This window comes from Silurus meridionalis, chromosome 1, assembly GCF_014805685.1.
Source record: "Silurus meridionalis isolate SWU-2019-XX chromosome 1, ASM1480568v1, whole genome shotgun sequence".
NCBI classification, from domain to species: Eukaryota; Metazoa; Chordata; class Actinopteri; order Siluriformes; family Siluridae; genus Silurus; species Silurus meridionalis.
In genome coordinates, this window is record NC_060884.1 from 33,294,973 (window position 1) to 33,419,972 (window position 125,000).

The 125,000-nt window shown below is 40.8% G+C and overlaps 8 protein-coding genes across 13 annotated transcripts in view; 2 read left to right on the forward strand and 6 right to left on the reverse strand.

Moving 5' to 3' along the window:
* Positions 1-21,116: 21,116 nt before the first annotated feature.
* On the reverse strand, positions 21,117-39,774 carry cth (cystathionase (cystathionine gamma-lyase)). The gene is made up of 12 exons (XM_046858016.1): positions 39,484-39,774; positions 33,242-33,323; positions 32,473-32,568; positions 32,278-32,387; positions 32,055-32,189; positions 30,492-30,549; positions 30,307-30,384; positions 29,049-29,201; positions 28,682-28,803; positions 28,409-28,461; positions 26,853-26,991; positions 21,117-21,789 (listed from the first exon to the last, which is right to left on the reverse strand). Exons 1-12 carry the CDS (start codon positions 39,649-39,651, stop codon positions 21,775-21,777), a joined length of 1,209 nt encoding a protein of 402 aa, XP_046713972.1. The 5' UTR covers positions 39,652-39,774; the 3' UTR covers positions 21,117-21,774.
* Positions 39,775-49,843: 10,069 nt separating this feature from the next.
* Positions 49,844-56,066, reverse strand: nit2 (nitrilase family, member 2). The gene is made up of 10 exons (XM_046849480.1): positions 55,858-56,066; positions 54,931-55,049; positions 53,771-53,891; positions 53,586-53,674; positions 53,286-53,379; positions 53,127-53,201; positions 52,091-52,169; positions 51,899-51,997; positions 50,169-50,224; positions 49,844-50,066 (listed from the first exon to the last, which is right to left on the reverse strand). Exons 1-10 carry the CDS (start codon positions 55,883-55,885, stop codon positions 49,972-49,974), a joined length of 855 nt encoding a protein of 284 aa, XP_046705436.1. The 5' UTR covers positions 55,886-56,066; the 3' UTR covers positions 49,844-49,971.
* Positions 56,047-64,777, forward strand: gtpbp6 (GTP binding protein 6 (putative)). Its single transcript, XM_046845083.1, has 11 exons — positions 56,047-56,098; positions 57,501-57,659; positions 58,965-59,102; positions 59,178-59,248; positions 59,360-59,490; positions 60,298-60,368; positions 60,459-60,617; positions 60,723-60,931; positions 61,009-61,157; positions 61,654-61,806; positions 64,505-64,777. The coding sequence occupies exons 1-11, from the start codon at positions 56,047-56,049 to the stop codon at positions 64,629-64,631; spliced, it is 1,419 nt and encodes a 472-aa protein (XP_046701039.1). The 3' UTR covers positions 64,632-64,777.
* A 1-nt stretch (position 64,778) lies between these two features.
* On the reverse strand, positions 64,779-70,484 carry si:dkey-66a8.7 (PI-PLC X domain-containing protein 1). The gene is made up of 6 exons (XM_046849466.1): positions 70,190-70,484; positions 68,127-68,263; positions 66,048-66,176; positions 65,759-65,914; positions 65,472-65,652; positions 64,779-65,156 (listed from the first exon to the last, which is right to left on the reverse strand). Exons 1-6 carry the CDS (start codon positions 70,287-70,289, stop codon positions 64,882-64,884), a joined length of 978 nt encoding a protein of 325 aa, XP_046705422.1. The 5' UTR covers positions 70,290-70,484; the 3' UTR covers positions 64,779-64,881.
* Positions 70,485-70,722: 238 nt separating this feature from the next.
* Positions 70,723-81,868, reverse strand: plcxd1 (phosphatidylinositol-specific phospholipase C, X domain containing 1). Of its 4 annotated transcripts, XM_046860652.1 has the most exons (8): positions 81,029-81,629; positions 80,874-80,937; positions 80,673-80,791; positions 78,521-78,663; positions 75,122-75,250; positions 74,416-74,571; positions 72,916-73,096; positions 70,723-72,842 (listed from the first exon to the last, which is right to left on the reverse strand). In XM_046860652.1, the coding sequence occupies exons 3-8, from the start codon at positions 80,782-80,784 to the stop codon at positions 72,598-72,600; spliced, it is 966 nt and encodes a 321-aa protein (XP_046716608.1). In that variant the 5' UTR covers positions 80,785-80,791; positions 80,874-80,937; positions 81,029-81,629; the 3' UTR covers positions 70,723-72,597. The 4 variants fall into 4 exon arrangements, with proteins under 4 accessions (XP_046716608.1, XP_046716629.1, XP_046716619.1 ...); XM_046860673.1 differs by lacking the exons at positions 80,874-80,937; positions 81,029-81,629 and adding an exon at positions 81,725-81,868; XM_046860663.1 differs by lacking the exon at positions 80,874-80,937.
* A 6,964-nt stretch (positions 81,869-88,832) lies between these two features.
* jade3 (jade family PHD finger 3) lies at positions 88,833-100,960 on the reverse strand. 3 transcript variants are annotated; one of them, XM_046851400.1, is made up of 13 exons: positions 100,687-100,960; positions 99,429-99,534; positions 96,577-96,645; positions 96,032-96,091; positions 95,869-95,948; positions 95,601-95,758; positions 95,108-95,298; positions 94,812-95,023; positions 91,282-91,449; positions 91,071-91,187; positions 90,531-90,989; positions 90,330-90,447; positions 88,833-89,945 (listed from the first exon to the last, which is right to left on the reverse strand). In XM_046851400.1, exons 4-13 carry the CDS (start codon positions 96,078-96,080, stop codon positions 89,161-89,163), a joined length of 2,337 nt encoding a protein of 778 aa, XP_046707356.1. In that variant the 5' UTR covers positions 96,081-96,091; positions 96,577-96,645; positions 99,429-99,534; positions 100,687-100,960; the 3' UTR covers positions 88,833-89,160. The 3 variants fall into 3 exon arrangements, with proteins under 3 accessions (XP_046707356.1, XP_046707347.1, XP_046707337.1); XM_046851391.1 differs by having other exon boundaries at positions 99,415-99,534; XM_046851381.1 differs by lacking the exon at positions 99,429-99,534 and having other exon boundaries at positions 100,687-100,959.
* A 1,812-nt stretch (positions 100,961-102,772) lies between these two features.
* rp2 (RP2 activator of ARL3 GTPase) lies at positions 102,773-111,566 on the reverse strand. Its single transcript, XM_046859908.1, has 5 exons — positions 111,261-111,566; positions 108,901-109,569; positions 105,425-105,539; positions 104,727-104,812; positions 102,773-103,970 (listed from the first exon to the last, which is right to left on the reverse strand). The coding sequence occupies exons 1-5, from the start codon at positions 111,405-111,407 to the stop codon at positions 103,887-103,889; spliced, it is 1,101 nt and encodes a 366-aa protein (XP_046715864.1). The 5' UTR covers positions 111,408-111,566; the 3' UTR covers positions 102,773-103,886.
* Positions 111,567-116,905: 5,339 nt separating this feature from the next.
* The window catches only part of slc9a7 (solute carrier family 9 member 7), a 52,242-nt gene continuing 44,147 nt past the window's right edge, over positions 116,906-125,000 (forward strand). Inside the window, exons 1-3 of the mRNA XM_046853651.1 lie at positions 116,906-117,514; positions 120,404-120,606; positions 124,108-124,185. Of these exons, the coding sequence (XP_046709607.1) occupies positions 117,208-117,514; positions 120,404-120,606; positions 124,108-124,185 (588 nt within the window). The 5' untranslated portion in view covers positions 116,906-117,207. The remainder of the gene's footprint in view (positions 117,515-120,403; positions 120,607-124,107; positions 124,186-125,000) is intronic.

A 125,000-nucleotide genomic window follows, 5' to 3' on the forward strand; every position in this document is an offset into this window, starting at 1 on the left:
ACGTTATCCAGAGTGGGGTTTGTCGTTCGAGCTTCAGGTCTGACTGATGAAAGTAATCCCCTGTGAGATGTTTCGGATGAATCCTGCAGGATGTTTCTCAATGTGCTGTTGTCTAGAATATTTTGAACCTTTCTGTCACATGACCATGTACCTCCTGTTCCTCTGTGTATTTAAACACCATGATTGATCTGAATAATGTGTTCCTTCCAGAGAGATTGTGTGACAGTGAAAGAGAGAGAAAGAGAGAGTGAGAGTAAAAACATCAGTAAGAGAGAGAGAGAGAGAGAGAGAGAGAGAGAGAGAGAGAGAGAGAGAGAGAGAGAGAGAGAAAGAGAGAGAGAAAGAGAGAGAGAGAAAGAGAGAGTGAGAGTAAAACATCAGTAAGACAGAGAGCGAGAGAGAGAGAGAGAGACAGGACAGAAAGAGAGAGAGAGAGAGAGAGAGAAAGAGAGAGAGAGAGAGAGAAAGAGAGAGAGAGACAGGACAGAAAGAGAGTGTCTCTACTCTCACTAGAGTCTCACACTAATACACAAACACACAACCAACACACACTAACACACACAAACACACAACCAACACACCCCAACACACACAAACACATAACCAACACACACCAACACACACTAACACACACAAACACACAACCAACACACTAACACACACTAACACACACAAACACATAACCAACACACACTAACACACAAACACACAACCAACACACACTAACACACACAAACACACAACCAACACACTAACACACACAACACACACTAACACACACTAACACACACTAACACACACTAACACACACTAACACACAACCAACACACACTAACACACACAAACACACAACCAACACACTAACACACACTAACACACACAAACACATAACCAACACACACTAACACACACTAACACACAACCAACACACACTAACACACACTAACACACACTAACACACACTAACACACACAAACACACAACCAACACACAACACACACTAACACACACAACACACACTAACACACACTAACACACACAACACACACTAACACACACAAACACATAACCAACACACACCAACACACACTAACACACACAAACACACAACCAACACACACAAACACACAACCAACACACACTAACACACATGGCCAGAGAGAGCGAGAGAGAGAGAGAGAGAGAGAGAAAGCAAGAGAGAGAGAGAGAGAGAGAGAGAGAGAGAGAGAGAGAGAGAGAGAGAGAGAGAGAGAGAGAGAGAGAGAGAGAGAGAGAGAGAGAGAGAGAGAGAGAGAGAGAGAGAGAGAGAGAGAGAGAGAGAGAGAGAGAGAGAGAGAGAGAGAGAGAGAGAGAGAGAGAGAGAGAGAGAGAGAGAAAGAGAGAGAGAGAGAGAGAGAGAGAGAGAGAGAGAGAGAGAGAGAGAGAGAGAGAGAGAGAGAGAGAGAGAGAAAGGTTTGAATCCTGGCTTCAGTGGCCAATTTTTTTTTCTAGAGCTTCTAACTGGGAAGATAAATGAGGTGCATTCTGGTATCCAGTCACCACCTGCCCCCAACCCCCACCCTCATTCTGCCTCTCTGTGATTTTCCTTTCCTTCAGGAGAGCAGGAAGGATAAATCTCTGTGTTTTGCTGAAGAGAGTAATGAGTTCTGGCAATAACAAAGCTCCATCATTCCTGAAGAAGAACCACAATGTGTCCATTGTAATCTGTAAATTATATTCTACATTAAAGATTGGTGTTTTTGGTCTAATTCTGGGTTTAAATGCTGTATTTATAACATCTTCTATAACTTTCCACTTGAACAGCACCATTTAGTTACAAGTGAGCAGAAGCAGGATCTACAGAACCATACTGTGTTCTTCAGAAGGTATTCAAAATGTTCCTTAGTAACAAATAAGGAAATAACCCCTTGCTGAGTGTGAATGCTGGATCATGTTTGGCTGGAAGAAGTTCAGGTGTGACTTCAGATCTTTGAACATACAGGTAGTTTGTGGTCAGAGGTGGAAATGAAGTGGAACTTCTATGGAGAATACAATGATTTTGATGGCTCGAGGCACAACTTGGATTTAAGGAACTGGAGAAGAAAACATTTCAATGAGAAATATGATAAAAAACATCACCAGCAGTTCACTCCAACAGCTTTATTATTAGAGGAGATGCGGCAGAGGCACACTTCATTCTCATAAACCTAATCTTATTTTATCTCTGTGTGTAATTTGAAGCAGCAGGATTCAAGCTCTTTTTAGACAGATATAAAATGCGTAAGGAAAATGAAGCATTATTTTGATTCATTCAGTCAGTTTTGATCTGCAAACATCAATGACAGCTTTAACTTGTCAGTGCTGAGAAGTGGCCATGCTATAGAAGTGTGAGGCCCTACACCATTCTAGGCCATTCTTCACCTCCAGATAGAGTATTTACAACCTGTACCGACTCACACCTAACCCTGGATTATCACTTTATGTAATTAATTACAGGGTGTTACACTAATATGTCTTATAAGTGGGTTTCCAGGCATTATAATGCACTATGTGTAGGGATACAGACATCAAAATGCATTATGATCAATTTAAAATTAGTTATGACGCATTATGAGTTATCATAAAGCTGGTATAATGCATCATGACAGTAATAAAGGCATTAATATGCATTATGAGCAGTTTTAAAAGCATTATAATGCATTGTGAGCTATTCTAAAGGTGTTATAATTAATTGTGAGCTGTTATAAAGGTGTTATAATGCATTATGGGGAGTTATAAAGGTGTCATAGCAAATTGTGAGAAGTTATAAGGGCGTTATGATGCATTATGAGTTGTTATAAATGTGCTAAAAAAGCATTATAAGCAGTTAAACAAGCATTTTAATGTAATGTAATGTAACAAGCAGTTTCACCAGTGTTATAGTGTATAATTAGCAGTTACAACTCACACCTAGCCCTGGATTATCACCTTATGTAATCAATTACAGGGTTGAGGAGCATTATAATGCATTATGAGCATGTAAACTGGTATTATAATGTATTTTAAACAAGTATACATGCATTATAATGTATTATTAGTAGGAATACAAACACAATGTATTATGAGCAGTTTTACAGGTGTTACAGTTTATTATAAGCAGTTCGAAGGGCATTGTAATGCATTATGAGCAGTTATAAAGGCATTATAATATATTATGAGCATGTACACAGACTTTATAATGTAATTTGAGCAGTTATAAAGGCATTATCCTGCATTATGATCAGGTATACAAACATTATAATGTTATATTGGTTTTATAGTGAATTATAAGCAGTTTGAAGGGTGTTATAATGCATTATAAGAATTATTCACTTCCATATTGTGCACTGAGATCCTGTAATGACTCACACTTAGCTCTGGATTATCACCTTACTATTATCCTGCAGTGGTTTTAACTTTTACACAACAATGATCTCATTTTATATAATAATATCAACTCTGACATGCTGTGCTTTTTATCCAATTTATATAATTAATTAATGCATTACACTCATCCTGACTCATCCTTTTTTTCCTCACAGTGCATCTTATTAATAAGCTCCAGTCACGTTCCACCTCATGAAGATTGTGGACCTTTAAAGAAGTAGATGCCGACCCCGCAATCATCCCGAACCATCTAGAGAAACGTACCAGCGCCATTGGGATCCCATGGATGTTTAAAGGCTCTAGCATGGAAAAGCTGGTGTTGGAGCTGTGATGATCGCAGATGTTGAGCTATTTTATGAGTTGCTCGGTAGCTCCCAGGTCCATAACGTCAAATGACTGTAAAAGACTGTAGCAAGATCATCACTCATAATCACACACTCCAGTGCTCATGTTAGTTCTCACTCTCCAGTGTTCTGTATTGTTGAAAGATTTATGATCAAATCTTGATGTCACCCAAATGAGGATGGGTTTCCTTTTTGAGTCTGGTTCCTCTCAAGGTTTCTTCCTCATAACATCTAAGGGAGTTTTTCCTTCACCACAGTTGCCACGGCTGCTCATCAGGGATAAACACACATCATTCACCTTCACTGTTATATTCTGTAAAGTTGATTTGAGACAATGTCTATTGTGAAAAGCGCAATAGAAATAAACTTGACTGACATAAATGAAAGTGCGTTATTTATTGTATTGAATCATATCTGATGACTTCAGCTCTGAGGTCTGACTAAGGCTCTTACCATAGACGAAGGAATGAAATAATCCTTTTTTAAATCGTGAAGCCTTGCCAAAATTATTATCATTCCTCATCTGCTTCCTGCCGTCCTTCGAGACAGCAAAGTGAAAATCTGGACCGACGCCACGGCCATTTAAACTTCGCTTCCATTCCTTTTGTGTATTTTCTTCTCCTTCAGCGCAACCTTGTTCTGAATTACAGTGAATTAGACATTCTGCTCTCTGATACACCATTAAGTAATATTACTGATGGATCACCACAGGCATTGCAGTTGATAAGGTATGATTTGTAACAAAACTACTGCATTTATAATGATCATGAGCAGTAATAAATGCTTTGGAATGAATTAGAATTAGATTCATAAAGGGTTTCATTGCCAAGTGAATTAATTTTGTTGGCAGAAGCTTCTGGATACAGCAATATCTAAATATAAAAAGAAGAACATATGATTTATACACAGTGTAGAATAAAGATGATGCGAAATTTATAGATTTACGTTTACATCCATTATTACTGTCACGCACGGTTCAAAAGTCGGAACCCAGTGGTAAAGTAGATACACTTTATTTACCTTAGTACACGAAGCAGATACTTCCAGAGAGCGAAAACCAGAGAATGGGTGAAATGCAGAGCATAGGGTAGTCCAGAGATGTAATATGTAAGATCTAACGTGTTACATGTAGATCAGACGGTAAGTGAGTGGAAACGGGGTGGGTGGGTGGGGATGTCTTGTAAAGTGAAGTGTAGATTAGAAATTGGAAACAGGTGTGGGTGATTAGTAGGTGGAAGAGGCTGAGCGAGTGTGCTGAGTGCAGGAGGGAGGCGTGGCTGATGGTTCTCTGACAATTAAACTATTTCACAGATGCTTTTATCCAGAAGGTCCAGGAAACCTCTAAGACCCAGCAGTGGCAGTTTGGTGGTCAGTTGTCTGATTTGAAGTCCAACTTGACTACCTTTTCTGTATCTGTATATCTAATATACAGTGATGTAAAAAAGTATTTTTTATTATAACATTACATAAGATAACCAAAGTAAAAACAAAATGCAATTTTTTTTTAAATGGTGATTTGTATTATAAAGGGGTAAAAATCTGGCCCTGTGTAAAAAATTAATTGTGCCCGAAACCTAGTAACTATTTGTGCAACCCTTGGCAGCAACAACTGCAATCAAGCATTTGCAATAACTGGCAACGAGTTCTTAACATCGCTGTGGAGGAATTTTGGCCAAAGCTACTTTGCAGAATTGTTTTAATTCAGCCACATTTAAAGGGCCACAGCATCAGTCAAATTTAATCTGTGCTTTGACCTTAATTTAAAATGTCTTAATTTTTAACTTTTTTAGCTATGCAAATTGTTCTGCTGCATCACTCAAGTGCAGAACCAATGTAATTTATAACAATTACAATTTTTAATTGCATTCTGAGTATTTATCCAGGCTTTTCAAGTATTAGGTATAATTTGAAATAATACAAATGCATGTAAAACAATTTATAAACGTTCAGATGATAGTTTTCTATATTATGACCGAGTAATTATAGATATTATAATGTATTAGATAGGATTTATACCAGCAAAATAACTTTTTTTTGCATGAATTATGCCAGTTATGCAGGTGTTAGGTATGCAAGGTATTAAATAAGGTATTATGTATGAATTGAATAATGCAAATGCAGTGATAATGTATTATGAGCTTTATAATATATTATTAGCATTTATTATATATTGTGAGCAATTATACAGAAGCTAATAATGTATTAAGGGCTTTATAATGTTTCATAAGTGGTTTTGCAGGAAATATAATTTATTATGATTATGCAGTTATACAGGCATATGAATGTATTATGAACATATATATAATAACATGTATTATTAGCAGTTAAAGGACATTCTTATGCATTATGAGCAGTTATACAGGTGTCATAATGTATTATTAGCAGGTATACAAGCATTATAATGCATTATGAGCAGATAAACAGGTCTTATCATGTATTATGAGCTGGTATATAGGTGTTATAATGTATCATTAGCAGTTTTAAGGTGTTATACAGCTGTTTCAATGCATTATGAGCAGTTACTGAGGAGTTATAATGAATTACTAGCAATTATACAGGTGTTTTAATGCTTTATGAACCAATTAACAGATGTTATTATGTTTAATGAGCCAGTATTCACGCACTATAATGTATCATGATCAGTTTTACAGGTGTTATAAAGTGTCATAAGCTGTTATAAAGTGTTATACATGCATAACGCATTATGAGCATTATGAGCAGTATAATATGAGCATTATAACGCATTATGAGCAGTTATGCGAAATGATATGGTTTTAAGTATGATTTGTTACAATGCATGTATAATGAACACAAAGTTTTATAATGTATTATGAACAGCTATATGTGCATTATAAGGTAAGAGGTTTGATCGCTAAGGATAAAACATTTTTATTTTGTAATAATGGATTAGGTATGATTTCTAGCAACACAATGCCTAGGTGATGTATTTTGAGCTTTCATACAAGCTTTATAAAGCATTATGTATAATTTGTAACTTTGGAATGTATTATGAGCAGTTATACAGGCTTTATTAAGTATTAGGTATAATTTGGGACATTATAAATGCAAGTATGAATATAAACTTTCTAGAAAATTCTGGAACTGTACATACAATGGGCAACCTAAACCCTCTTACACAGTGTGAGCAGTGTCTCCTCCACCTGAATATCATATCAAAACTAAATATTTATGCGACCTGCCACAGCCAACATGCTCGACAATAACACATGAATGTTCAGTCTCATTATAAAAACAGCTCATAAAACATAAAGCCGCTCAGCCGAGGTGGTTTACGGCTGACAGCAGCTGTAGCTACGGAAATAAATGATCTCCTTGTAGGTCACTGCGTTCTTCGTTCTGTTGTGTTCTCTGAATGAGGACCTCCTCTGTGTGAAGTGCATTAGAGCCAGTTCATGTCTATTAAATTGTGTAAGAAAGCGTTCGGACATTATTACAGGCACGTGACTGAACAGATTTTACGGCGGAGGTGCGTTTGTCCTGTTGAAGTTTATAAATATGTACATAACGTAAAGCTGTGAGGCATTATAAACATTGGGGGGTGTCCTTAATATTAACCTTCACTATAACCACATTTACTCAATAAAAAAACTTTAAGAAAACATTTTACACTGTAACCACTTAATACTCGTCTCTGATCCACACAGCTAAATAAAATTTAATTAATTTAAACAATTGTAGCCATAAGATAGATATTAGGAAGAGAGAGAGAGAGCGAGAGACAGAGAGAAAGAAATAGATGTACAAATTACATACATTTGTGCCATGACTCCTGGTGCTGTTTCTCCTTATATTTCTCCTTTTGAACATTTTGGAGGAGGAGTTTCCATGGACGAGTTTGATGTGAATCAATAACGATCTCAGACGTCAAGCTAATTTATGAGTTGCTCAGGAGCTCCTGGTTCCACAAATCCAACTGAATGTAGAAGACTGTAGAAAAGACATACCTCATAATCACACACTCTGGTACTCGTGATATTTCTCACTCTCAGGTGTTTGTAATGTTTTAATGATTAAGAATCACACTCTTGGTGTTACCCAGATTAGGACAGGTTCCCTTTTGAGTCTGGTTCTTCTCAAGGTTTCTTCCTCATACCATCTTTTTTTATTTTGACAGTCACCACGGGCTGCTCATCAGGAATACATACACAATTTAAATATGAAATTTCTTCCATAATTCTTACTTGGGTGTTTGATTTAATTATTAGGCAGCAAGTGAACATTTTGTTCTCAAAGTTGACGTGTTAGAAGCAGGATAAATGGGCGAGCGTAAGGATTTGAGCGAATTGTGATGTCTAGATGACTGGGTCTCCAAACCTGTAGCTCTTGAGGGATCTATCAAAAGTGCTGCATGTGGGGAGCGAAAGCTGGTCCGTGTGGTCGGATCCAACAGACGAGATCCTGTAGCTCAAACTGCTGAAGAAGTTCATGCTATTGATGATCGATGGGTCACGACTGTTTTAGCAGCAAAAGGGGACTAACACAATATTAGGCAGGTGGTTATAAGGTTATGCCTGATGAACTAACAAAGCAACTTGTCTTCAGGAACGTTGTGCTACATGGAATAATGAAGTACAAGATTTTTTGGGAAGTACAAGGGTTCGTTGGAGGTGGTAGTTTAGGTGGACGTCCTATACAATTGTGTGTCTCCAACTTTGTGGAAACAGTTTGGGGAAGAACATATGCACATATGGCCAGGAAAGTCTATAGGAACAACTATTTTTGGTCTTGATGAAGGATGTTATACAGTAATTACAGTGAATGAAATAGAAAATATCATTCTGCTACCAGTCTCATTAAAAGCATTTCCCTTGGCTTGTTTATTTTTCTACACCTCTGCACCTCAGTACACTGCTAATAGAAATAGCTGGGTCAGCTACATATATTATTGATAGAAATACAGTACCACCCTGAATATGGCTCTGCAGGAATGTCTGTTTCCTTCCATTCTGCACCTGTGACAAATTAAGAATCCATTCCGAATCAATTTTCTGCTTCGCAGGATTCGGCGGTTTTGCGTAATTCAGTTGTGCTCGGGCTGAAACGGCGTAATTATTTGTTTGCTGTGTAATCTGTCACAGGTGTGGAGATTTCACAAAAAAAATAATAAACATGAGCCAGAATTATGGCTTGAGGTCAGAGAGCAAAGAATGGACCTAATGTTAGAAAGAAAAGAAAGTGGAATGCGGTTTTATTGGAAATTTTTGGGCTCTTCAACATCTTAACCACTGAGCTAGCCCCTTTCCTGATTGTTAGGTTCTTGTACTTTTGTAGGTTTATTTACATTTATTTAGCAGATGCCCATATCCAGAGTGACTTACATTCATCCTTCATTCCTTCATACAGCTGAGCAGCTATGCATTTAAGGGTCTTATTTAGGGGCCCACAAGTGGCAGCTTGGTGTAGATGAAAAGTTGCTTTGTTAGTTTATCAGACACAACATTATGACCACTGGCCTAATATTGTGTTTGTTCTCTTTTGCTGCTAAAACAGTCGATCGTTAACAGCATGAACTTCTTCAGCAGTTTGAGCTACAGGAGCTCGTCTGTTGGATCGGACCACACGGAGCAGCCTTCGCTCCTCACCACTGTTCCTTCCTTGGAGCACTTTTAATAGATTCTGACCACTGAAGGCCAGGAACAGCCCACAAGAGCTGCAGTTTTAGAGATGCTCTGGCCCAGTCGTCTAGACATCACAATTTGTCAAACTCGCTCAAATCCTTACGCTCGCCCATTTTTCCTGCTTCTAACATCAACTTTGAGGACAAAATGTGCAATTGCTGCTTAATAAATATATTCACCCACTAACTGGTACCACGATGAAGGGATCATCAGTGTTCTTCACTTCACCACTCATAATGTTATAGCATTAAACAGCCCTTTGTTGATCATAATTTTTCAATGTATAAGTTGTAACCAAGACGTCCAACCCTACACATGGAAAGCAGATCTTTATGTAGCTGGATTTGTGTTATCAGGTGTCCTGATACTTTTATTCATATAGAGTATGTGAAAGAGTGCAAAAATATGAACCTGTACTACTGCCACGGCTTTTCTAGAAAACTATTCAACACCTTCTGCTTGGACCAATCAGAGCCCAGAATTTAATAAAAAAAAATTTTAATAGAGATTGTTAAATATTATTAGTTCAGACCAACATAAATGACACAGAAAAGCAATTAAATGTAAAAAGCGAAATCACTGGAAATCGTATTAACGGCTCAGTAACAGACTGAAAACAAGTGCTGGTTTAAAAAAATGCACTTTTAGAGGATAACGACGTTAATCCTGCTGATTAAACCCGCTTAGAGAATGCAGGGGTTAACCGTAGATAAATACATGTGGTGCCTAATTAGAGTGAGAAAAATCAGAAGGCATTTATAATCCACAGGTTGATCATATAAAAGGCATCAGAAAAATTAAGCATGCATATAAAAACAATCCATAAAAAACAAACCAGTAATACGTAATGGCTAACTAAAAGAAAACATGGAATTTTTTCATTAAATTTACTTGCTTCCAAATACATTATACAGAACAAAAGCTTTGGGACACCTGACCTTTCCAGCCATATGCGGTTCTTGTATTTTGGTGCATTCGTGCATTTGAACTAGGAGATCCAAGTGCAAAGAGCCAGCTCCATGAAGATCTGTTTTCCATACATTGAAAGTGTGTGGGAGATCTCCTGCTGTAGAGCTCCAACCCTGATGAATGTGAACAGTGATTGCACCCCAGGCCTCCTCACCTTCTCACCTTCTCACCTTCTCTTGTACATCAGATTCTGACTTTACTAACAAGCTTGTGGTTAAAATAATCTTCACAAATCTGCACAAAATCCAGTAGAACATCTTCCCAGAAAAGATCATTATAAAAGCAGATGGGGACTAAATGTGGAACGAGATGTTCAAAAAGAAGCAGATACCAATCTACTGTTCAGGTGTCCAACTTTTAGTGCATTGTTATACGGACAATTTTGTTTGGACAGTCACATGTGTAGCTTTGTGTATTGTTTGGTGGTGCACTGTCACTGTGTTATTACAGTTACACTTTCTTCTGGTTATTTTGTTTCATCTTGTGTTAATTTATTCCTGGAGGAACGTTGTTTCATTTCAGTGTGTACTGCAGACACTGGATATGGTTGAACTGACAATAAAAGCTTATATGACTTTCTGTATATGACAAAAAAAAGCTTGTTTTGGACAATTATTAATTCCTGTTTAGTACTTACAATAAAATCAAAGAAAAAAATGTAAACAAATGAGACGTTTAGTAACAGTTATCTTTTAGTGTGTAGTTTATGGAATGAAAATACAGGTAGATATATATGTGTGTGTGTGTGTGTGTGTGTGTGTGTGTGTGTGTGTGTGTGTGTGTGTGTGTGTGTTTAAAAGACAGAAACGAATGTGGGATAAGTCATGAGGTTAGCGGTTGATGGGAAGCCGTGAAGCAGCTGCTCTCCCACTGTTTCGCGAGCTAATCACTGATTCATGGCTACCACGATGACACCGAGAAAATGTTAATGATCCCATAAACGGAAATGATCTCTCACGTATCAGTCTAACGACTAAGAATGATATGAGCGTCTTGTGTGTGAATACTACATGTATTAAGAAAGAATAGCAAATAATTATGTACTGTTATTATTTAATGTTATTACTATTATTGATAATAATAATAATAATGATAATAATAATGATAATAATAATGATAATGATAATGATAATGATAATGATAATGATAATGATAATACTATACAAAATGGAAATTAGATGAACAGAAGAAAAATCCGAATCGAATGAATGTTTTGTGCCATTGCTGTTTGGCTTTTCATATCTTACTTTCGCACTCTTTGTACACTTGCGCAAAGTCAGGGATTTTGTAGGATCGGATTCAGGTGTCTGATTAACCAATTTCACCAAGCAGGTGCTAATCATCAATTTCCAATGTAGATTGAAGCCATAAGTGAAACTGAAACAGCTGTGTAAGAGCTTCAAACTGGGTGAGGAACAGCCAAACTCTGCTCTGAAGACAGGTTTATTTCACAGGTCCTACACCATGGCAAGACTAAGCAGAGCAACAAGACACAAGGTAGTTCTACAGCATCGTCAAGGTCTCTTAACCCATGTCTACCATTGATGGAGCTCTCTTGTCATGCTGGAACAAGTTTGAAAGTAAAGAAAAAATTTCATCCACATTCAAAGACATTCTATACAGTTGTGTACCTCGAACTTTGTGTTTACAGTTTAGGGAGGAACAACATGTGGATGGAAAAGTCAGATGTTCCAATATTTTTGTATGTATACTTTTGTGGGTGTATTCAAATGAAAGCAGGAGAGATTCAAAATCAGATTTTATCTGTTCCAGTGATCGGACTGTTTTCTATCTTCTTCTTCTTCTTCTTTCGGCTGCTCCCATTAGGGGGCGCCACAGAGGATCATCCGTCTCCATACCCCCTGTCCTCTACATCTGCCTCTTTCACACCAACTACCTGCATGTCTTCTCTCACCACATCCATGAACCTCCTCCTTGGTCTTCCTCTTTTCCTCCTTCCTGGTGTCTCCATCCTCAGCATTCTCCTATTGATATACCCCATGTTCCTCCTCTGCACATGTCCGAACCATCTCAATCTCACCTCCCTCACCTTGTCTCCAGAAACGTCCTACATGCGCTGTCCCTCTAATAAACTCATTTCTAATTCCATCGTCGTCACTCCCAATGAACATCTCAACATCTTCAGCTCTGTTACCTCCAGCTCCACCTCCTGTCTTTTACTCAATGCCACAGTCTCTAATCCATACAACATCTCAGGTCTCACCACAGTCCTATAAACTTTCCCTTTCACTCTCACAGATACTCTTCTATCAAAATCACTCCTGCTATCACTCTTCTTCAACCACTCCACCCTGCCTGCACTCTTTTCTTCACTTCTCTAACACACTCTCCATTACTCTGCACTGTTGACCCCAGGTACCTGAACTCCACCTTCTCCACCTCTTCTCCCTGCAACCGCACCCCTCCACTGCCCTCTCTCTCATTCACACACATGTACTCTGTCCCCTGTAGTTACTGCAGGTCTGCACATCTCCCTTATGCTTAAAGATCAGTACCAGCACACTCCTTCTCCATTCCTCAGGCATCTTCTGACCTTTCAAAACCTTGTTGAACAATCTGGTTAAAAACTTCACTGCATCTCTCCTAAACATCTCCATGCTTCTACCGGTATGTCATCTGGTCCAACCGACTTTCCACTCTTCATCCTCTTAATCGCTGCTCTCACTTCCTCCTTACTAATCCTATCTACATCCTCCTTCACCATCTCCACACCACCCAACCTTCTCTCTCTCTCATTTTCTTCATCCTTCAGCTGCTTAAAATACTATCCACTTCCTGCTTTACCGTCTCCACATCATCCAACCTTTTCTCTCTCTCTCTCTCTCATTTTCCAGGCTCCATTCTCAGCATTATTCTACCAATATAACTCATGTCCCTCCTCTGCACATGTCCAAACCATTTCAATCTCGCCTCCCTCACCTTGTCTCCAAAACGTCCTACATGCGCTGTCCCTCTAATAAACTCATTTCTAATGAACCCTTAAGCCAAGTCAATAAAGAAAATGTCTTCAGACCATACTGATGTCTTCCAGCCCTAATAGCTCGGGTTAAAACACAGACACATGGGCAATTAGGGATTAACAAGAAAATCCATAGTCATATTCTATGAAAATCATTTTTAAGTATTAAATTTACACTCGGTACACTTTTAGTCTTACTGCAATAAAATTTTATGGCAATTGTTTTTAAGGAGAACGCTATTTGATATTACTGATGTTTTTTATATACAGTATCTGGTATTTGAACAGTGTCACAGTTTTATCATTATACAATGGATTGTAATGAAGCAATCAAAATGGGACCAGAGTGAAGACTTTTAGCTTCCATTTAAGAGGAGAGTATAGAAAAGGAAAGGAAGGGCTTATGATCAGTTTTTAGCAAAAATATTGAATGAATGGTTTAAGAATTTGTTGAGTGGAGGTTGTTATAAGATCAAAATGTGGAATAGAATGTTCAGGAAGCACATACCGATCTTATGCTCAGGTGTCTACAGCCTTTATACAATGTATTTGTCCTTACATCATGACCCACTGCATTGAGGGTCCTTTGTGTATTGTGATTTGAACTGGAAATAGATGTGGTCTAGCCTGGACATTTTTTTTTTTTTTTTTTTTTATCAGGGCTACAAGAAATTTCAATATGGCAGCGTATGCAGAAATAAGAGAGAAAAAAAATCTGATTTTAATTCAGAACTCAGTCAGGCAGTGTTTAGATCTGACTATTGGAGTAAACTGCTTTTGAGAAAAGAACATCGATGCTGCTCTTATTTGTATATTTATTTTCAACCTGTTAAAAACGCATTATCTATTCAGTCAATGATGTATTTGTATTCGATTCTGCACCGTGCACTAACTGCATCGACACCATCTAATTCACTAAATGTCTCCTATCCAAAGAGGAAACAATTCCCTATAGATTGCTGACCTGTCACCTTCTGTACACCTTACAGCTGGATGATTTATGTTCTAGAGCCACTGTTTAGTGTTTACATGAGCACAAATCTATTCAGCAGCAAGGAAACTTCTGTAGGACCAAACAATTGCTACTGATTATTGTACAGGTAGTATGTATTTATGTATGTATGTATGTATTTACACTGGCAATCAAAATTACAAAACAGTTTATAAACAATTGAACAATTCTGAAATAATGTGATCTTCACTGCTCAACAGTTGAAGGAGTTTTTGTCCTGTCTATACCATGCTACCAGAACACCTTTTCCACAAAATAACTAAGGCATTTAAAAAAAAACAATTATTTAATTATTTTGCAGAAAACACACTGATCAAAATTAGAGAACACTTTCAGATACCTCCCAGTTATTGGTGTTAATCTGAATCGATTCAATCTTGAATATCTAGCACTAGCATTAGCCGCTAACAGATGTAACAAATGTTATTTCCGATACGGAGTGACACTGTACTCAAGTTTATTTTTAATACCCCCCGCATTGTTGTGTATTTTTTTGAAGTTTAAAAAAAAAATGTTATGCATGGCGGAGACTAAACAAACCGGCAGTCCGGCACTTTATACGTCCGTGAGGAAACTCGGATTTTAATTATGTTCCAAACATAAAAAGGATTGCCTTTAACTGAAAACCCTGAACCGAAAAACTTACAAATCCGTGTACTGTTACAAGCCTACTGCATAGTTTATAGACAACAGTAGTGCAAATTGTTCTGTTTTGCTAAATTACGTACTGTAGTTTGTTTAATTATTAACAAATTACACTATACTACCCCATCCTGATCACCATTCTTCAAGACTCCTGGGTAGACATCCAATATTTTTAAGTTATAATGGGGTAATTGGAACACATCTCTATCATATGTCAGGGCCTGTTATATATAATATATATATATGAGTGAAGAAAATCCAGCACTATCTGTATACATTCAGTCAGTTTTGCACTGCAAACATCATTTACAGCTTAAACTTGTCAATGCAGTTACGTGACCAGGGTTAAGCAGGGTAAAAGGTGATAATCCACATCTAGGTTTGAAGCCTTACGCACACGATTGATCGATATATATTACATTTTATTAAAAGTTAAATGCTGTTCCTTGTTCGTTCTCAAGGTCCTTCAATCACAAGAACACATTTAGACAGATTTCCCAGAATCCACCAAGTGATCCATTGATCTTTATGTCAGTCACTAATAGAGATAAGGCACTGGGCCAGAACATGGAGATGCTGCATAAAGACTGTGGCTCCATAAATCTTTGGTAAACAGCCTGTCGAGGCAAAACACAAGAGATCAATATATACAGCTAAAAGAAATCAATTTTCCATGAGAATCCTGTCTAATCAGTCAATAACAGCAGTGCATATGATCATAATACAATATTTAATTGCAGTATTCTGAAAATGTTTCTCTCAGATGTTTCCATTCTTATCCTTATTCAGTGAATTCATGCCACTGTTTCATTGCCCCTGCACAGGATTTCACTGCCACTGCATTTATATTCATTTGTTGTACATATATTTACATATTTAGCTGCACTTTCCAATAGTTAGCTATTATTTTGGTAGATGCTAAATTGCATTTCGTTGCTGTGCACCTGTATTATGAAATGACAAAGATCTATCTATCTATCTATCTATCTATCTATCTATCTATCTATCTATCTATCTATCTATCTATTTATCTATCTATCTATCTGTCTATCATTGTGCCCATATGAATATATTAATATATCTAAATAAACTGTGATGTATCTGTAATTAAAGGAGATTGGAGACTGTAAGGTGTTGGCAGGGGACAGTGTAGCTAGACAGCATTGGATGGTGGTCTGTAGGACGGTTTTGGAGGTGAAGAAGAAGAGGAGAAGACTGAGGACTGATGGTGGAAACTGAAAGAGTAAAACTGTAGAGTGAGATTTAGGAACAGGTGCTGGATGACTGGGCAACTACTGCAGGAGTGATAAGGGAGACAGAGAGAAAGATTCTTGGTGTGACATCTGGAAATAGAAAGAAAGACAATGAGATGTGGTGGTGGAATGAAGAAGTGCAGGAGAGCATAAGGAGAAAGAGGTTGGAAAAACAGAATTGAGATCAACAGAGTGATGAGAAAAGTAGGCAGGAGTACAAGGAGATGCGGCAGCAGGTAAAGAGGGATGTGGCGAAAACAAAGGAAAAGTCATATGAGGAACTGTAGGAGAAGTTGGAACTTTAAGGAAGGAGAAAAGGATTTATACTGATTGGCAGAGGAACCGAGCTGGGAAGGATGTACTGCAAGTTAGAACAGTAAAGGATGGAGAGGGAAATGTGTTGACTAGTGAGGAGAGTGTGTTGAGAAGGTGGAGGAGTATTTTGAGCAGCTGATGAATGAGGAAAATCAGAGAGAGAAGGTTGGATGATGTGGAGTTGGTGAAGCAGGATGTAGATAGGATTAGTAAGGAGGAAGTGAGAGCAGCGATTAAGAGGATGAAGAATGGAAAGTCGGTTGGACCAGATGACATACCGGTAGAAGCGTGGAGATGTTTAGGAGAGATGCAGTGGAGTTTTTAACCAGATTGATTGACAAGATTCTGGAAAGTGAAAAGATGCCTAAGGAATGGAGAAGGAGTGTGCTGGTACTGATCTTTAAGCATAAGGGAGATGTGCAGACCTGCAGTAACTACAGGGGAATTAAGTTGATCAGTCACACCATGAAGTTATGGGAAAGAGTAGTGAAGCCAGGCTGAGAGAAGAGGTGACCATCTGTAAACAGCAGTATGGTTTCATGCCGAGGAAGAGCACCACAGATGCATTATTTGCTTTGAGAATGTTGATGGAGAAGTATAGAGAAGGTCAGAAGGAGTTGCATTGTGTGTTTGTGGATTTAGAGAAAGCGTACGACAGGGTGGAGAGAGGAGTTGTGGTATTGTATGAGGAAGTCTGGTGTGTCAGAGAAGTATGTGAGGGTGGTGCAGGACATGTATGAGGACAGTGTGACAGCAGTGAAGTGTGCAGTAGGAACGACAGACTGGTTCAAGAAAGAAGAAGAATAATTATTATTACTATTATTATTAAAACTTTTTATTAAATAATGGTCCATTGGATTATGCTCTTGATTTTATTTATTTATTTTGTTTATTTTACTTCACAGAGCACAAAGAATTGGACTCTTCAGCATGGGCCAGATCATATTCGAAATAAAAAATCATATTTTTTATATTTTAAATTCTCTGTACGTTATAAAATCTTGTTATGATCATTTTGCACTGAGTGGGGAAGCGATGAAAATTTGTCATATTGCATAAAATCAACTTGTTTTATGTCTTCTTTGTAAAGCATCTCTTTGGGGAAATAAAGCTTCTGTTTCAGTGCTGCTACACATTGTACAGAATATAATAAGAAGATTGGAAATTGATTGATCATTACATTTTATTTTACTTTAATTGTATAAGGCTCTTCTCTGTTTTGGCACCGAGGTGGTGGAATGAACTTCCCCTAGATGTCCGTACAGCAGAGTCCCTGATTATCTTCAAACGACGACTGAAGACCTACCTCTTCCTGAAATACCTAAATTAGTACTTTCCAAGTTTGTAGAATTCGAGTTATATTTATATTAAGTTTGTAATCTTGCATACCAGTGTAGATTTATTCATTAGAGACTCAAAGCACTTTTGTACGTCGCTCTGGATAAGGGCGTCTGATAAATGCCGATAAATGTAAATGTAAATGTAAATGTATTGTGAGCAACTGCAACTGAACAATTTCCCTGTGGGTTCAATAGGGTTTTAATTCTGATTCTGAATAAAATTTTGCCAGAACCTCAATCTTTTAGTCTTTTTATTAAACAGTACAAATGAGACTCTCGTTTAGTTTTGAATCATTGATGATCAATTTGAAACTTATTTTTAATTTATTTCAACATAAAAGTGAACAATGCTTTCATATCGTTCCTTCATCCTTAGTAATTGCCTGGTCAGGATCTAATAGATATGTTTAATTAAAAAGGCACTTTTAATTAAAAATAACACAAAAAAAAAAAAAAAAATGTGTTCATCTTGTGGTTCATCTCGTGTTGTGGTTGTCAGGTCGTAATCATAAACTTTTAAAGAGTCTTGTACTGGAAATAAAAGCAGGTTTTCATTTCCTCACCACTCAGAACTATGCAGGGATGAAAGCTGAATTCATTCTGTGACTCGTTCCATTAGAGGACTAATCTGGGCTCCTGGAGCTGCAGGCTTTCTGCACAGAGCAGTTACGACTTAATAAAATATCTGAGTGAAAAGCTTTTATGGCGCCAAAAAGAACAAAAAAGGAAAAAGGCGATAATAAAAGAGAGCGACTGATTAAAAGCAAAATGGTGTCACGTTTATGACGAGGTACAGTCCTGGAGTGCGCTACGATTCTGACGTAAAAAAAAATAATAAACATTGGAATTTCATTAAACTGAAAGTCATAGTTTAAGTTAAATCGATGGATATGAAGTAAATTAAACTAGATAGAAATAAAGATAAATCACACACTGAGAGTGTTTTAAATTCCTCTGTTTTACACCAATGATTTTATTTACTTTCATGATAAACTATTGATAAATATGTTGGTATTTAGAGTACAGTTTAGTGATGCACTAAAGTCTATTCTCAAGAAGATTTTAGAAGAGTTTTTTTTAGCATTTTCATATATTTTTACATCATTATAACAGCATATGACTGGTATTTTGATGAGTTCATTAATGATCTTCTTTATCTTCATCTGAAAAACTAAATCCAATCCATATTTGGTTAAATTTTTACCAGAGGAGGGAAGTAATGAAGCACAAATACTTTTACTGTAACTTTTTACTTTCACGAATTACAGTACAGACCAAAAGTTTGGACACACCTTCTCATTCAAAGAGTTTTCTTTATTTTCATGACTATGAAAATTGTAGAGTCACACTGAAGGCATCAAGGGCTATTTGACCAAGAAGGAGAGTGATGGGGTGCTGCGCCAGATGACCTGGCCTCCACAGTCACCGGACCTGAACCCAATCGAGATGGTTTAGGGGTGAGCTGGACCGCAGAGTGAAGGCAAAAGGGCCAACAAGTGCCAAGCATCTTTCAGGGAACTCCTTCAAGACTGTTGGAAGACCATTTCAGGTGACTACCTCTTGAAGCTCATCAAGAGAATGCCAAGAGTGTGCAAAGCAGTAATCAAAGCAAAAGGTGGCTACTTTGAAGAACCTACAATATGACATTTTTCAGTTGTTTCACACTTTTTTGTTATGTATATAATTCCATATATAATTCCACATGTGTTAATTCAAAGTTTTGATGCCTTCAGTGTGAATCTACAATTTTCATAGTCATGAAAATAAAGAAAACTCTTTGAATGAGAAGGTGTGTCCAAACTTTTGGTCTGTACTGTACATTTAAACTTTAAAATTGTAAATTTCAAACAGATTAGTTACTTCAGTTGTAATTTATTTGGTGAACTTATCAACACTTTTTCATCTCCTCTTTCATTCGCTGTTTTCTGACCATCAACCTGTTTCTTGTTTGCGACTTTTTAATCTACCACTGGTGTATCATTGGCTCTCACACACCACAGACGTAGACTAGATTATAAAGCTCACAGTGAACAGGCAGGAGGCAGTAAGAAGTCTGGGGTTAACGTGGATGAGACAGAGGGAGTCAGTGATGGAAACATGAGAACGGAGACATTGTGTTCTATATGGTGGATCTTCAGCCTGGATACATTCATTAGAGAACAACATTTTAAATGATTTTGTATTAATATATTAATTTGACCCGAGGTTCAGTTCCCAGCGTGACACTAAAACAGGTAGTAATAATCAGTATAATAATCACTTTTTACTGAAGTACATGTCAGAGCACTTACTTACTTTCTTTACTCTAACTTGAGTGAAAAAGTTCAGTCAGAACGTCAACTTTTACCAGAGTGTTTTAAAACATCAGTATCTGCACTTCTACTGATTTTACCTCTGATTTTCACACTTGTGATTTTCATCACAAAAGTGTTCAATAGGGTTGAAGCTCTATAGCAGGAGATCTTCCAATCCCATGGGAGATCAAGCATATTCAATTCAATTCCATTTTAACTTTTAACAATGGACAAATTTCCTGTTAGTTTGTTAAACTAAATTAATAACTAAAACTAAAATAACTAAAATAATTGTTGGTTTGACCCCTAATGAGTGACCCAGTGGCGAATGTGACAAGAACAAACTCGCTAAGATGGAATGAGGAAGAAACCACAAAATGAAACGCATCCTCATCTTGGTGCCACCGAATGTCCATACTAGTTCAGATTCATATCTCTACATCTTCATGGAGCTGGAGATATGGAGTTATATATATGGAGTTGTGTACTTCGTGTCATGCTGGAACAGGTTTGGGTCTCCTAGTTCAAGTAAAAAAGAACATCCAAAGACGTCCAATACATTTGTGTGCCTCCAGGTTTGTGGTAACGATTTGAGGAAGAAGCACATGTGGGTGGAAAAGTCCACCAAAATACTATACGTGTTCATTAAATTGTAAATGTTGGGAAATCATCAAAAAGACCTGAAAGATCAAAATCGTTTGCTTGTTGGAAGCTTGAGAACATCGGGTTTGCCTTCAGCTGTGACGTTGATGCTACCGAGTTTAATTAAATTAATTATATATGATGGCTGCATGTCTGTTTGGTTTAGGCCACGCCCACTCAGATACACGTAGACACCAGACATAGTAAGGTTTGTACATTTTCAGACCTCCTTTAAAATTAATAGCTTTCAGCGTAGCAACATTAAAAACAAGTTCAGCAATTAGAAACGAGACGAGTCATCAGTCACACGTGGCTTTTAATGGCTCGAGCAGCACAGATGACAAATCAAAGCAAACTTTTCTTTAAAAAATAAAAATAAAGACATATGGCTTGGCCCTGATGTTCATGTAAACTGAGATACAGAAGATTCACACAGTAGAGAAAAGTCTGTGTGTGTGTGTGTGTGTGTGTGTGTGTGTGTGTGTGTGTGTGTGTGTGTGTGTTTGTGTGTGTCCATGCTGGTTTACACACAGGCTAATGGGGGTGAATGGAGCTGAAATCATTTTACTCTCTCACAAACACAAACACACACACACACACACACACACACACACACACAAACACACTTCATCCCATAGAAATACCGCAGTAGCGTTTGTTCCCTCTCTAATCCTCACCGCGTTCACCTCCCTCTAAAGCGAGTCATATCGAGTCTATCCACACCCCAGTAATAAAAAACACAAACAGTATCAGAACTCCATGGCGTTCAAACCCAAATACAGCCAAAATAATAAACTCTGATTTACGGAAGCACTGATTTTTTTTTTTTCGGTTACTGTTTGTTCCCTGACATAAAAATTCATTTCAAGCATGTTTGATTTACACACTGTGCTTAATAAAGAAGAGGAGAAATGTGCTGAAGAAAAGCGTCACATCTCCCAGCCCGTGCTGAAGAGTTCAATTCTTTGCATGCTGTGAAGTGAAAAAAGAAAAGAAAAGAAAATCAAGAGCATGTTCAAAACTGGGATTTATTACAATTATTACTATTAATGTTTACTTAAAGATATAATGTACAGATACATCACAGTTTATTTAGATGTATTATGATCATGTGCAATGATTGGATAGACAGACTGACAGACACATATAGATAGATCGATCCTGTCTAGACAGACAGACAGACAGACAGACATATAGATAGAACAATCCTGTCTAGACAGACAGACAGACATATAGATAGATAGATCGATCCTGTCTAGACAGACAGACAGACATATAGATAGATCGATCCTGTCTAGACAGACAGACAGACAAACAGACATATAGACAGATCGATCCTGTCTAGACAGACAGACAGACAGACAGATCAATCGATCCTGTCTAGACAGACAGGCAGGCAGACAGACAGACATATAGATAGATCAATCCTGTCTAGACAGACAGACAGACAGACATATAGATAGATCGATCCTGTCTAGACATAAAGACAGACCAACAGACAGACAGACACTCTCCTTAATAGTTGGTCCTTAAACACAAGTTAAAAAAAACACCATATAACTCAATACACCATCGTTTCTTTATTGAGACAGACGTGTCCTGGATGACTCTCAGTCTCTCACATCATTGTGGAGGAAATTTCTCGCTCTTCTTTACAGCACTGCTGCAGTTCATTGGGGTCTGCAGGCAATTTGTTTATGCAGAGCTCTCTTAAGGTCCTTCTGCAGCATTTCATTTGACTTGATTTGACTTTTTAATATGCAAATATACACACATATATACTATATACTCTGCTAACACATGGCCGCTAACACACGGCTGCTAACACACGGCCGCTAACACACGGCTGTCAGCAGGTGTCATCGGCACAATGTTTCTCTGTTCAATCCATTGCCCTGATGACGAGTTTGCAATTCAGCCTCTTTTATTTCCTCTTGCCTCACTAATGGCTTCCCTCCAGAGAGAACGCAATCTGCCACTCGCAGCCGTTAAACATTAGCATTTTAAGCCGTAATAAAGAAAAACCCCTGACAGCACTTAACCTCCGGAGAAGGATTAACCTCGTGTAATCTGGATGATGGAAACGAAATGGGATCGATGTTCCTCTATAAGGAGATGCATGCTAAAGCCTTCAGAAGCGCCGACAAACGAGCGTGAGGCATTATAAGGCATTATAAACGTCAGAAACATTAACTTCTGACCTGGTTTTTGTTTTCTAAAAGAACAATCAGACAGAAAGCAGGAGAATCTAATCTCCTAAGAGGAGTCGATACTTTAAGGAGCACTGAGGAGAAACAATCCCCAGACTGTAAACCTGTGATGGATGGTCAGAGTTGGGGTTCATGGGTAGGCGTGGCACGGTCATGTCCCATAACGTAATTATCAGGACAGGGTTAGTTCCTGAGAACCCTCCTGGGACACTCCTTGACCTTTGGCGTGATCGCTAATCGTTGCATTAAATCTTCCCAAACGGATATCAACGTCTATTATACAAGGTAATATCAAAAATTACAAGGGTAGTTTTGTAACAGATGGCAGCACAAGGCTGCACCCACAGTCACAGGGAGCACCTTCATAAATCAGTGTGCCAAAAGACATCGGGAGCTAATTGAGCTGGGCAAATCTTCCACAGAGACCTTCGACACGATTCGGCAAGTTCACGACGACAACGCAAAGAGGCGTTCGGGGTGTTTTGAGTGGCTTCAGGAGCGAAAGAACATCGCCGGAAGACTACGAGATCTTCTGGATGTAAAAAAAAAAAAAACGCTGCATATGTTCAGGTCTCCACAAACCTTTGTCCATATAGTTTATCTTTACTCCTGAAATGTGTTTACTCGATCACACAATTGCTTTAATCTCGTTCATCAAATTCGGAAAATTACGACTTCCAGGCGCAGGATAACGTGATGGATCGGACCATCGATCGGGTCGCTGAGGATCTTGCGGACGGTGCATGTGGACAGCGTGATCGAGTTATCGGGTTCTGCTTCGAATTATTGACTTAGAGCGCAGACTCAGACCTGAGACGCCTGGAAAACGAGGTGAAGCGAGATGGCAGAGCACAGAGCAGTGTTTGTGATCTCTAATGAGCAACAGAACATGAGGTGGACGTGGTCTCTCACACACACACACACACACACACACACACACACACACACACACACACAGAGCTCTGCTTACTTGCTACATCCTTCTGCCTTATTTCACACAAAAGCGCCTCTCGGATAATAGGCAGCCTGAGGCGAGACGAGACGAGGCGAGGCGAGGGGAGATTGTGTGTTATTTTGCGCTGGCAGAAGCGACGGTTCCTCAGCAACACACTATGGCTGTGTTTCATACACACTATTTGTAATATTCGAATTTAACTCCCTTTTTAACACCCTACGTTGCCTCCAGGGTTCAAATGTTATGCGAATCACCTGATTTTAAAAAAGTAGACCCGTTTGTTCTGCACATTGTCTTCTCCACATTTGAGTCCCAAATCAGCAGCTCATGAAGCATGAAGGTCCTCAAAGACACGGGACGTCTTCCAAGATGTTTTCTTTTTCAAACTAACACTCGCACTTAAATAAGCGTTCCACAGACTACAGTGTGTTCATGATGCTGTAGCTGACAGACAGGACGGAGGATTCACTAATACGTGAACAAGATCCTGAACACGTGACTAACGAGCGCACAATGACTTGTACATGCACCTAATCCTCCCTTCTCTTTCTTTTCATTCATTCTTCTGCTTTTTTTTTTTCTTTTTTCTTTTCTGTCTTTCTTTCATGTCTTCTTTTCCTTTCAGTCTTTTTCTTTCTTTCTTGTTTGCCTTACTGCCTTCTTTTCTTTTCCTTCGTTCCTTCTTTCGTTCTTGATTTCTTGCCTTTTCCTTTTTTGTCTTTCTTTCTTGCGTTCTTGTTTGCCTTCCTGCCTTCTTTTCTTTTTCTTTTCTGTCTTTCTTGTGTTCTTTCCCTTTCAATCGCTCTTTCTTTTCTGCCTTCTTTTCATTTCTTTCTTTCCTTCCTGCCTTTTTTTCTTTTCCCTTTTTCTTTCTTAAATTTCTTGCCTTCCACCTTTTTTTTCTTTTCTGTATTCTTTCCTACATTCTTTTCTTTCCAGACTCTCAGGACACGTCTCCGTCAGCGGTGCTGAGAGAACGCGCTCGAGACACGAGGAGAAATCCACCTACGTGTAAAATATCGCTCACAAATTACTTTCCAAATGATAAAAGTATCTACTAATAATTTAATATAAATAAAAACTTTTTTCACAGAAGAAAATACGTGGAACACTTGTATCTGATGAACACTTTGTTAAATCGATGCTTCACAGTAACTTCATGTCGATGCACTGATGCGAATCTGTAACTCGTCCCATCACTACACTGTAGTTTTGACTGTTTGACTTCAGGGTTTAAATGTACGTGATGAACTCAGATGAGCAGAGTGATACCCACAGTGAAACATCACAATGTGCTTGTAGGAACTATAATCGCTCATGAAACACACCTCCACCAATCAGACTACTGGACCTACTGTTCCAGGTCCACCACTGACCCCCACTGTCTCCTCATAGATGGATTAAATCCATGATCATTGATGAATTCTGTCAGAAGGTTCGGTGCTGCAGCTGAGCTTCTCTTTATGATGGAGTGACAGATTTAAGTGCTGTTTGTCGACTCAGCATTTAACATCATTCCTGTGTGTACATTCCACTGCTGTTCACACTGCTGACTCACGACTATCACATCATCATGTTCACCAATGACGTATCTGATGAGTCAGCGTTCTGAACTGCTGATTTCAGAAGAACAAGCACCGGACTGTCCATGGAGATCATCTAAAGCACCTAATACTCGCTTTCCTTCCTTTCATTCTTTCTTTCTTTCTTGTCTTCCTTCTTTATTTATTTTTTTTTATTTCTCTCTTCTTTTCATTCTTTCTTTCTTGTATCCCTTCCTTCTTGTATTCCTTCGTTCATTCTTTCTTTCTTTCTTTTCTTACTTTTCTTTCTCTCTTCTTTTCATTCTTTCTTTCTTTCTTGTCTTCCTTCTTTATTTATTTATTTATTTTTTTATTTCTCTCTTCTTTTCATTCTTTCTTTCTTTCTTTCTTGTAATCCTTCCTTCCCTCTTTTTTTACTTCCTTTCTACCTACATTCTTTTGTTCTTTCTTTATTTCCTTACTTCATCCCTTTCTTTCTTTTCATTCTTTCTTGCCTTGCTGCCTTTTCTTTCTATCTTTCTTGCTTTCTTTCTATCTACCTATTTTCTTTTGTTTTTCTTTCCTTACTTCATTTCTTTTCATTCTTTCCTTTCTGTCTTTCTTGTCTTCCTTCTTTATTTTATTATTTATTTATTTATCTTGTTCCTTATTTTCTTTCTTTCATGCATTTCTTTCTTTCTCTCCTTGATTTTCCTTTCTTTCTTTCTTTTTTCGCTTTTCTTTCTTACTTTTCTTTTCTTGTGTTCTTTGTTCCTTTCTTTCTTTGTTTCTTTCTTTCTTTCTTGTCTTCCTTCTTTATTTTATTAATTTTTTTTTATTTCTCTCTTTTTTTCATTCTTTCTTTCTTGTATCTCTTCCTTCTTGTATTCCTTCTTCATTCTTTCTTTCTTTCTCACTTTCTATTCTTTTCATTCATTCTTTCTTCTTTTCTCTCTTCCTCACTCTTTTTCTCAGAAGAGTGGTTATTAAATGGTCACTACATGTGGAACGGGAAGAGCGAATCTCCCGAATGCTGTAAATGTAAGTGGACAGGAAGAAAAGGTGAACGGTCCGTTACCATAGAAACCATAGTTTTTAGGACAAGTGCGTGAAGGTAAAACTGTGGTTGATGTCCACGTGTTGATGTGAAGGTTCCTGCAATTAGATCCCTCAAAGAAGTGGCATGAATATGAGCACAGGCCTGAGAAAGTCACATGACCTCCGGTAACGTTGGGGCCAGACACAGATTACGGCCCGTGTTTAATCATTACCTCGAGAGCAGGCTTCGATATGTGTGTGTGTGTGTGTGTGTGTGTGTGTGTGTGTGTGTGTGTGTGTGCGCGCTACAGCTGCACCAAGAGCTTGATCCAGGTCTGCGATAATGTCCTCCTCGTCCTCCAGTCCCACAGAGAGACGGATCAGTGTGTCTGTGATTCCCAGCTCCATCCTCTGCTCTTCTGACACCGAGGCGTGGGTCATGATCGCCCTGAGAACAAAATCACGTGATTAACGTGACATACTGCCCACGTGAGATTATTTATCTCCGGATAAACCCGTTAACCAGAGCCTCCGGGCTCGGATGAATTTGATTGGACGAGCAAAGTCGTTTCGTTATTAGAGCTCTTGATAAGGCGAGCAGGCGCATGTGATAAGCAGCAACCAAAATTAAATATACGACACACAGTTCAAACACACACACACACACACACACACACACACACACACACACACTACTGACCGTAAGCACTCAGAAATCAGTGTTAATGTTTAATATTTTAAGACTTTCGTCCCCTGAGTACAATATCCAACACACTAAACACATAATGACTGCTGCTTTGCTTTGATGATTTATGATGCTTACAATGATGGATTGTGCAATAGTTAGTGCCCCCTTGTGACACCTTAAGCTTTATACTGCTTTAGTATTAAAGATACACTCAGTCACTTCACTCTCATCTCTCTTCTCATCTCTCTTCTCATCTCTCTTCTCATCTCTCTTCTCATCCCTCTTCTCATGCCTCTTCTCATGCCTCTTCTCATCTCATCTCCCTTCTCTCATCTCTCACCTCTCTTCTCATCTCTCACCCCCTTCTCATCTCTCTCTTCTCTTCTCATCTCTCATCTCTCTTCTCATCTCTCATCTCTCTTCTCATCTCTCATCTCTCTTCTCATCTCTCATCTCATCTCTCTTCTCTCCTCTCTTCTCAGTACTGCTCACAATATACAAACATGTAGTTAAAGAAGTCACGAAGAACAGTGGAAGCAGAAAGCAGGGAAGGAAGAGAGAGAAAGAAAGTATATTAAAAAAGAAAAGACAGAGGGGATGAAAGAAAAAGAAAGAAAGAAAGAAAGAAAGAAAGAAAGAAAGAAAGAAAGAAAGAAAGAAAGAAAGAAAGAAAGAAAGAAAGAAAGAAAGAAAGCAGGAAGGAAAGTGCGAAAGAAGGATGGAAGGAAGGAAGACCAGAAGGAAGGAAAGAAGAATCTTGACTGATTTGGAGATAAAAGTGAGATATATTACTTTGAAATGAAGTTGAAGTAAAAGACGAGTAAATTACAGATACGCAGTAAAAAAGCTTCAGAACAGTAAAGCATAAGATTTACTTCATTACTGCTCACTGCTGCAGGGAGACGAGTGCAGAGACACAACAACCACGGGATGTGAGACAAGGAGAAGAAGAAGACAAGAAGAAGACAAGGAGAAAAGAAGGAGAAGACAAGGAGAAGACAAGGAGAAGGAGACGGAAAAGGAAAGGGGTGAGGCTTCATACAAGGACCAATCATTCGGTGTTGAGTAAAATCGAGATCAATCTTGGTTCTTGCTACTGTTACGGAAACTTGAGATTAAAAGATACTAGAAGAAAAAGTTTGAATTGTTCTTGCAGGAAGAGCTTGAAGGTACTTACGGGTGCTCAGCCAGACTCTCATAGCCTCCGAGACTTTCAGCGAGAGCAAACAACTGGAGAAATAAGAGAATATACAGAGATGGTTCAAAGACAGAAGAATGGCAATTATGTAGGAGGTTTATTTACAACCTGTATAAAGAGACCTTTATGGGAAATTCCTACTTAAAACAATGCTACACACTCAGGAATGAGATCCTGAGAGCTGCCGAAAATAATCCCCCCCCCCTCCCCCTCAGCGATGGTACATTCTCAAACTGCCTTGTCTCTAATTACCTTGAGGTTGTTGAGGAACGTAGTGGCGTGTTCCAGTTTGCCTTTAATGTAGAAGGTGATCATCCCAGGACATCCTGTGCACTGCTTCTTCGTCAGCTCGTACTGGGGGTGAGACGGTAGACCTGTCAGAAAAAGAAAATAAGAGAATCCAATATTCATTTAAAATGTACTATAATTAGTCATTCTTCATTATAATATTTTTTTTGTACAGGACTGTGTTCTTGGATACATTAGTGCCCCCTAGTGGGTATAAACCTATAACACACCATGACTAGGAGTCTTCAGGCCAGGTTTAAGTCCTAAAAGGCCCTGCATTGATTTTTCCTTGTTTTTTTTTTGTATTTTAAACAACAACAGTTTTAGATACCTGGGAAAAGCACTTTCTCCACCCTGCAATCAGCCTCGAGAAACTTCGCCACAGCCAGCGCGTTCCTGAAGTGCTGCTTCATTCTCAGGGACAACGTCTTCAGTCCACGATTACACAAGTAGCAGTCGAACGGGGACGGGACGGCACCTAGAGCTGTGATGAGAGTGTATGTAAGTGCTTCTGTCCTAAAGACACACTGGAGACTCCTGACACTGAAGACTCATATGGTATCGGAACGTGTTTGTGGACATCTGACCATAAGATCTGCATCCCATTCCATCTTTAGTCCCCATTTGCTGTTATCATACGCTCCAATTTTCTGGGAGGGAAATGGGGGGAGGATGGAAGGATGGAAAGGGGGGAAAAAAACCAGACAGACAAACAGACAGACAGATAGAAAGAAAAAGAAACAAAAGAAAGAAAGAAAGAGAAAGAAAGAAAGACAAAAATAGAAAGAAAGAAAGACAAAAGAGAGAGAAAGAAAGAAAGAAAGAAAGAAAGAAAGAAAGAAAGAAAGAAAGAAAGAAAGAAAGAAAGAAAGAAAGACAAAAAAAGAAAGAAAGACAAGAAAGAAAGAAAGAAAGAAAGAAAGAAAGAAAGAAAGAAAGAAAGACAAAAAAAGAAAGAAAGAAAGAAAGAAAGAAAGAAAGAAAGAAAGAAAGAAAGAAAGAAAGAAAGAAAGAAAGAAAGAAAGAAAGAAAGAAAGAAAGACAAAAAGTGAAAGAAAGAAAGACAAAAGACAGAAAGAAAGACAGAAAGAAAGAAAGAAAGAAAGAAAGAAAGAAAGAGACAGACAAAAAAAAGAGAAAGAAAGAAAGAAAGAAAGAAAGAAAGAAAGAAAGAAAGAAAGAAAGAAAGAAAGAACACATAATACAGCACCCTTGGAGCACAGAGGGTTAAGGGCCTTGCTCAGGGGCCCTAGGAATGCCAGCTTGACAATTCCGAGGCTTGAACCCCCAAACTTCCAATCAGTAACTCAGAACCTGAACCACAGAGTCAGTGTTCACATTTATTCAGTTTAACAGGGTTGGAGCTCTATAGCAGCTCTAGCAGATTTGTGCACTTGGTGTGGTGCTGGAGCAGGTTTGGGGTCTCCTAGTTCAAGTAAAGATAAAACTTCATGCATCCAATACAATTGTGTTCAGGAAAAAAAAAAAAACAGATACGTCTGGAAAGGGCGGGTGTCCCAATACTTTTGGCCATATAATGTATATGTTTACAGCTCAACTGGATGAAGCAGGATCTCATTAATCCTCACCATTCTGCAAATATTTCAGTTTTTCATACAGGGTTTCACTGTTCACAGAAATCAGCCCCATGACGACGTCACTGTGCCCTAAAATAAAACACAACACGGGTTAGATCATTAATATCCTGAGCTAAAATAATCCTCCAAAACTGTTTCACTGGTAGCTTTAAGATGATTTTTGAGAAGATACTCACCGTTCATGTACTTTGTGGCCGAGTACATGCACAAGTCTGCTCCCAGGGCCAGGGGGCGCTGTAGGCACAGCAAAGATCACCAAAATAGTTCAGGGCAAAGAATGAGACGTTTTATTTTTTAGAGTTAAAATAAAGTGATGGGATTAATAATAAAAGTGAAATGAAGGAAGGCATATGAGATAAGAGGCTCATTTCATCAGATAGAAGAAGAATTCTAAAAAAACCTTGAGAAGATTTATCAAAATGATGAGACGTAATACTGCAGTAACCAAATAGGAATATTTAAGAACTTCATACTTGAATGTGTTTTTTTTCTCTCCCTGACCCTGAATCTCTTAAGCTCTCCCTGAACCTGGATCTCTCTCTGACCCTGGATTTCTTGATCTCTCTCTGACCCTGGATCTCTCCCCGACCCTGGATCTCTCCCCGACCCTCGATCTCTCCCCAACCCTGGATCTCTCGATCTCTCCCCAACCCTGGATCTCTCCCTGACCCTGGATCTCTCAATCTCTCCCTGACCCTGGATCTCTCCCTGACCCTGGATCTCTCAATCTCTCCCTGACCCTGGATCTCTCCCTGACCCTGGATCTCTCAATCTCTCCCCAACCCTGGATCTCTCCCTGACCCTGGATCTCTCAATCTCTCCCTGACCCTGGATCTCTCCCTGACCCTGGATCTCTCAATCTCTCCCTGACCCTGGATCTCTCCCTGACCCTGGATCTCTCAATCTCTCCCTGACCCTGGATCTCTCCCTGACCCTGGATCTCTCCCTGACCCTGGATCTCTCAATCTCTCCCTGACCCTGGATCTCTCCCTGACCCTGGATCTCTCAATCTCTCCCTGACCCTGGATCTCTCCCTGACCCTGGATCTCTCAATCTCTCCCTGACCCTGGATCTCTCCCTGACCCTGGATCTCTCAATCTCTCCCTGACCCTGGATCTCTCCCTGACCCTGGATCTCTCAATCTCTCCCTGACCCTGGATCTCTCAATTTCTCCCTGACCCTGGATCTCTCGATCTCTCCCTGACCCTGGATCTCTCCCCGACCCTGGGTCCCTCCCCGATCCCGGGTCTCTCCCTGATCCTGGATTTGAAGATGTCTACCAAATTTTGTGTCAGTGTGCAAAATTGTTGCCGAGATACAACCTCATGTCCTGTTTGGCAGCTGTGTTTAGTTTCTTGGTTGTGTACAGGCAAACATTTTATAGTAATCTAAATTCTTTTGATAGCTTTGGTCCAAGTTGGTCTGAAGACAATTTGTACCAGATTTGTTTTTAACTTTGCAAGAAAAGACAAAAAACAAAAAAGAACAGTTTTATAATGTACTCATATATATTTAGATTATAAATACAAATGTCAACCAACGGTGGCGCTAAAGTGTTGGTAGAACACAAATTTGTTCAAAATGTTCCTTAGACTCTGGGCAATGCTCTGCTCGTGTGCGTCCAGTAGAAAACGAACGACTCTTTGAGACGCACATTAAAGACTTGTTCAAAATGAACAAAACATTTGTGAAAGACTAAACACTACCCCCTAGTGTTAATACCTGGTCATTACCCATACCTGGAAGTACGCGGACATGAAGGTGTTGTCCACGACCACAATAATGTCCTTGTTGTGCGCATGTGCGATTTCTGAGCAGGCTTTAATGTCCACAACCTTCATCATCGGATTGGTTGGAGTTTCAATCCACAACAGCTACATGGACCAGAAAAGCGACAGGTTTATTTTCTTCACTGGGATTTTTAATTGCAAAAATAAAAAAAGAAGATAAAACTCAGCAAACCTTCGTGTTGGGTTTGAGGGCTGCTTTTAACACCTCCAGCTTGGTGCAGTCAGCGAAGGAGACGTCATAGCCGATCTCCGCAGCGATCCTTTTAAAATACCGATTGGTTCCTGAAAGATATGAGATCTCATTTTCAGTCACGTCCTCCTCCTGGACCTGCAGTGTTCGACTGTGTGAAGCAGTGCACAGATTTACCTCCGTAGACGTCGTTCATGCACACGATCCCATCGCCGGTCTTCAGCATGTGCACGATGGTCGTCGTAGCGGCTAATCCAGACGCCAGAGCAACACCTGGTCCGGAATAAAGCGGTTTGTTTAATAGATTTATTATTAAAATGTGATTATGTGATAACTCATCGAATTTCTTGACCTTTAAAAGTCACCCTAAGATGGCTGATGACCAATCAGGAAAAAGCTTTCAGCATAAGAGATATTAGGGATGTAACGGATGTATGGGCAAGGTGTTCAACAGGGTTAGAGACAGCAGGAGATCTTCCACTCCAACCCATGGAAAGCAGATCTTTATAGAGCTGGGCTTGAGCTTTGTGCACTCAGTAGTAGAGTGGAAGATCTCCTGCTATAGAACTCCAACCATATTGAACACCTTTGGGATGAACAAGAATGCTGACTGCATGGAAAGCAGATCTTCATGTAGCACAGGGGCAGTGTCATGCTGGAGCAGGTCTGGGTCTCGTAGTTCAAGCGAAAGGTAAATTTCATGCTACAAAAATAGTCTGCCTTCAACTCTGTGGCAACAGTTTTGGGAAGAACCACATACGGCTGGAAAAGTCGGGCGTCCCAATACTTTTGGCACACAGTGTAGATTTTAAGACAGTGCTGCTAAACAAAATAAAAACATTTTTAAACAATATATATTCATAAATAACAATTTGGAGAATTTAACGTTATTCCTCTCCTGACCCTAAAACCCTGGGGAACATTCTGGAAAATAAAAGTACATTACAGTGTCGAGCTCCATCCAGTGCGGCCACGGCTTTTTCCAGACAGTTCCGTGTGGGATTCCCACTGCGACTGTACTCAAAACCCTGCAATTACACACACACACACACACACACACACACACACACACACACACACACACAATTTTGAGTAAAATACAGGAAATATTTTTTGAATTTATTAGACATTATACTATTATTTTTAATTATTTTATATTTTAATTTTAATTTATTTTAATATTGCTTTTAATATTTCTGATAAATTCATTTTGTTTATTTTTTAAGTGATTTTTATTTATTTATTTATTTATTTTTACATTTTTATTTTGTTTAATTTAATTTACATTTTTACATTTACAATTTTAATTTAATTTAATTTACATTTGTTTAATTCAGTTTGTTTTTATATTTTTAGAAGTTTCCTCTTTTCCATGTGATTACGTTTCACTCAAAAACAACTTTAAAGACAGTTGGATTTCTACACTGGCATACTGGCTTACACTGTGTGTGTGTGTGTGTGTGTGTGTGTGTGTGTGTGTGTGTGTGTGTGTGTGTGTGTGTGTGTGTGTGTGTGTGTGCGCACGTCTGTACCAAAAATCTATATTTTATAAAGTAATAAAGTTATTAAGGTGAAGGTTCGGGGGAAATATAGTGGGTTAAAGTATGAAAAAGGTTTTGTTAATATTTTACAACAACAGGTCAAAGACTTATTTCACAATTGTGACTTTAGATCTTGTAACTACAACTTATTTCACATCTGTTACTTTACATCTCGTCACATTTGTGACATTACATCTCGTAATTGCGAGTTATTTCACAATTGCAACTTTACATCTCATAGCAACAACTGTGACTTTACATCTTGTAACTATCACTTAATATAACATCTGGGACTTTGCATCTCGTGTCTGGAACCTACTGTTTTTACAACTGTGACTTTACATCTCGTAGCTACAACTGTGACATTACATCTCATAACTTTGACTAAAAATTGCATAGCTATTACTTTACATTTCATAATTATTACTTATTTCACAATTGTGACTTTATATCTCAACTATGTATTAATATATTTACCTTCGTGACATTACATCTCATGAGTGTGATTTATTTCACAACTGTGACTTTATATCTTGTAGTTATAACTTTAGATATCAAAAATGTGATTTTACATCTCGAACTTGGACTAAGCATTTCAAATCTGTTACTTTACAAACTACGACTTCATTTCACAACCGTGACTTTACATCTCGTAGCTACAACTGTGACTTTACAACTGTGACTTTACATCTCGTAGCTACAACTGTGACTTTACAACTGTGACTTTACATCTCGTAGCTACAACTGTAACTTTACATCTCGTAGCTATAACTGTGACTTTACATCTCGTAGCTACAACTGTGACTTTACAACTGTGACTTTACATCTCGTAGCTACAACTGTGACTTTACATCTCGTAGCTATAACTGTGACTTTACATCTCGTAGCTACAACTGTGACTTTACAACTGTGACTTTACATCTTGGAGCTACAACTGTGACTTTACATCTGTAGTTACAACTGTGACTTAACATCTCGTAGCTACAACTGTGACGTTACATCTTGTAGCTACAACTGTGACTTTACATCTCATAGCTACAACTGTGACTTTACAACTGTGACTTTACAACTGTGACGTTACATCTCGTAGCTACAACTGTGACTTTACATCTCGTAGCTACAACTGTGACTTTACATCTCGTACCTACAACTGTGACTTTACATCTCGTAGCTACAACTGTGACTTTACATCTCGTACCTACAACTGTGACTTTACAACTGTGACTTTACATCTCGTAGCTACAACTGTGACTTTACATCTCGTAGCTACAACTGTGACTTTACAACTGTGACTTTACATCTCGTAGCTACAACTGTGACTTTACAACTGTGACTTTACATCTCGTAGCTACAACTGTGACTTTACATCTCGTAGCTACAACTGTGACTTTACATCTCGTAGCTACAACTGTGACTTTACAACTGTGACTTTACATCTTGTAGCTACAACTGTGACTTTACAACTGTGACTTTACATCTCGTAGCTACAACTGTGACTTTACATCTCGTAGCTACAACTGTGACTTTACATCTCGTAGCTACAACTGTGACTTTACATCTCGTAGCTACAACTGTGACTTTACATCTAGCTACAACTGTGACGTTACATCTCGTAGCTACAACTGTGACGTTACATCTCGTAGCTACAACTGTGACGTTACATCTCGTAGCTACAACTGTGACGTTACATCTCGTAGCTAAAACTGTGACTTTACATCTCGTAGCTACAACTGTGACTTTACATCTCGTAGCTACAACTGTGACGTTACATCTCGTAGCTACAACTGTGACTTTACATCTCGTAGCTACAACTGTGACTTTACATCTCGTAGCTACAACTGTGACGTTACATCTCGTAGCTACAACTGTGACTTTACATCTCGTAGCTACAACTGTGACGTTACATCTCGTAGCTACAACTGTGACGTTACATCTCGTAGCTACAACTGTGACGTTACATCTCGTAGCTACAACTGTGACGTTACATCTCGTAGCTAAAACTGTGACTTTACATCTCGTAGCTACAACTGTGACTTTACATCTCGTAGCTACAACTGTGACTTTACAACTGTGACTTTACATCTCGTAGCTACAACTGTGACTTTACATCGTAGCTACAACTGTGACTTTACATCTCGTAGCTACAACTGTGACTTTACAACTGTGACTTTACATCTTGGAGCTACAACTGTGACTTTACATCTGTAGTTACAACTGTGACTTAACATCTCGTAGCTACAACTGTGACGTTACATCTTGTAGCTACAACTGTGACTTTACATCTCGTAGCTACAACTGTGACTTTACAACTGTGACTTTACATCTTGTAGCTACAACTGTGACTTTACAACTGTGACTTTACATCTCGTAGCTACAACTGTGACTTTACATCTCGTAGCTACAACTGTGACTTTACAACTGTGACTTTACATCTTGTAGCTACAACTGTGACTTTACAACTGTGACTTTACATCTCGTAGCTACAACTGTGACTTTACAACTGTGACTTTACATCTCGTAGCTGTGACGTTACATCTCGTAGCTGCAACTGTGACTTTACAACTGTGACTTTACATCTCGTAGCTACAACTGTGACTTTACAACTGTGACGTTACATCTCGTAGCTACAACTGTGACTTTACATCTCGTAGCTACAACTGTGACTTTACATCTCGTAGCTACAACTGTGACTTTACAACTGTGACTTTACATCTTGGAGCTACAACTGTGACTTTACATCTCGTAGCTACAACTGTGACGTTACATCTCGTAGCTGTGACGTTACATCTCGTAGCTGCAACTGTGACTTTACAACTGTGACTTTACATCGTAGCTACAACTGTGACTTTACAACTGTGACTTTACATCTCGTAGCTACAACTGTGACTTTACATCTCGTAGCTACAACTGTGACTTTACATCTCGTAGCTACAACTGTGACTTTACAACTGTGACTTTACATCTCGTAGCTACAACTGTGACTTTACATCTCGTAGCTACAACTGTGACGTTACATCTCGTAGCTGTGACGTTACATCTCGTAGCTGCAACTGTGACTTTACAACTGTGACTTTACATCTCGTAGCTACAACTGTGACTTTACAACTGTGACTTTACATCTCGTAGCTACAACTGTGACTTTACATCTCGTAGCTACAACTGTGACTTTACATCTCGTAGCTACAACTGTGACTTTACAACTGTGACTTTACATCTCGTAGCTACAACTGTGACTTTACATCTCGTAGCTACAACTGTGACTTTACAACTGTGACTTTACATCTCGTAGCTACAACTGTGACTTTACATCTCGTAGCTACAACTGTGACTTTACAACTGTGACTTTACATCTCGTAGCTACAACTGTGACTTTACAACTGTGACTTTACATCGTAGCTACAACTGTGACTTTACATCTCGTAGCTACAACTGTGACGTTACATCTCGTAGCTACAACTGTGACTTTACATCTCGTAGCTACAACTGTGACTTTACAACTGTGACTTTACATCTCGTAGCTACAACTGTGACTTTACATCTCGTAGCTATAACTGTGACGTTACATCTTGTAGCTACAACTGTGACTTTACATCTCATAGCTACAACTGTGACTTTACATCTCGTAGCTACAACTGTGACTTTACATCTCGTAGCTACAACTGTGACTTTACAACTGTGACTTTACATCTCGTAGCTACAACTGTGACTTTACAACTGTGACTTTACATCTCGTAGCTACAACTGTGACTTTACAACTGTGACTTTACATCTCGTAGCTACAACTGTGACTTTACATCTCGTAGCTACAACTGTGACTTTACAACTGTGACTTTACATCTCGTAGCTACAACTGTGACTTTACATCTCGTAGCTACAACTGTGACTTACATCTCGTAGCTACAACTGTGACTTTACAACTGTGACTTTACATCTCGTAGCTACAACTGTGACTTTACATCTCGTAGCTACAACTGTGACTTTACATCTCGTAGCTACAACTGTGACTTTACAACTGTGACTTTACATCTAGCTACAACTGTGACTTTACAACTGTGACTTTACATCTCGCAGCTACAACTGTGACTTTACATCTCGTAGCTACAACTGTGACGTTACATCTCGTAGCTACAACTGTGACGTTACATCTCGTAGCTACAACTGTGACTTTACATCTCGTAGCTACAACTGTGACGTTACATCTCGTAGCTACAACTGTGACGTTACATCTCGTAGCTACAACTGTGACATTACATCTCGTAGCTACAACTGTGACTTTACATCTCGTAGCTACAACTGTGACTTTACATCTCGTAGCTACAACTGTGACGTTACAACTGTGACTTTACATCTCGTAACTATCACTTAATATAACACCTGTGATCTTGTAGTTATAACTTTAAATATCACAAATGTGATTTTACATCTCGAACTTGGACTAAACATTTAAAATCTGTTACTTAACATTTCAAACTACGACTTCATTTCACAATTGTGACTTTACATCATGTAACTATGACTATATTTCACAACTGTCACTTGCAACGTAATTTCACATCTGTGACTTTACATCTCATAACTATGACTTATTTCAGATCTGTGACTTTATGTTTTGTAACTGGCATTTACTTTAATGTGCTTTAGTCTCTGTTATATTTTGATGTGTTATGCAACGTTTCCTTATTCGCATCCGCATATCATTGGTGACTGATTTCTTGGCACAGACAAACTTTCCAGTTAGATCCGGTTTTGAAGTTCACCTGCTGTAACCCTGAGTTTAATTGAAGTAATCATTGCAGTTGTATGTTTCCCTGAATGACATTTCTGTCTCATCATGTGCAGCAGTGAAAGACCTTGGTGTGACTATTGAATCCCATCAATCATTAAAAGCTCACGTAGATAATTTTACTCGGCTTGCTTTCTTTTATCTTGGAATTATTGCTACGTAGGAAATATAATGTTAATAAATGATGCAAAAAAACTAGTTCATTCATAAAATACTACTTCTGATATATGAAGAACTGAATTGAATCATGTGACATTGTGATCCACCACTTTGCCTACATTGTTCAAATGGTGCAGGCTCTTTGTTGGTACCTAGAACTGGGGTCTTTGAATATCGTTCCTTCCTTTACACGTTCAGGTTTGTTTAAGGCCTCGGGATTGGTAGAGTGGTTGAGATGTTGGACTTTGGATTGGAAGGTTGTTAGTTTAAATCCCAGCATTACTAAGCGATCATTGCTGGACCTGTGTGCGATACAAATGCTCAGATGTATGCTGTACGTATTAAAACGATAATGAATCTCCGAAAATAAACATTTTTACCATATAGTACACATCGTTGAATTTATAGACTGATTTTAGACAACCTATTTTATTCTAAATTCAACTTAATATTTAAAGTGTTCATTATCCACCGAACTATCTATCTATCTATCTATCTATCTATCTATCTATCTATTAATCATTATGAGTTACGCTCATTACTTTGAAGTGGCTATTAAACATTATTTAACACCTTTTGTAACACGTCAGCACGTCATTGTGGACACGTTATTAACACAAGACGTGTGTGTGTGTGTGTGTGTGTGTGTGTGTGTGTGTGTGTGTGAGTGAGTGAATGAGTGAGACGGCGGGGTTGGGGGCTCACCGCGTGTTTTCCAGGACCGAACTGTTTGAAGGTGGTGGACAGTGAAATCGGAGGCACCACCGCCATGGAGCTCCACTGCTCGGGTTCCTGGCCGGCGTGAATCGCGTCCGTGGCGAAAGACCGGAACTCAGGGCAGAATCCAGACATCTCACTGCTCTGTGAAGCCATGTGGAGATAAACGTGTAGCTCAGTCCGAGTCGGAGATGTACGGGTTCCTGAGGGTTCCTGAGATCCGCTGCTGATGAAACCCTATGTGCCGGTTACCCCTTTAACACGGACGTGTGTAAATTCAGCAACCAACCAATCACAGTGTCCGGGTACCGAACGCCTGATGATGATTGGTCAAGCCGCAGAGGCGGAGGCGTAATCACGTGATCTTAGTTTCGTCAAATCATTTTGTCCCAGTGAACTGCTGAATTTTAATAAAAATATATATATTAAAATCATATTTTCTCACAATTTGGCAACTTTAAACTCTTTAAAGCATTCGGTTGAAATTATTTATAAGACAATAATATTATTCTTTTTTATATTATCTACAATAAAATATTGAAAAATAAATCTGTTTAGTCCAAAATTTGAAACCTTAAAAAATATAAAAGTAATTAAATTTTAATAAATAAGTAAACATGCATTTAAATCATTTATTTATTTTATTGACTATTATTATATATAATATTATAAATATATAATTTATTAATTTTTATTGTTGCTGTCATTTTTGTTGTTTTTATTGTTTATATTTTTATTATTAATTACTAATTATTTATTGTAATCGCAGGATCAAATGGATGCATTAATGCGATACCTGTTGTACATCTTCTTCTTCTTTAGGCCTTCTCCCATTAGGGGTCTCCACAGCAGATCATCCGTCTCCATACCCCCCTGTCCTCTACATCTGTCTCTTTCACACCAACTACCTGCATGTCTTCCCTCACCACATCCATAAACCTCCTCCTTGATCTTCCTCTTTTCCTCCTTCCTGGTGTCTCCATTCTCAGCATTCTTCTAAAAATATATATCATGTCCCTCCTCTGCACATGTCCAAACCATCTCAATCTTACCTCCCTCACCTTGTCTCCAAAACGTCCTACATGCGCTGTCCCTCTAATAAACTCGTTTCTAATCCTGTCCATCGTCGTCACTCCCAACGAAAACCTCAACATCTTCAGCTCTGCTACCTCCAGCTCCACTTCCTGTCTTTTACTCAATGCCACTGTCTCTAAACTATACAACATCTCAGGTCTCACCACAGTCCTATAAACTTTTCCTTTCACGCTCACAGATACTCTTCTATCAAAAATCACTCCTGCTATCACTCTTCTCCACCCACTCCACCCTGCCTGCACTCTTTTCTTCACTTCTCTAACACACTCTCCATTACTTTACACTGTTGACCCCAGGTACCTGAACTCCTCAACCTTCTCCACCTCTTCTCCCTGGAACCGCACCCCTCCACTGCCCTCGCTCTCATTCACACACATGTACTTTGTCTTACTCCTACTGACTTTTATTCCCCTTCTCTCCAGCGTGTATCTCCACCTCTTCAGGCTCTTCTCAACCTGCTCCCTACTCTCACCACAAATCACAATATCATCCACAAACATTATAGTCCACGGAGACTCCTGTCTGACCTCGTCCTTCAACCTGTCATCACCACTGCAAACAGGAAAGGGCTCAGAGCCGATCCTTGATGCAGTCCAACCTCCACCTTAAACCAGTCTGTAGTCCTACTGCACACTTCACTGCTGTCACACTGTCGTCATACATGTCCTGCACCACCCTCACATACTTCTCTGACACACCAGACTTCCTCATACAATACCTTCTCAGAGCCTTCTCTAAATCCACAAATACACAATGCAACTCGTTCTGTCCTTCTCTATACTTCTCGATCAACATTCTCAAAGCAAATAATGCATCTGTGGTGCTCTTCCTCGGCATGAAACCATACTGCTGCTCACAGATGGTCACCTCTTCTCTCAGCCTGGCTTCCACTACTCTTTCCCATAACTTCATGGTGTGACTGATCAACTTTATTCCCCTGTAGTTACTGCAGGTCTGCACATCTCCCTTATACTTAAAGATCAGTACCAGCACACTCCTTCTCCATTCCTCAGGCATCTTCTCACCTTCCAAAACCTTGTTACACAATCTGATTAAAAACTCCACTGCATCTATCCTAAACATCCCCACGCTTGTATGTATGTCATCTGGTCCAACCGACTTTCCACTCTTCATCCTCTTAATCGCTGCTCTCACTTTCTCCTTACTAATACTATCCACTTCCTGCTTTACTAACTCCACACCACCCAACCTTCTCTCTCTCATTTTCCTTTTCCTCATCTATCTCATATGCCTTTTCCTTGGCTTTCGCCACATCCTTATTTACCTGCTGCTCTTTGTACTCCTGCCTACTTTTCTCTCCACTCTGTTGATCCCATTTCTGTTCCTCCAACCTCTTTCTTCCTTTAGAATCACCCCTACACCATTTCTCTTTCCATCCACACCATGATAGAACAGTTTGAACACCTCCAATGTTCCTGGTCTTACTCTTTTTCCACTTGGTTTCCTGAACACACAACATCTCTACCTTTCTCCTCTCCATCATATCAGCTCCCTCTCTCCCTTTACCAGTCATAGTACCAACATTTAAAGTACCAACCCGAACCTCCTCTCTCCTCCACTTCTCCTTTCCCTGCTGTCTCTGTAGACGTCTTCCTCCTCTTCTTCTCCTCCTTCAGCCAACAGTAGCCCAATTTCCACCAGTACTCTGTTGTTAACGATACCTGTGGTGGTTGTTGGTAACCCGGGCCTCGACCGATCTGGTATGAAATTCTCTTTCGTGACCCGCATATTTGATTTGGCGCATGTTTTACGCTGGATGTCCTTCATAACACAAACCTCCACATTTATCCTGGCTTGAGACCTGCACTAAGAGTGCACTGACTTGTGCAACACTAATGACTGGATTCTATACCTGTTGAACAGCTATTATAAAAAAAAATTATATTAGATAAAAAAAAATTCTTGCATGACATAGTGTTCATATTCATGATTATTTTTTATTAAAACAATCTAAAATATAAATGACTAGAGGGTGTTACTGAAGTTTAACTCGAAAATGAGTCTGAATTGTCAATGCTTTTGTTCTTCTCCTCCTCAATGGTCTTAAAGTTCTTGTTCTTATTCTTGCTGTTCTTTTTATCTTACTGTTTTTATTTATACAGCTGGTGGTGCTGGGATTTGATCTCCAATCAGAAGTCCATCATCTTAAGCACTGACTATTTTCCCTCAACCCTGCAACCATGCTCGAATTCCTCAAATATACAGAACAGTACAGACTCAGTTCTAAAAGTGAAATAAACAGGATATAAAGGTTTATTTGACACACCAGACAAAAGAGTAGATATGAATGTATCCATGAATATGTTGTAAGATGCTGTATGTTGTAAGCGTTCCTCATCTTGCGTTCCTCATCTTGACAGCAGTCATGTGGTCATCGCTTGAGTAAGATTTACCCCATTACATTCCTGGAAAATCTGTAATTAATCATCTTCAAGGAGGAAGACCATTAGTATGAGATGGACTTAAAAAACTGTCAATTTTCTAGATTCTGATTGATCAGGACGTGTCAATTTATTTTCTATATCAGAGGAAAAGGAATATCTCCTGGAAAGAGCTGTGGGAAATGGAGACATTCAGGGCGAGCTTTACCATCAGGGCTGCCTACGATGTCCTGCCTTCTCCCGCAAACCTAAGCCAATGGTATGCCGAGAACCCCACGTGCCCTCTATGCCCAAGTCTAGCAACACTGAAGCACATCTTAGTGGGATGCAAGACCAGCCTTACCCAAGGCCGTTACACCTGGCGGCACAACCAGGTGCTGAAGTGTCTTGCTGCAGTTTTGGAAAATCGACGGACAAGTGTGAATGCCCTTCCTCCCCAATCATCCCAGTGGCAGCCAACACCATTTTTTCAGGAGGGTGAGGGTCAAACCAACCTCACCACCATAAGATCAGACTCTGGTCATCTGGGTAGAGCACGGGACTGGAAGCTGCTGGCAGACTTGAATAAGAAACTATGCTTCCCAGCTGAAATTGCAGCCACCAACCTGCGACCAGACCTTGTTCTGTGGTCAGCCTCGCTCAAGCTTGTCTACATCATCGAGCTCACCGTTCCCTGGGAGGGTGCAGTGGAGGAGGCCTATGAACGGAAAAGGCTGAGGTACGCTGAACTTGCAGCCGATGCACAACAACAAGGCTGGAATGTAAAGTTACGCCCAGCGAAAGTAGGTTGCAGAGGGTTCGTAGCCACCACAACATCCAGGCTACTCAGGGAGATGGGAGTACGAGGAAAGGCCCACCAGCAGGCGGTCAAAGACCTCTCTGCAGCTGTGGAAAGGGAAGCCAGTGGCTGTGGGTGAAGAGAAAAGACTCCGCCTGGGTCTTTAAGTGAGTTGATGGCATCTAGGGAGTGAACCTGGGACGCTGGGATTCACTGCTGAACCCTCTGGAGGTGTCGTGGGCCTATCAGCGAAACACCCATGAAGGAGTGCGCCCACTTGACAACCCAAAGGGTGCCATCACTCAGTGGACCATCCCACAGAGTCTTAGCGGTGCCTTAGTATACTGATTTTGAGAAGGAGCAACCTCAGGAGAAGGAAGGACTCAGGAGTAGTGTGGCAGAGGGTGCCACCACTGAATAGACCATCCCACAGAGTCTCATCGGTGCCTCAAGTATGCATCAAGGGATATCAACATCAAGTCCTACACAACAGATCTATATCAGAAATCCAATGTTCTGTTACATTGTCGTTGCTATAGTAACAGTTCCTTTATACTTGTATGGCAGATGTTGTATATAAACCTAAAAAAATGTGTGTAATCATTGATATGGTAAAGTTATTCTCAGTGATTGACATGAAATTGGGCCATACATTTCACCCCTAAGCCTTCAGTGGTGTCCAACCAGAAACAATCCATTTCTTAATCTCATCGTTATGATGTCACTCTTTTAGAACCCATCAATATAATAGAGAAGCTCAGTAGAACAGAGCGCTGCATCACACACAGGAATCTCAAGTCAAATCAAGTTTATTTCTATAGCACTTTTCACAACAGACATTGTCTCGAAGCAGCTTTACAGAACTTAAGAGTGAAGATGAACGATGTGTATTTATCCCTGATGAGCAGCCATGGAGACTGTGGTGAAGGAAAAACTCCCTTAGATGTTATGAGAAAGAAACCTTGAGAGGAACCAGACTCAAAATGGGAACCTCATCCTCATTTGGATGACATCAAGAGTGTGATTATAGTCTTTAAACAATACAGAACACTGGAGAGTGAGAACTAACATGAGCACTGGAGTGTGAGATTGAGATGTTCTGGAGCACAAGGTTCTGATGTGATGTGTGTTATGTGTAGAACTCACTAAAAAGATACGTCTTTAAGCTGCACTTAAACTGGGAGAGTGCGTCTGAGCCCCGAACACTGTCAGGAAGACTATTCCAAAGCTAAATGTGAGAATGTTTTACCACCTTTAGTGGACTTTGCTATTCTAGGAACTACTAGAACTCCAGAGTTTTGAGATCTCAGGGAGCGTGACGGATTGTAGCATGTTAGAAGACTAGAGAGATACATGGAGATAAACCATTTACTGTTTTATAAGTAAGACGCAGTAGTTTGTATTCGATTCGAAACTTAACAGGAAGCCAGTGTAGGGAGGAAAAGATTGGGGTTATATGGTAATATTTTCTTGACCTTGTGAGAACTCTGTCTGCTGCAATCTGGACAAACTGTAGCTTGTTTATTAATGATGCAGGACATCCACCTAGTAATGCATTACAATAGTCCAGTCTGAAGGTCATGAATGCATGGGCGAGCTTCTCTGCATCAGATATAGACATGTTTCTTAGCGTAGCAATATTTCTAAGTTGGAAGAAGCTGTTTTTGTAATATTAGTGATATGATTTTCAGAAGACAATTTAATGTCTAAAATAACTCCCAGGTCTTTTACTGTTGAACTAGTAGTTACAAAACATCCGTCTAAATGCAGGTTGAAATGCTGGAGCTTCTGTGTGCTGGATGACATTAATAATGGCATAACCACGAATAAAACAAAAGTCAGGATACTACCAGTGTTAGTTTTTGTTCAGATGTGTTCCATACTACAGGTGTGTTTCAGCAAAACATCTCATTTCCAGAGCCACACAAGAAAATGAAACTAGCCCAAAACCTACGGGCTTCGGTAACAGGAGACTTACCAGATTTCATACTCAACATTTGGTATTAAACGTATAGTAAATGTTAACAAAACAAACCTATTATTCATCTTGTCAGCAGCTAAGAACAGGAATCGGAGACTATCATGAGCACAAACTCAACATGTGCCTATGACAGCTTCAGATTTCTGGTGTTTCATCTTGCAGACTCTTTATTTGGAGGTTTTTTGATTTTTATTCTGAAATACTCAAAACAGAACATCTGGCACCAAGTGAAAATTTCATCTCATTAAATTCCAAAAACCAAAAATAAGATTGTTGAACCTAATTCAAGACATTTAAAAGGTGCTTTATACTTGTCACATGTACTTTTTCAGTGCAATGAAATTCTTTTTTCGAATATTCCAACGCTGTTAGGAACCTGGGGTCAGAATGCAGGGTCAGCAATAATTCAGCACCCTTGGAGCACTAAAAGTTAGGAGCCTTGCTCAGGGGCCCTGCTCAGGGGCCCAAGAGTGGCAGCTTGGCCATCCTTGGCCACCTCCCATCAGTAACCAAGAGCCTTCACCACTGATAAATATTGTCCAGACATAGACTTGATTAACATTTGGTTCATTGTGATCCTATAATAATAAATGTTTCCACTTGCTAAGTTGACTTTATTTTTGCAGTGTGATTGAATAACTACACGATTTAGCAGGTGTGCAGATGTTCAGACTGGCGACTGAACAAACATTAGCCAGCTATTTTGTATTCGAGTTGAAAAAGTTTAATGAATATGTGAAGGGCTGTGAGAGTAAATGTCTAAAATGGAATCAGATTGAACTCTCTCACTTCGAACCTTCCAAATTGATGCTACGCCATTCTTACTCTTTTACAGCTCATGCTGATCTCCTGTATTATATCTATTCTGTATTTTATATAATATTTATATAATATTTTTATATATATGAACACTGTGAATAACAAACTGATTTATGGACTAGACCTGTATGCTGCCCTTAAACACTTCTTTAATGTTGAAAACTGTCCACTGTTCCTGTTACTGTGTTACTGTTTAGCTGCATCTTACTCGATGTCTTCGGTTTTGTATTATGAAATTCGTATACATTTAAACTTGAGGTTAACTAAACTGCATTTCATTGTACCTTACACCCTTGTGCACAGTTTGTATCATAGCTAACATAGGCTAATAAATACCATCATTTGCCATTAGCATTACTATTTTCATTTTCATGGTCAGGATCACTCCATATTCATAGTCTGGATCCCAGGAGTGCTGAGTGTGAGGCAGGATTTCACATTTCACCTACTTACTCATATCTAGAGGGAATTTCAGATTGACAGGCATGTTTACGGAAAGGGCCCCTCTAGGTATGAGTATATAAATATCAAGGCAAAGAACCCAAGGGGAACCTGCATGGACATGAAGAAAACATTCTGAAACCTACACAGATGGCAACCAGAGCAGCTCATGAACATATTGGGGTTGTAATATAGCGATCATTTCAAAAATCAAATTAAATCATTTAATGAATTGTGATCATTTGAGATGCAGGAGAGCTTGTAGATGTGTGTGTAAATGTGACAAAGGTTACAGAATACAAGAAGTACATGTGTATGTTTTCTTCTTCCTTGTCCTGAATTATATCTGGATAGGAAAAATTTACCTGTAGCTGAATTTGTACATGTTGTTTAATTGTACCTGTTACTGTACTTGACCCATAATGATGATGGCTGTACCTGTAATTGTACCTGTTAATGCACATGTAATTGTAGTTGTCCATGTAACTGTACCTATAACTGTACTGATACTGTACATGTAGTTGTACCTTTAACTGTTCCTATACATGAAGCTGTACCTGTAACTGTACCTATAGTTTTACGTGTACATGTAGTTGTACCTGGAGCTGTACCTATAATTCTACCTGTTCCTATAAATGTACCTGTGAATACGGTGAATGATGTGCATTTATCCCTGATGATCACCATGGAGACTGTGGTGAAGGAAAAACTCCCTTAGATGTTCTGAGGAAGAAACCTTGAGAGGAACCAGACTCAAAAGCAGAACCTTATCCTCATTTGGGTGACATCAAGAGTGTGATTATAGTCTTTAAACACTACAGAACACTGGGGAGTGAGAACTAACATGAGCACTGGAGTGTGTGATTATGAGTGGTGATCTTTCCAGTCTTTTACAGTCAGGTGAGATTATGGAACCAGGAGCTACTAAACAACTCCTAAAATTGCTCTACATTTGAGATCATCACAGATCCAACACCAGCTTCTCCATGCCATAGCCTTTAAACACTCAAAGAGATCCAGTGTCCAAACTCTACATGAAGTGGAATCCAATTGGCGCTGATACGTTCAGAATGTTTGCGGGCACAGACTGCTTTAAAGGTTCATAATCTTCATGAGGTGGGACGTGACTGGTGCTGGAGCAACCTCAGGATGCCTCGGGATGGGGAGAGAACGAAAAGCAGTACAACTAACATCTTCTTCCTTCTCCTGCCTGTCATTTGCTTGTTGTTCTATTGTGGTCACCTATTCTGTGTTTTACTTTTGAATGGATTGTTTGTTTACACCTTGTTGTGTCAAGGTATCTCTTGAGAAACTTACATTATTAAGCCTTGTTTTTTCGAGTCCTGGCTTCTACATCTTGGTTTTCCTCTTTTAGATGCATGTAATATCTCAAAACCTTCTGCTAATAACTGGAAATTTCAACTCAGAGTGGCATACACATTTTTCTATTTTATTCTCATCATTGTCACAGTTCATTACATCGTTTATTCTTGGCCACGAAACATGAATTTAATCTGTTAAACAGGATTCACTCGATCTGCAACCTGTCAATTTAGAGACTCCGCCCACAGGAGGATATAAACAGTATTCACAGTAATCAGGATTCGTTCTGTATATTAAGCAAAACATTAAACAGAAACAGTGCCATACACCAGATGTGCAGCTGGAATTTCCTCAGCATTATTAAGAACGATGTGTTTTTCCCAGTCCTAAAACAAATACTGATCTATGAATGAGAAGGTTGATCTTTCAGGCACTTTGTGAAGTTACTGAACAAACAATGCAACAAAGATTTATACCTACAGGTTTCATGATCCTATCCATACAGGCATTACAGGGATTATACCCAAAAAGGAAATATAGGGATTGCATTTGGAGAGTGGGATATAAGGATTATATCTGGGTAGGAAATAAATTACCTCATCTGGATATACAGCAGACTTTAAGGATTGTATATTAATAAGGATTATCAGGATTATAGGGATTATATTCAGATAAAGATTATCAGCAATTTGCCTAAAAGGGATTATTTCTTGTTGATCAAGAAAAGTCTATATCTAGACAAAAAAGGGATTATACCTGGATTACCTGGTACTTGGATTATTGGAATTATCAGGATGGAGACATTATATTCCAACAAAAATGATAAGGATTATATTTAGGTAGGGATCATCAGCATTATCAAATACAGATTATTGGAAATATATCCTTATAGGGATTTGTGGGATTATATTAAATATATAGCAGGATTATATCTGGACAGGGATTATTATTAAAGATCCAGATTGAAATCTGTAGGATTATATTGAAATGTGGAATATCGGGATTATATCTGGACAGATTGAGATTTTAATGATTATATACATAAATACTTGAAATTAATTTTTTTAATGAATCGGATTCTAATAGGATTTATTGGTATAATATTAGATTTATCCAGATAGAGGATAACGGGATTATTCAGAAACTGATGGTTTTGTTTGGATAGGGATTATTATAATTATTTACAAATAGTGATTATTGGAATTATATACATACAAAAAGAGATTTTAAATATATGGAATAGCAGGGTTATCTCTGGACAGGGATTATTTGAGGATCTCGACAGAGATTATGTGAATTATATCCAGAAAGGATGCACTCAGATTTACCACATCTGGATAGGGAATAACGGGATAATATCAGGATTATGTCACAATTACATTCAGATGAAAGTGGGATTATATCAGGATGGGGATCATTTATACTACATCTGAATAGAAGAAATTATTATATGGATTATACAGGATGCCAGAATTGGGATTATCCACACACAAATGCACCAAGCAGATATTATTGAAAATAGACTTAAATTTATTATAAAACCTCTGTGGGAATTGGAGATTTTTTGATCTCGATAATTCAGATCTGAGATGTAGCAGGTATACACAGGGTCTCAGTCAGGCAAAGCGATCATCTGCTCAGCCCTCGTTTACTACTTTAACCTCGTATATATCGTTACGCTTCTGCTTAGTGATCGGGATCTGTTCCCGCACGTCAGACAGGTACTGCAGACCTACGAGAGAAGCACAATAACGAATCAAGTATACGAGAGCAATTATCTGATCACTGAATATCCGAATAAATTTCTTAGTTTGGAAAAAACAGTAAATCTCACCGATATCTGCGTACACTACGCTCTCCTCCGACTGTGCTTTTGTGATCACTTCACCCCTGAAAGAGCAAAGAATGGATCAAGCATTTTCTGTATAATACAATAAATACAACACAGCACACCTGGAACTGCACCCGTAGCTTAACTGTAGCTATAGCTGGAACTGGAACTCGACCAGTACCTGTAATACTACCTTTACCGCTAGCATTAACTGTAGCTGTACATGATGCTGTACCTGTAACTTTACCTGTCCTGTACCTGCAGCTGTACCTGTATCTATAATTTTACCTGCAGCTGTATCCGACCTGTACCTATAACTGTACCTGCAGCTGTACCTGTACCTGACCTGTATCTATAGCTGTACCTGCAGCTGTACCTGTACCTGACCTGTATCTATAGCTGTACCTGCAGCTGTACCTGTACCTGACCTGTATCTATAGCTGTACCTGCAGCTGTACCTGTACCTGACCTGTATCTATAACTGTACCTGCAGCTGTACCTGTACCTGACCTGTATCTATAGCTGTACCTGCAGCTGTACCTGTACCTGACCTGTATCTATAGCTGTACCTGCAGCTGTACCTGTACCTGACCTGTATCTATAGCTGTACCTGCAGCTGTACCTGTACCTGACCTGTATCTATAACTGTACCTGCAGCTGTACCTGTACCTGACCTGTATCTATAACTGTACCTGCAGCTGTACCTGTACCTGACCTGTATCTATAGCTGTACCTGCAGCTGTACCTGTAGCTGTAACCGACCTGTAACTAGAACTGTACCTGTAGCTGTACCCAAACTCTATCTATAACTGTACCTGCAGCTGCACCTGTAGCTGGACCCGACCAGTAACTATAACTGTACCTGCAGCTGTACCCAACCTGTACTTATAACTGTATCTGTACCTGCAGCTGTACCTGTACCTATAACTACACCTGTAGCTGTACATGACCTGTACCTATAACTGTACCTGTAACTTTACCTGTTGCTGTACCTATAACTGTACCTGTAGCTGTACCTGACCTGTAACTGTACCTGTACCTATAACTGTACCTGTAGCTGTACCTGACCTGTAACTGTACCTGTACCTATAACTGTACCTGTAGCTGTACCTGACCTGTAACTGTACCTGTACCTATAACTGTACCTGTAGCTGTACCTGACCTGTAACTGTACCTGTAGCTGTACCTGGCCTGTAGCTATAACTGTACTGGTAACCATAACTGAACTGTACCTCACTGGTACCTATAACTGTACTTGACCTGTAATTATAACTGTACCTGCAGCTCTACCTGTAGTTGTAACAGTCCTTGACCTGTAGCTGTACATGTAACAGTATATTTAGTGGTACTTGTAGGTGCAAATGTAACTGTGTCTGTGGTTGTACCTGTACATTTAGCTTTAACTGAACCAGAAACTGCACCTTTATTACTAAAGATAAAAAATGTTTAAAAATTATTTGGTCTCTAACACGGATCTGTTTGCATCTGCATTTGTCACTAAGCTCCACCCCCTGGATTCAAGCTTGAAGAATTCTCAGCACAGTAATACACTTGTGCTACAGTATATTCATTGTTGTTTTAATCACAGAGGATACGCTATGGTATGTCCCAGTTACAGTTCGTAGCAACGTAAGCTGGTGATAAAATGTGGAGCTCTGACGCAAAAAGGCAACTATAAACGATCCTAAACCAAACAAGTTTAACCTGCACACACTGAAGAACACTGTACTGACCAGGGGTTGACGACCGAGCTGTGACCCCAGGCCACGTAGTTGGCACTTTCGTCTCTCGCCGGTGAAGCCGTGGCCACGTAAACCTGATTATCGACCGCCCTGTCGCAGAGAAACACAAGAGCAAACACTGACACACAAGAAGGAGACAGACGAGTGTAGGAGACGTGAGACGGAGACGGTAAAGGTACAGACCGAGCTCTCTGAAGCAGCTCCCAGTGAGCAGGTCCTGTGGTCATGTTAAAGGCTCCAGGGTAAACCAACAACTGACAACCTACACACACACATATAAAGAAAGAAATCACACACCTTTTTTCTTACACATTTTATATACATATACACACACATATATATATATATATATATATATATATATATATATATATATATATATATATATATATATATATATATATATATATATATTGATATATATATATATATATATATATATATATATATATATATATATATATATATATATATACACACACACACATTTATGTAGTATACTTAGTATATTAAAGCCAAAAGTATTGGGACACCCAATGCCATATTTGTTTCGTCTCCAAACCGTTTGAAATCACACGAATGTAAAGGACGTCTTCGGATACATTTGGTTCACTTAAACTAGGAGACCCAAACCGGTTCCAGAATGACAGTGCTCCTCCATGAAGATCTGATTTACATGAGCTGGAGTGGAAGATCTCCTGCTACAGAGCTCCAAACCTTATTGAACACATTTGGGATGAATGTGAATGTTAAATGCACTCCAAATGCACTCCACTTGAATCTCCAAAAAAAATCTAGTGAAACATCTTCCCAGGAAAATGGAGCCAAAACGTGGAACGGGATGTTCAAAAAGAGGTCCAGGTGTCCACAAACTCCAATTTCCTTTATACTATACTGAACATTATTGGAAGGAGTCTCCAGTGTCAGCGCTTTCAGAGTTAAACTCAGGACAGGAGTATTCACGTTGTTTTGCATCTCAGCTAACATCACAATCCTACATCTCAGCTAACATCACAATCTGCCCTTTTCTTCTCCTTTTTAACATAAAGATCATAAAAACACATCTGTTGAGGGAATGACGGTTTATAGCTGCTATAACCCAACGTGAACGCAGTGTTGTGATGTGAGAGTAATAAAGTGCTTCAGGACGTCTATTAAAGCATTTGCTCTCAGTCTCAGTCTCTGAGCTCCTAAAAGCACTACAGAGATCCAACGTCACCTTTCTTTGCGTAGATCTGGGCCAGTTCTGCGAAGCGAATGTCATAGCAGATCCCAACTCCCACTTTACAGTACGCTGTGTGAGGAAACAGAGTAAATAATAAAGATGATGGTGAAAAGAGAAACATTAAATCCACCAAATCAGCAGCAGATCACTTACGTGTCTCAAACACCGATAAACTGCTCCCGGGACTCAGCGTCTCCGACTCCTGGAAACGGATTTTCCCGGGAACGTCGATGTCAAACAGGTGAATCTGTGAGGAGAAAGCAGTTCAACTTAGAGGAATATTTTTTAATATTAGATATGAGATGAGTGTGGTGTACTCACACACACACTTACACACACTCTTGCACACACTCTTGCACACACTCACACACACACACTCTTACACAGTCTTACAGTCACACACACACACACACACACACACACACACACACACACACACACACACTCACACACCTTTCTGTGTTTCAGCAGTAATTTGCCATCAGGTCCAAACACTGGGCAGGTGTTAAAGAGTTTCCCTCCATCCTCCTCTGGGATAGAGCCTGAAAAGTCACACACACACACACACACACACACACACACACACACACAGTGATTAGAGTGATCCAGATTGTATATAAAGGACAGAAAGTTCTCACCTCCTACTAGATAAATCCCACACTCAGCAGCGACCTCGGACAAGACCTGCGTCGATTCTCCCGGAATTTTCTCAGCGTATTTGGCGAAGTATCCCGTCCTGTACGGAGAGTTAAAGCATTCCTACACACACACACACACACACACACACACACACACACACACACACACATCCCCATCACCCCACTGCAGGTTATCCACTGCTGTGTATCACAACACTGCACTGTTTTACAGATCAAGTGTTTCTCACTAAACTCCTGAAGCAGTAATCACCCTAGATAGATAGATAGATAGATAGATAGATAGATAGATAGATAGATAGATAGATAGATAGATAGATAGATAGATAGATGTAAACAGATGGACAGACAGACGGGCAGACGGGCAGACAGACAGACGGACAGACAGACAGACAGACAGACAGACAGACAGACAGACAGATAGATAGATATAAACAGATGGACAGACAGACAGACGGGCAGACAGACAGACGGGCAGACACACAGACGGACGGACAGACAGACAGACAGACAGACAGACAGACAGACAGACAGATAGATAGATATAAACAGATGGACAGACAGGCAGACGGGCAGACACACAGACGGACGGACGGACGGACAGACAGACAGACAGACAGACAGACAGACAGACAGACAGACAGACAGACAGACAGACAGACAGACAGACAGATAGATAGATAGATAGATAGATAGATAGATAGATAGATAGATAGATAGATAGATAGATAGATAGATAGATAGATGGACGGACGGACAGACAGACAGACAGATACACTACATGAGCAAAAGTTTGTGGACACATGAGCATGAAAAGAGAGATCTTTGAGCCCCAGATTTACATAAGTCTCTATGTTTAAGGTTTGAAAAACCTCCACTCTTCTGGATGTTCCACTCGATTTTGGAGAGAGCTTGTGGAGATCTGAAATAAACAGGTTAATGAAACATGTGGTCCTAAACCATTGTAGCAGACTGATGATATCAATTCCAGCCCAAATCCATCCTCAAAGTTCTTGTGTTGGTCTTCATGAAGCCGGCTTTGTAAACAAACCAGGAACATGTTTGGGTCTGATTTCTGATATAACATGAAATAATGATGGTGAATAAAGTCCTGATTTTCCTCTCATGGTGTTTATACTCACTGGTAAGACCACGATCTTTGCCCCCTGACCTGCCGCCTCCTTCACCAGCTTCTGAGCTCGAGACAAGTTCTGCGATTTCAGCTGTGTGACGTGCAGCTGCACCACGGCCAGGCGGAAGTCTGGAACATATTTATTCAATCATTATACAGTGATAACTGTAGACACACACACACACACACACACACACACACACTCAAACACTCACACATTTTGTTTATTTATTCTCAGTATTTTTTGACAGCATTTTGTATATTTCATTTTTTTATTTAATTTCTTTTTTTTTTTAAACTTATTTTTAGTTTTTTTAAATAGATTTTTTACTAGATTTTGATTTTTTATACACCATTTTATATATATTTATTTTTTTACATTATATTGTATAGATTGCTGATGATTTCTATAGATTTTGTTACAGCATTTTTATATATTTTAAATGTATTTTTATATATTTATGACTGTATTTATTTATAGATATTGTTATATTATTTTTTATAGATTTTTTATTATAGAAACACACACACACACACACACACACACTGCACTATGTGCCCAAAAGTATAGGGACTCTTTTCCAGATGTGGTTCTTCCTCAAACTGTCATTTTTAATTGTAAGGTATGTTTATGAAGCTGGATTTGTGCACACGTGATTTGTCATGTTGGAACAGCGGAACACACTGCATGTGATTTATTCAATATCAATTATTTTCTAATATACATAATCATGGGGGGTCACGTGACTAATTTAACTAACGTAAAGCGTTATTATTATTATTATTGTTATTAATATTATTAAATATAATAATTATAATTATAATTATTATTATTGCTGCTTTATATTTTAGTTTGAACTCGGGTTCAGTAAACGAGTGAGCTGCTCGTTCGTGTTCATAAGGCTTCATAAAGAGTTCATAGCGTTATGACACTCACTCGTCATGACTTTCCGGATCCCAGACATGGAGCTCCAGACTCCACCGCTGTACAAATCCGATCTCTCCGGTCCAATCTAATATAAAACGCTTCTCCCTCCTCTCGTGCACTCTGTAGTGATTATTGACGCCTCTCGTGATTTGTTTGCGGAAGTCATCAAAGGCTTCAATAGACGCTGAATGACGCAGAATGACGCTCCAATTTACCTGTGAAACAAAACCCGGAAACACAGCGAAGCAGAGTGACGACCTTTCAAACTAAGAGTCTTGTTTAAAAACCCGTCAGTTTATTGCTATTTTTGTTATAAGGATTTATTTTATTCAGTTAGCAAAAGTTTCTTTGCCTATTGTTCATACGCGTTACTTGTCTAACTTTTACTTATAATAATTAACATTGTACTCTAAACGTGCATCCGATTACAACCCAGAAGCGCACGGAGCAGCGAAGCAGCTTGTTTCAAAACCTGTTTATAAGTTGCTTGTTTATTATAAAGTAATTATTTTTTTATTTTGTAAGCAGAATGTTTTCATAGCAAATTCTTCGTATCGTAATATTTTTAATCATATTAAATATGACAATATACTTTAAATGTGTTTTTATAACCCGGAAGCAGAACGAGAGCGAGCAGAACGCAGACCTTTCAAAATAAGAGTCATGTTTTAAAACCTGTTTGTTAGGTTTCTAAAAAGTGAGTAAAAAGAAAGAGAGGAAGAAATAAATGAAAAGCATATAAAATGAACAATTAGTAACTGTGGGAATTTACCATTTTAGGGTTAATTATAAGGTCATTTTGAAATTGGCTGCAAATTTCATAAAACCATATTTTATTCACAATAGAACACATATATGTATAAACTGTTAAAAAAAAAAAACATTTCAAGAGAAAAAAAGTTAGGAAAGTCCACGTGTAGCATTTCCTCTTCTTTTAACAACAGTCCATATACATCTGTGAACTGTAAAAGAAAGAAAGAAAGAAAGATAGAATGAATGAATGAATGTTTAGTGTTTAAACAGTAACTAAACTATATTTTAAAAAAAAATTGATAAACAAGTAAATTTAATTAACAAAAAAAAGCTTTAAAAACAAGGCGGAAGTGGGATGCAGTAAGAGTACAGGCTCGGCAGGGGGCAGCACTTGCTCCTACACCTGCAGTAAAGGCGACGAAGAAGAAAGTAGGAAGTAGAACACGTGTGTACTAGCGCACTAATCTACTCAATAGTATTCTACAAAAACCCGCTTTATTGTATTGGTACATACTCTTTAGTACTCTAGTACTTTCTGGACTATTTATTCCACCAGACTTTTGGGCCTAAACGTTTTGCTGTGAATTTATTGACTTTGTGGTTATTAGTATGAACTTTTACATTATTTCTGAGTCTTGTTATAAGTTTAATGTGTTATAAAGAGCAATTTTATAATGCTTAAGCATGTCTTCAGTGTGATGAGGTTTTCCTGGAGAAGATGTTCATCCTGGACAAAGCCACTCATTAGGTTGAAATCAAATCAGATGAATGATGTCACACGGTGTCCGAAGACATCCATCCCAAAGTCTCTGCAGTGGTGTTTCTCCAGCAGGACCTTCTCAGGAACTGTGTGTAAAAGAAAGAGCAAGACCCACAACCCTGGTGATGATCATGAGAAGAGCATAGTGATGAAGATGAGAAGGATTTCATCGAGGATGAAGAAGTCGAGGAGCTTTTCCAGCAGCACAGGCCTGTAGGAATCGGAGAAGAGGACCACCGGGTGTTTATCGTTCATCCTGATGTGAAATGGGGACAGAAAAAGCAATACCTGACCACAGGTGAGTCTCCGTCAGGACAGACGGGTTCCTGTGGGCCGTCATGAGGACCAGCGAGACTGTCCTGAAGTTCTGAAGCAGAATCAGCAGTTTCGTGACGAGGAGAAGGTCACGGGGGTGATGAAACAATGTGATAGAAATGTCCAAAAAGCAGAAAACCTGCTGGACACGATCTACCAAGGTTCTCAGTAGTGGATTTAAATATTATATGTAAATATTTAACATATAAGGAAACTATTCAGGATCTCAAAAAGATACAGACAAGCAAAAAGAAAGTCAGAATACTAAAAAAATAAATAAACAAAAAATAGTCAATATACTTCAACCCCAATTCCAAAAAATTGGGTGAAATGTTAATAAAATCCAGAAAATCTCATAAACTCATTTTATTCACAGTAGAACACATTCAATGTTTAAACTGAGCAAATTTACTGTTTTTAAGAGAAAAAAAGGTCATTTTAAATTTGATCTTAAAACATCTAAAAAAAAAAAAAGCTGTGCTTTTAACAACAGTCTATATGTCTGGGAACTGAGAAGAAGAACTGCTGGAGTTTTCAGTGAGAAAAAAGTTCTCTCAGTTGTGTGTGATGCAGGATTCACGCTGCTTAACAGTCCTGGGTCTTCTTTCTCTTATTATCCATTTCATGATGCTCCAAATGGTTTTAATTAGTGAAAGGCAGGCAAGTTCAGCACCCAGACTCTTCTACTGCACAAGGGAAAAGGCAAAGTCTGGGCATGACTTTTTCTTTTAGCAGGATTGCTTTCTTTCTTTTACAAATGAATAGAAAAAAAAGGGAGCACATTCCATTTTTAATCACCGGGTTGAAACCGTACCACACTGAAACGCAATCACTGACGAATCACGTCCAAGTGTTGCACTCTGGGACGTGGCTGCACCTGCAGACTGTAGAAAGGTGGTGTTTTTTTTTAAGGTTCCATCTTTACTAGTGATTATTTCCTCATTATCAATTATTAATATCTTCATATGCACTATATATGGCTGAAGGTTTGTGGACACCTGACTATAAAATATATCATAATAACTTCCAATCTTCTGGGAAGATGTACTTGTGGACATTTTATGTCCAACCACATAGAGAGAAGCTCTATAGCAGGAGATCTTCCAGTCCAACCCATGTAAAGCAGATCTTTATGGAGATGGCTTTGTTTCATGCTGGATGGAGTAGTCGGGTGTCCCAATACTTTTGGCAATACAATGATTTTCTCCCAGAGTGCCCAAACTCTATATAAATACCTATAAATAATGTTGCTGATGTTGGTTGGGGTTTAATTGTGTGGGATTTGAAGCTGATCTGCAGATGGCTGAGGCTGTAGGTCTTGTCAGCACCTTGCAGAACTGGAGCGTCATGGATAAGATCATCCTCTCCACCAAAACACCAGAAAAGAAAACAATCTTCGGGAAGGGAAATTTTCAGATGCTCACAGGTGTGTGATTTCTCTCTCTGAGGTAATATGATGTGATTTATGGAGACGTATCTCATTTATTGTGGATTTGTGCAGAGAGAATCAGAGAAACCCCCGGCGTCTCTGCGGTGTTCATGAACGTCGAGCGCCTCTCCGCCGTGTCAGAGGTGAGACTCTGAGACCTATCAGGAAAAATAAACGAAAAATGAGTGATGAGACTCTTGATGAGACTCTTGATGAGACTCTTGGTTTACTTGCTTCTTGGTTTGTCGTTCCAGAAAGAGCTTCAGGACGCCTGGGGGCTGAAGGTGTTCGACAGATACTCGCTGGTTCTGCATATTTTTCGCCGGAATGCAAGAACTAAGGAGGCAAAACTCCAGATCTCGCTGGCGGAGATTCCACTGCTCAGGTAGATGATTTCCATAGGGAAAGCTGGATTGTGATTAGCTGAAGCTAAAAGTTCAGGAGTGAATGCTGGATTGTGATTGGCTGAAAGTTCAGGAGTGAATGCTGGATTGTGATTGGCTGAAAGTTCAGGAGTGAATGCTGGATTGTAATTGGCTGGAATTTCAGGCGTGAGTTCAGAGTGTTGAACACACAGGTTTTTTCAGGTAAGTCATGGTTCTAAATGAGTGTCCACACGATGCACTTTATGTGGTGAAGGACACTTACTTTAGTCCTTAGCTCTGTGTTCTGTTATGTAGCTCTACATTGTGTTATGTAGCTCTGTTTTCTGTTATGTAACTCTACATTGTATTATGTTGCTCTACATTGTGTTATGTAGCTCTGTGTTCTGTTATGTAGCTCTACATTCTGTTATGTAGCTCTACATTGTGTTATGTAGCTCTGTGTTCTGTTATGTAGCTCTACATTGTTATGTAGCTCTGTTTTCTGTTATGTAGCTCTACATTGTGTTATGTAGCTCTGTTTTCTGTTATGTAACTCTACATTGTGTTATGTAGCTCTACATTGTGTTATGTAGCTCTACATTGTGTTATGTAGCTCTACATTGTGTTATGTAGCTCTGTGTTCTGTTATGTAGCTCTACATTGTGTTATGTAGCTTTGTGTTGTGTTATGTAGCTCTGTGTTCTGTTATGTAGCTCTACATTTAAGGTTTCTTAGACTTTACAGAGCTTCAGAGATGAAGATTGCACATGATATTCCACATTACATCACAGAATATGAGCTTTAAACTGGGAAATGTCACTTACCAGGTCTCGACTGAAGAACGAAGTAGGGAACTTGGATCAGCAGGGTGGAGGTTCGAGGTACATCATGGGCTCGGGTAAGAGAGCAGTAAAGGTTTTGACTCTGTTGGAGGTTCTTGCTTGATTGATTGATGGCTGTGTGTGTGTGTGTGTGTGTGTGTGTGCAGGTGAAACTCTGTATGAAGTGCAGCAGAGGCTGCTGAAAGAGCAAGAGCTGAAGATCCGCTCAGTTCTCGAGAGACTGAGGAAGAAGAGACACATGCTCCGAACACAGCGCAAACACAAAGACTTCCCCATCGTCTCGGTCATGGGCTACACCAACTGTGGTGAGACCAGTTCCCACTGTTCCAGAGTTACATCTGAGGTGGCATCAAGCCACAAACCTCAAAGTTCTGCATGGTCTTGATTAGGACACGGGTTTGTCTCCTCAGGTAAGACGACGCTAATCAAAGCTCTGACAGGTGACGTCGCTCTCCAGCCGAAAGATCAGCTCTTTGCCACCCTGGACGTAACGATCCACGGCGGTCGTCTCCCCAGTCACATGACCGTGCTGTACGTGGACACCATCGGCTTCCTGTCTCAGCTGCCGCACCAACTCATCGACTCGTTTTCAGCCACGCTGGAGGACGTCGCACATTCCGTACGCACCTCCCGAATCCGAACTCGCGCACACGTTTGCGAGCCCGACCTCATGACGTCTTCTCTCTGTGTTCTCAGGATCTCATTGTTCACGTGAGGGACATCAGCCATCCAGAGACGGTGAATCAAAAAGTCAACGTTCTTAATGTGTTAAAGAATCTCCAGATCCCAGAAAGGCTCATGAACTCCATCATAGAGGTGCACAACAAGATCGACCTTGTCCAAGGGTACGTTTGAAGTTTTTTTTTTTTTTTATAGGGATGACGTGGTCTTCTGAGATATCTCATTCCACGCTTGAACATCTCATTTCACATTTAGTCTCCATTTGCTGTTATAATAAGCTCCACTCTTCTGGGAGGACGATCCACTAGATCTTGTGGAGATTTGGTGGAAATTCATTCAGCAAGGGTGTTAATAAAGTCAGGTAGTGATGTAGGTGAGAAGGTGAGGAGGCCTGGGGTGCAGACAGCATTCACATTCAATCAGTTCAATAGGGTTGGAGCTCTATAGCAGATGCACTCCAACCCATGTATCTTCATACGTGTGACTTTGTAGGAACATCTCTTGCTACCAAAAGCATTCAAAGAACACAATTGTGTGCCTCCAAATTTGTGGGGAAAAGTTTGAGTAGGAACATGTATGATTGAAAAAGTCTGGTGTTCCAATACTTTTGGACATAACTGTCATCTCTGCTGTCTAAACTTTATATCACTGACTTTTCAGGTACGAGTCACCTGACCCCGAGGCCGTCCCGATATCAGCGCTGAACGAGCTGGGCCTGGACGAGTTGAAGCAGAGAGTTGAAGAATCCGTCATGAAGTCCACCGGGAAACAAACCATGATTCTGAAAGTGGATCTCAACAGCCCTCAGTTAGGGTGAGTGAAGAGACAGAAGAGTAGGGAAAATGAAAGGAACACTGTTCTTCATCCTGATATATCAGGCAACATTATGACATTATAACGTGAAGAACACTGATGATCTTCATCATGGCACCTGTTAGTGGGTGGATTTATTTATCAGGCAGTAGGTGAACATTTCGTCCTCAAAGTTGATGTTAGAAGCAGGAAAAATGGGCGTTAGGATTTGAACAAGTTTGACAAATTGTGACGTCTAGACGACTGGACGTCTGGGCTCTGACCCAAAACTGAGGTCAAAATCTGTCAAAAGTGCTCCATAGATTGTGTGATAGATTGAGCAGTTCCCTGCAGTGTGTACAAAAAAACCCTCCAAACTCACGTATAATGAGGTTTATACACGTTTAATCGCACACGTACACACGGCGGAGAAAATCGATAGGAAATAAAATGATTGCCGTGGTTTGCACTATTCCGGCTCTATTTCACCTCCACTCAGGTCAGAGGGAAAGACGATCCATCACTCTCTCTCTCTCTCTCTCTCTCTCTCTCTCTCTCTCTCTCTCAGCATTGAACAGCTTACTAAAGAGGAAAAAAAAGCATTTCCCAAAATAAAAAAAAGCGCATTTTATCATCCACTACTCACTCGTTCTCTACAACAGCCCCTCCCCCATTTACATACACCGCCTGACCACACCCTCTTCTTCAAACCATCAGGTCTTCCTTTAACTAACTTAATATACAGTATAAACACCATCATTTTTTACTCTTCTACTCACACCAGAGAGACAGTGATGGTGTAGATACAATAAGACCTTCAGGAGACTGTAAAGTAACTGGAGCTCCTTGTTACTGTTGTGGTATTGCTCCAGTGTTGAACGTTTGGGTCAGAATTCACAAGATCTGTTTCTGTAGGTCTCTAAACCTCTGATGTATTTATTTTTTTTTACACTTTAAATGTTCTGGTGAAACAGCATATGTTCACAGCATTCACACTAGCAAGAGACGAATCACTTGTGGTCGTGGGTGTTTTCCTGTTGTTTACATTTACATTTGCAGCATTTAGCAGACGCCCTCATCCAGAGCGACGTACGGAAAGTGCTTTGAGTGTCTAGTAATGAATAAATCTACACTGGTACGCAAGATTACAAACTTAATATAAATATAACTCTTGAATTTTTACAAAGCAAACTTAAAGCGCAGGCGAGAACGCTTTAAAAATGTGTGTTATTCCTTTTTATCGGATAAAAAAAAAAGGAAAGAAGAGAAATCTAATCCATTTTCGGCGTGTTTGTAGGATCAGATTCAGGATTAATCAATTCTGCCAAACGGGTGTGAATCATCATCATCATCATCATCATCATCAAATTGATATGAAGGTTGAAACAGGGGCATTAAGTGAAACAGAAACTGCCATGTAGGAGCTTCAAACTGGGTGAGGGAACCAGCAAAACTCTGCTCTGAGGTTGTGGAAGATTGTTTCATGTCACAGGTCCTACATCATAACCAGACTGAGCACAAGGTAGTTCTACTGCATAAGAAAAGGCTCTCCACAAAGAAACGGGCGATGTTGAGAAATGTAGATGCAGTTGTCGGCCAAGGAAACTTAAAGCAGAGCATGAAAGACACATCATGCATATTTCCCTTCAAGCCTGGTAGATGAACATCAGCAAAGAACTGGCAGAAACCAGTAGGACACCCATTTACTGTATGAAAAGTCTGGTTTCTTTTGGCAGAATTGCGGCCAAAAAGCCGTACATCTGATATGGAAACAAGGCTAAGAGACTCAATTATGCACAAAACAAACAGGAACTGAGGAGCAAAAATATTTGGCTGTAGCAGGAGTCAAGTTGGGTTTTTGCTCTTGTTCTGATGTGCTGGACACTTCATGGAGATGGTTTTGTGAACAAACCTGGAAGTTTGTGTCTCCTAGTTCAAGTAGGAAATACAAGTGTGTGTGCCTGGATTTTAAGTCACAGTTCAGTACAGTTGGGGGCAAAAACTAAAATGTGCTTGTTTTTTTATTAACACAGTTTCTTATTACTGATTTTTGTTATTTGCCAAAAGTATTGGGACACCTGACCTTTCCTTTTCTTTTCCAAACTGTTACCACAAACCTGGAAGAACTCAATTATACGAGACGTCTTTAGATGCGCTTCAATAAAATTCACTTGAAGTTGAAAACCCAAACCTGCTCCAGCATGGCGATGCCCCTGTGCACAAAGTGAGCTCCTTGAAGATCTGGTTTACATGCTTTGGAGAGGAAGATCTCCTGCTATAGAGCTCTGATCTCATCCCTACTGAACACCTTTGGGATGAATGTGAACTCTGACTGCACCCCAGGTCTCCTCACCTACATCAATACCTGCCTTTCATAACACCCTTGTGTCTGATGAACACAAATATCCATAAGCACACTCCAAAACAGTGGAGGGCATTAGAAGAGCAAATTGGGATGCAATGCTCAAAACGTATGACCAGGTGACCCAATACTTTTGCCAATACAGTGTTTTATATTATATGAGACCAGGTGAAATCAAGATTATAGTATTTTATTTCTTAATTTTTATCATATAGTAAATACAAACTAAATACGCGTCAACTGAACACAGATATGTTCTCCTTACAGAACACTGAAGACTTCATAAACACTCTCTTGCATTATTACTGCTCCTAACGTGTGTGTGTGTGTGTGTGTGTGTGTGTGTGTGATGTGCAGGTGGCTGTATAAGGAAGCCACCGTTCAGGAAGTGCACGACGGAGATGACGACTGTTCTGCCGAAGTCAAGGTCGTGATTGGAGCTGCAGCATACGGACGCTATAGGAAGCTGTTCCAGGTCACGTAGCGTAGCGTCACGTCACACACCTGAGGCGTGTCTCTGTCCTCTTAACTCTGTAAACATTGACTGATAAAAGCATTTCGGAAACCACATGTAACCACAATTTCACATGTATTGTATAAAACAAAGCAAATAAAAGTGTATAAAAGTAACCAAAGTCTCTGACCGAAGTCAGTTTAATAAAAATGTCTGACAGATGTGCATCCAGTTGCCATGGTTCCAGGTGTGCAAAAACAATGGAGTGATATTCCGTCACCTAGGCAGCTGTTCTTACCTCCACCTTTTTAGGGCTTCTGCGTTTCAGTAACTTTTTATTCAGATCGATGATAATGGAGCACAGTGGAATCAGGCCGATAAAATCTCCTGCTATGATGTTGAGGCTCGTCATGTCAGATCCAGGTTTCTGATCCTCCAGCCATCGCCTCACGCACTCCCACTGCTCCATGGTAACGGTCCGGAGGGAGATGTGCGGGTTGGAGGCCATGAAGCATCGGTCCGCCGTTAAATTCAGACCCGCAACAAAGAAGCCGTCTGTGCAGACAACGAGCAGAGAAAATAAAAATCCATCCGGAATATTCTGAAGTCTGCAAATCAATAATTCTGCAATGAATATATTTTACTATTGTGGTCAATTTACAGCGTGTTAATTGTGTTTGGAGATGTACAGATGAATTCATTTCTGGGAAAAAGAGAAGGATATTTATAGCTGCTATAATGCAAGTGAAAAGTGGAGCGAACTCGTCTAACGGACGTTTCTACGGCATGAAATGTAACTGTAAATGGATCAAAAGTACAAAGTATAGTTTTATATAGAAAAAACGAAACGGATTTTGAAATGGAAATCACCTGGACGACCGAAACGTTTCTGCGAGTCGAGGTACTGGATGAGTTCTTCTGCGTCGGCTTTGTTCGCCCACCAGTATGGGATTTCGGGCCACAGCTCTTTATGGCGTTCTGCTGCGTGATCCTCGTACGACAGCACCACCTGGTATCCCGAAGACCACAAGCTTCGTAAAGTCGTATCAGCCTGGAAAGCGAACGAAATGACTACGTGAGAAAACCGACGACTCGACAACAACTCCGCAGGGAGCAGCAATGCTGGAAATGTCTTTTAGGTCGAATTTTCAACGTACTTTAGGGGGGCACAATTTAGAGCCGAAGATGATCTTCAGGGAATAAATAAATTCCTCATGCAGTTTTTCACTCAAACCTTCGAAATGGCTGCAGGCGAGGATGACGATTTCTTTGGGGTGTTCCGAGAGCCACGTGGCAACGGTGTTCAGAGTGTCCTGTGAAGCATTATAACATCATTACTTTATTATTGATTATTATTTATTTATTTAATCTTTTGTATTACTTAATTGTTTTATTTGAATCATTGTTCTTGAAAATAACGTCTGACTAACAGGCCTGTAGACGTACCACTACTGTGACTTGGGTGTAGATGACGTGAGTGAAGTAGAGGTCACGTGACACGTCGTTCTGTTTGTGAGCAATTCGAAGGTCGAAGTATCGGACGCCCGCTTGCAGCTGCTGTACAATGTTTTTTAGCTGTTTTGAGAAATAAATGATGAAAATGTTTAAAAAGAGGTTAAAATGTATTTAGCAGCACAGGAGGAATGAGTGAAGAAATTTAAAGCAGCCATATGTAATGTTAAAAGATTAAAAATTTACCCTTTTAATAATATCTAGGTTTTTTATTTTTTTTTTATTTCAGGCTTTTGTTAACCCTGAAATTACTATTATATGGATGCTCAGCTCCACCCGCCTTCACAAGGCAACTCACAGGTCAGATTCAGTTTATGTACCGTGGTTTGTGGGAAGTACCAGTGAATATGACATTTTAAACCATTAAAAATCTGAATCTGGCAAAAACATCCTGAATTAAGTGTCCATCCTGAATGGCATGAATCAAAGCTTAAAGTATGTCATGTGAACATGTTCAATGAAATGTAATCATACTGAATCAGGTGTAAATATACAGAATCAGAACCTGCTGAATTGGATGTAAACATGCAGAATCAATTAATAAACCTGCCGAATCAGGAATCAGGTATAAACCTGCTGAATCAGAAATAAACCTACTGATTTAGGATCAGGTATAAACCTGCCGAATCAGGAATCAGGTGTAAACCTGCTGAATCAGAAATAAACCTACTGATTTAGGATCAGGTATAAACCTGCTGAATCAGGTAACAGGTATAAACCTGCTGAATCAGGATTTAGGAATAAACCTGCTGAATCAGGTATAAACCTGCTGAATCAGGTAACAGGTGTAAACCTGCTGAATCAGGAATCAGGTATAATCCTGCTGAATCAGATAACAGGTGTAAACCTGCTGAATCAGGTAACAGGTGTAAACCTGCTGAATCAGGAATCAGGTGTAAACCTGCTGAATCAGGAATCAGGTGTAAACCTGCTGAATCAGGAATCAGGTATAATCCCGCGAATCAGGTAACAGGTGTAAACCTGCTGAATCAGGTAACAGGTGTAAACCTGCTGAATCAGGTAACAGGTGTAAACCTGCTGAATCAGGTAACAGGTGTAAACCTGCTGAATCAGGAATCAGGTGTAAACCTGCTGAATCAGGAATCAGGTATAATCCTGCGGAATCAGGTAACAGGTGTAAACCTGCTGAATCAGGTAACAGGTGTAAACCTGCTGAATCAGGAATCAGGTGTAAACCTGCTGAATCAGGTAACAGGTGTAAACCTGCTGAATCAGGAATCATGTGTAAACCTGCTGAATCAGGAATCAGGTATAAACCTGCTGAATCAGGTAACAGGTGTAAACCTGCTGAATCAGGTAACAGGTGTAAACCTGCTGAATCAGGAATCAGGTATAATCCTGCGGAATCAGGTAACAGGTGTAAACCTGCTGAATCAGGTAACAGGTGTAAACCTGCTGAATCAGGAATCAGGTGTAAACCTGCTGAATCAGGAATCAGGTGTAAACCTGCTGAATCAGGAATCAGGTATAAACCTGATGAATCAGGTAACAGGTGTAAACCTGCTGAATCAGGAATAAACCTGCTGAACTGTGGGTAAACCTGCTGAATTGGATGTAAAGATGCTGAATCAGGTAGAAACTTGCTGAATCAGATATAAACATACCAAATTGGCTATAAACATGCTGAATCAGGTGTAAGCATGCAGAACCAATGAATAAACCTGCTGAATTTGGTGTAAAAATACTGAATCAGGTATAAAAAAAAAAAAAACATTGAATTGCGTATAAACCTGCCGAGTCAGGATTAATCATGATGAACTGGATTTAAAGCTGCTAAATTGTGTATAATCATGCTTAATCATTGATAAACCTGCTGAAATGGGTGTAAAAAATACTGAATCTGGTATAGACCTGCTGAACCAGGTGTTAACCTTTTAAAATACATGTGAACATGTTGAAACAGGTGTAAACATACGTTTATATTCGTGTAGGTGAGGCGTAGGCGTGTTGAGTCAGTTATGGATATGGATGTGGAATGTGGTGTATACATGCCTGGGTAGTAGCCCATTTGTAAATGATTGGGCGAGTAAAGCAGTAGAAGACTCGGTCGAGGAGTCTGAAGGAATCGGATTCAGATCGTAGTAGAGGAGAGGTGATATCCAGGCAGTAGCTCATGGCATCATGGCTTCCTGTACGGATGAAGGTCAAATTCTTGTTACGATGCTAACCGTATAAAAATATCATTAATATCAAGCAACTGTGCTCAGGATTTTTAGGAGCATTTCTAGATTTCTAGTCTACTAATTAGTAGTGTGCGTCTACCTGCCTAAAGGTTGGTCAGAAAATACAAAAACAACTAAACAAACAAAAGAAACGGATAAAAAATGTAATACAGTAATACAGATGACTAAAAAGCTGATATAGTATGCCTTCTTTTCAATAATGTTACATCAGTAGGATTATAAATAGCTTTACTTATATTGAAGAAGTATTGACTGTATGAATGTAGCTACTGCTGATTATTTGGCTTAGAATAAAGCTATATTAGGCTCTATTTTATATTATTATAAGAGGAAAAATGAAATGAATAAACAGATAATGAACAGAAACAGACTCTAAACTGGTTTGTGAAGATTTTTGCCCTCTTTCCTAATTTAGCTACATGCCACTCCTTTAATGAGTTTCCAAGAATCCTACTTACAGCTTTGTGTACTGAAAAAAGAAGTCAGTCAACTTTTTATATTTCTGCTATATATATATATATATATATATATATATATATATATATATATATATATATATATATATATATATATAAAATCAACAGCATGAACTTCTTCAGCGGTTTGAGCTACAGGAGCTCGTCTGTTGGACCCACACAGACCAGCCTTCGCTCCTCACGTGCATCAATGAGCCTCGGCCGCACGTGACCCTGTCGCCAGTTCACCACTATTCCTTCCTTGGAGCACTTTTAATAGACACTGACTACTGCAGACCAGGAACATCCCATGTCTAAATCTGTGTTAGTAAACACTTTTCCTTTGCCCAGATAATCCGTCCACCTCACAGGTGTGGCAGATCAAGAGGCTGATTAGACACCATGATTATTGCACAGGTGTGCTTTAGGCTGGCCACAATAAAAGGCCACTCTTAAATGTGCAGTTTTACTATATTGGGGTTCAGGGGGTGCAAAAACCAGTCAGTATCTGGTGTGACCACCATATGCCTCATGCATTTTGGCCTGCAGAACGCCTCTCCAACGTGCCAGATGCCGATTACGCCGATGAACTGAAGTCAGGTCGAGACAACGATGAGGACGACGAGCATGCAGAAGAGCTTCCCTGAAATGGTTTCTGACAGTTTGAGTAGAAATTCTTTGGTATGCAAAGCGATTGTTGCAGCAGCTGTCCGGGTGTCTGGTCTCAGACAATCTTGGCGGTGAAAATGCTGGATGTGGTGGTCCTGGGCTGGTGTGGTTACACGTGGTCTGCAGTTGTGAGACCGGTTGGATGTGCTGCCAAATTCTCGAAACGCCTTTGGAGATGGCTTATGGTAGAGAAATGAACATTCAATTCAGGGGCAACAGCTCTGGTGGACATTCCTGCAGTCAGCATGCCAAGTGCACTTTTCGTTAAAACTTGCAACATCTGTGACATTGTGCTGTGGCCTGAGGCACACCTGTGCAGTAATCATGCTGTCGAATCTGTGAGGTGGATGGATTCTCTCGGTGCTCACTAACACAGATTTATACAGATTTCTGAACAATGTTTGAGCGATATAGTCCTTTTGTGTACCTAGAAAAAAGTCTTAGATCTTTGAGTATAGCTCATAAAAAATAGGGGGGTAAAACACGTGTTGCGTTAATAATTTTGTTAAGTGTGTGATATATACATATATATACACACACACACGCGCTTAAGTCCTGACCTTTCCAATATGGCGGATGTCTCGACGTAAGGTAGCAGCTATTACTATAGGTGAGTGTGTCCGCCATATTGGAAAGGTCAGAGAATGCAACTAAAAGCAAAACAAAAGTAGCGACGTTTTACAGTTGTCCCGTTTAAACATGTCGTGAATAAATGGTAATGTATTAAAGAAAGTGTCTGTTTTCACACCTGGTATAGCGAGGTTAGTTAGAGGGATGTCCCATAGTTCTTCAGGTAAACATTTCATCCAGTCCCCGGTGTTCCTGGCGCTGTTTAAACAAGGCGCCATTTCCGGACTCTCAAATCATTTAAAACAACAATTTTAAATAAAGCAGGTTTACAAGCTTCAGATGTGTCCAGAAATCATCCAATATTCAAAATAGTCCACTTAAAACAACTTGTGTAGGCACGGGGCAGAAACAGAGGCTGTATTTCCTGGTTTTGGCTGATTGCAAAAGTTTGTGCACCCTGTCACCACTTTTGTGCAAAACACAAGAATGCGTTTGTGATAACACACGGATATTTACATACCAGAAGGAAGTGAGTGCTTATGTACTGCAAATATATTATACAGTCTAAAAATGTATTTAAAGTCCCTATGCAATCAAAACTATTACTTGAGTTCCCATGTTTACTTGAGTTTATTATTCGAGTTACGCAGTTTTGACACTGGAGACTCCTTCCATGGGTGTTACACAGAAATAAACACTGACCAATTGGAATCCAGCACATTCAATTTTTATTTATCATCTTAAACATCAGCAATATGTACAGCAATAAATAAATCGTGCAGCGACGTGGTAATCTGTGAAGGTGAAATATACCGGGTTACATCTTGGGTGGTATCAAAAAAGGTTCAAGATTAGTTTTATAACACGCCAACAGATGGCAGCACAAGGCCACACGCACAGTCACAAGGAGCACCGAATTTCATAAGTCACTGTGCCAAAAGACAAGCTCACACATGAGTTTCATGAGTGATCTCGCTCCCGTACACACCCTACACACCAGATTTGGTTCCTGCCTGAAGATGAAGATCCAGCTTAAAGGTCGCAGTTTTGGCAACATGGGTGCTTGAAATAAAAAACAAAAGAAGACTTCCAGGAAATATTCCAGAAGTGGCTGGAAAGAAATACTACTTTCTTATAAACAGTGCCAGTCTCGACACCTTTTGATACCACACCTTAAAATGCAGACATGCCATACTTGCTTTAATGTGCCGCAGGAAGTAGATTGTGTTCGTTCAGTGCATGATCCGTGCTGTTTTTCTGTAAACTTGGGCCTAAGTTGACATCATTTCCACATAGTCAGGACGTTGCATGTCCGTGACCAACCATGTGGGGTATAATCATCAAGACCTTTCCATCCAGACCTGCGAAAAAGGGCTGAATTCACTTTCAGCATGAAGATCTTTGCATTTCACACTCACGCCTCCTGAGATAACGACCTCACTTCCTGTTTTTGAAAGAAAACAGTCCTGTGTCGGTCGCCGATGCAATTTCATGCGAGAGACAGAGTTTGATATTAAAACTAATGTCAGTGACAAGCAAACGGTCTCAGAAAGAAATGGTCACATCTGTAGCTTTGCTCGTTAACTGGTCGTTAGGAATTCTGAATTCTGATTGGACAGAACGTAATCATTTTCCAAAACGATATCGTTTCTAGAGAAACCGCTGAAATAATTGCATGTAAAATGTGTTGCACAAAACATTTGTTATATATACGGCAATGTCTAAGGTGCAATATAAGGCCAAAAGTTTGTGGACACCTGACCATAATATTGCTACGTGCTTCTTTTGGAACATCTCATTCCGCATTTGCCGTGATAATAACTTCCACTCTTCTGAGATGTTTGGAGTGTGCTTGTGGAGATTTATTCAGCCACAAGAGTGTTGCTTCAGTGTAAATTCAGGTGCAGATGTAGGTAAGGTGAGGTATCTGTACGTCTAAAAATTATATTTCGATCTTGGAGGGTCCCAAAAATGGCTATTTTAGCTAATTGACCAAATTTTTCACGATATTGATATTATTTTGTCACATCACCCGGTCGTACAAACGACCCATGAAATGCAGCCATATTTATCAGAGTCTATATCAAAGGCAGGGACTCGGGCATTAAGATCGTTCTTGGAGATTCTTGAGCAAACCTATTGGAAAAAGAAAAAAAAGAAAAAGAAAAAGTGCACTTCATCACAGACAAATCATTCAAATGAATCGTGAGGGATTTTAGATTGTCTTTCATGCTATACTAAATTCAATTTCCCTGGAGGCACATTCTAAGGGTACCAAGTACCAAGCCTTGAGGGTCACACTCAGGTAATGAGCAACGCTACAGGTTATTCCTTTTCTTTTCCGAGCATGCGCTTTCAAAAATCACTCAAGTTATTGCCTGGGGTAAGAGGTAAACGTGAGAATAAAGACAGTGCATAGGAGACATACGGGACATTGTGACAAGTGCATAGAATAACAATCCTACTGAAAATCATCTTCATTATCAATGTCCTATTTAAAAGGTAATGTAAAATTCTGTGCGCTATGCGTCAAAATATTGTGCGAAATGAAGTGCGACATCATTAACATCTACTTCATCCTCCTCCTCATGTACTTCTATTCAGTAGGTTTTCATTTAGGGCTACGACGGTCTGGATGAAATCGCTCTCCGTCACGAAATCAGCAGCGATGATGTTGAGCGACTGGACGCAGGACCCGGGCTTCTGCTCCCGAACCCAGTCCAGCAGCATCGGGTACGTCGTCATGACGACGTCTTTGAGCGACTTGGTGGGATGTGAACTGATGTACTTCAGGTCGGCCGTGAGATTGATTCCAGTCACGAAGAAGCCTCCTGTCAAACGATACACGTTTTAGCTTTCGTTGAGCGAAATCGTCTGATGGAACTATTTCATTTTAACGTTCACCTGGACGGCCGTGTTGTTTCCGGCTTTCGAACTCCTCGATCAGCTCTTCTGCTTTGTTCTTGTTAGCCCACCAGTACGGGATATGAGACCACAGCTCCGTGTGACAGTTTGCTATGTTGTGCTCGTACGAGATGATCACCTGCTGACCAGAGCTCCACATAGTCTTCAGTGTGACCACGTCCTGATGAAAAAACATCAAAATGAAACGATTAGGATCTGCATTCAGAACATCACATGCATGTTGTGCTTTTACGGGAAAACAGTCAAGATATGATGAAGCTTAGTCCCTTTTACCACCATCATACATCATTTTTATCTGCTTACAGTTACCTTTAGACAAGGTAGTTTCTCGTTTACATTATAGCAGCTATAAACGCTACCCTCGTCTGATTAAAGTTACAGCTCCAGCTGTGGTGTTGCACCTACAAAAGAGTTTATTAGTGCTGTGGTAAAAGTTTTAAAAGTTTTATATAACTGTGAATCTGCTATTAATTGCTTCGAACACACTTTCTACTATTTCTCCCTGTGATTTCCTGCCAGTGCAAACAGCTGTGATTACACACCGATCAACCGTGCAAGATCAATGATCCTCGGCCGCCCATAAACCACTGTTCCATCCTTGGACCACTTTTGATAGATACTGACCACTGCAGACCAGGAACAGCCCACAAGAGCTGCAGTTATGTAGACGCTCTGACCCAGTCGTCTAGACGTCACAATTTCTCAAACTCTCTCAAATTCTTACGCCCATTTTTCCTGCTTCTAACATCAACTTTGAGGACAAAATGTTCAATTGTTGCCTAATAAATAAATCCACCCACTAACATGTGCCATGATAAAGAGATCATCAGTGTTCTTCACTTCACCGCTCAGAATGTTAAAATGTCATAATGTAATGTCTGATCGGTGTACAACAGAACCAGAACCAGAACAACCAACAGCGTCCAAAAATATCTTGCTGTCTGAACAAACAATTTCTGGGGTTTAAATGTCTATGTACACCATAAGTTTGTGGACACCTAACCATAAGTTTGGTATGTGCTTCTTTTTGAACATTCCATTCCACATTTAGTCTCCATTTACTGTTATAATGAGCTCCACTCTTCTTGGAAGATGTTCCACTAGATGTTGAGGAGATTTGTGTAAGATTTATTTAGCCACAAGTGTGTTAGTAAAGTCAGGTTCTGATGTAGGTGAGGTGAGGTGAGGAGGCCTGGGGTGCAGTCAGCGTTCATATCAATCATGTTCAATAGAGTTGGAGCTCTATAGCAGGGGATCTTCCACTCCAACTCATGTAATCTTAACAGAACTGGATTTGTCATGCTACCAAATGTATTCAAAGACATCATATCATATACTATGTCATCATCATCATCATCATCATCATCACCACCACCACATACTCATTTGCAGTTTTATCAGTCGTGAAAACACTACACAACCAGAATCCACTGAAGCTCCGCCTCCTGCCCACTGGTGATTTGATGAAGCAGGTCGTACCATTTTAGGACACAGCTTAGAGTTAAAGATGCTCTTTATGGTGGAGATGAGGAGTGCATGAAGCTCCTGACTCAGTCCCAGGAAATGGCTGAAGGACAGGATGACTATCTCTTTAGGATGGGCGTCCAGCCACGTCCTGATTTCCTTCAGCACCGTCTGTCGTGGAACAAAAGACAAGCAGTCAAATAATCACTCGTGCATAAGTATGCACAAGTATCCACAAACTGAAACGTTTTTCACGACGTTTGTGGTGCCACCTGGAACTGATCTTATTTCTCAATTGGTTATTTCGAAAAAAAAATGAGATTGGTTTTTCTGACTTCCTTTCTGTTCAGCCAATCAGAATTCAGTATTTACACTGATGGTATGGTCTGATGGTGTAATCTAAAAGTAAATTCCACTATTAGTGATATTATTGATGTGACATGCAGACCATGTGAGCGGCCATGTTGGCGTGACATCATACATTAAACTCTTTGTTTAATGTATAATGTCATTCCGATCTGAGCATCATTAGTTAGGAAACAGTTACCATCAGAAAAAACTAATGGAAATGAATATGTAACAACTACAAATGCGACTAGAGGATTCAATCAAGTGAGAATCAGTGACTTTGGATTCACCAGAGAAGCGACTATGAGATTACGAAGGAATCACAAAACAAACGACTCCCTCAGCTTTCTTACTGAAAGTCTGTATGAAGTACCTCTACGGTAATTGTGGTGTAAACCCCATGGTAGAAGTAGAGATCAGACGAGCTGTCGTTGGGCCGATGCGCTATCCTGAGATCGCAGTATCTCACACCGCAGTCCAACTGTTCCCTCACGCTGTACTCCTGTGGTGAATAATGTAAAGTGGGTTCGTTAATAATGCAGGTAACAGCGATACGGGACGGATCGGGGTATACACGTTGCATCAACACTGAAAGGAGCGTAGCTGCATGAGGTGTTGGAGTTTTCACATGTGACCTGCTGCAGGGTTTTGGAGAAATTTGAGTGAAAAGTAAGAAAATGTAGATGTAGGAAGATTGTACTGTATAAGGAGTATAGGTGTCTGAATTTTAGATCTGAAAGGGTCCTGTGATATAAAAAAATCGAAGATCAGAATCAGAATCAGAATCAGGTTTATTGGCCAAGTGTGTTGACACACACAAGGAATTTGGTTCCAGCTGTTTGTTACTCTCAAAAGTACAGACATAAATAAAAACCTATACATGACAAAACAGACACAACAAGACAAAAACAGACTATACAAGACAATACAGACAATACAGACAATATGAGACAGTATAGACAGTGTGGGTAATAAATAGGGATACAGACCAGTAATGTACATAAAGTGTGGGAGTGCATGGTAGTGCAAATGACAGTATTGTGTGTCAGGTATGATGAGAGAGGTTACTATAAAACTTTGTACAGTATATAGAAGCAATAGTGTGTGCAACATATACAGATAATGTGATGAGTGACAGTTCTGTGACAGTTCTGTGCAGTACTCATAGATATGAGCATGGAATTTAATTATGATGAAGTGCACTGATATTTTTTGATCTAATATTATTACTACACTGCATAATTTTTTACGCCATATATTACAATGTCAGTTTAATATACGAGATGGTGTCAAAAAGTTTCGATAGTTTTGTAACGTGCCAACAGATGGCAGCACGAGGCTGCATGCAGATTCACAGGGAGCACCAAACTTCATAAGTCAATGTGGCAAAAGACATTGTCCTGTGTACATTGGAAGCTGTGCAACTGGTGCTATTCTGACCATGTGAGCACCCTGTCACAGAGTTCCTCCTCACACGTCTCACTTCTGCACCCACCCTACTCGTTAGATTTGCCTCCAGCGGACTTCGCCCTCTTCCTAAAGATAAAGATCCAGCTCGCAGTTTTTGAGTTGAGAAGCCCTGGGGAACATTCCAATTAAGTGTTCCAATTCATCCCAAAGGCGTTCAATAGGGTCAGAGCTGTGTAGCAGCAGATCTTCATGGAGCTGGTTTTGTGCACAGGGGCATTGTCATGGTGGGACAGGTTTGAGTCTCCTAGTTTAAGTGAAGGGGTTTGCGGAAGAACCGCATATATACATCTGCACAATGTAGTTGCATTTGTCGTTTTCTTTTGCACTTGATTGTCTTCCTTTTTGCACAGTTCTAAATTTGTTTCTTCACTGAGTGTTTGTATGGGGTTTCAAAAATACACTTAAACAGCTCCCCGATGCTCGGATGCTTTCTGCAGAGCAGCAGAAGGTAATTTCCTCCCCGCTGGGTGGATTGATCCAGCAAGAGACACAGGCTGTACTGAAACATGCCCTGGTTTAATAGGTTTTCTTTCAGAGCGCTAGATTGCACAGTCGACGTCAGAGAAATGAAATCCGACTCCGACAACAGAAAGTGCTGTTAGGAGCAAATTCGATGGAATGCTTTTACAGCTTTTTTTTTTTATGTCCGGTGAGTATTTTTTTAATGTTGATTTTAGTTTGGGGGAAAAAATGACATGGTACTGCATGAAAAGCAATTCTTATGTCTTACAGTCCACCAAAGCTGAATAATATCAATACACGTGCATACACTTACACTACACACACTGAGCTTATTTTATCTGCTATAAAAGTAACACAAATTTGGCCACATGTATTTAGTCACAGCTAGTAAGGAAAAAATAAAGTCATGCTGGTCAAGTAATCTGAGTGGGCGAAAGTCCAGGGACATAAATTTTTCTCCAAAAATTATATTTCTCCATAATATCCTCTCAAGGTGGTATCAGAAAGCGACTAGTTTTGTAACACTCCAACAGATGGTGAGATTGAGATGGTTTGCACGCAAAGTCACAGGGAGCACCGACCTTCATGAGTCAGTGTGCCAAAAGACATCGTCATCCTTTGTACATCAGGAGCTGGTACTATTCTGACCACCTATGTTACCAAATCTGCGAATTCATCATGGACAGCGAGTCAGAATACCCCGTCACTGAGCTCCTTGTGAGTTTCTCACCAGAAATGACACAATCTCACTTCCGCTCCCACCCTAGTCACCAGATTTGTCTCCTGTGGACTTCGCCCTATTCTTGAAGATAAAAATCCAGCTGAAAGGTTGCGGTTTTGACACCGTTGCAGAGATCCAGCACGAATCGCAGAAGCTGCTTGACACGCTTGGAAAAGAAGACTTCCAGTACACGTTCCAGAAGAACGCTGGGGCGCTGTATTGCTGTGCAAGGGGACTATTTTGAAGTTGACAGTGTGTAAACGTAGATAAATCAAGCTCTTTCTTGTAAACAGTGCAAAACTTTTTGAGACCACCTTGTAGGTAGAAAGTTATCGCTTTTTTGAACGTACTTATGTAGCGATCTATGAGATCTCTGCGTTAATAATGGATCAGGAATCCATTCTACTACACATCAGACCTTTATAAATAGGGACAAAGTTTTTTTATAGTTACACACACAAACACAGTGACCACTTGTAGCTCCACCTCCTGTCTTTTACTCAATGTCACTGTCTCTAATCCATACATCATCTCAGGTCTCACCACAGTCCTATAAACTTTCCCTTTCATTCTCACAGATACTCTTCTATCACAAATCACTCCTGCTATCACTCTTCTCCACTCACTCCACCCTGCCTGCACTCTTTTCTTCACTTCTCTAACACACTCTCCATTACTTTACACTGTTGACCCCAGGTACCTGAACTCCTCCACCTTCTCCACCTCTTCTCCCTGCAACCGCACCCCTCCACTGCCCTCCCTCTCATTCACACACATGTACTCTGTCTTACTCCTACTGACTTTCATTCCCCTTCTCTCCAGCGTATATCTCCACCTCTCCAGGATCTTCTCCACCTGCTCCCTACTCTCATATTAGTGGAAAAGTTTCCCAGAGTGAAAATACCCTGATAAAGTACTGATCCTCTACTGAAAAATGTGCTTGAGTAACTTTTTCACTCATCATCAGTGTTATTTAATAGCCTGTTTATTTTATCTCTAACAATAGAATTTGTCATTCAGACAGAATATAATCTCCCTGAGAAGGCCTGCGGAAGGAACCTTGAGAGGAACCGGACTCAAAAGGTAGAAAAAGCATGAATAAATACAGATAAGCTTTACCTGCGTGATTGCCCACTTGTAAACAAACGGCCGTATGAGGGGCTTCATGAACTTGTCGAGCTTCTGCAGCATATCAGGCTGCTTGAGGTCAATAGGAGAGTGGTTATTCATATCCAAACAGTACGTGATTGCATTATGGCTTCCTGTGTGAGGAAAAAAAAGAAGGGCAGAACAAAGTATGAGTGAAATGCATTAGAGTCGTCCTGTCAGTGATGTAGATACAGTCGCCTCCAAAAGTATTAGAACAGCAGGGCCAGGTCGTTTCGGTTCTTACTGTAGACTGAAGACACTTTAATTTAAGATGGAAAGATGAGAATTTGAGGGTTTTGTGGTTATGACATCATGTGTTTAACAAAATAAATCAACCTTTAATATCAGATCAGTGGATATTTAGGTGAGCAAAAGTATTGGAACGGATATACAGTATGTCTTTAGCTGCAGATCCCTCAGGTGCAATAACTTCTTCAAGCTTCTTCAAGCCGGAGACTCACTGATATATTTATATGCTTTTCCTCCCTTCAGTGTCGTCCTATTAACGTAAAATGCTGCTTGATCAGTTTAAGGGTCTGATGATTGACTCATCCAGTCAAAAGCCTTCCATTTTTCCACCTGTGGCCTTGAGAAAATGTTAGTTCCTCTTATTGATATTGGATGCATTTCTGTGTAAATTTCTGTGCAGACTGAACGTTTCCAGATTTCTACATTCATTTTGCGTTATCATTAGAAATAAATGAGTCCAGAAGCAGGCATGGAAGCCTATGCAATGACACTACATAGAGCATGTTTCTCAAATGAGCTTGTATATCTTGAATCATGAACAAATCCTTTCTTTTTCCACCTTTTGGGTTTTCCATTACTTTGCTAGATTTTTAATCCTGGTTCCAGAACATTTCTGGTTCATCTTTGCATTTCTTTGTGGTCTCTACATTTATACTTTTAAAGTCATCATACACTGGATTGGGAAAGTTAAGTGGTTAAGATGTTGGACTGTTCATCAGAAGGTCATGAGTTCAATTCCCACCACCACTTAGCTGTCACTGCTGGGCCCTTGAGCAAGGCCCTCAACCCAATTACCTGCTCATTTGTATGAGATAATTGTAAGTCGCTCTGGATAAGGCCTTCCGCCAAATAATGTAAATAGATTGTGATACATTTAATCATTTGCAGTCATTTATACCTCTTGAATGTTTTCTTTCCAATACAGCTCTCTGGTCTTTATCTTGCTTTACTTTTTTCTTTTTTTTTAACAACAAATTCTGCCTTCAGAGGTGAAAGCATAAAGCCAAGAGTGGATGTATAGGGATATTTCAATAAGTCATGCAGTCCGAAATGTTTGGATCTTATAGAAATGTACTCATTTTTATACTTTTTGACACAAATTAATACATAAATACATAAAAACATTAAATCTGAAACAAAACTAAACTCTTCTCATAGCCATGGTTTTACCTCAAACTCAAATATCTACCGCAAAAACAAACAAAATAAACATCCAAAGACTTTCTGTTCCAGCAGGCTTGTTTTTATCTCCCATGAACAGCTTTCTCTTTATGTTGGTTTATCCTTTTTCACAACTAATGAAGTTTTTACAGGTCAAACTGAAGACCAAATCCAAATCTAGATCTTCAGGGATGTTTAGTTTTCACAAGACCGGAATAAAATCTACATCTTGTTTAAAACACACACACACACATATATATATATATATATATATATATATATATATATATATATATATATATATATATATATATATATAAAAAAACAGGGAATAAAAATTGCATCGAAACTTTTTTCATATTTTGATCTTCAACCCAAAGGCCTTCAGTCTATTGGGGGGAAAACAAAACAATAAATTGCTGTTCCAAGAGCTTTTGAGAAGATTGCATAAGGTATGTGGTGGAACAATGTTAATCTGACTACCAACCAGTGCTGACGGAGCACATAAACACGCAACCTGACACCGCCTGTGCCACCACCCATGCCCTGATCCGTTCATCCTTCTCAACATGACTCTATTGACCAATACAATGGCATATTACCTATTACGCTTCATAACAAGAACGTTCATCATTATGATGTGTAATTGGGTGCCAATGGCATTTCACTTTGTCTCAGAGGATGGAGACTGACATTCACAAATACCGGATACCTGGAATGGCCAAATTCCATAAAGGGATGTCCCAGAGACCACCTGGCAAAACAGCCATCCAGTTGTCCATGGGCAGACCTCTGAGCGATACCAGGCTTCCTTCTGATGACATATCGGACCTGTAAAAAATTAAAATCAATAATCCTGAAATGGTATCACCTCCCCTGAGTCCAAAGTCTGGAAAAATCTTCATGGACAAACCTTCAGCCAAATGTCTAATCAAATGCAGGTATTCAAATGGGCATGACAGAGTGGGAGTGGAACCCTGGAAAGGTCCAGAAAATATATATATATATCTATCCAGGTGGGGAAAAAAAGAAAGCAGGTAAAACGGAACCGGTGATGGTCTTTCAAACCTGCTTCAGTTGTTCAATGGACTCCTGAAATGATTCCCAGGTGGAAGTGTAAAGGTAGAAAAAAGGTTATCCATGAGAGGTGACCAGGTTCAGAGGATTTCCGATGCAAATACTCCGGGTTTGAATAAGCGACATTCCGGAAGGTGTTGGAGAAAGTGCAGGAGCAGGAGCAGGATCTGGCGCAGGAGCAGGAGCAGGAGATCCGCCGGGGAAACCCTGCCATGATTTCGGCTTAAATACATTCATCACTCGCAGCCATAATAAAGTCCGAGTTTCTCCTTCACACACCCTGGGGTTGGATTTAGATTCGAGAAATGGGTGATGGAACCCTGGCGGTGTTTGTGAGAAGGTTTCGGCAGCATGAAGGCGGAGTTTCGCTTCCACTCTGCTTACAGATGCACCTTCTGCATCAGCAGCTCCAACCAGAGAAACGCCACCGACCGGCCGGCCGGCAATCAACCTTCATCAGCCTTCCATCAAACATCTAGAAGAGCTTCAAATCTATATCTTCATCCTGTATTTTTTAAAATTTCCAGCATAATTTGATATTCTTTTTTTAATTACCTGTTATGATGAGCTAAAATGTTAAGATCAGACCAGTATCTCCTCGACTTTAATCCTTAATACCTCTCCTGACACACACACACACACACACACACACACACACACACACACTATATTCCCAGGTATACTTACAAAACTATTGCGACACCTGACTTTACTCACACAGATGTACAGGATTTCTCAATGAAGCTCGATGAAGATATGCTTTATATGGGTTGGAGTGGAAGATCTCCTGTGATAGAGCTCTGACCTCAAACCTACTGAACAATGAATTGGAGCACTGACTGCACCCTAGTCCTCCTCACATCACCTACATCTGTACCTGACTTTTACCAACTGGCTGAAAGAATCTCACACAGATCTCCAAGAGCATGCTTCAGTATCTAGTGGAACATCTTTTCAGAAGAGTGGAAGTTATTACAGTAGCTAATGTTTATATCTGCAGCATTTGGCAGACGCTCTTATCCGGTTCATGGGGACTAAATGTGGAATCGGATGTTCAAAAATGAGCATCTCGATCTAATCTCTAATCTCTAATCTTTAATCTCTAATCTCACTCTAATACCAAAGCCAAGTACTGATTGTGATCATTATTTCACACTTTATTAAAAATTACCCTAAAATAAAAACCCATCAGAATCTGGTGGAAACCATTACAACAATTCACAACATTTTAATAGCATTTGTAATGGTTTAAATGGGAATTGTATTGTTTTGGAATGGAAGGTTTTCGGTTTTAGTTTGTTGCCTTTAATTGGTGGATAATAAATGTGAGGCCACTTTTAATATTCATAGTAAAATTACAGCCTCGTATAATAATATACATCAAAAAACCATTCAAACAAACCAATCCGATGTTTATTGGATCATTAGTAATTGTAGTAATGAAATCTTTATTGGGTCTCAGTGGGAAACCACATTATATACCTTTAGATCACCTTGACAAAACTATTGCTGTGGTTCTTCAGCAGATTGTTTGAAGCACATACATGTAGAGCATGTCTCCATGAAGCACCATGCTTTACATGGGTTGGAGTGGAAGATGTCCTGCTAAAGAGGATGAATTTAAACACTAAAATACAGCAACGAAAGTAATTATGAGGCCATGACGTGTTTGTCATTACTAGCTAGAAGAACTCTGAGCTAACCATTAATAAAGGATAGCTCAGAGTTCTTCTAGCTATCCACTTTAAATATGGGTTAAAGTGGACGTCCTGGTTAACACAAAACGTCCACTTTAACCCATATTTAAACTAAAGCTCTGCCTGTCCCTTCCATGACCTCATTGGATTTCCCTACAATGGCTGGTATGAAACCTCATCCTTTGTCTCTTTGTCCTGCTTCACTTAACAAAACGTTTTCAGGGACAGAAAAATGAAAGAAAAACAATAAGCTCTTGTGCTCCATGAAATAATGGAGCATTGGCTGTAACTGCACCCATGTGAGATGATGGGGCCCTGATGACTTGCTTTTCAATAGTGTATACAAACTCTGAAAGGGTTCAACATGTTACAGAAGCTCTGTGTTCATCCATCTTTTAATATTTCCTGATGAAAAATGGATTTCTCTATAGTCTAGAGTAAAGTACAGATGACTGGAGTTACGTTTTGGGGAATGCCGGTTGTACAGTTACGAGGCGGTATCCAAAGTACTTTATTTATCTAGGTTTCACCTTTAAAATAGTCACCCAACACAGCCCCAGATGCACATAGGACAATATCTTTTAGAAAAATGACTTATGAAGGTCGGTGCCCCCTGTGACTGTGCACGCAGCCCTCTGCTGCCATCTGCTGGCGTGTTACAACACTAATCTCTAAACGTTTTAAAAGCACTTTGAATATAACAATAATAATAATAATAATAAATCAGTTACAGGAAAGAAAAGTTCTTCTCTTGTTATCATATCTCACACAATTCTGCAACAAGATCAAACTAAAATCAAGAACAATTTATTAAAATTAACTATAAGTAGTTTGTGTAAACAACAAAGTTCCAAAAAAAAAAATATCATAATGGATGACGTTTGGAAAGTGTGTGGCAACTTCATAATCATTAATACTGTGATGTCATTATTTGTCACAGTGAAATTCTTTCTTCGCATATCCCAGCTTGGGGAGGCCGGGGTCCGACATGATACAGCACCCATGGAGCGCAGAGGGTTAAGGTTCCACTCAAGGACCCAAGAGTATCTTCTGAGCTACCACTCCTGACCAGTGGAAGTGGAACGACCATCCCAGGGTACTTTCTGTTACATAAAACTGCATTAAACACTCGTTTTCTTTATGATGCCACAAATGAAATCTGCTGTATGGAACTCGTTTCAGCGTTTTTGTTTTTTTTCCATCCACAGCAAATAAACCGTCCTAGTTTGTAGAGTCGACGCCTAACATTAGCTCTCCATTAATGCCAGGTTCCTGCTGTACGACCACTAAAAGTCTCTTATTGACCTTCTCCAGCTGAGCTAAGCACACAGTCCACCCTCAGTCAGCTCTCTGTGCTCACGAAGAATCAATACAGCCCGAGCACTCATTTCACTACCCGATAAATAAATAAACAAATACATACATACAAACATCCAGAGGGATAAAAGTATTGGGACAACCGACTTCTCGACCCATACGTGGTTCCTCGACCATAAAAGATTTGGAGGCACACAATTGTATAGAACTTCTTAGGCAGATGAAATTTTCCCTTGTATCTGAACACTGGACTTTAGTTCAGAAGGTCATAAGTTTAAATCCCATCTACACCAAGCTGTCACTTCTGGGCCCCTGAGCAAGGCCCTTTCTCCCTAGATTCTCAGATATATGAATGAGATAAATATAAAAAAAATCTCCACAAGTAGTGGAAGCTCATTGGAAACTCAAAAGGTTATGAGTTTAAATCCCAGAACCACCGAGCTGCCACTGTTGGGCCCCTGAGCAAGGCCCTTAACCCTCAACTGTTTAGGTGTATGGATGAGATGAACACAAGTCGCTCTGGATAAACGCATGAACGCACGTCAGTTATTACTGAATCTCGGTCATTGCTTCTCCCATGAGGTGTTTTTGAGGACATTTTCTTTTTGATACAAGTCCAATAAAAGCAACTCGTTTACTTTCGAATCGTGTGGAAATTTACAAGTCAAATAAACTCCACAAACAAGAAATATTAAAAGTCCATCCAGTGCATCTACATCATTACGATCTCATGTGGAGATGATGAAGTGGAGATGATTGCTCTGTAAGAAATATCTTGTTTTTTTTTTTTTTGCAGAGTTACTGTTAGCACTTATCTTCATGGCATTTGGCAGAAGCACCTGCATATAAAGAGGCTTATATGTGTTGGATCGCTGATGATCTCAGATGTTGAGCTATACATCATCATCTGACTGTATAAGACTGTAGAAAGATCATCAGTCATAATCACACCAGTGCTCATGTTAGTTCTCACCAGTGTTCTGTAGTGTTTAAAGACTATAATCACAATCTTGATGTCACCCAAATGAGGATGGGTTCCCCTTTGAGTCTGGTTCCTTTCAAGGTTTCTTGCTCAGAACATCTAAGGGAGTTTTTCCTTGTCACAGTCTCCATGGTGATCATCAGAGATAAACACACACCGTTTACCTTCACTCTTATATTCTGTAAAGCTGCTGAGACAATGACTGTTGTGAAAAGTGCTAAAGAAATAAACTTGACTTGAATTATAACGTGCTCTGATGCTCAGTCAATAAATACATTTTGATGTCAGTTTATTAGGACACAGACTAAGAACAGCATCTGTTTAAAACCCTGTAGAGAAAAAAAAGTTAAAAAGTGTTTTTTTTCCCCATAAATTCAGCATTGCTGATTGCACAGTGGTAGAGGATAAAAAGTTTTGTGGAGTTGGATGAAGAAATCAATGGAGGAGTGTTAGAGGATGGAGGGATCACTGGAGAAGTTGGAGGATAGAGGGATCAGTAGAACATTGGAATAGGATGGAGGAATGAGTGATGCAGTGGTAGGGGATGGGAGGATGGAGAGATCATTAAAGAAGTGATAAAGGATGGATGGATCTATGGTGCAGTGGTCAAGGATGGAGGGATCAGTAAAATAAAAGAAGAGTATGGAGGACTCTAGAGCAGTGGTAAAGGATAAATTGATGAGTGGAGCAGTGGTAGAGAATGGAAGGATCTGTGGTGCAGTTGTAGAGGATGTAGAGATCATAAGAGAAGTGATATAGGATGGAGAGATCATCAGATAAGTAATAGAGGATGGAGAGATCTGTGGTACAGTGATAGAAGATTGAGGGATCAGTGGAGGTGATAGAAGATTGAGAGATCAGTGGAAACACCTCTGACTTGTCAAAGCCTGGACTCCACATGACCTCTGAAGGTGTGCTGTGGTGATCCAATGACCTGAGCAGCAGATCCTTAAAGACCCTCCTGTAAGTTGTCAGGTAGAACTTCTATGGATCAGACTTGTTTGGCACGTCCTGGAGATACATGATCAGAGCGAGATCTGCGGAATCTGGAGACTACGTCTGCACCTTGAATTTAGTTTTGTCCTGTTCCTCAGACCGTTCCTGAACAGCGTAGATGTTCAGGGAGCTCCGTTCTGCTGTAATGTAACTGCTAGTGGTCTACAATGAAGTGTAGGTTGGTGGTATGTTAATGCCTTGTGGAAAGGAGCTACGACGACAATAACAACAACAACAACAACAACAACAACAGAAACCGGTTTGAATTTCAAAGTTTATTGCAAGAGGTGGCGCCTTAAAAAAATGTCCATCTCAATATATAACTTCAGGTAAGAAAGAACGTGATGCATCGGTCATGCACACGGTTACAGTGTTCTCAATGACCTGCAGTAGCACACGGTACATACACGAGGAGGAGGAGATTCCAAGTCAAGAGAAAACGTTTCAAGTTACAAACAAGAGGAAATGACCAGGTAGGATTAGCTCCAGGTTTCTCATAAACCTCATCTATAAGCGAGGAAGGTGATAAGATGAAGTTTTGCTCAGAAGGTCATGAGTTTGAATCCCACCACCACTATGCTTCCTTGAGCAAAGGCCTTAACCCTTAACGGCTCAGTTGTACGAATGAGATCAATGTAATGGATAAGGGCATCTGATAAAACCATAAAAGAATATGCGAATTATGCAAATTTCTCAGAAGCATGATGGCGGTTGCGGTTTTAACGCCACGTGTCCACTCGCAACTTCACGTCAACTTCACGTCCCTACATGTTATTACCCGGAGATCTGCCACGTTTTTTTTTTTTATCTTGTGCTCTGCATAGAGAAAACCAGGGCTCAATAAATCAAAATCGGATGCAAATGAGTTTATGCAAATGAGGTGAGGGCTTCAGTGAAAACAAAAACCAAACCAAAAAAAAAACCAGGATACCAGAATTTTTTTTGGGAGACTTTTTATAAAAATCGATGGGACAGAGGACGCGGTCACGAGACGTGGAAAACAAGTACTGTTTAGATTCTGATTAATACTGCGAGTCGACTATTTCTGCTCACAGATGACTCAGTTTACTTGCGAAAATTATGCAATGATATAATTTTTGGATCCCCTGAGAATAGAGACACAAATATCGGTATAAAAACTCATGTAGTGAGCCGGTAGATGGGTCGTTTGCTTGTATCAATGAGTGTCGACTTTTTTGGCTCATCAATAGCGAATTATTTAAAAAAATTCCGACTGAGAAAAAAAAACAAACCCTTTGAAAATGTTTTCATTCAATGATGACTTTATGAACAAGTCTTAAGCTTGGAGTTCATTTTAGGAAGCCTAAAAAGTCAAACATTTTTGATTAACATAAACAATTGTAAGGGTGACAGTTGAGTGGAAAATTTGTCTCCAATAAGAGTCGACACTAACGAATGACGCCATCATTTTTGATTATATGATAATGGATATAATTTCTCTTCTTTTAATAACTAAGTAATATAATTCAGGTTACCAATAAATCAACTCTTTCTTTATTTGATTATTTTCAACACTGTACATGAACACTGAAGAATCTAAACTTTAAAAGAACACGTGTGGAATAATGAAATAAACAAAAACACGTTAATCAAAGAATATATTTGGGATTTTTACTACTCATCAGATCTAATATTCAATGCTTGCATTTCTTGGCCCAAGCGAATCTATTCTTCTTGTTCCTTAGAAGTAATGGTTTCTTCTTAATCTCCTCAAAACAGTGATTTCTGAAATATGTCTTGTCAGTGGAAATCAGAGTGGCGTTAATAAAAATCGCTTTCAAAAGCTGGCCATTCTACTAAACTTATCTTGTGCAGCAGAGGTAGCTCTTGGTTTTCCTTTCCTGGGATGGTCCTTATGGGAGCCTGTTTCATTGTAGCATTTGGTGGTTTTGGATTTATTTTAGGATTCAGTTCTTCAGACGTTTTTGAATTGATCGTAATTTCTTCAAGTAATGATAAATCTTTTTTTATTGTTTCATTCCATAATATAGATTTGTACAATAGTTGTAGCACTATTAACTCTGTACTCACCCTTTCCTCTGCACTAAGCACATTAAAGAAGGCAAGAGAAAAACCATTCCAGGTGACTACGTTGTGAATTTGATAAAAGAATGTCGTGAGTTTGCTGCGCTGCATCAAAGCTAAATGGACAATCGAAAATATTAAACTTATTCTGGGTTGTTTTACACGTTTTTGTTTAGTACATTATTCCAGAAGTGTTCTTTCATAGTTTGGATTCTTCAGTATTAACGTACAATGTTGAAAATAATACGAATGAGAAAAAACTAAACAAAAAAAAACCACCCATTTGGATCAGTACAGAGACGTGAAGCAATGAAGACATGGCATGTGCAAGTGGAGACGTCACGTTGGTCGATTTATCTTTCATACGACAAACGTGGATTTAATCAAATATCTCATTTATTTCTAAAAAATAGAGTAAAATGGTCGAAAAAGCAACACAATGATCTCTCTCTCTCTCTCTCGCTCATGATTGAAACCCTAACACTGAAATCACGCGCCACACCGCACCCTAGTGGCCACATAGTGCTATAGCACAGAACACGTTTTTTTTTACGTCATCGACAGATTCATTTTGAAAATATAGCACTGTTTATAAAACTAAATCGACTCTCAATCATCACATACACTTTGAAAAACAACGCTTACGGGAAAACCGAGCTTCGGCTACTCGCAGGACACACTGGGGTTTTCGTGTCACATGGATCAGACAAGCATGCGAACGTCTGAGAAAGAGAGAGACGGCTCTGGGGTATCGGACTCGGTGTTGTTCTTATGCCTTTATTGATTTGCATAACCATAAGAATGTTTTGGAGGACGCAGAAAAATCGAATATACACACAGTACACAACCTAAAATCGTTTTATGACATATATACAGAAACACCGCTAGACGGTCTGAAGATGAGACGGTCCTTCTGTAGTTTATAAGGCAGCTCCGATACGATGGACGTTCTAAAATCCACCATGCCACGTTTTCTCTCCCAGGCCTTGGACCGGGCGTAACCGGGGATCGCCCCGCCCGTGGTGCGCGGCAGTGCTTTATGTTAGCAGTCGGTTGGAGATTTTTGTTTCCCACATTGCATCTCGTCACCTTTGAACGTTATTCCTGGAACCTAAAGAAACGTTCCCTCGAGTTCCTCCGCGTCCGTAAGCACCGGCGGGACTCCTGTCGCTCAACCCTCTCCCTGCTTTCCTATGCGGCTTGCCTTTGGCTTCGGATTCAGAATCGCTGAGCTCCAGGTCGGGGCAGTACCCGTCACTCTCCTGGTACCCTCTGCCGCTCTTTGGTGCTCGTTCGTCACAGTTCGTCCGTTCTTTGTTTTTATGCACATTTTTGTTAGCGCTCCAGAGATCCGCCGTAGTCCGTACCAAGCTCACGGTGGCTTCTTTTAACGTTCTGCTGAGCTGGTCCATAGTGGATTTATGAAGCGAGCCCGCTTGACTTTTCCCCGGATGCTTCTCGGACCCGGATCCCGGTTCGGGCGAAGTCAGGAGGCAGGGGGGGTTCCTCTGAACCGCGGGTTTCTCCGCGATGCCGTTGGACTTGAGCGAATGCTGGTGAGGTCGGTCCGGCTCGGGTTTGGCCGAGTGACCGTGTAGAGCGGCGTGCAGGGCCAGAGGTTTCCCCGTCGGCTTGGTGACAGGGACGACGCCGTTGGTCCGATCGTCCCGGGGCGCTCGGGTGTGCTGGAGCTGAGGTTTGCCCTGCCCCATCCCGGCCCCGCCCACGTCATACACGTTACCGCTGTTATCCGGGCAAAGGGGCCCGTTTCCCGACTTGGTGCTGGTTTTGCTTTTGATTTTGAGTTTGATGGTGATCCGAGGAGGAGGTGGAAAGATCAGGTTCTCCACGTTGGAGGACACCGGAAGTTCTGTGGACATTGGAAACACGGATTTAAAAAAAATACATATTACCGAATGAATTCCCCTTTATACACGTCTCCATAGGCGTGTCCTGAGAGTCACATAGAATACAGATTAACATGGCAGATGTAGAGCTGTAACTTCCTGCAGACACAACAGGAAAAGAACGTCTGGTTCTTTTTGAACTACAAAAGGCGTGTGTGTGCGTGAAAAGGCTACGCGTTAGAAATCAGAAGACACTTAAATTAATTATTTCATAAAACGGAAACAGAAATAAACCGGAACTTTCTGCACCATATTGAACTGCAGAGCATCGGATTTTTTCCACTGCATCGTATTGAAGTGAATCGAAATCAGAATAATGATGCTACACCAAAACCCTTTCTTCTTACCTCCAGCTTGTTCCTGGTTCATGAGTTTGACGTGAAGGTTGAAGATCTGCTCCTGGACTTTGCTCTGAGACAATTTCAACTTCTCTCTCCGACTCACCATGTAGCACAGATTCCTCACCTGTGAAAACAAAAACCAAATTAAAATCCAAATCGTACGAAGGCTCTGGTGGCTCTGGTGAACGGCGACGACGAGACACTAACCCTCTCCAGGTCTTGTCGGAGGTGCATGAACATGCGCATGCGCGTGTGTATGCTGTCCTCCTGCGGCTGCTTCAGCAGGTTCTCCTCATCTTCTTTAGGAGGCAGGAGAGCTTTGTTAAAGCTGCTCTTCCGCTTCAGCTTCCAGTACTGGTAGATGAAGTCGAGCAGGTGGACCGGCAGCCCGAGCTCCTGCGCCACCTCATCCGGCTGCACCAGCTTGTAGAACTCTTCCTCCAGCTCTTGGAGCTTCTGCGCTCTCAGGCCCACCTTCTCCGTCTCTGTCGGCGCTTTGTGTCGAGCCGGGCTCAGACCAGGTTCGGACGATTTGGGCTTGCTGTGCTTCAGGCAGTAGGATTTGAACTTGACCTCGTCTCCTTCGTCCAGGATGGTCTTCATCTCCAGGTTGTGTTCGAAGGCGCAGGTGACGTGGAAAGGGATGGTGCAGTTTTTCACCGAACACTGCAGAGAAGAATCAGGGAGGAGAATGAGGAGGCGAAGAGGATACGGAATGTGTTGTCAGGACGTCACGTCACGTCTTACCTGTATGCAGGCCCCGGTTTTGATCTTGCACAGGCTGCAGATGAGAGACCAGCGGCTGGGCGGAATGTGAGACAGTTTAGTGATGGGCTCCATCCTCTCTGGACATGCGATGCTCACCTACACACACACACGACGAGACTTCAGGGTTTAACATCAGAACTCTACAGTGCCCAAGATGTATTATGTGGATTTTTCTAGAATCCGATCGTACCTCTGGGATCCAGAGAGCGCAGCTGACGTGTGCCCACTTGGTCCCGGCTCGCGTGGCCTTCATCGCTCCTCCTTTATTAGGACACAGTATACACTGCGGCTTGATGCCCAGTACACAGGTCCTGCACAGCCAGTTTCCGTCTGGAACTTTCACGATGCCGTAACAAGCCTAGAATAAATGCACACATGTAACAATTAATGCACAAAAATTTATCAGAACCCGCTCTAGTGTCTAGAAGTCGACTGATACCGACAGATATGTTGGATCGTACTTGCAGATAACTGATTAAACAACTACAAAAACAGCATGTTCTGTCAGTGACTCGCCTCTAGAGGCCGCTCTCTCGTACTGTATGAAGCAACGCAGAAAAACTCGGTATTTATTAGAATTTTTGTAGACAATGAATATTCAAGGTTTTTATTAAATGTAATACTCTGTTATTACCCCGTATATCAGTCAATCCATCCATCTTTCTGGCAAACAATCCATCATTCAACCCCTCCAATCAATATATCCAACCATCAATCAATTCATCAATCCATCCATCCATTAATCCATCTAGCAAACTATAAATGCATGAATCAGCAAACAATCCATCCATCATTCAGTCAACCAATCCATCCTTTCATCCATCTATCCAACAATCCATTAATCTGATTTATCCATCCATCTCCTAGCCCCTCTAATTAATCCAACTATCCATCCATCAATTCAACAACCCATCAATCAATCCGGCTCCTCAACACAGAGAACTGAACTGACACTCTCTCGTGCGCACACACACACACACACACACACCTATGTGTTACTGAACTGTTTATAACCTGAACTCAAACATACTCATTTCAATTCATACACATGCATGTCTTCAGCACTACCATATTACAGTAGAATCATAACTGTTTACTTGCTGTTTTGCACCTTTTAAATGCTGCTCCTGCTGTTTTGCACAACATTGTCTATGTTTACAAGTACACTCTTTATTGCACAGTGTACAGCGTTGTGTAGCTCTGTGTCTTGTTCTGTAGCTCTATGTTGAGTTATATAGTTCTGTCTTGTTGAGTAGCTCTGTGCTGTGTGATGGAGCTCTGTGTTGTGTGATGGAGCAGTATGGTGTGTGATGGAGCTCTGTGCAGTATGGTGTGTGATGGAGCTCTGTGCTGTGTGGTGTGTGATGGAGCTCTGTGCAGTATGGTGTGTGATGGAGCTCTGTGTTGTGCGATGGAGCAGTATGGTGTGTGATGGAGCTCTGTGCAGTATGGTGTGTGATGGAGCTCTGTGCAGTATGGTGTGTGATGGAGCTCTGTGCTGTGTGGTGTGTGATGGAGCTCTGTGCTGTGTGGTGTGTGATGGAGCTCTGTGCAGTGTGGTGTGTGATGGAGCTCTGTGCTGTGTGGTGTGTGATGGAGCTCTGTGCTGTGTGGTGTGTGATGGAGCTCTGTGCTGTGTGGTGTGTGATGGAGCTCTGTGCAGTGTGGTGTGTGATGGAGCTCTGTGCTGTGTGGTGTGTGATGGAGCTCTGTGTGTGTGTGTGATGGAGCTCTGTGTGTGTGTGTGTGATGGAGCTCTGTGCTGTGTGGTGTGTGATGGAGCTCTGTGCTGTGTGGTGTGTGATGGAGCTCTGTGCAGTATGGTGTGTGATGGAGCTCTGTGCTGTGTGGTGTGTGATGGAGCTCTGTGTTGTGTGATGGAGCTCTGTGTTGTGTGGTGTGTGATGGAGCTCTGTGCTGTGTGGTGTGTGATGGAGCTCTGTGCAGTATGGTGTGTGATGGAGCTCTGTGCAGTATGGTGTGTGATGGAGCTCTGTGCTGTGGTGTGTGATGGAGCTCTGTGCAGTATGGTGTGTGATGGAGCTCTGTGCAGTATGGTGTGTGATGGAGCTCTGTGTTGTGTGGTGTGTGATGGAGCTCTGTGCTGTGTGGTGTGTGATGGAGCTCTGTGCTGTGTGGTGTGTGATGGAGCTCTGTGCTGTGGTGTGTGATGGAGCTCTGTGCTGTGTGGTGTGTGATGGAGCTCTGTGCTGTGTGTGTGATGGAGCTCTGTGCTGTGGTGTGTGATGGAGCTCTGTGCTATGTGGTGTGTGATGGAGCTCTGTGCTGTGTGGTGTGTGATGGAGCTCTGTGCTGTGTGATGGAGCCTGTGCTGTGTGTGTGTGATGGAGCTCTGTGCTGTGTGGTGTGTGATGGAGCTCTGTGCTGTGTGGTGTGTGATGGAGCTCTGTGCTGTGTGTGTGTGATGGAGCTCTGTGTGTGTGTGATGGAGCTCTGTGTGGTGTGTGATGGAGCTCTGTGCTGTGTAATGTAGATCTATGCTGGGTGATGTAGCTCTATGGTGTGTGATGGAGCTCTGTGTTGTGTAATGTAGATCTATGCTGAGTGATGTAGCTCTATGGTGTGTGATGGAGCTCTGTGTTGTGTAATATAGATCTATGCTGAGTGATGTAGCTCTATGGTGTGTGATGGAGCTCTGTGTTGTGTGGTGTGTGATGGAGCTCTGTGCTGTGTGGTGTGTGATGGAGCTCTGTGCTGTGTGGTGTGTGATGGAGCTCTGTGTTGTGTAATGTAGATCTATGCTGGGTGATGGAGCTCTATGGTGTGTGATGGAGCTCTGTGTTGTGTAATGTAGATCTATGCTGAGTGATGTAGCTCTATGGTGTGTGATGGAGCTCTGTGTTGTGTAATGTAGATCTATGCTGAATGATGTAGCTCTATGGTGTGTGATGGAGCTCTATGCTGGGTGATGTAACTCTATGGTGTGTGATGGAGCTCTGTGTTGTGTGATGGAGCTCTATGGTGTGTGATGGAGCTCTGTGCTGTGTGGTGGAGCTCTGTGTTGTGTAATGTAGATCTATGCTGAGTGATGTAGCTCTATGGTGTGTGATGGAGCTCTGTGTTGTGTAATGTAGATCTATGCTGAGTGATGTAGCTCTATGGTGTGTGATGGAGCTCTGTGCTGTGTGGTGGAGCTCTGTGCTGTGTGGTGTGTGATGGAGCTCTGTGTTGTGTAATGTAGATCTATGCTGAGTGATGTAGCTCTATGGTGTGTGATGGAGCTCTATGCTGGGTGATGTAACTCTATGGTGTGTGATGGAGCTCTATGGCGTGTGATGGAGCTCTATGGTGTGTGATGGAGCTCTATGGTGTGTGATGGAGCTCTGTGTTGTGTAATGTAGATCTATGCTAGGTGATGTAGCTCTATGGTGTGTGATGGAGCTCTGTGTTGTGTGATGTAGACACCAGGGTTCTGGAGAAACTTGGTCTCATTTCACTGTATACTGCATCAACTATAGATGGTTAAAATGACAATAAAAGCTTCTTGACTCAATCCAATCCATCCATCAATCAATCAGCCAACCTTCCAAACAATCCATTCATCCAGCCGATCACATAAATCCATCCATTCATCAATCTATCCAGCTCCTGTCCAGAGAAAAGTATTTATACTCTATTATTTAGTTATTGATTTATCAATGTGGGACAATTAACACTCTGAAGAAGTGGTTTTATGTGTGTGTGTGTTTCAGCTCTGACCTGATGAACACAAATGTTGCACTTGTCACAGAAGACCATGTCGTTTCCCTCCTCGCTGTCGGGGGAACGACACACATCACAGATGACGTCCTCGTCGTACTCGATGCCCAGTCCTTCCTCCGTCTCGATGGCGTGGTTCATGTTTTCATGGCAGTTTCGTTCAAGAGCCTCCATCGTCCGCTCCATGGTCAACTCGTCCACCGTCCCTTCTCCTAATACAATCCAGATTGTTGAGTGACTTTAATGACTACATTCATGAATAATGGTGTGTGAAAGATATGAGGTAGGAAACTGACCCATGTGCAGCAGCTCCATGTTCAGGTGTCGCAGCCAGTACAGGTCCATGTCGTCCAGGTCGTACCTGCACATGGCCTCGGCCAGCTCCTTGATGTTCACGTATCCGGTCTCTGTACAGTCCTGACTCCAGCACTGGATGTACTTCCTTGGCCTGGAGAACAGGACCTCTTTCGGCTTCTCTGCCATGGTCCTGCAACACACAAACACAGTTCATTACACAAACAAATAAAAAAAAAGAAACAGAGAGAGAGAGAGAGAGAGAGAGAGAGAGACACAGACATACATACAGAGAGAGAGATAGAGAGAGAAAAGAGAAAAACAGAGAAAAGAGACAGAGAGACAGAGAGAGAGAGAGAAAAGAGACAGACATACATACAGAGAGAGAGAGAAACAGAGAGAGAGAGAGAGAGAGAGAGAGACAGACATACATACATACATACAGAGAGAGACACAAAGAGAGAGAGAGAGAGAGAGAGAGAAAGCACCACTGACCTGATGGAGGGATGAGGAATGGTATCAGGACTAGCCAGGACCTGCACTCCTTTCTCCCACTCCTGCCTCCAGGTATCAGCGAGAAGGTAATAGTCATCAGGAGAGATGTGGTGTGAATCTGGCAGCTTCATGGCACTGATCAGGTCTTTCCTGAACACCTGTGGGGACCACATACAGATCACCTCGTAACCATAACAACAAACAGCACATGAGGTCAGAATGAAGCAGAAATACTCCGGGACATGAGTGTGTCTCCCCGAGGTCTCACCTCCGCTGGCTTTTTCTGAGCCGAGGATGGAGTTCCTGCTTTACTGCCATACGGAGTCTTACAGAAGGACGTTGAAGGACCTGGAGGTGAGGAGTAGTTCATTAGTAGATCATACAGCTGTGTGTGTGTGTGTGTGTGTGGGTGTGTGTGTGTATACACTCACTCTCATTGTCTGAACTGTCACTACTGCTTGAAGTCCTGAGTCGTTTCATCCTGATGTATCCTGAGAGAGAGAGAGAGAGAGAGAGAGAGAGAGAGAGAGTCAAAAAGAGACAGTACAAATTGGAAAATAAAAGAAAAGATGGAGACAGAGAGACAAACAGAAAGAGAGAAACACAGAAAGAGAGAAACAGAGGCAGACAGAGAGAAAGAAACTAAAAGAAACAGAAAAATGCAGACAGACAAAAAAAAGAGACAAGCAGAGAGAGAGAACAGAGAGAGACAATGGGAAACAGAGAAAGAAAAGGAAACTAAGACAGCAGGAAAGATGCAGACAGAGACAGATAGGCAGAAAGAGAAAAAGAGACAGGCAGATAAAGCAGACAGACGACATACTCTCTGTCTGTCTCTAAAGGAGAGAGAAGCAGACAGACAGAGGAAAAAGAGAGGAGAGACACAGACAGAGAGAGAGAGACAAACAGACAAATGAGAGACAGACAGACAGACATAAATAGAGAGAGAGGAGAGACAGAGGTTTTTTTTTTTTACCATAAATTTTAAGTCATAGAGCGAGCTAGTGTTTTCTCTCAGCCTGTGTCCCTCATCCAAACCTCGTTCCTGTGAGAGAAACACACAAGAAGAGGTGAATCAGGAGAGAGAGATAGAGGGATGAAAAGATAAAAGGATAAAAGAACAGAGGCATGGATACCAGACACTTTTTTTCCACCTCTTCCTTCCCTTCACTTCTTTTTTCCTTCTCTCCACCTTTCTTCATTTTCTCTCTCCTTTCTACCCGCTTTGTTCTCTCTTTTCTTTACCCCCCTCCTTTCTACTCCTCTCCTTATTCTTGCTCTCTAATCTTTCTACCTCTCTTTTTTATCTCCTTCTTGTTCTTGCTTCTATTGCCACCGCGAAGTGAGGAAGAGAAGAAAGGAATGGAAATAAATTCTTCTCTTCCTCACTTCCTTCTTTTTCCCCCACTATGTTTGTTCTTTCTTTTTCTCCATATTCTCTCTTTCTCCCTGTTCACCTCTGACTTTCATCTTTCCACCTCGACATGTTGATCAAAACCTCTGTATTCACCACAGAAGTTCTACCACACGCAAAACGTCTCCATGGATCTCAGTCAGGTCTTTAGGAAATCACTACAGTAGCTGTTTTACTCCGGACAGAACTGGAATAACTTTATAATAATCTCCACTCCTCTGAGATGATGTTCCACTAGATTTTGTGGAGATTCATTTACCCACAAGGGTGTTAATTAAGTCAGGTGCTGCTGTAGGTGAGAAGGTGAGGTACAGTCAGCTTTTACATTGATTAATGTTCACTGGGGTTTGGAGCTCTATAGCAGGAGATCTTGCACTCCAAACCATGGAAAGCAGATCTTCATGGAGCTTCTTTGTGGTAACCATTTGAGGAAGAACCACATGTCCCTTTAGTGTAAATACAATTATAGTGTAAATACTACCGTATTTTTCAGACTATAAGCCGCTCCTTTTTTTTCATGTTTTGAAACCCGCGGCTTAAACAACGAAGCAGCTAATTTTTTTCCTGGGTTTTTCCCGGTTTCACAAACTTCAAGCCAAAAAAATGAACCCCATAACATTAGACCAATGACATTTCCGAACGGAAATGAAAAAACACACTTCACCTGTGTTCTGAGCTGCACGGCATCGGGAGAAAAAACTTCCACCGGTGGTGATTTTTAAATGCACGACGATGCCAAAAGGTAAACTCCAGAGAGAAATAGTTGTGAAAGGAAGGAGGAAGACAGTGAATAATGACTTTCTTGTTCGGCTACTGTTTAGATACAAGCCGTTGTAACGCGTTGAGTCTGGGTGAAGGGAGAGCTCACTAACTCCAGTTACAACAGAAATCATATAAGCACAGACAGGTTTCCAAAACTCCTGCTTTTTTATTATTCTTGGCAACAGCGTTACGGGTTTGTCAAAGAAACTTAGAAATGAGCATCAGAAAATAATGAGCACATAATCCTCAGTCTCACGCACACACACACACACACGCAGTAATACCGGAAGAATGCAGCGACGTGCTGTTCCCAAAATGCTGCTCTGCTCTTAAAGGAAGCGCAACATATTTCAACTGTTAAACCGTGTAACAGACACTGTCTTTCGGTAAAGCCTGTGTAAAGATCATTAGTTTCAGTGTAGACCTGCGGCTTATTTATGTTAAAAATAAAAATATTTGTAAAATTCAGTGGGTGCGCTTTATAGTCCGGATATTGGGTACACATTTGGGTGAGTGAGACGGGCAGGACGCCGGAGGAAGGCGGGCCGATCCGCGAGTGAGACGGGCAGGACGCCGGAGGAAGGCGGGCCGATCCGCGAGTGAGACGGGCAGGACGCCGGAGGAAGGCGGGCCGATCCGCGAGTGAGACGGGCAGGACCCCGGAGGAAGGCGGGCCGATCCGCGAATAAGACGGGCAGGACGCCGGAGGGAGGCGGGCCGATCCGCGAGTGAGACGGGCAGGACGCCGGAGGGAGGCGGGCCGATCCGCGAGTGAGACAGGCAGAACGCCGAAGGAACGAGTGTGTGGGTGAAGCCCCGGCTTGAGTACAGGATAAAAAAGCGCCAGTGTTAAAAATGAAAGTAAATAAGGAAAAATACTTGGTGAACTTTTGCCCGTCTCTCTTTCTTCCAGCGCAGAACCAGTGGAACAGATTTTATGGACTTTTTGAGCGAAATAAACCCCTTTACTGATTTCAAACCAAGCAAAGTAACACACATCTGCTTCGACACACGTGATTAAAACCGCGAGAATAACAGGGAAAAAACCTTCAGTAAAGGAGAGGAAAATCCCACAGGTGGTTTGCTGTCATTCTCCCTCCTGTACTCATGCTGTCTAACACTACCAAAGCCACAGGACATCCAGCATTCACAAGTCACATGTAATCAGGGATCACCTTATCCATCCATCCATCCATCCATCCATCCACTTAATTCCTACAATGTATAACCTACATATGATCTCCTGTACCTGTAGCTTTAACCCTGTACCTGTAGCTTTAACCCTGTACCTGTAGCTTTAACCCTGTACCCTGTAGCTTTAACCCTGTACCCTGTAGCTTTAATCCTGTACCTGTAGCTTTAACCCTGTACCTGTAGCTTTAACCCTGTACCCTGTAGCTTTAACCCTGTACCCTGTAGCTTTAACCCTGTACCTGTAGCTTTAACCCTGTACCCTGTAGCTTTAACCCTGTACCTGTAGCTTTAACCCTGTACCCTGTAGCTTTAATCCTGTACCTGTAGCTTTAACCCTGTACCCTGTAGCTTTAATCCTGTACCTGTAGCTTTAACCCTGTACCCTGTAGCTTTAATCCTGTACCTGTAGCTTTAACCCTGTACCCTGTAGCTTTAACCCTGTACCTGTAGCCCTGCACCTGTAGCGTTCTCTTGGCGTGTTCTTTGTTGTCAGTCTGCGTCACGGCGTCTGCGGTGTCGACAAGAAAACAACAGCGTTGCCACGACGACAGACAGTAGACAGTTCTACAAGATGGAGAAGGTCGTTTGAAAGGAAAGAAAACAAAAACAAAAGTTTTTGCAAAAGTTTTTCAGCTGAATGTTTGGAAAAACAAAGTGTCTGGATTCTGAGTGTGTGAAAAGATGTTCTTCATGCTGAGGGATGATGTTTCACTAAAAATACAGTGGCACATCTGGACAGTTATAGATTGGTTTGGTCAAAGGAAATCCTCATACATAACCAAGTTAGACACTAATGTAACATACACGTGTCTCTCAAAAACCTATAAAACACGCTGTTTCCACGGGGGAAACCCTCAGACACCGGAAACAGAGGCCCTGTTGGGAAAGCTTTCTATTCAAGAAAGAGGCGTGGTTTCCGGGGGTTCCTGTGGCTGAAATTTTTTACAATCGACTTCCTTTATTTGTTTTTGTTATTTTTAATGAGCTGCTTATTTCGGGTCAAATCAAACATTGATGTCCTAATAAGCTTTTTTTTATTACTATTAATGCGCATGCGTGTTAAAATTAGAAATCCTTTCAAACATGTTTTAACTTGTTCAAGTAAAATAAAGACTTGAACAGAAAATAAATGCTTAATCTAATGGTGTTTAATATGTTAAATGTTAAACGAGGCCACTTTGTGCGTGTATGTCGCTTTTATTTATGAATAGTTTGTGTGTAAGAAGCGTGACAGAGGCAGGCGCCATCTTGAACCCGGGTTGCCAGGTCAGTGTGAAATCCCTTTCATGTACGCTTGTCTCTAGACGCTTGGAAGCGTATTTTCTAATCCGTGCGATTAAAAAATGAATGAAATAAACACGGCAAAGTTCCGTGTTAGTGTTCACGTACAAAATAATGCCGACCAGAGGAACTCAGGTTGAATGCTAAGTCGTATGCTAATGCTAGCGCGGGATTTGATACGGCCTTGGCGCCAAACTCGAGCCGCCCGACCCGAGAGACAGCTACCGCCTGGATAAAGAGGGGGATATTTCAGTCTCTAAGAACATTGTCAGCATTATAGTTCTTATCTTATACAAATATGCTTCTTGTTGTGTTTTTAAACTCAATCTGTGTGTTCAAAGCATTTGGGAAGTGGAGCAGTGCGCACAGGGGCCTGGGGCAGCCTCAGAGCGCAGGGAAAACACCAGCAGTATTGTTCATACACCGGAGTCTTACCTTTACCCCTAAAACAGCTCGGATGAACTCAGCACGAATTCCGAATAGTTCTGGTCGCGTCCAGACGTTCAAATCCGTGTGTGTGGTTCAGATGGGTTCAGTTGTACAGCGTCAATACGCGGAAAAAAGCTGCAGTCTTCATTCCACCACCACACAACAGCACTATTGTACAGGCCGGGCCGCGGGGTCCTAAACTCCGCCTCTTCCATGGACATGCTGGCCTTCGTTATAAGGAAAGGGGTTTGGGAACGAGGCTTTTGTATTACAGTTCACCATTTTCACTCACTCACTCTCACACACACTCTCTTACACACTCTCTCTCTCTATCTCACTCACTCAAACACACACACTCACTTTCTTTCCCACACTCTCTCACTCTCTTACACACTCACTCACACACACTCACTTTCTTTCCCACACTCACACACACTCTCTCCCTCTCTCTCACACACTCACTCACTCACTCAAACACACACTCTCTCACTTTCTGTCACACTCTGTTTTAAAACTCCCCATTCACACACACTCCAAAACAGTTTTTTTTTTTATTAATTCCTCCCCATCCCAATGTTTACACACACCAAATCAGTTTTTTGTTGTCAAACTCCCAGTTCTCACACACCCAAAACTTTTGTTTTTTTTAAATAAAAAAATCACTACTGACCCTTCACACCGTGGACACAACATCTTTCAGCGCCTCCCTTCTGGAGGCGCTACAGAACTCTGTTCACCAAAACTGTCAGACACAGGAACTGTTTCTTCTCCCAGGCAATCAGACTCCGTACCATCTCACCATAAATATTCCCTGCTTCATATCATATCTATAAGCACTGCACTCAGAACTCTGCACTCAGTCATCACATCATCCGTATATGTTACACACTCTATTGCTGCTGTATTTTGTATAAAGTCCTAAATACTGTCCTTTACACTTCCATACACTCACTTTATATACATCACTGATCTGTCATATAACCTGTATCTCTATTTAATACTCATACTGTCTCTATCGTCTGTTAAGTCTCGTATAGTCCAGGCTGAATGTATAGTGTTATTTATGTCTGTATTTTCAGAGACTAACAGCTGGAAACAAATTCCTTGTGTGTCAACACACTTGGCCAATAAATCTGATTCTGATCAAACTCCCCGTTCACACACGAACACTCTCCGAACCAGTTTCTTTTACATCAAGCACCTTGTTTACGCACACAGTAAAAATTAGTTTATTTTCCATCAAACTCCCCGTTCTCTCTCTCTCACACGTACACACACACGTCATTCAAACCAGTTTCTTTTCCATCAAACTCCCCGTTCTCTCTTTCACACGTACACACACACACGTCCTTCAAACCAGTTTCTTTTCCATCAAACTCCCCATTGCCTCACACACTTCAAACCTACTTCTTTTGCATCAAATTTCTAGTTCTCACACACACTTTTTTTTTCCATTTAACTTACTTTATACACACACACAGACACACACACAGACACACACACACACACACACCAATCTCAGTGTTTCTTCCTTAATCAAACTCTGTGTGTTTTTAAATACACCACAAGACCCAAAGTATTGGGACACCCAAATTTTCCACTTTTCCCCAAACTGTTACCCTGAAGTTGAAGGCACACACTTGTACAGGACGTCTTTAGATGCAGTAGAACTTGAACTAGGAGCCCCAAACCTGTTCCAGCATGACAATACCCCTGTGCACAAAGCCAGCTCCACAAAGATCTGGGCTGGAGTGGGCGAACTCATGTTATCGACCTCTAACGCTCACGAACATGAAGGAATGCGATCGCTGACTGGACCCCAGTCCTCCATACCGCCTCACCTTCATCAGTACCTGACTTTACTAATCCTTGTGGCTGAAAGAGTCTCCACACAATCTAGTGCAACATCTTCCCAGAAGAATGGAGCATATTATAAGAGCAAATGAGACAAAATGTGTAATGAGATTAAAAAAACAAAAAAAAAAGGAAAAAGGGACATACAAATCTCACGCTCAGGTGTCTACAAACTTTTGATGTTATATTCTGTTATAATAATAATAATAATAATAATAATAATAACAACACCACATCATACAGTAATAAAACTCTATATTTTGATGAATCACAGTGTACATTCATTTCTACAAAACTGGCTCATACAAACAAGTACCAATAAAATACTACAATCTTTTTTTTTCCTCTGTACAAAACGAGCTGATTTTGGTCACAGCAGTTAAATGTATAAAAGAGAAGATGGAAAAGACACAGCTTTACAGAGCAGTACATTCACCTCCATCTGATTGGCAACACACACCAGCTTTAGATTTTCATTTCTATAAATAACTTGGATGATTTATCCTTACAGCAAATTTAGTGAATAAAGTGTCCAAGCAAAAAAAAAAGAAAAAACAGTATCCAGCATCAAAAAAAAAAAAAAGAAAATAGGATTATCTTTAAAAAAAATGTAAAAGATCGATGAGCTGCAAATACAGACAAATATCGAACTTATTTCCAGCATGGACCCACCACCCCCACACACACACACACACCCCCAGTGTGTTACAAAATTCAAGAAGGTTGTGATTAGAAACAGTATGAAAAACATCGAACCTGCAGAATAAACACACAGAATCTACAATTTAGCAGCAGTGACGGTTAAATACAACACGATACAGGGGTTTAAGCCGAGGGGTTTTCAATCATCTTGCTGTCAAGGAGACATTGTGATGTTTTAAATCGTCGTCTTTAGTCGGGTCAGGTTTATGGGATTGTCGGAAAGTGAATCAGACATGCGCTGGGCCGCTTTAAACCTCGGATACACACCGAATAATAATGTTTTATTATTTTATGTCTAAAATCAACGCCGAAAAAATACAAAAATTCTGGGTTTGATTTTCATTCCGGACCAATACCTACAGTAGAGCTACTAAAAATATTCAATAAATAATAAAATCATCACTTTCATTATCATCATTTGTGATATAACTCATCCTGACCCCAGGAGGTCCCCGGAATCCATTACTGAGAACCGCCGGTTTAAACCAACCTCTGAAGACGTGAGAGTTGCGTCCGCGTGGTCACGTTCGCGACTCGACCGTCGGCTCTAGGTCACTTTCAGTCTGTATCATCCAACAAACATGGGGGAAAAAGTGTGTGAAGAGGGGTGAAGAGGGGAGGGGGCGTGTTCGTTCATTCCGGGGGCGGGGTCACAGTCCCAGCTGCATATCAGCAAAGTTGAAAAAGTTCTCGACGTCCTGCGAGGCGGAAGTTTTGCTCTCAGAAACGAACACCTGTAAACAAAAAGAGCAAAAACACACACTGAAATAAACACTGATTTAAAATATAAAGAGAAATCATTATCCATTTAGGGTTACTTCACAGATTAGAGGCTTCACAATGCACCTTGAACTGGAGACTCCTTCCAAATATAATGCATCCGAGTGATTATTGACGAGTTGGCGTTTATTCTGCAGCTGTGTAACCATTTTATAAATAAATAAATATGTACGAGGTTTTATGAAAAAGCTTGGAGACTCGCTCTGGTCACTAGAAAGTACTTTATTTATCTACATTTCCACACCTTCAGAATAGTCCCCCTGCAGTTTGCGGACACCTGACTATAAGATCACTACGTGCTTCTTTTTGAACATCCAATACCATCCTCATTTGCTGTTATAATGAGCTCCACTCTCCTGAGAAGATGTTCCACTAGATTTTGTGGAGATTTGTAAAGATTTAGTTAAGTCAGGTACTGATGTAGGTGAGGTGAGGAAGCCTGGGGTGCAGCCAGCGCTCACATTTATCATCCGTTCTGGATCTTCCACTCCAAACCATGGAAAGAGGTTTGGGTCTCGTAATTCAACATGCTAAAAAACGCATACAATCGTGTCTCCGACTTTGTTGAAACAGTTCGAAGAACAACAAAATACGGCTGGGAAAAGTCAGCCGGGGTGTCCCAATACTTTTGGTTGAATAGGGTATATTGTAAAAAAAAAAAGCAGGTGGCGCGTGTTGATGACATCACATATTATACGATAAGTAGTTACCTTCGTTCCTTTGAACACCTCGTTAGCGATGATCCTGCAAGCTTCCACCACACCGTCTCCGTTCAGCTCGAGAGCCACGACGGGACCTTCGTGAGCGCACACACACACACACACACACACACACACACACACACACACACACACCGTTACACCACAACAGGAAACACAAAGGTCATGTTTAAGCAACAGTCTGACAAAAAAAAAATAACGCCTCCTGTGTGTGTGTGTGTGTGTGTGTATGAAAGGTTTATAAATCTTTTGGCACACTGACTTATGAAGGTGGCTGTTCTCCGAGACGCAGCCCTGTGCTGACAAAAACGCAGTGTGAGAAAAGGGTGAGAAGACGACTCGTCACGCAGATCTGCTGTGTGTGAACAGTTACTATAGAAACTATAAAGTACGCCGTCTGATGTATATTAAAACAACTCGTACCTTCCGACCAATCGGATTCGAGAATTCGGTCTCGATGATGCGAGACGATATATTTAGCCGCCAGCGCACGAAACTTGACCCACCCTTTTGTCCTGTAGCTCGATGACTCAAACTGTATGTGATCATGAGCTGAAACCTCGGACTTCCTGTTTCTCCGAGTGTCGCAGGGTTAAAGACTCACGGCTTAAAATTAAATCTCGAATACATGCGGGTTTTATTGCGGGTTTTGTTGTCATGGTAACAGAGACACGGAGGACGCCTCTGACCTTTAGCCGTCCACTCGGCGAGCTCCTCTGCGCTGGTCTGGAAAACCCTGCTCACGTCTTCGGGGCGCATGGACACCTCTTTGGTCTGGATCAGGACGAAGCCCTTGGTGGTCGCCTGCAGAAAACAAAACGAAAAGAACGCAAATCCTGAATGAGCACAAATCTCCACAAAATCTAGTGAACATCTTCCCAGACGACTGATATGTTGATATAATAATGACAAAGTGTAACCAACATTCTAGAAATGTCTGTACATCTATTTAAATCCAAAACACACCAAAATATCACATGCACATTAGTATTCAGACCCATTGCAACATTGGAATTGAGATCTCAGATGCCTCCCAATTCTATTGATCGTTCCTGAGATGTTTCTACACCTTGACTAGAGTCCACCTGTGGAAGATGTAATTAATTGAACATGAATTTGGAAAGGCACACATCTCTCTATCGAAGGCCACATCTGACGATGCAAATCGGAGCCAAAACCAAGCTACGAGGTCAAGGGAACTGCCTGCAGAGCGAACAAGAACCTGATGTTCGGTCTGACTGAGCTGTGGAGTGGACATGGGACAAAGTTCCAGGAGGAGAACCATCACTGCAGCCCTCTAGTGATCTGGGCTTTATGGCAAAACGGCTAAACGGAAGCATTTTCTCCATGCAAAAATCTATGGAAGCTCACTGAATCACTCTCGGACTGCGTGGAAGATTCTCTGGTCTGATGAAACCAAGATTGGCCTCAATTGTAAACGTTATATCTATTAAAAAAAAACAGGCACGGCTCATCACCTGCCCAAAACCATCTTACAGTTTTTTCTACAGCAGGGGTTTGAGGGCAACTGGTCAGGGTTGAGGGGAAGCTGACTGGAGTAAAGTGCAGAGATCTCCTCAATAGAAACCTGTTCCACAGCGCTCAGGAACTCTGGGCCGGAGGTTCACCTGGATATGACAACAACCCTAAAACACACAGCCAAAAACACACAGGGACGACTTTGTCCCAGCCAGAGCCCTGACTTCAACCCTGATGAATATCTCTGGAGAGACCTGGAAGTGATTAAAAGTCCACCGACTGTCTCCATCCAACCTTGAGAAGATTTGCCCTGAAGAATAACAGAAAATCCCTCGATCCAGGTGCGCAAAGCTTGTTGCATCAAACCCAAAAAAAACCAACAAAAAAAAAAAAACTGTTAAAAGGCTGCAATTGTCTCCAAAGGTGCTTTAACCAAGTACAGCATCTGAATACTTATGGATGTGATATCTCAATATAATATAAGAACGTCCGCTTGAGGAGTACAGGGTCAACCAGCAGCCAAAAAAAGGGTCCCAAGTCATTCAGGGCACGAGAGCATTTTATATTCAACGCAACAAAGAAGACTGTAACCTGGAAGTTATTTAAAGCTGAGTTTGTGTGGGAAGGAAGTGCCACAGTGATGCACGTGTAAATAAAACGCACTGGAGTCACAGATGAAGGCGAAACGTCAGCACGGTGAGTAAAAACCCTATAATCCTAATGTGAGAATTGTGTAGTTTAATAAAGTGTTATTGTTAAACTGTATCTGTTCAATCTCGCTGTGTTTCTCCGTTTTAGTCTTTTTACAGCGTTCGTCTGCTACAATTAACGTATCTGTCGTGAAATTTCACGTGCCATTTTTATTGTTTGTATATTTGAATTTATGCATATATCATTTAATTATTATACAGAATTTAATTGATTATATATTCTATATGAGTATATCTTCACAAATTAACAAAATGTCTCTTTATTTTCAACAAAAACTGTCAAAACAATGTTGTATTATATTTTATATTGATTATTTTAGGCACCGTTGTCCTCTTGCCCTCGCAAAATACAATACAAATGTTAATTTATGCAAATTGCTTCACCTTTCATACTTAAATGCTGGGTTTTTTTTGTGTTTTACAGAAAGAAACGACGCAGCACGAGTGAATTTGTTCGAAGGAGAAATCCCCCGTGAACTCGTCAACAAGCAGCATTAAGCTTTAAAATGTTTAAATTAATGATAGTTAAACTCACGATGTGGCTTTTGGCTTTTTTAAAGTACACTTTTATATATAAATACCTTGAATTAGCGTTTTATATAGTTATAATATACAATACATTTGATTTTTAAAATGTCTTTAAAAAAAAACAATGAATCGATTAATCTGGGGGAGGGGATCATTCAATTAATCCATTATAAAAATAATCGTTGGTTGCAGCCCTATTAAAAAAAAAAGAATGAAAAGTAGGAACTTCTGCTGCAGAATCCTGCCTGACCTGAAAGTGTGTTCTTTTCTTACCCAACTGAATGTAGTGTTAAAGAGAACTTCTAGTGTAAAGGAAACGAAGCAGTTTCGGTTTCTACCATAACTGATATTATCAGTTATATTGCCAAAGCTCAGGTATGGAAACGAAGATAAACAACACTAGAGTGAAGGAACTGTAGTTTTGTGTCGTCCCTCTTCTGCCCCTATTTCTCTCCCTATACCACCTCTTTTAAGGGGTGGCATAAGAATAACGAGCAGTGACAATGTCCTCGTATGGATTGTGTGTATTTAAGGAATGATCTATATATTGGGTGTATACACTGAAACACAGTCGTATAGATTATTATTATATATTGAATGGGTTTGATTCGCTAAAACAAATCGGTTCATGAGAGTCGTTTGTTCGGACTGCGCTTTAACAGAAAGATGTGATTTCTTTCTTTTATTTACGGGTATTTTTTTTTTCGGTCGAGGAAAATTATTACATTGATTTTTTTTTTGTAAACATTGGGATACCAGTGCTGGGGTGGCAATGCTTTTTCTTAGGCTGGCGGTTGCCACCCTAGACCAGGGTGGACAGGGGTGGCAACTGCCAGCCTAAAAAAAAAAAGAGAAAAAGCTAATGCAGACCTGCCTCTGCCCCCTCCCCATTCTGTCTTTCTGACACTCCATCCATCTCTCTCTCTCTCTCTCTCTCTCTGTGTTAAATAGAGGAAACTGATTTTAGTTCCCAGCGTGGCTAAAAATAAGATACTACAGCACCAATATGACGCCAGTCATGTTTGTTAATCCGGGACGTTTTGATGAACGAGAGAAAGGGGAAGTTCGAGAAGTTCCTCAGAGGAACACGGAGCATGTGATCAGATTGCGAGTTAAGATGCGCTAAAAAAAACCGCGAAGGAACTGAGTTTTTTTTTTACTTCAACTGAATTCTTTCTATCAAACACGAAGAATGAAAACCGATTCATCAATATACACTGTGTGGCCAAAAGTATTGTTCCGTCCCCCAAAAAGGTTTTAAACTCATTTAGCAGCATAAAAACGTTCCCATTATAAACTATTATAACTGTGTTTTTTACTTTTATGGCGATTTGTGGGCGGGGCCATATGCAAATGAGCTATCAGGGATACTTGAAAAGGCTGAAAGGCTGAAACTGACACGATAAATAAAGTGAATCACGTGGGTTGATCGCTCCGTCTCCACTTACCTCATCGATGAGCTTGCGAGCGTTGGCCGTGGTGTAATCCCCAGCGAAGAAGACGAACAAGCAGGACTCCTCGCTCTCCTTCCTCCTGCCTCCTTTGGTCAAAGGAACGATGCTGCGGTTCTTATCGGTGGAAACGCGAACGGCCTTAAACTCCGACTCGGGATCCGGAAGAGGAACGTGATCCGACACGGCGACGTCCTCTGCCATTAGGCTCCAGTTGTTCTCTCCCGAGACGGGCGTGAAGTCGTGCACGTTGCTCCAGTTGTTGTTGAAGATGCTCAGCCCGGCGTCCTTGAAGTGGAACGCCAGCTCGGGGTAATAGTACTGAAAACATCCGAACTTCATCCCGGTCGAAGACTCGATGATGGGTTGCGTGGCGCAGCACAGGAACACCTCCATTTTCTTGCAGTCCCTCGTGCGGAACTGTTGGCACGCCACGACGCACTTCACGTCTTTGCAGTCCCGGAAGAAGACGCTGCCTTTGGCGGGGCCGAGAACGATGCGGCAGTTGACGCAGTCGTCGATGGTGACCGTGGCAGAGTGGTCGAACACGTAGATGTCGCAGTTCTCGCATTCCTGGATGACGAACTGCTGACCATTCAGCGTCGAGGGCAGACGTCCTACAGTGGTGTCCTTCAACCCGCTCAGCGTGAAGTCTTTTGGATCGACCTGCATGACGAGGAGAGACAGATACGCTCAGTCAGTCTGCAGCGTCGCACTAAACATACAACCTTGTCTGCAGAGAAACGAGAGCCAGAGCTTCCTAAAACTGACTAAAATCAGAAATGCACTGTACCGCCAAAAGTTTGTGGACACCTGACCATAAGGTTGCTGTGTGCCTCTTTTTGAACATTTGAAGATCTTCCATTCCAACCTCATGGAAAGAATAACTATATAGAGCTGGCATCGTGCACTTTGTGTCACGCTGGAGCAGGTTCGGATCTCCTAATACATGTGACAGGAACATTTCACACTACCAAACACATCCAAAGACGTCCTACAGAACTTTATGTTAGAAGTTTTGATGAAAGTTAGTGTTAGAAGACTAAATATCACAGTATATTTGGCCCACAGGTCATCAAGTTTACATCATCGGGGTTCTGGAAGACAAATACGTGGACGTTATTTTCATTAGGGGGCCAAGCACCGACAACGAAACGCACCTTATATGAACCTTTTTCACCGTATTAATGTTTTACTTCTACAATGGAGGTCCATGGAGGGCTGTCGTATGAAATCTGGACATCAGCTACCTACACAACCAATTTGTTGTACATCGTTCAAGCACTCTAGCGCCACCAACAGGAAAAAAATTTAAAAATAAGATTGAAACGAGCAGAATTTGTATTTTGCTTTGTTTTTGGTTTTTTTACGAGGACAATTGGTGAAGAACGCAGGAACTCGGCATGAGATCACCAGGCAGAAAGTGAGGCGACATCTGAGCAACAACTTGAGATACTGACATCATCCTTATCATCATCCTATTACCTCCATGAGAGCGGAGATGATGGTTCTTCTCCAGATTGGTGATAAGTGGGACTGAAAAGTGCCAAGAGTTTGAGGCTGTTTATCTTATTTTATGAATGATATTAATATCTAATAGTTATTCAGGTGGGATTTTATTTACTTTCTAACCACCTCCATTTCCAAACAGTGATCCACAGGGTCTGGACCATGACTGACCCAAACCTTATAAAAAAAACACCGGTTTTTAGAATAGGTTGTCTCATACAATTAGAAATGGTTTGACCAGGTATTTTCTAGAACCTTCCACAAATCAGGTCATGCTGAAAAACTGCTTATGAGCCTTTAATAACGTGGAGCTTCGCTTCTCCTCGTCCTGCTGTTATTAAGGCTCATTAGGAGGCGTGTGTTTTGAACACAAGAGGCCTCATGTTGACAATTAGTGCCTTCTATTTTTAGACAGATTAAACAGGAGGTTCCTTATCCCTCTCTTTCTCTCCATCTCTCTCTCTCTCTCTCTCCATCGCTCTCTCTCTCTCTCTCCCTCTTCCCATCTCTCTCTCTTCATCTCTTTCTCCTGCTATTTCCCTCTCTTTCTCTCCATCTCTCTCTCTCTCCATCTCTCTCTCTCTCTCTCCTCTTCCCATCTCTCAATCTCTTCATCTCTTTCTCCCGCTATCTCTCTCCATCTCTCTCTTTCCTCTCTCTCTCTCCTCCCCATCTCCATTTCTTTCTCTCTCTCTCTCTCTCTCTCTCTCTCCTCCATCTCTCTCTCTCCCGCTATATATCTATCTCTTTCTCTCCTCTCTCTTTCTCTCCATCTCTCGCTCCATCTCTCTCCCTCTCTCTCTTTCTCTCTCTCTCTCCCTCTCTCTTTCTCTCTCTCTATCTCTCACCTTCTCCCGTTTGTCCCAGCTGTACTGTTTGGGTTCCTCCTGGTTACCGCTGGCGTTGTTGGGTTCAGCCGCGGTCTTGCTCGTTGACACCTCCGGGTTTTTATCCGGGGATTTTCTCCTTGACTTTTTGGAGAAAAAACACCCCATATCTTATTTAAAACAACCGAATGAATTAAAACAAAACAAAAAATACAAATAATAATAAACCCCAAAAACGGCGCACCGAGCGCGTGATCCTGCTCTTAACAAATCACTCACGCCTGTACAAACACATCCACTTCCTGTTTCCTGTCCGTCTCCCATGAGGCCGCCCAATCGCCGGCCACCTAGCGCTCGCGCACAGCGCTCGGCCAATCACAATCGCAGGCTAAGGGTTCGACCTGTTTCGGTTGATTTGCATATTAACATAATAAATGAGAAAGAAATTTGCATAGGGTGATTCAATCGTTTAGACATTGACACGAGATTCCGGTTAATGAAATCAGGATCGACTTTATTGCTCTTTTTCTAGCCTGCATTTTTTTATTCAATTCTAAATTAATTCCTTTATCCTGGTCAGGGTCACACTGCACCCTGCACCTCACATCATATTTATATTTTAACACTAAATCATGTCACAATGTTGTTTTCTAATGAATGTATCCAGGATGAACATCAACCATATAAAACACAAGCGGAGAAAAGATGAAGATGATCAGGAATGTCTCAGTTCTCATCGCTGACTCCCTCTGTCTCATCCGCATTAACCACATATTTGTTGTAGCCTTGTGAAATTCTGTCATTGTGAGCTTCATGAACTAGTTTACATCTGTGGTGTGAGAGAGGAAATGATGCACCAGTGGGAGATTGAAAAAGCCACACAATGACAAGAAACAAGTTGATGGGCTGAAAACGGCACAGTGAGAAGAACATGTCCTCGAATGTCCTCCCTCAGTCGCCTTAAACCTGCCAGTAAAACTCAGTATTGATGGTCTGGCCACAAATTCTCAACGCACAATATCACAAACGTGGAAAAAAACCCAAGAGCTTGCACTTGGTCGAGCTGTGGTAATGGAGATTATGGGCTCTTTGAAGACTTTCAGAAGTTCCTCCAGCACCTGGGGCAGCAGCCTCGGGACGAACTTGGCAGCAACACGGCGCAGGATCATGAGGATCGTCTGGACTTTTCCGTCTGACACAACGACGACTGCAGCGATGTTGTGGGCTGTTCTCCAATGATCCTCATGTGCGAGTTGCCGAACGGTTTCCACATTTTCAGGGGTTGAAGCTGTTTCATTGAAGGTCGTCCTGATCTCTAGTCGTCTTCTAGTGATGTTGCAGCATCGCCGTGATGAAATCGCAGAGTTGTCAGAGTTGCACGGCTCATGGTTTTACACAGGACGATATCTTTTGCCACTCTGACTTATGAAAGTCGGTGCTCCCTGTGACTGTGTGTGCAGCCTTGTGCTGCCATCTGTTGGCGAGTTACAAAAGTGGTTTTAAAACCTTTTTGATGCCACCTCGTATAAAAAAAACAACAGTAATCAAAAAGCTGAATAACAATTTTGTTGGATGTGCAATTTAATTTATTTATTATTTTTAAACAAGAAGAAGAAGAAGAAAGAAGTGAGACTGTTGTGGTTCACTCGACTTCAGTCTTCAGTCAGAAGATCCTATAACTTCGTCACTTATAGAAGAACAATGCTGAACACATATCTTTTTTTTTGTTTTTGTTAACAAAAAAAAGGGAAAAAGGAAACCACAAAAAAATGAAAATTGAAGCTTCAAAACTGATGACTACTTGTTTTATTTTGCTCAACGGAAGCTAGCGAGCACGTAGAGGAAGCGTGAATGTCCTGTTTTTCACACTTATACCTTAAAGTGAGTTCACACTTCAAAAAAAAAAGTAAAAAGATCTATTTCACTATTAAAGCAGATATACAGCAGGTTTGGTATTCCAGGTTCTATGATCAGGTTCTGTAATCATGAAATAGATTTTTAAAGCTGCAGTATATAAAATAGGAGCATGTTTCTGGAGCTGCAATAATAGTTTTATATTCATATAAAGATACACCAAGAAAGATATTTATATTCAACACTCGGTTTAGCCCCGCCTTCATGGTAATATGGGAAAGTTTTAAAAAAAAGGGTGGAGTTAGTTAAATATTTATTTGCATAATGGGCATTCTGTGTTTCAGAACATTGTTGGACTCACACAGTCTCCAAAATAATTTATATGAATCAGCAGTTTCTGAAACTTTTCCTGTGCAGCAGAGGTAGCGCTTGGTCTTGGTCAATATCTATGTCTACATCTATCGATCTATGAAAGGTATTGGGACACCTGTTTCTTTTTTCCAGACATATGTAGCCACAAAGTGTTATCACACAATTGTATCGGATGTCTTTGAATGCGGTAGCATGAAATTTCCCCTTCACTTTAACTAGATACCCAATCCTGTTCCAGCATGACAATGCCCCTGTGCACAAAGCCTGCTTCATGAAGATAAAGAGAAGTGTAACAAAAGATAATGAGTTTGGATCCCAGCACCAACAATCTGCCACTCAAATGCTCAGTTGTGTAGATGAGAGAATTGTAAGTGAATAAGGCCCTCAACCCTATTGAACATAAATAAATGTGAATGCTGACTGCACCCCAGGCCTCCTCACCTCACCATCAGTAAAGTGGAATGTGACAGGATAATTACGTGTATTTGCTAGATGATGGGTTTAAATTATATATATATATATATATATATATATATATATATATATATATATATATATATATATATATACAGTAATTAAAAACAAAAGAAAAATCAGATGAATTCCACCTAGATGTGATGTAATAAGCGCAGTATCCACACGGGGGCGCTATTCTGCTGCTTTAAACACTCAGGCTCGGAATGAGACTCATTTTGCAGCTGTTTGCAGAATGAAAAGTCAAAACAGAGCAGCTTTTTCTTTTCCAGAAATGAAAGTAAATACATGAAAGGAGATTAAATGTTGTTGTTAAATGAGCAGTGCATAAAATACAAATAAAAGACAAATGACCTTTAGATGATGTAATTTTTCCACCTTTTTTCACATTTTTATTACTATTGTATGCAATCGCCTTCGCTGTTGCGAATTCCTTGAGAACGACTCTGATACCATACTTTGGACTTATTTTGCTTAAAAACAAACCATAGGCAATTTGGTTTCAGTGTATAGAATCGACTGCACCGATAGCTGAGCTGATTAACACTTTACAATGCACGAAGGTTTAGGGCTAATTAGCTTCCTAAAAGGGAATCTATCTATACTTTCTGAATCGATTCACCATTTTATTTGCCTTTAAGATGCAGTAAAATATTTTACCAAAAAACATTCTAAAATGTGTCTCTAAAACCTTCATTTGAGACCATATACCATTTTTAGTTTTATTGTATGAAATCGATTGCAGTTTTTGAGTCTTTTCACAACTCTAATCACCAGTTAGGGGAGATTTGACTTCCTTGCTTCAGAGTTGATTTCATACTTCTTCTTTTAGCTTCTCCCATTAGGGGTCTCCACAGCGGATCATCCGTCTCCATCCCCCCCTGTCCTATTCATCTGCCTCTTTCAAACCAACTTCCTGCATTTCTTCCTTCACCACATCCATAAACCTCCTCCTTGGCCTTCCTATTTTCCTTCTTCCTGGTGGCTCCATCCTCAGCATTCTCCTACTGATATACCCCATGTCCCTCCTCTGAACATGTCCAAACCATCTCAATCTCACCTCCCTCACCTTGTCTCCAAAACGTCCTACATGTGCTGTTCCTCTAATGAACTAATTTCTAATCCTGTCTATCGTCGTCACTTCTAACGAACATCTCAACATCTTCAGCTCTGCTACCTCCAGCTCCACCTCCTGTCTTTTACTTAATGCCAATTTCTCTAAACCATACAACATCTCAGGTCTCACCACAGTCCTATAAACTTTCCCTTTCAGGTACTGCCGCCTCTCCAGGCTCTTCTGCACCTGCTCCCTACTCTCACCAAAAATCACAATATTATCCGCAAACATCATAGTCCACTCCTGTCTGACCTCGCCTGTCAACCTGTCCATCACCACTGCAAACAGGAAAGGGCTCAGAGCCGATCCTTGATGCAGTCCAACCTCTACCTTGAACCAGTCTGTTGTTCCCACTGCACACTTCACGGCTGTCACACTGTCCTCATACATGTCCTGCACCACCCTCACATACTTCTCTGACACACCTGACTTCCTCATACATCACCACAACTCCTCTCTCCACCCTGTCGTACGCTTTCTCTAAATCCACAAACACACAATGCAGCTCCTTCTGACCTTCTCTATACTTCTCCATCAACATCCTCAAAGCAAATAAGGCATCTGTGGTGCTCTTCCTCGGCATGAAACCATACTGCTGCTCACAGATGGTCACCTCTTCTCTCAGCCTGGCTTCCACTACTCTTTCCCATAACTTCATGGTGTGACTGATCAACTTTATTCCCCTGTAGTTACTGCAAGACTGCACATCTCCCTTATTCTTAAAGATCAGTACCAACACACTCCTTCTCCATTCCTCAGGCATCTTCTCACCTTCCAAAACCTTGTTGAACAACCTTGTTAAAAACTCCACTGCATCTCTCCTGAACATCTCCACACTTCTACCAGTATGTCATCTGGTCCAACCGACTTTCCACTCTTCATCACTGCTCTCACTTCCTCCTTACTAATCCTATCTACATCCTGCTTTACCAACTCCACATCATCCAACCTTCTCTCTCTCTCTGATTTTCTTCATTCTTCAGCTGCTTAAAATACTCCCTCCATCTTCTCATCACACTCTCCTCAATAGTCAACACATTTCCATCTCCATCCTTTATTGCTCTAACTTGTAGAACATCCTTCCCAGCTCGGTCCCTCTGCCTGGCCAATCAGTGTAAACCCAAATTTGCTAAAAGACAGTTTACAAACTCTAACTGCAATTAGATTTCAAAGATTCTGGACATTGGAGTTAATTTGTCAAAAAACAATCTAACATGTCTCTCTAAAACCTTAATATCAGACTATATCCAACACACAGTTTTATTGAATAGAATCGACTCCACAATGTCTGAGTCGGTTCACACCGCCCATCACCTGTAATTGAAGATTCGATTTCCTTCAACTCTGAAGCTAAGTTATGCCCATATGATTAACTAAATCGTTCAGTAAGACAGTCAAAAGCTTTACAGTTTACAAACTCTACATGCGATCAGATCGCTCCAGAGCTTCGACTCCTCGCTGCATTTCTTCCCCAAAGATCTGAAGATCTGAAATTCCCTTTTTTACTTTCAATGGGTGGAATCGACTCCACAGTTTTTGAATCGATTCACAACTCACATTGCATGAAATCGAATACTGTATTTTCTTTAGCTTCATAAAAGCTTTATAGTCGATTCTAGTAAATAATTTAGGAAATAATCTAGAAAATAATTTGCTGGAAAACAATCTAAAATACTTATCTAAAACATTAATCCAAATCTACGTCCAATATTCAATATTTCAGCAATTTGTTATATTGGTCGGAATCGACTCTGCTCTTTCTGAGCCGGTTCACAATTCACATCGCCTGTAATTGAAGGTTTCGACTCTCTTCAGATCTGAAGCTTTTGACATGATGTCATATGCCGAGCCAAAGAAAATACGAATTTAAAGTTTACAAACTTAAAAAATGCGATCAGGTCGCTCCAGGGGTTCGAATCCAATCTATGTATTTTCCTGAAAGACTCTCTGAAAATATTTTATCCACTTTCAATAAACGGTATCGACTCGACCGTTTTTCTGAACCGATTCACTCTCTCTTAAACGAGTACAAACGAGGAGTCAACTCTTCTATCCGGAGTCGGTTCCCTATCTCGTTTTCTCGGCGATACCCCTGCAGCAGTCAGTACCAGTGGAGCCACGGGGAGCTTTTAGCATCACACACGCACCACGATGGAGGAAGCCATCAGCACGGCACCACAGAGGAAGCTGTGGAGGAGGAGGAGCAGCACGGCGTCGTTTGCGGCGGGTGTGCTTCTGCTGCTGCTGGGCCGCGTGGCGGGGGTGAGCGCGGAGGACGGCGCGATGGAGATGGAGGAGCCGCTGGCCACGGAGAAGGAGGCGGAGGAGAGCCACCGCCAGGACAGCGTTAATTTACTCACATTTATCCTGCTGCTAACGCTTACCATTCTGACTATATGGCTCTTCAAACACAGGCGAGTGCGTTTCCTGCACGAAACCGGCCTGGCAATGATTTACGGTAAGGAATTCAGCAGTAACACACACACAGAGATGCGCCTTTAAATCATACTGTATTAGCAGTCTCATATGTATGACTAGCCTGCTAGCTCCTGCTAATCAGCTCAGACTCCACCGCACGACACTAGACATAATACTAATAAAAAATATATTCACTATGTTTATTCTTAGTCTCAACATTTCCCTCATGTAATTCTTAAGTCACTGTATTTCCCGGATTAAGACCAGTTTACAGAACGTTCCAGCACATTGAACGCAGCATGTGACGTTCAATTAGTTCTGAACGCTGCTCATTGCGACATTTCAACACGGCCGAATTCTTATATTTACATCAACATTTCTGTTGTTTTGTAACAAACAAAATAAAAATTTGGTGTAAAGGTCAATCGGCGAGACATTCTTGCTTTTAATAATGTGGTGGTTAATAATGTGATATTTTCGGATGAAGAGACCTTATAGACCAGTGTTGAACATTGATGGTGCGTTCACGTGCCCCGGGAATTCCCGGTTAATGAGAGTTTAGGTTCCTGCAGCAGGGCTGAGAGGGATGGAGTTTCAGTGCTGGAAGTTTACCATCTCCACGCCTGACTCTTCGGGACATTTCTGTGTCCTCTTATAGTGTGCAGGATAGTCAGAGCTCCAAGCAAAATAATGCAAAATAGAAGTGTTAAATAAAACCACGCCCACCTGTGAGTGGTGTGTAATATATCATTGTGGTGTTTACTCAGTATGTGGGCTTTAATTGGATTTTGGGGTGTAAGGTGATCTTTCTGTTGTTTAATATGACATTGTGGTGTTTAATGGGACACTGTGGTGTTTAGTCTGACTCTAGTGTTTCATGGGACACTGTGGTGTTTAATGTGACAAGTATTTAGCCTGACTTTTTGTGAAATAGTACTTTGCTGTGTTTAGTCTGACTTGAGTCTTGAATGAGACTGTGGTGTTTAGTCATAGCCTGGGGTCTTTAATGAGACGCTGGTGTTTACTCAGAGCCTGTGGTCTTTAATGAGACGCTGGTGTTTACTCGGAGCCTGTGGTCTTTAATGAGACGCTGGTGTTTACTCGGAGCCTGTGGTCTTTAATGAGACTCTGATGTTTACTCGGAGCCTGTGGTCTTTAATGAGACTCTGGGGTTTACTCAGAGCCTGTGGTCTTTAATGAGACTTTATGGTGTTTACTCTGAGCCTGTGGTCTTTAATAAGACTCTGGTGTTTCCTCTGAGCCTGTGGTCTTTAATGAGATTCTGTGTGTTTACTCAGAGCCTGTGGTCTTTAATGAGACGTTGTGGTGTTTAGTCTGACCTCTGGTCTATAATGAAACACTGTTGGATTTAGTCAGATCCTGTGGTCTTCTATGAGACATTGTTTAATGTGTCTCTGGTGTTTAGCCCAACTCTGTGGAGTTTAATGCGATTAACTAATTTGACACGACTGGTGTTTTTGCTGACCATGTGGTGTTTAATGGATCTCTTTTGTGTTCAGCTGGACTCTGAGATGTTTAGTCACACTGTTGTTTAATCGGCCACTGGTGTTCAATCTGTCTCTTCTGTGTTTAATGGGACACTGGACTCTGGTGTTTAATGGGACATTGTTATTAATTCAGACTGTGGAATTAAATGGGACATTGTGTTCAAATTCTGTTGTTCTTAGTCAGACTGTTTGGTGTTTAATTGGACGTTGTGGTGTTTAATGAGACTGATTTACTCTGTTTTCTTGTTCTGGATGTTATTTCCTGTAATGTATTTGGACATTGCTGTGGGTACGGATGTTGGATCTTCCAGTCTCAGTGTTTAGAATAAGAACGATAGCTGCATAGTAAGTTGGACAGTGATTTTATTAAAGAATTTATGCAAATATACTCAGGAAAATATCCTGATTCATCCAAAAACTGCTTCTTTTTTGTGTCACACAGCAACAATGTGTGTGTGTGTGTGTGTGTGTGTGCGCGCCTGTGGCCTTCATGCATCATGATTTTCTCCTGCAGTAGGCTGTGCTACAGAATTAAGCTGTATTGGCTGGATTTTAGCCTGTGTGTGTGTGTGTGTGTGTGTGTGTGTGTGTGTGTGTGTGTGTGTGTGTGAGAGAGAGAGAGAGAGAGATTTCAAGGTCACTGCTGTTGGCTCGGAGTGTGTTGCTGGGTCTGACCCATTTATTAATAGGGACTGGCTTACACCTGTGACCTCAGCACTCCCACCATTAGCGTCATGGTGTGTGTGTGTGTGTGTGTGTGTGTGTGTGTGTGGTAGATAGTTATTTATTTATTTATTCTATTAAACAGACATGTTTTACCTGGAAAACATAAACAAGTTTATTAATGACCCTCTTCTGTTTACCAGCACAAATAGGAATGAATGATTACAGTGTAATTCTCGAATCTGATTGGTCAGGAGGTGTGAACTAATTCAGTACACATGCACTGGACAGAATGAGAAAAAATAAAAAAGGAAGGAAAAATTTAAAAAGAAAGAAGGGAAGAGGGAGAGATAGATGAGAGAAACAACATAAATATAGAAAAGGATAGAAAGTAAGAATGAAAATAGCAATGAAAAAGACAAAAATGACAAGAAAGAAAGAAGATGGACAGATAAAGGAAGAAAGAAAACAATGACTGATGAAAAGAAAGAATGAAAGATCAAAAGCAGATAAAAAAAGAAAAAAAAAGAAAATGGCAGCTAAAGAAAGGGGAAAAAATTATGAAAGGTAGAATAAAAGATGAAAAAGGTAGAAACGAAGGATAGAAAAAGAAAAACTGAAGAAAAGAATGATATGATTGTTGGCGGAACATGGGGACGCTGAATAAATGGTTGCTATAGAAATGATGGCGTGCTAATGAATTAGTCACTTCCTGAACAATCAGCATCAGTTAATGAGATGTTTGTGGGTGTGGTCAGGTTTGCTGGTGGGCGTGATCCTGCGATACGGAATTCCCTCCACCAGCTACCACCATCAGACTCCGCCCAGCTGCTCCCTGAAGGAGGGGCCAGTCAGCACGCTGCTGCTCAACATCAGCGGCAAGTTCTTCGAGTACACGCTGAAGGGTGAGATCAACTCCCGCGAGATCCACAACGTCGAGCAGAACGACATGCTCCGCAAGGTAACGAGAAAAACCTCATCTTTTTATTTCTACACACCTTCAAGATTCTTGGATTCATTATGGATATACAGGATTGGTCACTCGCGTACATGCACTCGCACTCGCGTACATGCACTCGCGTACACCCACTCGCTCTCGCGTACTCGCACTCGCGTACACCCACTCGCACTCGCGTACACCCACTCGCTCGCGTACACCCACTCGCTCGCGTACATGCACTCGCGTACACCCACTCGCACTCACAGACACCCACTCGCACTCGCGTACACCCACTCGCACTCGCGTACACCCACTCGCACTCGCGTACACCCACTCGCACTCGCGTACACCCACTCGCTCACAGACACCCACTCGCACTCGCGTACACCCACTCGCACTCGCACTCGCGTACACCCACTCGCGCTCTCGCGTACTCGCACTCGCGTACACCCACTCGCACTCGCGTACACCCACTCGCACTCGCGTACACGCACTCGCCTCGCGTACACCCACTCGCCCTCGCGTACACGCACTCGCACTCGCGTACACCCACTCGCACTCGCGTACACCCACTCGCACTCGCGTACACCCACTCGCCTCGCGTACACCCACTCGCTCGCGTACACCCACTCGCCTCGCGTACACCCACTCGCCCTCGCGTAAACCCACTCGCTCTCGCGTACACCCACTCGCTCTCGCGTACACGCACTCGCTCTCGCGTACACACACTCGCTCTCGCGTACACACACTCGCTCTCGCGTACACACACTCGCTCTCGCGTACACACACTCGCAGACAGGTAAAACAGCCAGAAAGAAAGAAGGAAAAAGTAAGAAAAGGGAATCAAAAAGAAAGATAGAAAGAAAAGGGCATCAAAGAAAGAAAGAAAGAAGCATCAAAAGAAAAGAAAGATAAAAAGGAAAAGGCATAACAAGAAAAGAAAGAGAAAGAAAAGATGCATCAAAAGAAAAGAAAAGAAAAGGGGCATCAGAAAGAAAAGGGCATCATAAAAGACAGAAAGAAAGACAGGAAGTGAGACAGCAATAAGGAAGTAAGACAACAAAAAAAGCAACAAAAAAGAAAGATAAAGAGCGGCGAAAAGGAGCGAATACTAAATAAATAAAGACAAAAGAACAGGAAGGAAGACAACAAAAAGAAACAAAGAAGGCAAGAAAGAAGGAGCAACAAGGAAGTAAGATGGAAAGAAAGAAAGAAAAAGAAAGAAAGAAAGAAAGAAGCAAGCATCAAAATGGGTAGGTATGTAGACAAGTAGATAGTAGATAGACAGACAGGTGGATGGATGGATGGACGGACGGACCAACGGATAGATAGATAGATATTGGGCACAATTTGACCCAGTTTTAAATAAATACGTTTTGGCCAGATGTGTGGACTTCTTGGGAAAGATGTGGGTCTGGACTGGTGTTTCTGTGCAGTGGAAACGTGTCTCAGGTGAGGTAACATGATAAGGGATTCGTACAGACTTCTGGAGTTAGACCAGACACACCCCCCACCGCTGACTGACACGGAGGCATGTACATTTTTTAACATTCTATTTGTAAAACTCGAAAAAACCCACCTGGAACCAGTCCGACCTTTTCCAACCATAAAAACCTCAACCCCAAAACTAGCTGTAAAACGTGTGTGTGTGTGTGTGTGTGTGTGAGAAAGAATACAACAAAGTGAATAAAGGTTTCTATCATATGATAGTAATAAGAATAGTAATAAGAATAATTTGCATATTACGATTGTGACATCACAACCTGAAAACACAAATTTGACTAAAACTTGTTAGTCAGAATAATTAGAATTACTCATGTTTTTTCTAAATGTTCAAACATGAAACATTTTCTTGAAGTGCATCTTTTTGCCTTGGGCAAAAGTGTTGGCTCTCCTGACTGACTTCTCCACACAGATGTGGTCCTTCTCCAAACTGCTCCCACAGAGTTGGAGGCACAAAATTAGTAGAGCCAAACCTGTTCCAGCATGAAAATTCCCCTGTGCACAAAGCCAGCTCTATGAAGATCTGCTTTCTGTGGTTTGAAGTGGAGGATCTCCTGCTATAGAGCTCCAACCCTGTTAAAGACCTTTGGGATAAATGGAACGTTGACTCCTCACCAGGCCTTCTCACCTCGCCTACATCAGTACCTGACTTTACTAATGCATTTGTGGCTGAATGAATATTCACAAATCTCCACAAAATCTAATAGGACCTCTTCCCAGAAGAGTGGAGGTTCTTATAAAGGCAAATAAAGACTAAATGTGGAATGCAATATTCCAAAAGAAGCACATACCAATCTTATTCAGGTGTCTACAAACTTTCAGCTGTATCATGTTGTAACAGCATGACACGGAGTGTCTACAAACAAGACTTGAAATTTTCTGAAAATTCCGCAGGTAACACTATAGATGGAACGCTGAACTTCTCCATTCTCCAAACACTCCATTTTCATTTTTGACTTTTTGCCATTGTAGCCAGGGCATTTCCGTTTCGAACAACTTTTTCTTCTTTTGGCTGCTCCCATTGGGGGTCTCCACAGCGGATCATCCGTCTCCATACCCCCCTGTCCTCTACATCTACTTCTTTCAACCCAACTACCTTGTCTCCAAAACGTCCTACATGCGCTGCCCCTCTAATAAACTATTTTCTAATCCTGTCCATCGTCGTCACTCCTAATGAACATCTCAGTATCTTCAGCTCTGCTACCTCCAGCTCCACCGCCTGTTATTTACTTAATGTCACTGTCTCTTATTCATGCAACATCTCGGGTCTCACCACAGTCCTATACACCTTCCCTTTCACGTACCTGCACCCCTCCAGGCTCTTCTCAACCTGCTCCCTACTCTCACCACAAATTACAATATCCTTTGGACAACATAATAGTCCGCGGAGACTCCTGTCTGACCTCGTTAGTGAACCTGTCCATTACCATTGCAAACAGGAAAGGGCTCAGAGCCGATCCTTGATGCAGTCCAACCGCCACCTTCAACCAGTCTGTCGTTCATACTGCACACTTCACTGCTGTCACATTGTCCTCATACATGTCCTGCACCACCCTCACATACTTCTCTGACACACCTGACTTCCTCATACAATACCACAACTCCTCTCTCCACCCTGTCGTACGCTTTCTCTAAATCCATAAACACAAAATGCAACTCCTTCTGACCTTCTCTATACTTCTCCATCAACATTCTCGAAGCAAATAAGGCATCTGTGGTGCTCTTCCTCGGCATTAAACCATACTGCTGCTCACAGATGGTCACCTCTTCTCTCAGCCTGGCTTCCACTACTCTTTCCCATAACTTCATGATGTGACTGATCAACTTAATTCCCCTGTAGTTACTGCAGGTCTGCACATCTCCCTTATTCTTAAAGATCAGTACCAGCACACTCCTTCTCCATTCCTCAGGAATCTTCTCACCTTCCAGAATAGGATGCCAGAGGAATGGAGAAGGAGCATTTCCGATTCGAACAATCTATATTTATTATACCTTGTTGTTGTTGTTTTGTTATTACAGGTGACCTTTGACCCTGAGGTGTTCTTCAACATTCTGCTACCTCCGATCATATTTCACGCAGGATACAGTTTGAAGAAGGTGAGTGTCCGGGGTGGGGAAGTGGAATCATACTCAGGTTTCCTTTAAGGGATCGTCGGAGCGTGACAGCATGAAGGATTATGGCGGGTAACGCTTTCACATTTTCTGTTTTGCCTATGTCACTCGATAGTTTTTTTTTTCAGACACATCGTGTATTCGAGTTAGCAGTGCTGATTGGTGGCTTGTTTTTTGACACTTTATTGCAGGAGCCACAGTCCTTTCACTTCCTTTTCTTCAGTTTCAAATGCCACATGTGTGTTTGTGTGTGTCAGAACATACACAAGTTTAAATAGGAATATGGCCAGATGTCCACAATTGGAGTGCGGTGATATATTTAAATAGGTTTTTTTTTAATTTCATAACGAAAATTTGAATATTTAAGTTGAAATATAGTGTTCTGAGTCGAAGCTCTCATGAGAAACCTGATCCTTGATCAACACTGAATGAAACATGGCTGCTTTCATCCAATCAGATTTCAGCATTTCACACAGCTACCTGCCAGCTGTCGGTATCTGACTTGATATTTGCGTTCATTTGTAGTCTAAATATTGTATGGTGTATTATAACAAGCTCTGACCACTGGGGGCGCTGTTTATGAGAAGTGCTTTTTAAGGCGCAGATCGCTTCTCGAGGCTTTCTGTTAGCGTTAATTGAATTGTTGTTGATTGAAGTTCAGCTTGGTTTGTTTGTTCCACCAGTTGCTGAAGTAAGCAGCAGAGGCTTGATATCAGAGCGCTGAATAAGCAGAGAGAGAGGAAGAGAGCGAATGTTTTGCACCGGGGGGTTGAAGGACAGAGGGCAGGAGAGGGAGAGAG

Bases quoted from the DNA above. Each gene is read 5' to 3' on its own strand.
- nit2 (XM_046849480.1), bottom strand. From the start codon at position 55,885: ATGTCTGGGATCCGGAAAGTCATGACGA. The intron at 55,050-55,857 runs GTGAGTGTCATA...AATATGTTCCAG, and splicing joins GATCCGGAAAGTCATGACGA to ACTTCCGCCTGGCCGTGGTG. The intron at 53,892-54,930 runs GTGAGTATAAAC...GTGTGTGTGTAG, and splicing joins CAAAGATCGTGGTCTTACCA to GAATGCTTTAACTCTCCGTA.
- rp2 (XM_046859908.1), bottom strand. From the start codon at position 111,407: ATGGGGTGTTTTTTCTCCAAAAAGTCAAGGAGAAAATCCCCGGATAAA. The intron at 109,570-111,260 runs GTGAGAGATAGA...CTCGTCATGCAG, and splicing joins GCTGGGACAAACGGGAGAAG to GTCGATCCAAAAGACTTCAC. The intron at 104,813-105,424 runs GTCAGAGGCGTC...GCGCTCACGAAG, and splicing joins CGCCGAGTGGACGGCTAAAG to GTCCCGTCGTGGCTCTCGAG.
- plcxd1 (XM_046860673.1), bottom strand. From the start codon at position 80,784: ATGTCATCAGAAGGAAGCCTGGTATCGCTCAGAGGTCTGCCCATGGAC. The intron at 78,664-80,672 runs GTATCCGGTATT...TTCCTCACACAG, and splicing joins ATGGAATTTGGCCATTCCAG to GAAGCCATAATGCAATCACG. The intron at 73,097-74,415 runs GTACGACCTGCT...TTTTTTCATCAG, and splicing joins CTAAGCTGTGTCCTAAAATG to GACGTGGTCACACTGAAGAC.
- si:dkey-66a8.7 (XM_046849466.1), bottom strand. From the start codon at position 70,289: ATGGCGCCTTGTTTAAACAGCGCCAGGAACACCGGGGACTGGATGAAA. The intron at 66,177-68,126 runs GCATGTATACAC...TTCTCAAAACAG, and splicing joins ACAAATGGGCTACTACCCAG to CTAAAAAACATTGTACAGCA. The intron at 65,915-66,047 runs GTACGTCTACAG...AATGCTTCACAG, and splicing joins ACACCCAAGTCACAGTAGTG to GACACTCTGAACACCGTTGC.
- jade3 (XM_046851400.1), bottom strand. From the start codon at position 96,080: ATGAAACGACTCAGGACTTCAAGCAGTAGTGACAGTTCAGACAATGAG. The intron at 95,949-96,031 runs GTGAGTGTATAC...CCTCACCTCCAG, and splicing joins TGACAGTTCAGACAATGAGA to GTCCTTCAACGTCCTTCTGT. The intron at 89,946-90,329 runs GTAAGAAGAAAG...CAATGTCCACAG, and splicing joins GAACCAGGAACAAGCTGGAG to AACTTCCGGTGTCCTCCAAC.
- cth (XM_046858016.1), bottom strand. From the start codon at position 39,651: ATGGCTTCACAGAGCAGTGAGATGTCTGGATTCTGCCCTGAGTTCCGG. The intron at 33,324-39,483 runs GTGAGCCCCCAA...GTGTAATTGCAG, and splicing joins TCGGTCCTGGAAAACACGCG to GGTTTTGAGTACAGTCGCAG. The intron at 29,202-30,306 runs GTGAGGATTAAT...CTCTCATCACAG, and splicing joins ACTGAAATATTTGCAGAATG to CTCTAGGTGCCGTCCCGTCC.
- gtpbp6 (XM_046845083.1), top strand. From the start codon at position 56,047: ATGACGCTCCAATTTACCTGTGAAACAAAACCCGGAAACACAGCGAAG. The intron at 59,249-59,359 runs GTGAGACTCTGA...TTGTCGTTCCAG, and splicing joins GCCTCTCCGCCGTGTCAGAG to AAAGAGCTTCAGGACGCCTG. The intron at 60,618-60,722 runs GTGAGACCAGTT...TTGTCTCCTCAG, and splicing joins CATGGGCTACACCAACTGTG to GTAAGACGACGCTAATCAAA.